Source organism: Vulpes vulpes, chromosome 13, assembly GCF_048418805.1.
Source record: "Vulpes vulpes isolate BD-2025 chromosome 13, VulVul3, whole genome shotgun sequence".
In the NCBI taxonomy this organism is placed as follows: domain Eukaryota; kingdom Metazoa; phylum Chordata; class Mammalia; order Carnivora; family Canidae; genus Vulpes; species Vulpes vulpes.
In genome coordinates, this window is record NC_132792.1 from 136,015,477 (window position 1) to 136,125,506 (window position 110,030).

Sequence of the window (110,030 nt, forward strand, 5' to 3'; positions counted from 1 at the left end):
ACAATAGTTGGCTCCTACATTGGAGATATTAAGATGGCTCAAAAATCACTGTCAACAAATAGGACTACAGGAAACCCAAAACAGCCATGTGGCTCTTCTCTGCTCCCTGTCAAACCCTGATTTTCAGTTTTTGCATTCCTTCACCCTCCATGATACATTTAAGATGACTCGAACTATGGACAGACATTAGTGTGGAGACTTCTTTCAAATTACAAAAACCGTCTACTAGTAATGTCCAATCTGTGTAGGCCACAATCCTGGAAAAATCCTGTTTGTGCTCCCAGAGGCTTCAAACCTCCTTCTGGACCCTTTGAACACTTGCAGCTGGATTTCATTTAACTGCCACTTAGCATGGGCAATCAATATGTTCCTGTAATTTTAAGTGTTTTCTGATTGGACTGAAGCTTTCCCTGGCTGCAAAGCTGATGCCCCCCACAACAGCAAAGAAATGGTTAGAAGTGTGTTTCCATGATCTCCAAGGACCAAAGTGCACCCCCTTCACTAGGTAAATCATAAAAACATTAACAAAAAACCTTGCAAACGTTTTGGAATTTTTTTTTTAAGATTTTATTCATTTATTCATGAGAGAGAGAGAGAGAGAGAGGGGCAGAGACACAGGCAGAGGGAGAAGCAGGCTCCATGGTGGGACTTGATCCTGGGACTCCATGATCATGCCCTGGGCCAAAGGCGGTGCCAAACCGCCCAGCCACCCAGGTTGCCCACATTTTGGAATTCTATCTACAATACATATGACATTCTGCTGATCTCTTGTTGTCTTATGCTAGTATGGCGAGCTACTATAAATCTTTAATACCTTAAGCTAAACTCTATAATCAATATGTACATAAAGCTTTCTCTGAACCCCAGTTCAAAGCATCCTATTGGTTAGTCTGGAAGCTGAGAATTGGGCATTTTGAAAACATCATCAGAGAAAAATAGTTCTCGAGCCCCAGTGGTAAAGACCTTACCCAAGTGCTCCTGACCATTAACACTGCTGCAAAACCAAAAGATATTAGGCCATGGATACACACAGCCAAAAAACCACTCCACCTAACACTTGGTCTATACAGATGCTTCAGACTTCTAAATCAAATTGACAAAGTAACTGACATTGCAACAGACTACTTCCACCCAAGACTTCATACAATAAACATAAAACCAGCTCTCCTTTTCCTTTCCTTTAATCTGGTACCCCCTGGAAAGATTAATGTCCTCATTAACGTCCCAGGCCCTTGTGAAGAGGGGGTAACCTCTTATTTCAGGCTAGGAGAAAATCTAACTGTGCTCTTGACTTTTCATAAACAAAATAAAACATCTTATTGATCAATTTCCCTGAATTCACATCATTGAGTTAAAAAGGACCTACCAGGAGGCTTTCATGACTCAGGATTTATTTGACAGGTCCATTATTTCTCTGATTGGGATAAACATAAATGAGGCTATGATCAAGAACTGCTCCTTAATTCTTAAAATTATTGCAAAATCTGTTACTAAAGCAGTAACAGCCCAATAAAGATCCTGAGACTCCCTAGCCAAAGTTGTCCTTGATAATAAAATAGCTCTCGATTATCTTTATCTGAACAAGGTGTCAGTCCTTATGGTCACCACCACCTGCTGTGCCTGGATTAACACTTCTGAGGAAGATGAAACTCAATTACATAAAATCGCAGAAAAAGTCATTTGGCTTAAAAGGGCAGCTCCTTCCCAGGGTCTTTCTTTGACTTATTTAATTTTGATTCATTTGGCTCTTGGGGACCATAGCTCTTTAACATATTCCATATATCAGGAATTATCTTGCTTATAGTAATCATAACAGCTTCCCTCGTGCGTTGTATTCTCTCAAAAGTTATTAATGCATGTTCACGGCTGCTAACCACCAAGCAAATGATCTCCCTAAGACCTGAAACATCTGGGGGTGCCTGGCTGGCTCAGTCGGTAGAACATGCAACTCGATCTTAGGGTTGTAAGTTTGAGTCCCACGTCAGGCATAGAGATAACTTTAAAAATTTTTTAAATTAGGAAAAAAAATTGAAACATCTAAGGAACAAAGAAAATGACCAACTTAAAAAACTGAACCTAAAGCCATGATCTGTGAATATCCCAGAGGTTAAGCCAAACATCACGACCTATAGAAATCACACACAGAGGAATAACAAAAACTGCTAGAACTTGAAGTTGGTTACTGGGTGATGCTAATGCCTTCTTTTTTTTTTTTTTTTTTTTTAAGATTTTATTTGTTATTCATAAGAGACACACAGAGAGAGGCAGAGATATAAGCAGTGGGAGAAGCAGGCTCCCTACAGGAAAGCCTGATGCAGGTTGAGATCCCAGGACCCCGGGACCATGCCCTGAGCCAAAGGCAGATGCTCAACCACTGAGCCACCCAGGTGCCCCTAGTGCCTTCGATTCTGATCACATTTCTGTCAAGCTGAAAGTTTGACCAGAAGATGGTAATTATAAGAGAAAAACCACAGGCCCAAAATGGCATCATTTAGGCCAAGCCCTCAGGCCAAAGCTTAATACCTAATCTACCCCTGGTTTCAACCTCCCCCAGAAAAAGCAGTCTTCAGTCTTCACTGGTCAGTCAGGAATTTTCTGATGGGCACCAATAAGTGCCCCACAGGTCTTCCATCCCCCAAAGGAAGATGTAGTCTGCATGAGACATCACTGTTCATTCCCTCTAAGGGGAAGTGATATTGCCTGGAACAATCCTTTTCTTTTGCTAATAACTTTCTTGCCCCACCTTCTTTCCTATAAAAACCTCCATTTTGTACAGTTCCTGAGAGCTCCCCTCTACTTGCTAGATGGGAGGGTTCCTGATTCCAACATCAATTAATAAAACCAATTAGATCTTCAAATTTATTCAGTCCGATTTTTTCTTAATTTAGTGCAGGCATAGATTATATAGGCCACCAAAATTCAAGTCTCTTCCAAATCAGAGCAAACATTACATGTTAATTAAATTTCAGCTATGAAGGGACACCTGGGTGACACAGCTGGTTAAGCATCCGACCCTTGGTTTGGACTCAGGTTGTAATCTCAGGGTGGTGAGATCGAGCCTGGAATCGGGCTCCTCACTCAGTGTAGAATCTGCTTGGGATTCTCTCCCTTTGCCCCTCCCCTTCGAACTCACACTCTCTCCTTTCTACAAGAAAGAAATCAATCTTTAAAAAAAATTTTAACTATGGAAATGATGATTTCCAATAAAAGCTCTTTATAGAATATACGTACAGCATTATACAGAATATAAATCGAAAATGAGATTACTAGAACGCCAACATTTTTTCAATCTACTAATAAAAGATAAACTGAATGCATTCAATGCTAACGGGTAAGACAACAATTCTACAATCACCCTTGGAAATTAAACAAGCACAGTGGAATTCCAATATTGATTTGACACATGACTAAGTTAAATGAATACCATGGTTACTGGGGCTGGAAACAACTATCATGGAAAAAGGGGCTTTAGCAAAGCTTTGAAAGGACTGACAGGATTTTTGATATAGCTGCCGGGGCAGGCGGGCCGGTTGGGGTACGGGACAGTGGGAGAGAAGCTGAAGTTTGTTCAACCCAAAAAGGAAAATAAACAAGATAGACTCCTAAGACCAGGGGAGATCACTCTGGCTGAAAGAAACAATTTGTGTTGAAGGGCAACTCACGGTTCAAATCAAACTGAAAGTTAAGGAAACTTAGAAAACAAAATTAAACATTTTCTTTCTTTTCCAAACTATTCCTAATCAACCTCTCTACCATCTCTGAACAGGTTTCTATCTATTTTTAAACGTCTTTCTTTCTTTCTTTCTTTCTTTCTTTTATAACTTTTTTTTTTCTGGCTAGAAAAGAAATACACTCTTAAAACATTTATTGGTCTATTATATTATTTCTTCTGAGAATGTTTTACATCCTTTGCCTACATTTATAGTATCAATATTTTATCGGTTTCAAACACTGCTATATACATTAAGATTGTATTCTATTCTGTACACATCCTCTTCTGCCCCCCAATCTGTCTTTACCTCCCAAAATGCTTTCACTGGGCCCTCAACTCCTGCTCCACAGTCATCAAAATCACCTAAATCCTCAACTTCCCTTAACATCTTCAGAGTTTTGCTCTAGCTGAATCCTGAATCCCTCCTGCTGGCTTTCCCTGTAGTTTTTTTCTCCCGTGAATGGCCATGGAGGTGGGAGAAATGTATTTCTTGCTCTTCAGGGAAGCTCCCAAACTTTTCTTCCTGAAAGCAAGCTTTGACTCTTGCTTTTGGTTTGTACCTTTCACCACCCCTCAACTCCTGCACTCATCTACCACAGCCCTTCCCTTTCATTTTCACTGAATCTAGATCCTGGCTCTCTGTCACTCTCCAATATTCTTGTCCTCATTCCTGGTGATCTCAGTATACACAAAATTATCTCCTGATAATTTCCTCGAACTCCTCTCCTCCAGTGATTTTTGATACTCCCTTCCATGCCCTGGGTTTTTTACTACCAGTAAGTGGAAACTTTCCATTACCTCAGTTTTGTGTGTCTCATTCTCTATCACTTCTGTCTGGCTTGCTCCTTCAAACACTCCAATATCAAGCCCTATGAGGTTTTTAATTCATTGATTGTACCACCTTTTCGCTCTCAGCTTTGATTTCCTGTTTCCCCCTTACCCAGCCTAAATTCCAGTGTAAATACAATGTTGTATCTCATACAATCTCAACTCCCTCCACTCTGATATAGCAGCCGCTAACCACATACTGCTTCCGAACACCTGAAATGTAACCAGTGCAAATGGGGAATGTAATTCATAATTTTATTTAACTTTAACTCATTAAAAATTTAAACTGAAGCAGTTGTAAACGTCAAGCAACTTTACTGCCTTGGTAGGACTACATTTTCCATCTTCATGGTGGAAAATGTGGCATTCAAACGGAGATGTGCTGTAAGGAAAACTCCAACTGGATTCTGAAAATCTCGTGTGACTAAACAATGTAAATATCTCATAAGTCATTTTCATAGGTTACATACTGAAGTAGTATTTTGGATATACTGGCTTCAAAATATTTTATTCAAATTAATTTCATGTTTCTTTTTACTTTAACATAGCTACTAGAGTATTTTAAGTTCCATATAGAGCTGGCATTATATTCCTGTTGGACAACACTACCACAGATGATGACCTGACCATGTTCCTAAGACCAAACAATGGAACTTGAGACTCACCACCTGTTACCTGCACAAGGGTACAGGTCCAGCAATTTTGCCCCCCGCTTACAGGATCTTTCCCGTTAACACAAAGACAGGCAGTTACTTCCGACACGTGGAAAAACATGCACACAAAACACTCACTCTCCTTCCCGTAGCTACTAACCCATTTTTCTGCTCCCCTGGCAGCAAAACATCTGCAAAGATTCGTCTATACTCGTAGCCTCTCCCATTTCTTTCCTCTCGTCCTCTCTCTCGAACACTTTGGCCCGCACCACGCCACCGAAACTGCTGTGATGAGGGCTCCAACGACTCTGACGCTGCTAAATCCGACAGCCAGGTCTCAGCCCCTTTAACCCGTCGGTCAACTTTGCGCACAGACCCTGCTCCCTGCCACGCTGTCCTCGCCTGTTTCTGGGCCACCGGTCTCCGGGCTTTCCCTCTCCCTCGCTCAACTCTCGTCAGGTCTCCTTTGCTCTCCCCGGAACGCTGGAGTCCCTGGGGGTCACAGTCCACCGACACCCCCCAACCCCCACCTTCTCTTCTCCGCCTTCTCTCACTTATAAATCGGCGGCAATCCGCGGCTTTCAACGCCGGTCCGTTACGGGCTTACGAACACCAAATTTGCATCTGCGCGGCTCGGAGACCTCCCCTGGGACGACTCCGCACTGGACCCTACGGGCGGCAGAGTAGTAGTAGGGGACCCGCGGGTTTGGGGATTCAGTAGGGAGGGCGGGGCACGGGGCTAAGGGCGCGCGTCTGACCTGCCGGACCGTCCGCAGCAGAGAGCCCAGCATGGAGGCCGCCATGTTGTCTGCCGCAAACGCCGAGGCGCCGTAATATTTATTGACTGCTCTTTACGACGAGGACGCGAGGGGCGGGGCCCGGGGCGCAGGGGGCGGGGCGCAGGGCGGGGCGTTAGCCTATGGCAGGAAGGCTCACTTATTGGCTTTGCGTTCTCGCGGTATTTCACGAAACGTGAGCAAATTACAAACCCGGGAGCGGGGCTTTGATGCTGATGGTGCTGTCGGCTGTCCTCGCGTGTTGCTGTTTTTTCTTCAGCTTTTCGATACTTTCCAAGTATCTTTGCCCCTACCTACCTCCTTTCCTCGGCTCCCCAGACCTACCTTCGTCACCAAGGTCTCTTCTCCTGGTTCTCGGTCTCGCTGAGCCTGCTCCTCCTCCTATGTCCTCCCTCCAGTTTAGGATGCTATTTCCCAAGAACCTAGAATTCTTGCCAACTCCTCCTCCTCTGCAATTCCTCCTGTAGACTTTGCAGATCCTTTCTGTCCACTATAATGGCGATAATGATTGTATAGATAATGGCAATGATAAAGACAGTTCCAGTTTATATGTCTAGGATTTTTATATACATTAAAACACTTTTTTCCTTTTTGCGGGGGGGTGGGGGATTGTTGTCATTTATCTTATTTTTTTAAAGATTTTATTTATTTATGAGAGACACAGAAAGAGGCAGAGACACAGGCAGAGGGAGAAGCAGGCTCCCTGCGGAGAACCCGATGTGGGACTCGATCCCGGGACCCTGGCAGAAGGCAGATGCTCAACCACCGAGCCACCCAGGCACCCAGATTGTTGTCATTTAAAAACTGCTTTTGCAGGGGCGCCTGGCTGACTAAGGAGACCACGCAATTTTTTATCTCAGGGTCATGAGTTTCAGCCCCATGTTTTACTTGAATAAATTTTTTTTTTAAAGGCTGTTTTCAGACTGTAATACGGGGAACTTTTATGTCCTCTTCACAGCAGATGTCCTTGGTCTGGAATGAACACTTTGAAGGGGTCTTTACCTTTGGGTGTAAGGCTGGTACCCCCTACCCACAGTTCTGGCAGGAGAGTACCAAGGCGTGTTGTAGTACCTTGGCAAACACCTGTATCTTAGATGTGCTGATGGAGGAAGGAGATCCCCATGTGCCATTTACGTCTTCTGGGAAGGAAGCGGAATGTAGACTCCCTGCTTTAAAGGTTCAGGTTTTTTGGAACATAGTTAATGGACAGGGGAGGAACTGACTGAGGCCAACTGGCAGCAAAAAACATGAGTCCCTGTCATGGTAGAATCAGAAAATCCCTGACCATGTCATCAGAAAAATCCCTGACCATGTCAGGTAAGTGTGGATTCCTCCTGTTAGCCCATGGGATGCCTTTCTCTCCCCACAACTGAGAGCCATCTGTAGTCAGCTCACAAAACGAGTGAGCCAGTTTTGTGTACAGTGGTCTTTTGCTTCCTTTCTGTAACAAGAGTTCTGAAAGCATCCTTAAGCCACATTGGTAACTTTAAAAGAAATTGTAGTAGAATATATACAATATAAAATTCCCCATTTAATCTTTAAGCGGTATTTAAGTTTATTTTTATTTATTTATTTATTTATTTAGCCCAGTTCAGTGGTATTAAGTAGATTCACATTGTTGTGCCACCATCACCACCATTCATCTCTAGAACTTTTTCACCCTCCCAACGGGAAACCCCGTACCCATTAAACAATAACTTTCTATCTTCCCCCACCGCCATCCCCTGGCAACCACTATTCTGCTTTCGTCTCTACAAATTTGACTACTCAACCTACCTCATGTAAGTGGAAGCATACAGTTGTCCTTTCGTGACTGGCTTCTTTCACTTAAGAGAATGTCAAGTTTCATCGATGTTGTAGCATGTGCCTGTACTTCATTACCTTTTATAGCTGAGTAATATTCATTGTATGGATAGACCCCATTTTGTTTCTCCAGTCATCTGTTTGTTGATGGACATTTGCTTTGCTTCCACACATTGAATATTGTGAATAATGCTACTATGAACGTGTACGTACAAATATCTTATATAGCATTTGTATCTTATCAGACTGTTCTTTTTTCTTTTAAACTTTTTTTTAATATTTTTTTTCTAAAGATTTTATTTCTTTATCCATGAGAGACACAGAGAGAGAGGCAGAGACACAGGCAGAGGGAGAAGCAGACTCCATGCAGGGAGCCCGACGTGGGACTTGATCCCAGGACTCCAGGATCATTCCCGGGGCTGAAGGGAGGCGCTCAACCACTGAGCCACTCAGGCGTCCCCATTCTTTACTTTAAAAAGAGATTAAAGCAATTTAATGGCTCGTAAGATAGGCAGCTTTCAATAAAAGGAGACTCCAGGGTTTTCTTTAATTCATAGTCTTGGTTTTGTAAAACAGCCTAAGATTTTTCCTCCAATGCCCCTTCCTCCATTAGTGTGTCTGGCAACTTTGCAAGGCAAAAGAAAGCTCACTTAACCTTGAGTTTTCCTAAGAAGTCCATGATTCTCTGTGGCCATTTGACAGAATATGGGGGAGGCTGTTGGCCTTACTGCTCTGGAATTCTAGGATCAGAAGAACCATCATCATTCACTCATTTATTCATTCAGTAAGTATATATGAAGTGCCTATTATGTACCCTTATTGTGTATTGTGTATGTGTATGTGTATGTGAGGTGGGGAACAGAAGAAAATCCTGACCTTCTGATGGAAGGAATTTCCTTCAACTGGAAATTACAGATTTAGATATTGGTGGAAATAATCACAATTGTTAGTTATATTGCTTTTGCTTTTTCTATATAGTCTTTCTTTTAGAGGCTAGAAGGTACTTTTTATTTAATTTTTTAAAAGATTCTATTTTTTTATTCATGAGAAACACAGAGAGGCAGAGACATAGGCAGAGGGAGAAGCAGGCTCCCTTCAGGGAGCACACGCTCAACCACGGAGCCACCCAGGCATTCCCTAGGAGGTACTTTTTAGATGGATAGATAAAAATTTAATTGTTAAGTATTTTGAGATTTGACTGTGAGAAAGTATTCTAGTCATGATGTTGATTCTAGGCCTAATAACAAGAACCGTTGTATGGATGATGAAATTGAGGCACAGAGAGGTTAGGTGACATGCTAAGCTCACAGAGCTAGGCGCCAGACCCAGGGGTCTTAATCCTCACGCCACACTGTCCTCTGGAGGAGCACCAGCTTAAGGACAAAGGCCTGACTGCTGTTATGGAATCCTTACTTGTAAAACATATCAGTTGGTTAATGTACAGATTTCATGCTATTTCAATCAAAACTTCCAATGAGGTGGGGGTGAGGGACTTCCAATGCATTTTTTTTCTTAACAAAATAATTCTTAAATATGTGTAAAAGAATAACTCAGATGGGAATGAGGTAGAAGGCTATGCAATTTTTGAAAAGGAAAATAACAAAGAGCCTTCCTTGCTCTACTAGATATTACAATGCTATATACTATAAAGCCATAGTGATTAAACTAGTGTGGGACTAGGGCCAAAGTCAACAGACAAGTAAAGGAACTAAAACCAGGTAGGCCAAAAAGAAATCCCAGTGTAATTACAATTTGGTTATATATTAAAGGAAGTGTAACAGTCATTGAGCAAATGGTAGTAGAACAACTAGTTAAAGATTCAGGAAAAATTTGTTTCTTTTCTTTTCTTTTTTTTTTTTTTAAATTTGTTTCTTTAAAGATTTTACTTTTGTTTAAGTCATCTCTACACCCAGCATGGGGCTCAAACTCATGAACCCAAGATCAAAAGTCACATGCTCTATCGACTGAGCCAGCCAGGTACCCCAGGAAAGCAAGCTTTAATTATATCTTTGCTTGCTTTATGTAGATTAAGGAGTTAAATGCTAACAAAGCTTTAAAAAAGAAGAAGAAAACATAGATGAATATCTTTTTAGACTTAAAACCCAGTAGACAATCCTCAATGTCTAATAAGATGACAAATATTCAGCCTCACTAGTTTCCAAGAGAATGCAAATTAAAACAGTGACAATTTCATCTAGCAAATTAACAAAGGTTAAAAGAAAGTTCAGTGTTATTTTGAGTGTGGGGAAACAGGTGATTTCCTATCCTAGCAGTAGCAATATAAATTGGCATCACTTGTCCTCGAAATACTTTGACAAGACTCTAAGATTTTTATCTATTGACCCTGTTACACCACTTTTAGGAATCTATTCCAAGGGAATACTGAGAAACTAAAATTTATTTATAAGGACATGTGCCAAGGGATTATTTAGAATAAGAATGAATAAATAACAGTCTAACAGTAGACAGAGAGTTAAGTGAATTAAGAAACAACATGTTGGGCAGCCCAGGTTGCTCAGCGGTTTAGTGCTGCCTTCAGCTCAGGGCGTGATCCTGGGAACCCGGGATCGAGTCCCACGTCAGGCTCCTGCATGGAGCTGCTTCTCCCTCTGCCTGTGTCTCCATCTCGCTCTGTCTCTAATGAATAAATAATTTTTTTTTAAAAGAAACAAAATGTTGTAATTCTAGTTTACATATGATGGGTTCCAAATTTCAAAAAACATATGTTTAAAGATACAGATATAGTTATGGGAAGGTAGATAGGTAGGTAGAAAAAGATTAGAAAGGGGGCACCTGGGTGGCTCAGGTCATGATCAAGGGGTCCTGAGGTCAAGCCCCTTGGGGGGGGCCTGCTTCTCCCTCTCCCTTAGACCCTCCTCCATGCTTGCGTTCTCTCTCTCTCTCTCTCTCAAATAAAGAAATAAGTAAAATCTTTTTTTTTTTTTAAAGATTAGGAAGGAAGTAACTCAAATACGGAGTAATAGGTGAGTGACCAGATTACTGATTATATTTTTAGAATTTTTTCAATTTCCCTATAATTTATATTTTACTTTTAGAATCACAAAAATGTTGACCTTGACTTAAATATATTAATCTGTCCTTTTTTTAAAAAAAGATTTTATTTATTTACTTGACAGAGCACACACAAGCAGGGGGAGTGGCAGGTAGAGGGAGAGGAAGAAGCAGACTCCCTGAGGAGCAAGGAGTTCCATGATGCAGGGCTCTATCCCAGGACCCTGAGATCATGACCTGGCTGAGGCAGGTGCTTAACCCACTGAGCCACCCAGGTGCCCCTGCCCTTTTCTCTTTATGTCTTTATTATTTTACCCAAAATATCCAAAACGTGTGTTTCTCCAAAGACACGAAGGCAGGGGTCATGCTCTGGTTCCAGTCAATATCCTCTGCTAATTTGTGCAGTCAGGACCCTGGACAAAGCTGGAGGAAATGAAATCAGGGATGCTCGCTTCATTCATAAATAGTGTTAAATCATTCACTCTCCCTTTGGGCTTCATTTCTCTGGCTCCTCTGTGTCTACCATCAAAGAAGTAGTTCCTTCAGTGTCTATTCTATAGCTAATACAGGATTGATCATTTCCTTAACCTTTCTATTTTGGGGGGAGGATTAATTATTCTTTTTCATCATTTTGTAAATGGTAAATACCAAGACTCCTTGGCTGCAGCCCTTGGAATCACAGAGCAAGAATATTTCCTTGGTGTGTGCCCTAGGGACTCTGTCTGGCCCAGAAGTCTAGGCTGACTCACGAATCTGACTGAGCAGCTTCCCAGAACCGAAACACCCTCCCTGCCTCACCCCTGCAGTGCTTCAAGACCCAGGTATTCTCCAGGAAGGACTTGAGGGCCAAGCTGTCCACATATGGGAAGTTGGACTTGGTTTAACTCAAAAGAAACAGACTTCTTGGGCTTTTGGTGATCTTTGTGTGGGGACAGGTATGAGAGGGGAGAAAAGAAGAGGGAAGCAGGAGTGAAGGAAAAGATGATGTAGAAAGAGAAAGGCACAGACAGGGATGCACACACATGTGCACACCCAAGCATCTTCAGCCCTGGCTCTGAAATGGTGTGTATAGGTCATCTACCTTCATTAAGCACCATCAGTAGTAACCCTCTTGATTACTGAATAGTAACCCTATCAGTGTACCAGCTTGGCTGTAGACAGTGGGCTGCCTTAGCACTTAGCTGTGAGAGCAGTGGCAATGGCTCCTACCTGGGAGTCTCCTCCTGGAGCCACATGCTGTGCATTGATTGAACACAAGGTGGCAGTAATACCACATCTGAGCTCACATGCCCTCCAGGCCATCCTCTCCCTGTTCCTACACCCAGGGTCTGATGCAAACTGGAAAGGAGTAACCCCCCTGCCCCCGTGCGCACCCACCTCTATCCTTCAAATAAAATGATGACAGCATATGTTCAGATAGGATTGTGTTTTCTTTTCTAAAAAATTTTATTTAAAATAAATTAATATATAGTGTGTTATTAATTCCAGGGATAGAATTCAGTGACTCATTAGTTGCATATAACACCCAGTGCTCATTACATCAAGTGCCCTCCTTAATGCCTGTCACCCAGTTACCCCATCTTCCCACTCACCTCCCAGGACCCGTGTGTTCAATGATGTTTGTCTGTTTTGTAGGCATCACAGGCAAGACAGACTACATGATTGGTAGGGCCCAGTGCAAAATGAAAACTTGAGGCTCCTTGTTCAAAAAGCAGGAAAAGGGTGCTGTTAAAGGTAGTAAAATATAAGGCTGAGCTCAGGATCAATGGGACAACACCTCAAGCGTACCTCAGGCACCTCCTACTGATTGTCCTGCGGCTTCTCTGGGGTCAACACACAACACCTAAGGAACCAGGGGCCTGCTTTGCACTCTCATAGACAGGGCTACCAAGTGCAGGGCTGTGGACACCCGTAGAGACATCTGAACCAATGCGGAATGGAAGCCTATGGAGGAAACCTATCCTGTGACTCCTTGTCCTGTGACTTCACAGGCTCAGAGAGGTGGAACTCCAGTCATGAACATAAGGACACATCCTGGGATTCACTTTCCCTCCTGCTCATTTCCCTGCTCTGATTCCTCTCTCCTGCTCTCCAGGCTGGCTATCCACATCTACTACTTGCAGGGAAACCTCTGTTTTGGATTCTGCTTTGGGGGTGTTGGGGGAGTAGCAGGTGAGTTCAGGCTAAGACAACAATATCCCATCTAAACAGGTCATCCAACTCTTGTTGCTTCTATATCTGTATTTTTAATCTTTTCCATCCCTATTCTGGCTCCTTTAGGTCAGACCTTCTTCATCTCTTGCCCGAATTAGTATCAAATGGTTTCCTAATTGCTCTTTTTCCCTACTCTCCTTTTATCTATCTATCTATCTATCTAGTAAGTAAGTAGGCAAATAATCTCTTTTATTTATTTATTTATTTATTTATTTATTTATTTATTTATGATAGTCACAGAGAGAGAGAGAGAGAGAGGCAGAGACAGAGGGAGAAGCAGGCTCCATGCACCGGGAGCCCAACATGGGATTTGATCCCGGGTCTCCAGGATCGCGCCCTGGGCCAAAGGCAGGCACCAAACCGCTGCGCCACCCAGGGATCCAATAATCTCTCTTTTTTAAAAAAGATTTTATTTATTCATGAGAGGCAGAGACACAGGCAGAGGAAGAAGCAGGCTCCCCTCAGGGAGCCTGATGCAGGACTTGATCCTAGGACCCCAAGATCACGACCTGAGCCAAAGGCAGACGCTCAACTACTGAGCCACCCAGGTGTCCCAGGCAAGTAATCTCTATACCCAACATGGGGCTCAAATTCACAAACCTAAGATCAAGAATCACACACTCTTCCAACTGAGCCAGCCAGGCACTCCTTCCTACTCCCCTCCTTTTTACTTAACCTATCACTTTCCTCACATAAACATCCCCTCTTTTCTGCTGCCAGAGTGAACTTTCTAAACCACTGCAACTACTCATTTTTGGTAGCTCCCCATTGCCTGCAGAATAAAGCCCAAACACCTTATCTTGATACCCATGAGTGTACCAGACTTCTGTAGCACCATTTCCCATCCCTGCCAAGCACTTCTAGCCACGTTGGATTCCCATCTTACAAGGGGACCTCCCCCGTGGTAGTTTTTCCTTGTGAAGCCTTTATTTCAGACCACCTCTCCATTCAGTTCAGTTTAGTTTATCAAATGCATAACTGAACACCAGGCACATAGTCATTTCTGCCATCCAGGGGGGCAAGGAGCCAGTGATGAGGTGGGTGGACCCACTCTTTCTGCCAGGCCCGCTCCCTGGCTCACAGCTGAATTACTATTCTATGATTCAGAGACGTCAAGTAAATTGGTGCTTAAGATAGAAATGGTTTTAGGATCATCTATTTATCAATGAGGCACAGCTCTGTAGATAATTCTCAACCCTTCTATCCAGCTCCCAAGGTTCATAGTCTCAGACATGGTCTTGGTATTGTCATCTGCCAGACCCCCTAAACCTAGGATACTTCTAGAAGCTCTGCCTACCTATCAATGTTATCTTTTAGAAACTAGCTAATGAATTGCTGGGGCAGAAAAAGAAACATTTTGAGTATGACCCCTAGGATGATGCCTGCCTAGATGAATTGTAACATGCCTGATAGTTCCCTCAACTTCATGAAAATGTTAAAATCTCTGCTCTGGGCGGGGCATAAGCTTCATCCACATAACATACAACATATGAATAGGTGTGCTTCTGAGGGTGCAGGTGGAACTTCATTCCTGCACTTCACATGCCATGATCAAGGGTTCGTCTTCTGAATATCCATCTGAAATGCTAACAAAAGGAGCCTACTCACCTGTTTGTGGGGAATGGGTCCCGGCTTTCAAGGCTGCTCCCCTACTCCCCATGTTCTCATTTGCTGCAAATAAGGATAACTTTGTGAGGCAGGCTCCACCTGGGGTAGTCTGTAACTCACCAAGGAAAGGGACCCACAATCGTTTGTAACAATATCTGTGCTCAGAGGCCAGTGCCACCAACTCCTCTTTCCACCTTGGCTACCCTACACCCTTCCTCCAAGGCTGATTCCAAGTTCAAGGGCCTTGTTTGCTCTTCCTCATTATCTTCATTACCTGTGAGTGATAGAAAACAACAGAAATGTGTTGTCTCACAGCTCTGGAGGCCAGCAGTCCAGAATGGAGGTGTTGGCAGTGTCAGTTTCCCCCCAGAGGCTCTAGGGACAGATCCTTCCTTGCCTCTTCCAGCTTCTGGTGGCTCTTGGCATTCTTGGCTTGTAGTGGCAGCACATTCCAATCTCTGCCTTGGTCTTTCCCTGCCTTTTCGTTCCTGTGTCTTTGTGTTTGGACTCTTAGAAGAGCACTCTCATTTGCATTTAGGCCATCCTAAACCAGTGTGACTTCATTTCAGTCCTTAACAATGACATCTACAAATACTACCCTTTCAAGTGCAGTCACAGTCTGAGGCTGTGGAAGGACATGAATTGGCGGGAAACTTTCTGCAACCCACCACCCTCATCTGCTTTCATGTTATTGAGACTCCCATGCCAGCATCCCTACTTCTTCACCTCCTTTTCCTCTTCTTGCCTCCAACTTCTTCATTTCCTACTTGACTCCATCAGGAGTGACTCATAATTTGTGTCTCAGGACGTGGCCATCTCCTTTCTAAAGAGATATATAAAGGCAAGTACATATTTATCAGAATTCTCATAGGGAAAGTAAGTCAAAGTTGGGGGGTGGTGCTGATGTATTCACCTCTACCTTCTTAATGTTGTGCTTGTCTGATATGTTCCCCATGCTGCTAAAAAATATATAGAGTTATATGCATATTTTATTATTCTATATTGTATATATTATATTTATTATAAGTATGTAATCATATATAGATTATTTGTATTAATTTCCTCAACTCATTTGCAAATTCCTTAAGGCAATGTGTTGTTTTCAACTTAGTACCCAAGTTCTCAGCAGTTTCAGGTATATGTAGTAGCATAAATATTTATTGGATTTCAATCATTCAGACTTTTACCTTTGACCACGTCCTAACCAGACACTGCCAGTCTGAACAGTAAAGGACTTAGGCACAAAATTCTCTCTTCATTGCTCATGGGCTTTTCAAAGACCAGCCTCTATGGATGCAACCTACTGGTCAAGTATTTTAGGGAAAAAAAAAAAGTGCCCTTCTGTCACTCTATTCCCCGGCATGGCAAAGACCATACTCACAGCGCTGGTGGGAATAGTCTAAGCAATTTTGTCTTTTCCAGAGGAGAGGTCCCAGAGTGGCCCCAAGAAGATGCTGAGGGAGTGCAGGGGCTTCATGGGCCTCTTTGGAAACACAGTCATAAGGCATGGAAAGAAAGTAAAGTCCATGAGGACAGAGATGAGGCTCGGCCTCTGTATTCCTAGGATCAAGTATGCTGCCCTGCACACAGCCAGACCCAACAAACCCTGGATGATGATGACCATACTTCTTTATCTGGTTGAAACCCAAGCAGATGTGGTCACTCTGCTCTCCCTGGGAATGCCCAAGAGAGCCTTGCCTGTTCCCCAGAGAGACACAGACCCCCAGGGCTACCTGGCCTTCCTGGTTTCCAGATCTCCGCCCCAGCAGTTCCAGGGAGCCACAGCACTGTGTGCCCATGGGCTCTGTGCCCAAGGCCATGGTCCTCTTGGTTGTCAAGCTGATTCTGTTGCTTACTCCTGCCCCTGCAGCTGTGTGGGTGCCCCCCTCCCCTCATACCAGAGGGAAGCCTACACTTATTCTGAGGGTTTGGATCCAACTCAGTGCTGTCCCAGGCCCTCTTCTCCAGCTGCTTGTGGCCCAGCCAGAAACAAAATGTTTCGTGTGGTTTCAGGGATGAGATCACACCCGTTTTCTGTTGCAATATCCTTCATAGATTTTCATTTGGGGGAATAAACAGTTGATAGGAAAGCAGCTTCTTCTTTCCTTGACATCTTTTCTCCTTTTTATTTTTTCTTCCTCCTCTCCCCAGTTTTTGTCAATTCCCAACCCTGGTGAAAAGGAAAAATGTTAGCATTTAACGGGAGTACATGGCTTTTAGTAGCTATGGGGACGAAAATATCAAAGAGCCAGAAGTTAATGGGATTCAAAGGTAGAAAATGTCTGCAGAGCCACAGGGTGAGTCCTCACGGTGCCAACACAAGGCAGCAGTGGGCTTTTCTGGAGAAGACACACAGTCAGGTGACCCTGCAGGCCACCCAGCAGCCTGGGCACAGCAGGAATATATATCCTGTCTTTTTGTCCATAGTCCCTTCTGAAGGAGCAAGAGGAAAGCACACTCATTCCATGTCTATCCAAGACTCTTCTCAATGGCTTTCTCCCAGAGTCACAAGGATCCCTGAGTTCTACCTTATTGGCTCCCTCCCACCCCAAGCCCTATCCCTACCAGTTCCCAGCTGCCAGCCACCAGGCTTAACTTATATCAAAGAAAAATGCTCCTGGATATGCCTTGTCTCCTGCCGAGTTTATTAGTTGTCAGTCAAACCAGGTGGATTCAAATTTTGTCCCAATTTATTGTAGAAAAGGAAATTAAATTTGTGCTCTTAGATTTTTTTTTCATCCTCTACTCTTTGTTATCATACATAGATAATACGCTCTTTTGTGTTATTCACTAATTGCTTTGTGTCCTGTATCTGAGCGTAGGACTCAGGTCACAGCACTTCCCTGGACTTCTCACAACATACAACACACAGCGGACATTCAGTCCTCAGTAAACATCATTTAATCAGGTAATTAAGTTACTGGATTGAGCTTGGTTTGCTGGACATCTGCTTTCAGGGATCCATTTGGGATTTTGTTTTCTTTCCTTCCTTGGATCTAATTCACGTGTACAAGCACCCTCAACTTCTCTGCTCAAGGAAGAGAAAAGGAGAAAAAGTGCAATGGTAGCTACCTAAGTCACTACATCCCCACAGAATGCAAGCCGTAGGGTTCTTAGTATCCTGTACAGCACGGGGAGATCTCATGTGTAGCCCTTGAAAGATACATGAAGAATACAAACTACCATTAATTCATTTACTTCTTTCATAGAACTACAGAGCAATACTTCATTAATATTAGTTCCCTTCTACTACAGGGAATGCTAGTCTGTCTTTCCCTCTAGACATGTAAACTCCAGGAGGCACTAGTGATGATGCCAATGATAATTAGCCTGTTTTGTCCAACTCTATCCCTATCTCACAGAGCAGTGTCTGGCACATAGTATACATTCAATAAGTATTCGAATGAATGGAATTCAGGTTATATTCTGTATAACCTTGCAGATTGTGGTAATCAGCAAAGTAGAGATTAGACTTGCCCTCACATTTCAAGTCTGTCCTTGCAATTTGATGTCAGGTCAAATGTTTCTCACTCTGATTTGATCTGGGATTCTGTAAAAAACTTTAACCTAGAGCTTTTGACAAGCATCAATGGTCTGCTTCTGGGAGATGTGAAGTATTTGCAGTTATGAGGGGGAATGGCAACCCAGTTGAAAAAGCTGATGTAACAATGACAAGAGAAGAGGCCCACATGTGTGAGTACTTCACTGCAGAATACATTCATCTGTGTGGGATGTCCATTGTGACCACAGAGATCTTTGACAGGGTTCTTTCGCCCTTTTGCTTCATTTAGTTATCCTTCACCCTTCTATGGTAATAGGTTGGTTTCTGACTAGTGTTGATTTTAATACTGTGGAAAGATTGGAGGGTTGGCAAAAAAAAAAGGTCATTTATGATGCTTTTATTTGGAATAATAAATCTTGGTGATCATTGTTTCTTCCAAGAACACCCAGACTTCTCAAATACAGACAAGGGTTTGTTAATTTTGCAGGGCTCTTGCAAGGCTAAAAGATCATTTGCTCCACTTTTCAGATTGTGAGACCAAAGCATGGACATTGACCTGATGCCAAGCAAGCCAGTCCTGCCATGACCATCTTTTACCCTGGCTTCATATTGTCAGAAAGCAGTAGGATCTTGACCGGTTACTACCATCCGATGGAGAAAATGATGTGCTCCGTGATAACAATATTAGCATGTTTTTTATGGCTTATGTTTCTTACCATTGGAATAAAAGCCCAGACAAAAGTGATCATCTATAGTCCTTTGAATTTAGGTCCTGCCAATCCCTACAGGGAAACAGAGGGCATTAGGGGAAAATGAACTAGTGGGTATTATGTAACTAAAAAATTTTGAAACAATTAGTGGTTTCTGGCCTGTACACTGGGGTGTAAACCCAAGAAGCTTTTGCCCTCAGTGTTCCATCCCAAGGGTGGGATGCAGTGGGAGTTGCAGGCTATGGAGCCAGACAGTGTTGGCTCCATCATGTCTTAGTTCTGGGAAGTTGAGCAAGTTATATGATGTCTCTGTGCATTGTGAACTTCTCACCTGTAATAATACCCACCTCATTGGGGTATTGTGAGGATAAAATGATTTAGCATGCTCCATACTTTAAAGCTCTTTAAACAGCAACTGACACACAGTATGTGTTCAATAAATCCTCTCTGATGGATTAAGATGATGATGATTTTCCTTCTCACTCTAGGCCATAGGTATTCTTTCCTCCAATATTACTCATGTCATGAAATGGCAATTTCTATATCTGATTGGCATCCAGTGTGCTGGACCTTACCCCAAAATGAAAATCATCTGGGCATTTTCCACAAAGGAAAAGAAAAGGAGTAATATTTAGGAAGAAAGCAGAGGAATGGTTAGAGAGCTACAAATAGAAAAAGTGATTAATTCTTGTATTTACTCAACAATCTTTAATATGTATCTGCCATATTCAAAATACCATACAGGACTGTGGGCGGGTCATATAGTACATGCACACATGTGCACACACACAATATTGTTTCTGCCCTCAGAGCACCTATACCCCTCTTCTTCAGGGAGCTTTCCCTGGGACCCCAGGTAGAGGTAGGGCTACTCCTCTGCACCCCATACCCCCAGCATTCATCATGTTAACAGACTTTTAATGGCTTGGTTGCCTAGAAAACTGTGCGCTTCATGAATGCAGGAACCTTGTCTTTTTTGGCATTTGTAGCACTGAGCAGGTATGCTTGTTGGGCAGGACAGGACTGGATGGAATGAGCAGAGGTTGCCTCTTTGGTGTGTATCTTCCTCTCCACTCCCTTGCTTTGACGTCATACTTTAGCCTCAGACCTCCCTTTTAAGTCCAATTGTAATCTTTGACCTCTACTTGGTCCCTCTTCACCTGTGACTGTATCTCTGGCTTTTAAAAATTGTTTTGCCTCCTTGATTCCACTGGATGCATTGGAATCTCTTACCACTGAGCCAAGAAAAAGAAGGGGTCTGTATTCTCTAACAAAGTGCATCTTGAGGAAAGTTAGAGGGATCAACCATAGGATTCTTGTGCTTCAGGTCATTAGCTACTTAAATTCTGGCTTTTGCATCCTCCAGAGGTGGCCTCTCTCTGCCTATTCACTCACCTTTCACCAAAAGAGAAGCTTGATATGGAGTGAAACTGGGGGCTGAGGGTAGGATTGACCAAAGCTTAGATCAAAGAACGTCATGTGCAATTGGGTTTACCTTGTTCTTTCTTTCCCTATTCTCCCCAGCCAGACTCCTGAGCAGAGTTCTCAGGGCCAGCCCATTTCCCCTGAGGGCAGCAAACTTGTCCAACTCATCTCCCAGTTGAGTCTCTGCAGCTTCTGGCTTCTATCATTGGCTGGAAGCTTAGGGCTTTCTGAAAGTAACTACACAATGTGTATCTGCAGAGTGTTTATGCCAAGTGCAATCTCATGCAGACATCCATAAACACACTGCCAGTTATCAACCATACCTAGTACGGTCTTTTTTAAAGATTTTTAAAGATTTTTAAAAGAATTTTTAAAGATTAAAAAAAATTTTTTTTAAATTTTTTAAAAGATTTTTTTTAAAGATTTTTCAAAATAATCTCTACACCCAACATGGGGCTTGAACCCACAACTCCAGGATCAAGAGTTGCATGCTCCACTGACTAAGCCAATCAGATGCCCCATCCCTGGCATCCTTTTCAACAGTCTAAATGGCTTTTCATCTTTCCAGTCCACCCAGAAAGGCTCCTCCTTCTGTGACATGTGTGCTTCCTAATACATGCCAGCCACCAAGGCATCCGATGAGGTGCCTTACTGGGCATTCAGGTTTACAAACTCACTGTGCACCCTGATGCCTTCTTCAAAGACCCAGCTCATCTCCATCTCTCTCTCTGTGCTCATGTTTAGCCAGATTCTTCATTTTTAATTGTTTTTGAAGCTTAGCTTTAAACCTCTCTTCAAACCACAGTGGTATGGTGGTAGGTAAGTCTGCCAGAGTTTAAGAGTCATAAAGTCTGTCTTCCCCTTGCCTCAGGCCATTTTCTTCTTCTGGAACTCTGTAATGGAAGGAAGGACAGACATTTTTCTGCACTTGTCTGATGGCTCCTTTTGGAGTATAAACTAACACATGGCCCATGTGGCGCCGAAGCTCTGTAGCTGAGACTCATCAGAGAGGTTGTTGGATGAGCTGTAGTTGGTTTTAGAGTTGGCTAAACCAGAAGGAATCCCAGGGGATGTTTTCTGGTCCTTTGTTGTTGCTGAGGGGCTGGCTATGAGAACCAAGCAAAAATAATGATGGCTTTTGAAATTCTGGGTTTTACTCTCCAGCTTCCTTAAGTCAGTAGTGACTTGGGTTAGACAACGTGTTTTTTTATGAGAAATATATTTTTACTAGGCCACTCTATACTTTCTATTTCCAATTCTTGACCATAGAAATCATCATTTGGGCTCTTGACCCATAGTGTTTTTCAGTTCACCTACAGGGGTGGGAGGCTCAGCCAGGTACAGTCAGTACATACATATTTGTCATCACCACTAATCACGAAGGCCAAGGATCAAGTGTCAGTTTCTTTGCCTTGCATTCAAGGACCCCCAAAATATGGCTCTTAGTACCTCAATGTACTATGCCCTTCTTTGAGCTCTTGCTTTGATCACAATGGCACTCCTTATTTCATATAATTTGATATTCTTACTCCTTTGACAATTCTCTCCCAGTCTCCTTTTAGGGCACCTCTTCCACCATAAATATCAACTTTCCAAGGGTTTGGATGTTGGTGTCTTTCTGCCCTTCTTACTGATACATGTTCTTATTCACCTGAGGTTTCAACTACCACCACTAAGTTCATATCTCTGTCTCTGTTTAGGAATTTCTCTCTAGACCCATATAATCTCATTGGATAACTTGGATATGTCAGTGGACACCTCAAACTTAACATGTCTAAAACTGAATTCGTAGTTCTTCTCAAGTTTGGTTCACCTTCTGTATTTTCTGCCTAAGAGAATGACCCCAAAGCCAAAATCTGAGATTCACCCTGCATTTCACCCTCATCCTTACTTCTCACCCCAAGTTAGAACTCTTTTTTCCCCCAAATTAGAACTCTTGATCCCACCCGCAACAAATGCCTCCTCCATCTCAGGAAATTGTGTCATCATATGTCTACCTGCCCAAGAGAAAAACTCTCAAGGCCTTCTTGGCAGCTCCCTTTCCATCATTCCCACATTTCGTCCATCAGCAAGTCCCACTAGCTTTACCTCCAAAATATCCCCCCAACCCTTACTTCTTGTTAAATGTATCCAAGAAGTCATTAGGTTCTACAGATTTGATACCATAACATCTCCCCTTTATCACTTTACCCTTTTCCTAGGTACTCTCCCTCCTTTGTCCAGACTATCCTAATTCCCTCCTTATTAGTCTGCCTGTCTTCAGTCTTAACATCCTTTAAAGCCTTGGTTGATTCATTTCACCAGGATTGATGAAGTGGCAAAAGTGCTTGGGAGACAGGAGTGAACAAGGCAGACATGATACCTATGGGATTTGCATTCTGGTGAGGAAGACAGACATCAAATCCATACTTGTAGCTATGACCAGTGGTGGGAGAACCCCAAGGGGCTGAGATTGTCAAGCATGGAGACATAACCTAACCCTGGGGCTCAGGCAAGTTTTTTCAGTGAAGGAAAATCTCAACTGAAAACATGAATGGGGGCACCTGGATGGCTTAGTGGTTGAGCACCTGCCTTTGGCTCAGGGCGTGATCACAGGTCCTGGGATGGAGTCCTGCATCAGGGCTCCCCATAGGGAGCCTGCTTCTCCCTCTATCTGTGTCTCTATCTCTCTCTGTATTTATCATGAATAAATAAATAAAATCTTAAAAAAAAAAAAAGAAAACTGATGAATGAACAGGAGGCAACTAAGTGAAGGGGAAGAAGGTGAGGGGAAAGGAAGGGTATCCTACTCAGAAAAAGATCACCTGACAAATGTGTCATGAATTTCCTCCACAGTTAGCTGTTTAATCTCTTATTTCTGAAAATCTCTTTTTTATCTGATAAAAAGTAACAAACATTCATTGCGGGATATTTGGAAAACACTGAAAGATTTAGAAAGGAAAATAACCTTTATTCACAGCCTCACCAGCCAGAGACAAGCACTGTTTACACTGAGGCACATGTCCTTTCAGTTTGTCTATGCACACCTGCATTTCCAAAGTGATCTCCCCTTGCTAAAAATCTCATTGTATTATTTCCCTTATGAAAAGCAATGGTAGCTTCTCACAGTCTAGGAGCCCAAGTGCCTGTCTTACTGCTTAGCAATAAATGTTTGCTGAATAAATGACTAAACGCATGAGTGAGTGAATAAATGTATGTGCACTCACCTCCAGGTGCTCTTCCTCTTTTCCATGATCTGTTTGGCAAAGTCTTGTCTTAGGGTATGACTCTATCCAAAGCCTTCTTCAAAGGCTCCAACTCTCATGGCAATGCTTGTCTTCAAGCACAGATTGTGTTGCTTCTCAGATCCGTAGCAGAGGTTAACTGCCTTTGAATGTTGTTTTTCTAAATTTACACTTAGAAGCTTTTCATGCTGAACTGTCTGTTGATAACTGAACATCATTCTATCCCTTCTATATTCCACCCGTATTTAGGGGTTGAAACCTGAGAACAACACTTCCCAGCATTCTTTGCTGGCAGCATTCCCAGTTAGAGTCCACCAAAGAAAGGCATTTGCCTGAAATATGGAATGAGAAAGAGAGGCAGAAGTGTTTTTATTGCTTCTCTGGCTGTGGAGGCACATGTGTGGCTGGAAATTTCTTACCTTGGTGCTTGAGGCAGCTGGGATCATCAGTAGTGGTTTATGTCAGCTCTGGAAGCACCTGCTTTTCTGAAAGGTAGAGGCAAACCTGAGAGCCAGCCTTTGCTCTTCTGTCCCACCTATCCTGTCACCTTCTATGTCAGTGCTTCTATTTTCCTGGCCAAAGCCTGGCCTGTGAGTCTTTTTGCCTTCTCATCTGCACAGTGCCTAGCCTGGCTTGATTCCTTGGCACATGTTTGCTGTTGCTGAGAACAGTGGTATCCCCCAATACTTCATCACTGTAGGCAAAACATCTTATTTAATAGACAGAGCTGTAGTTTGTTGAGTGATTTCTCCTCTGCAGCATTTATTGAGGATGTGTGCACTTACACAAATATAACAGAAGAGTATCACAAGGCAGGTAAAAGAGGGACTCACTTCCCTGAGGCCAACGCTGATTTTGCAGCATGATGACCACAACGACCATAGTGAATATTGATGGGCACCCATCTATATTCATTAACAGCTATCTATTGTGTGTCCAGAGCCCACATTAGGCCTTACTAGGGTTGGGTACCAGGGAAAGTTATGATAAACTTATGTCTGTTTGTTGACTGCCTAGTATGACGACCCCGCATAGTGCTGGGTATTGGGATTACATGTTGAACAGGAGCAACAGCTCTCTGTCCTTCCATAAATCACAGCCTAGAAATCTCATCGCTTGATGGACATTACTGAGAAGAAATGAGGCCAGTCATTCACTCTTCCCACCCTACTTCCTATGACCCTGGCATGAATGTCTTCAAGCTCACCAGGCCTGCTGAGCCTCCAGAATAGCACTGGATTTTTTAGGAGATGGGACTGTGAACCAGGGATTCCCTCCAGCATTCCGGCATACCTATGGCCAGGCTCAGCTGATCCTTTCAGGATCACTTGCTTCTTGCTCAGCATTCCATTCATTGTGGAACGCTGGCTGGCCTGGAAGCCAGTGGCATCCAACCCTCAATAGGAGAAAAAAAGCAAGATGAGTAGTAATGTGATTGTCAACAGGCAGGGTTGGATAAACTTGCACGAATGAACTAGAGCAGTATTCTGTGCCAGGCCACCGGGTAGAACATATGGAGGATAGAGTAACATTTAAATAGCGTATTCTGAGATTTTAAAGAAAAATAAATGTAAAAACCCACTAAGTAACTGAAGGACAGTGCAAAGGTGGCCATTCCATTGGCTTAACTAATGTTTATCAGGTGTTTATTGTGTGCCAGGCACTGTTCCCAATGAGTTATATGAATGATTCACTTAATCCTACTCATGAGTAGGTGCTACTATAGTCCTTATTTGACAGGTCCTTATTTGAAACAGGAGAGTAGAAGCACCTTGCCCAAGGCCATATAAGTATGTGGTGCAAACCTAGGTGGTTTGATGAAAATAAGGAGACATATCAAGTCCCCATCCTTTGGAATTTCTCCTGGTTCCTTCTGAGCTAGTCTGATCTGAACACTCAGATATCAAATGCCAGCAGTGCTATTTTTAAGAGGGAGCTGTAAAAAGCCTTGCGGATGTTTTCCATTACTGTTGGGATCTGAGGAAATGATCACGCTTGAGCCACAACAGTCACATTTATTCCTTTGGGCTAGACTTTTGTCCTAACATGTGAATGTGCCATCTGATCACCAATCAGCCCTCATGGGTAAATCACCACATTAATTCACTTTATTTTCAAGACACAGGGTTCAGAGCAGACAGCGAGGTGGCAAAACCTTTAAGAAACATGTACATCCTTGAAACAGTAGAAGCATCCTCTTGGTTATTCTGAGGTACTGGGTATAAGGATTTCAACACCTAAGTTTGGAGGATATACTATTCAGCTCATAACATTCCCTAAATTAATCTATAAATTAAGGACTACCCCCATCAAATCCTAGGAAGGTTGTTCATAGAATTTAATAAACTGAATCTGAGTTTATGTGAAAGAGCAAAGGTCAAATATAAACTAAACACTTTTGAGAAAAGAATGAGATGGTAGGGTATGCCTGTTTGCATATTGAATCTTACTGTAAAGTTGTAATAATTAAGGCAGAGTGTTATTGGTATAGGAATAAGCAAATAGATCAAGAGAACACAGTAGAGACCCTGGAAGCAAAACCACACATATATAAAAACTTGATAAATGACAGATGACATGGCATATTAGAGGGATAAATATGGCTCATTCAATAAACAGTGCTAATAAACTTGATACCCATATAGAAATATAAAATAAAATTGGATGCTTTCTTTATACTGTGGACAAAAATAAATGCCAGGTATATTATAAACCTAAATGTGTTAAAGCAACACTTTAAAACCTCTACAGGAAAATATAAGTGACCATCTTTTGGGCCTCAGGATAGAAAAATATTTCTTAAGTCATGAAATAAATCATAAGAGAAAGACTGATAAATTTGACCAAATTAAAATTTAAAATTTCTGCATATAAAAATGTCAGAAAAAAAGGTTAATAGATAAACACAAGAAGAAAATATCTGTAATGCAATAATACAAAGAATTAGGAACCAGGACACATAAAGAACTATAAATAGATAAGAAAAATACAGACAAACAAACAGAGAGCTACAAACAGTCCAGGACAATTCCCAGAAAGAGAAACAAGAGTAACATATGAAAAGATACTCATTACCTTTTACCAACCTCATTGGTAACTCCAGAAATAAAAATAAGAACCAGGAGATACCATTTCATAGTTCTCCAATCGCCCATAATATAAAAATATTAAAATAATTCTGTCAATTTCAAGAGTAGGAAACTATGGGGATCCCTGGGTGGCGCAGCGGTTTGGCGCCTGCCTTTGGCCCAGGGCACGATCCTGGAGACCCGGGATCGAATCCCACATCAGGCTCCCGGTGCATGGAGCCTGCTTCTCCCTCCGCCTGTGTCTCTGCCTCTCTCTCTCTCTCTCTCTCTGTGACTATCATAAATAAATAAAAATTAAAAAAAAAAAAAAAGAGTAGGAAACTATGTGGAATCGTAAGGAAGTCACACACTTGCTAGTGGAATGAGAATAAGCCATAACTGCTCTGGAGAGTAATTTAACCACATCTAGGAGAGCTGATGACTTTTGGTGTGCTGAAGGCCTAGAAGTTTCCTTGCAGGTAACAGAAAAGATTTGTAAAGATCATTAAGCATGAGATTGTTTATAATAGGAGATATCGGAATCAAACTAATACAATCATTAACAGCAAAATGGGTAGACTTTGTGGTATATTGCACAATATAATAATACATAACAACAAAAATAAATGGACTAAAGTAACACGTATCAACATTGTGGCAGATAGATCCCAGGCAGACCGACGGATCCCAATAATTCCCATCTACTGGTATCATTACCTTTGTGAAATTGTCTCCCTTGAGTGCAGGGACACTCAAAATCGATGAGATAAATCTTATATATCATATAACCTCATTTTAGTGGACTAGAATGAGAGATTCTGCTGGCCTTACAGAAGCAAGCTGCTGTGATGTGAACCACTTAGGGAGAGGGCTACAGGGCAGGGGAATGGGTGTCCTCTAGGAGCTTGGGCTCTCAGGCTTACAGATTCAAGGAAATGAATTATCCCAATAGCCTGAATAAGCTTGGAAGCAGATTCTTCCCTGGACAGGCCTCCAGATGAGAATGGGGTCTGATCAGCGCTTTGATTGCAGCCTGTGAGACCATGAACAAAGGACCCAATTAAGTCACACCTGGATTCCTGATCCACAGAAATTTTGGGATAATAAATGTGTGTCATTTTATTTTTTTTTATTTTTTTTTATTTTTATTTATTTATGATAGTCATAGAGAGAGAGAGAGAGGGGTAGAGACACAGGCAGAGGGAGAAGCAGGCTCCATGCACCGGGAGCCCGATGTGGGATTCGATCCCGGGTCTCCAGGATCGCGCCCCGGGCCAAAGGCAGGCGCCAAACCGCTGCGCCACCCAGGGATCCCCAATGTGTGTCATTTTAAACCACTGCATCGGTGGTTGTTACGAGGTGTTAGAAAACTAATACAAACATTAATGAAAACATATTGATAGAAATAAAGCAAGATGGAATAAGAGACATACAATATATATATATCATTTACATAAAACTTAAAAGCCTTCAAAAACAACTCTATATACTGCTTAGGCTTATATATAGACATACATAGTAAAGGTGTAAAGACATGCACTGGAATAATAGCCCTAATTTCAGGAAAGTGTTTCTCCCTTGAAGAAAAGGGAACAGGATCAGAGAGGCATCTGCAGGGACATTAATAGTGTTAATTACATTTTACCTCCTAACCTGGGTAGAGATTCAAGAGTGTTTATAATAGTCTTCGCTATGCCTTTTTATATATCTGAAATATTCCATAATTTTTCCCAGGCCTGCAATTGGCAAGAGGGAGTGGTAGAAAGAACTGATAAAGCCAGGCTGGCTATGGGATATGGGATAATAAAGGTGGAAGGAGATGAGAGGACAGATGGCCAGAGGGACATCAGTCTGCAGAGGTACGTGATGGAAGCCCTGCCCCTCAGCCACTCAGGGAGCCACCCATAGACTCATCTCCCAGATACCATAGATGGTCTCAAATGGGTAACCTCAGCAGTTCCACAGTAAGACCTTGTCATTACCGTGGCTTTGCCCTTGCATGCAATGGAAGAGTTACCACACAGCAGCCTTGCCGTAACCCTACACTCTGAGAAAACAACAATTAAAAAAAAAAAACCACCAAAACCCCAAATGTTGGCAGTTAAAGTATTAGGGAGAATCAAAGTTGTCTTTCTTTCTTACTTTTTTTTTTTTTTTAACAAGAAATAAAAGTCTGGACAGCCTGGCTTTAGGAGGAACATTTGAGATGGGAGGCTGTGACTCAGTTTGCAAAGAAAAGTATTGTATTTTCCTATCAGTTTTTAGCAGTTAGTCATCTTCAGGGAAGGACAATGGGGTCTTTCTTCTCTTTGATTTATAGCCATGAAATTTGGAGGATGTCATGATACCTTGATTGTATAAGAATAACCAAAAGAGGAATCTCCGGTAACATTTAATAGCTGGCTCTTCAGAGAGAAAAAGCACTTTCTTGATTTCCTGACTTCTACTCTCACAATGACTGATTTTTAAGCTACCCATGTAGAAAAAAAAAAGCTACCCATGTGACATCACTGAGTGTGGGGCTGGGAAGAGGGAGAGATGCAGATAATTGCCCCCCTGAAATCCATACATATTGGCTTAAACATACAACTGAAACTTCCTTCCTACCAGAGTGATGGGCATCTCTGGCTGGAGGTCTCAACCATAGGGAAGGTGACTAGTATCATGGAGGAGACTCCTACATCTGTGGCCTCTTCCAGCCCCCTCTTAATCCAAAGATGTTGAGATTATATCATTCCACTTTAAATGTGAAAGCAGTTTCTTCATAGCCAAATATTTCTAGAGGATAAGAATATATGAAACACATTAGTACCAAAATTCAATTCCTTTTTTAAGAAAAGTAATACAGATGAGTTGTCCTCTCTGAAGAAGCCAGGGAATTAGTGTTGGTGATGGAAGTCAATTTATGTACCATACCTTTTCCATCATTATCAGCCTTGAGAGCAGGTCTCCTTAGAGATCTCAGGGAAGCTTCCTCTCAGGATAAATTTGGAAAATCTCCGTGTAGGATTTCAAATCTCTGGGTTACTGTGCTCAGTCTTAGAGTCACCTCAATGTTTCTCAGTCTGAAGGGCATTGTCAGGAGGCCTGTATTGTTTAGGATAATATGAGTATAAGTAACAAAGCACTCTAACCCAATTGGCTTAAATAATGAAGAAATATGTTATCTCAGATAATGAGAAGTCCTAAGGTAGGAAGGCAACAAGGTTAGTTAATTCAGGGGTTCAAGAATCTCATTAAGGACCCAGAATCCTCCTGTATTTCTGCTCTATCATTATTTGTCCTGTTTAGCTCCTGTCATGGTTTGTAATATGGCTGTCATATTCCAGGCAGGCATAGAAACAGCCAGTGGATAGAGAAGGACCAACTCTTCTAAAATAAGAAAATTTTTCCAGGAGACACATTTGACAATAGTGTGTCAAATATTCTTTCCTAAATCAAACCACGTTGAAGAGACTGGAATTACTATGATTAGTTTAGAATAAATCAGGATTTAACTATAAGTCAAATAGGAGAGAGGTAAACACCCAGACAGAATTGTGGTCTTGGTTAGCAGAGAACTGTCACTCCAGGATTCTTCTACAATTCTGACCACATACAGGTCAGTTTGGTCCTTTTGGCTGGTCAGCGAGATCTACTTGAATCAGACCAATCAATTTTATCAGAAATCATTTACGCAATGTTAAGTTGATTGACCTTGAGATTAACTTACCAAAAAGTATTTGTTAAGGACCCAGTATTAGGAACTGACACTTAACAGTGATAACTATTAGACACTGGACCTACTGATGTGTAGATATGGCAAATTGGACTTAAGCTCCTAATCAGCTGAGTAAAAATTTCTTCCAACTGAGCTGGACTATCATAGGTATTTAAAGAATACCTATGATATTCAACAACGGTGCCAGGACTACTCAACGAGGAAAAGAAGAGTCTTTCTAATAGATGGTGCTAGGACAACGGGATATCCACATGCAAAAGAAAGGAGTTGAACCCTTACCTCACACCATTTACCAAGATAAACTCAAAATAAATCATTGATCTAAATGTAACTCCTAAAACCATTAAAAACTTAGAAAGAAACTTTTAAGTCTTGTGACCTTGGGGTAGTAAACAGTTTCTTATATAGGACACCTCAAACACAAGCAGCAAAAGAAAAAAAATAAATTTGATTTCATCGTAATTAAAAAATTTTATGGGATGCCTGGTTGGCTCAGTAGTTGAGCATCTGCCTTCAGCATGATCCTGGAGTGCCAGGGTCGAGTCCCACATCAGGCTTCCTGCATGGCCTGCTTCTCCCCCTGCCTGTTTCTCTGCCTCTCTCTGTGTGTCTCTCATGAATAAATAAATAAAATCTTAAAAAAAAAGAAATTAAAAATTTTTATGCTTCAAAGGATGCTTTCAAGAAAGTGAAAATAAAATCCAAAGAATGAGAAAAATATTTGCAAATCATGCTAATTAAAGAGTTTAATTTACAGAATGTGTAAAGAACACTTACAGCTCAACAGTAAGAATATAAATAACCCAATTATAAAGAACAAAGGATTTGAATAGACATTTCTCCAAAGAAGATATACCAATGGCCAATAAGCACATGAAAAGATGTTCAACATCATTAATCATTAATGAAGTACAAATCAAAATCTCAAGATTACTATTTCACACCCACTAGGATGACTGTGATAAAAAAGTCAGACAACAACTAGTGTTGGAGAAGACATGGAGAAATTGGATCACTTATACATTGCTGATGGGAATATAGCTAAACATAAAGTTACCACACAGCCCAGCAACGAATTCCACTCTTAGGTGAATACCAAGAGAAATGAAAATGTATATCCACGGAAAAACTTGTACACCAATGCTCATAGCAGCAACACTTATAATAGACAAAAGGTAGAAACAACCAAGTTTCCAACTATGGATGAATGGATAAGAAAAATCCATTTGATAAAATATTATTTGGTCATAGAAAGGAATGAAGTACATGTTACAACACAGAGGAACCTTAAAAACACTGTGTTGGGATCCCTGGGTGGCGCAGTGGTTTGGCGCCTGCCTTTGGCCCAGGGCGCGATCCTGGAGACCCTGGATCGAGTCCCACGTTGGGCTCCCAGTACATGGAGCCTGCTTCTCCCTCTGCCTGTGTCTCTGCCTCTCTCTCTCTCTCTCTCTCTCTCTCTGACTATCATAAATAAATAAAGAAAAAAATATTTTTTAAAAGCACTGTGTTATGTGAAAGAAGCCAGTTATAAAAAGTCACATGTTGTATGATTCCATACAACAAATCCGATTATATTAAATGTCCAGAAAAAGCAAATTCATACAGACAGCAAGTAGATCAGTGGTTTTCACAGACTGGGGGAGGTGGAAATCAGAAGGTACTATTAATGGGTGTGGGGTTTGTCCTTAGATTGAAAAACATGTTCTCAAAGTAAGTAATAGTGATGGCTGTTCAAGCTTGTGAATACATGAAGAACCACTAAATTGTAGAGTCCCATTAAAAGGATGAATTCTATGTTATGTGAATTATGTTGCAATAAAAATATTTATATGGCTATCTCATACAAATATCTCAAGGGGGAAACAGGACAAAAAAATCAGTGGACTAATAAATGTTTAGTTTGCAAAATTTATAAAACTCTTTTATGATTCTGAAATGTACACATCCCATTTTATCACTTCCTATCTCCTTGGTCCAAATGACTTACAGCACAAATCAGTGGTTCTCAACCCTGGCTGCACATTTTAGAATCACCGTGGGAGCTTTTAGAAAATATGACGTCTTGGCCCGACCCCATGGCCAATTAAATCAGAGTCTCTGTGTCCCCTCCCCCTCAACCCTGGCATCTTATTTTATTAAACATGCCCAGGTGATTTCCATGTGCTGTCAAGCTTGAGAAATTAAATAGTGGATCAAGATCTGGGCAGCACTGGGTTGTATTATGAAGTGATTCTTTAGCTAAGTGTTTTCCCCCCTTGAGTCGGGTTTATTGAGATATAATTTGTATACATTAAAATTTACCCCCTTGAAGTACACAGTTCAATGAATTTTGACTAATGTATAAGGTTCTGTGACAAACATCACAATCCAGAAAAAGAACATTTCCATTACTCTCGCAACGCCTTCGTGTCCCCTTGTAATGAATCTCTTCTCCCATGTATTAGATGCACATACTAGGATATTATACAACATTAAGGACCATGTCCTTGAAAGAATTTATAAGAAAATGGAGAAAACAATTTCTATGTAAAGTTAAGAGCAAAGAGCAGAAGAAAAATCCCTAGGTAATTTGATCCTAATTGTTTAATTTTTTTAATACATATGCACAGATACACACATCTCTCTCTCTATATATATATGTGTGTGTGTGTGTGTGTATGTATATGTATATATATATGTACATATATATACATTTATAGAAAAATCAGAGGTTATCTCTGGTTGTGGGAATTATAGGAAATGTTTATTTTCTTCTTTATATTTTTTTGCATGTTGCAGTTAGTCTATAATAATAAGCAGCTTTTAAAATGGAAATATTAACGATTATCTATAAAACAGTGATCTATGGGCAAGTGATGCATGAAGAGCCTCCTTAAAACTAAACTGCTGCCTTCTACAAGGTTCCAGGTCCCTAGCAGCAAATCCAGCCTTCTGATCCAACACACACTTCAGGTCACTGGGTCCTAGCAACTGTTATCGCCCAAAGAGATTAATAAGAAGATATTGACTTTTACTGAGATGGATATCAAAAAATATTGACCCAAGAGAAGAAAATATTGATAGAAGAAGAATCAAGGTCTTTAAATGCCTCGAAGGAAGTAATAATTTTTGCTTTGCTGAAAGCCTTTTGCTGAATGTCATATTCTGTGGTCTATTTTTGTAGGCACTTGCACATTTAAAGTCTAATATGGTACATCCTTGTAAACACTAACAGAGAACCTACCACAGAATCTACCATAGGGGGAAGATGACCCTATGGGTACAGAATATACAAAATTTGTAACAGAGTGAGTAAACTGAAACAAGATGGTGGCAGTGGCAATCTGCTCAGGTTTGGTTTCAGTTCCTTCAGATTCAGCAGAACTGTAATTAAAAATACTAACGCATATCTTCCAACCAGCTCAAACAGACCCAAACCAGCCAAGGTCAGCTCCAGATCTCCTGACTAGACATAACTGATTGAGGCTCCCTCAGGGTTAATGCACTGGGTTTGGGGTGATTTCTTAGGACAGATAAAATTGGAGATGACGGGAGTTGGAATGCTTTTTCCTACATTTTTCTCAAATAAAAGAAGATGATATAATAACATGTTGGTTGAACCATCATTTGAAACAGCAACTTTGTTTTTTTCCAGGTTGTTCTGGAATGGGTTATAGTATTTGGACAAAATAATGAGTTAAACTTTGTTTCAAGTTAAATTATGCCCCTAGTTTGGGAATAGGTTCTGCATCATTTTTCCATTGTTGCATAGCAAACCTCTCCAAAATACAGTGACTTAAAACAATTAGTTATTTGCTCCTAATTTTGTGGGTTGGTAGTTTGGACTAGACTGTGCTCGGATGTCTCACATAGTACTGGCTTCACTCATTCATATGTCTGGGGCCTCAGCTAGGATGGCCAGTTTCCTTTCTCCTTCTGCTTTTTTATCCTCCAGAAGCCACTTATATTCCAAGAAGGTGATAGCAGAAACTCTAAGGCCACTTGAGGCCCAATAATAATAGAATAATAATGTCACTTCGCCACATTGTATGGGGCGAAGGAAGTCACAAAGGAAGGCCAGTTTCAAGTAGTGGGGAAGTAGACTCAGCCTGTCATGGGGAAGAGCTGCAAAGAATTTATGGCTATTTTAAGCTTACCACAGACTCCTAACCTAAGGGCAACATGGTGGAGCTAATAGAACTGAAAACTTTGGAAACTGATTTCCCAGTCTCCAAGTCATGGCCTGTGCTAGCTGTGACTATTTCCCCATAGGTGTTCCTTACATATCTCATTCTATGATCTCAATAGAAGTCAATAAATTACTTTGCTATTAAGACATTAACTGAGCAATATTGAATTCCTTAGATGTTTTTAGCTCTAAGAAATAAAATGCAGACTCAAGAAAGTTCTGAAGTAGTAAAACTCTACTTGGCTAGTATCCCTTATGTTTGAGAGACATTTTCATATGTTTTCCAGGTGTCTGACACAGTCCTTATATAAAGATGTGACAATGTCTGTCTCTTATTTGGGTCATTTATTTATCTTTTGAGTGAAAGAAACCTTCGAAGCCCTGCCAGCAGCCTCTTCCTACATCTTACTGACCTCAAATGTATTGCAAGATAATGTCTGGATTAGTCAGTGGCAGTGGAATTAGATCTGTCAGAACCCACCTCATGGGGCAGGGAAAGGGTCCAGACTCCCCTGAAGCCCATGATCAGGAAGAAGTGATTGGATATCTAAATAAAATTGGAGTTGTTATGGGAAAGAGGAAGGATAAGACTGTTGGGAGGCAGACAGAACAGTACCTGCCAGAATGGTTTAGCCCTGCTATATTTGGGGAATTTGCTTTGCTCTTGGGCATTTTGAGGAATAAATCTGTCGTGATGGAATTTCAGGTAATGTATTATGTACTTTGCAATACCATAGGTGATGTGAGGGGAAAAAAAGAAAAGAAATTCCTTGTTCTCCAGGAGTTCCTACTGAACTTAAGGAGGCTCTGTGTGGGGATGCCTAGATGGTGCAGTGGGTTGAGCGACTGACTTGGTTTTAGCTTGGGTCATGATCTCAGGGTTATGAGATCGAGCCCAGCTTTAGGCTTTGCACTCAGTGGGGAGTCTGCTTGAGATTCTCTCTCCTTTCCCTCTGCCCCTCTCGCTTGCACTCTGTCTCATAAACAAACAAACAAACAAACAAACAAACAAATCTTTTTTAATAAAAAAAAAGGAGACTCTCTGCATGGACACATGGCAAAGCCAACCAGCACTATTGGTCTTGAAATGAGGGATACAGGGAAGATATTCTGTAACTGAGGTGCCAAGTGAGGTTACCTTTCTTAGAGAGTTAAATTTAGTCAGGTCTAACCTCCAACTTCCAACTTGTAGAAAATCTGAAGCACCCCCTGTTTCCATCACCAATTTCTGTGAATTCTATCCTGGACAAGGTGTAGGGGTTTATGGCCTACAGACATGTCTGGCTCTGGATTTTTGCTTCCTGTGAACTCTGTTGCATGGTGTCTTAATCCTCTGGCTGTTTTCTTTTGTGCAACACTGACCCAGATGTGTGATCCAGTCCTTTCCTTTGGTTTTTCTTCTCCCTTTTAAACTAGTAAAAAAAAAAAAAAAAAAGCCTCTGTGTGTGTGTAAGACTCAACCTTAGGTTGAGTCTTACGGGATCATGAAGGAGGGTTTATATAAGGCAAAGCAAATACTTTAATATTGAATAGACATTCTTGTTCTTAAAATTAATTTATCTGTTAAGGATTGTCTCACTGGCTTAGGAGTCCTCTGTCTTCATGCCTCACCACCTCCATAATCTTTCATGTTTCCCCTTGCGAGTTCCTGTTCATCCCATGCAGAGCAGTGGCCTTTATTGGTTTGTTTCTTAGTTTCATTGCAAGCCTGCCCTTAGGATCCCAAGTATTTTCCTCCATGAATAGTGTTACCTCCCTAAGAGAAACTTTGGAGCCAGCTGTTAGAAAAGCAAAGATTTCACTTTGGTTTAGGCCATGATAGTAGGGAAATCAGAGATGATTCATGGAGTGGAGATGCGCTTGGCCTCAAGAAGAGGGGGCACAGGTAAGATGAGCATTGTGTGTACCAGGACCCTGGAAAGCTAGCTGAGTGGTTGAAGCCTGACCACTTGCATTTGCAAACAGTGGGAGATGAGTTTGGACATGAGGATGTGATGTGGCCATTACAGAGAGCTTCAGAAACTTGAGTCTGTAGGTAATGAGAGCTTCTGAAAGATTTGGACAGATGAGTGACATGAGAGCTTACAGTTTAGAGAGAGCATTTTGCTAATGGTACTTGGGTGGGCTCTGTGGCAGAAGTCAAGCTGTCCATCAATGTTCATTCTCCTTTTTTGAACTAATACTGCTTCTGTGCTTTCATTGGACACATGGCCACTTAGCTGATGATATGCCAGGGTCTCTGGCAACTGTGTGTGATCATATGCTTAAATTATGCCCAAAGAGATGCTACAGAAATGTGTGCCCCTTCTAGGCTGTGCCCTTATCCAAAAATATCTATCATTCTCTAGTTAGAAGGAAACAAGGCTCCTTGGAAAAACAACGGATTTTAGGATTAGGGCAGGAGAAGTGCAAGATGAGCCTGACTATTTTGCTTTCCAGAAAGGAACTGCTCAAAAAGTGGCAGGGGCATATTATAAGGACACAGGAGCCAGCTGAAAGGGCTCTCCCTGGTCAAATCTGGGATTATTTGAGCAATGAAATAAATAATGAGAGTAAAGGAAATATGACATATAGAATAAAAAGTAAGGATACATGAGTCAGTTTTTGAATATAGATAAATAAAATAATAAAGTGGGGGGAGAGGAAGGAAAATCCCTACTGCATAATAGAATTTCATCTATGAACATGGGAGGAGTGATGGAATTAGAAAAATTACCATTTGATGGCCACCAGCATAGTAAATATTTCAGGCAAGATTCAACAATGGGTGCTCAACTAGCAGGTAAAAGTAGAAAACCAAGCCAGACATTTACATGGTCTCAAAACTTCTTCCCACAAGACACCTACCAATTACCAAGGGAACACCTATTTCAGTGGAGAAACCTAGCAGACCCCATCTAAATCAAATGATCCAAGGTCACCTCACCGACACTGGGACAATTGGATATTAAATGCCTCCTGGTAAGATGCACCAAGGATACACCACTTCTGTTGTATTCCTGCCCAAAATGCATAACCTAAATCTAGTTGTGTAGAAGTATCAGACCAACCCAAACTGAGTCTGTTCTACAAAATGATTGACCTTCACTCTTCAAAAATTCCACAGTCATGAAAGACAAAGGCTGAAGAAGTGTCGTAGGTTTAAAGAAACTCAAAAGATAGGAGAATTAGATACAATGAGTTATACTGGATTGCATCCTGGATCAAGAAAACAATTTTTATTTTGCTATAAATTACATTAGAGAGACAAATGATGAACTTTGAATACAATCCGATAATTAGACAATAGTATTATGTCAATGTTAATTCCCTTATTTTGATCATTGTATTGAGGTTATGTAAGAATATGTCCCAGTTTGGGGGAAATATTATACATGGAAGTTAGGTGAGGCAAAGGAGTAAAGGAATAAAGAGATATATCATGTCTTTGACTCTCAAATGTTTTAGGAAAAAAATATATAGGAAGAATGAATGATAAAGCCAATTTGGAAAATGTGGGTGGAACTTTATTGCAAATGCTTTGCAATATTTTTGGAATTTTTCAGCAAGTCTGAAACAATTGTAGAATAAAAAGGTTTTGTTTTTGTTTTTAAGGAATGCACATGTACTTTCTCTGCCCTCATTTCTTTAGTCTTACCTCTGGCTGGGAGATAGTCCTGGAGAGAGGTGGCTGTGCACTCTGGACAGTGGTGCTGCCCTACCAGCCCCAGGTGGTCTTTGTTATGTGAGAGGGAAATAATCTTCCATCTTGTTGGGCTATTTGCATTGGGTGGGAGAGCTCTTTGTTACAGCTACATGTCCTGCATCTAACTCAAACAGGCTAAAGGAGGGAAAGACTGGAGGAAAGTAGCCTCTTAGGAGCTTGTTGCATTGCTTTAGTTATTCCTATTTAAGGCATGGAAGATGGGGTAACGGAGAGAGTTGGTGAAGATCACTCATTGGAGGACAATTAACAAAAGTAAATTAAGACTAGGAGAGCAATGTGAGGAGACAGCAGGGTCCTAGGAGCCTCCAGGAGACATTTTGCTATTTAAGAAGCAGAGAAAAAATATCCAGGGGAGAAAAGAAATGTTTTAACTCACACCACAATGAAAATACCACCACTGTGTATCGCTGGTCTCGATTCAAGGGCAGAGAGTAGGGCTACTTGTGGTTTTGAATAAAGAGGGGCAGGTAACTCTGAATCCTTCTAGGCTGAGGCAGGAATTATCGAAGAGTACTTAGTGAGTTATGCAAGAAGAATCTTTATTTTTTTTTAAAGATTTTATTTATTTATTCATGAGAAACACAGAGAGAGGCAGAGACATAGGCAGAGGGAGAAGCAGGCTCTATGCAGGGAGCCCGATGTGGGACTTGGTTCCCAAACTGGGATCAGGGCTTGAGCCAAAGGCAGACGCTCAACTGCTGAGGCGCCCAAGCATTCCAAGAAGAATTTTTAAAATGATAATAATGACAACAATGACAGCTAACATTTATTGAATCCTCGTGTGTCCCTGGGACTCGGTCAAAATTCTTTAGATGTATATGCTCCTTTAATCCTCACCATGACTGTATTATTCTTCTTTGAGAGATGAGTTAACCAAGATAGGAAGAAGTTAAGTCACAGGTCACTTGCAAGTAGCAGATGCAAACTTCAGATATAGGGAACCTGACTCTGGATGCACCCTCACACTTCTGGGGCAACTGCTCCACCCCCCCCCCCCCCCCCCATCTCTCCTGTCCTTCTTTCCTTCCAACAACATTCAGTGCCTACACAGGTAGGCTGAAACATATTGGCTCCTTCCACTGTGTCATAGATCTGCATTCTAGAACCTACTTCAGGCAGGGTAGAGGTGGGGTGGAGGGTAGAAAGGACAGTGAGTGTCAGCCATGGCTCATTGGAATAGATCTGGTTCATAGAAAGAATTAAGTTCTGTCCATCTGATGGCAGAAGAGGAAGGGGCAACACTTTGTTTTCCTGGTGATGGAGCTCTTCTGTGGCTGGTGTGCGGGAGGCCTCCGGGAAGGGGTAGGCCAGGGTGGGCAGTGGAATCGAATGCCTAGGACCTACTGTTCTTGCTCCTAGAGTCCTCAGAGCCCCATTCACTCAGAGCTGTGAATTGATGGAAGGAGGAGATGGGAAGTTGCAGGAAGCTCTGTCCCTGAGGGTCTCTGCTCATTTCTTTCTGTGCCAAAAGTCATTTCATATTTAAAAAATCGTAGGCAATTAAGTCCCATGGTGCCTAAGACAGAAAAAAAAAAAGAAAGAGACTGTATAAAATCTCTTTCAAACTCAAAGACCCAGCTCCTGGCCAGGAGACATGCAAACTCTTTTAATAACCTTATTCTGGATCCACTTAAATGGAAACAGTCTCCAGTATTTTTAGCTGCTGCGTAATGGATGTAAAAAAGAAGGGGGAAATGTGTACGGTTTTTCTTCCCTAGTTAGAATACGAAGGAATTGCTCATTATCTCTTAACTGAGTCTCTTATGAGAAGAGGGAAACACCCCAGAGTCCTCATTGGCTCCTCCTCTGGCCCCAACGGGATTTAAACCCAAGGAGGGAAGCTCAGAGGGGAGAGAAGGCGGGAAGGAGCAGCACCGAGTTCTGCAGCACAAGGGGCCCAGGTCCTGAATGACAGAAGCGTTGGAGGTGGTGCCCAGCAGCCTTTGAGGTAAGAGCACCAGTGTCTGAAGGCTTTACCTATAATAAGGAGGAAGGTGGCTAGGTGGGAATGAGCTCCTGAGCTTGAAAATCCAGACAGCGTAACCAGTGTCCTATTACTTCTGGTGGGAAGGAAAACCCAATTAGGAAATATTTTCCAGGACCCAAGCTACATGTCCTTAACCAGCAATATACTCGATACCCCAACAAGATTGAGTGCAGTCATCATCTTACCTGATCATGCTAGTCTGTGTGTTGTAGGAAATTTCTGCCTGGGATAATAATAGATTTTTACATACAATGTTTTCTTTAAGTTTGGTGTGTCCTTCTCAGCACTATTTCTTTGTTGGCTTTTTAAAACTATTGCTACAATGTCAAAGTAATTTTTTGGTAATTTTTCTTACACCTCACTATTTAAGAGAATTCTAAAATGAAACTTTGATTTTAGATGTGATCAGAAAACTATTCTAACTTTCCCCTTTTCTGGATTTTGCATATGCCAAGTAAGATGATATTTGCAAATGCACTTGAAGAGCTTTGAAGTTTTTTCGAACAGTTAATTTTTTTAGATTTTCTTTCTTATTTGTAAGAGGACAATTTCCTCCTCCAAAATTCCCATGCCATGACCCTTGCAATGCCTCAAGAACACCCACTGGAAACATTTCAAGAAACTATGTGGTGAACCAGTTCTTGGGGGTTTTTTACTCACTTATCTATTTATTTTTTGTGGTTGGGAGAGAGTTGAGGGACTGGAGAGAGAGAGAATGAATGAGAATAGTCACCTAAAAGCACAAAACTGGAGTTGCTGATATAAGCATTAAAGAAAGAACAAATCCTAATGTGAAAATAACAAACTAGGTTAGCTGCAGTGCCTAATGTCCATGGGCTCTTTGAGGAGCCAGCCAGGAGCCAGGTGACACCTGCTTAGCCTGGATTATAGACTGGTGGCCGGCTAAGCACAGAATCTGCATGAGAAGAATTTGGTGTTTGTTGGATACTCAAAGTCCAGGTGATGAGGCTGGGAGACAGACTCTTAACAGCAGTTATCATTTTTTCCAAGGGGAGGAGGGAATTCTCCCCACAACCCCTAACCAGACATTCTTTCATGCAGCTTTGAGTCTTGCTATGTCCCCAAGTTTATGGCTATAGCTGAGTCCTGAAGAAGGGAAAATGGGGCAGGATGACTTCAGATCATCTTGTGGCTTCTGGTTTCTATTCCAGCATCGTTCTGTGGTTTGAAATGTAGGGTAGGCTGAGGTCTGCTCTGGAGAAGACGCCTTTAGGAATCATGTCAGTGGAAACTCTTATCCATCCACTGCTCATTCCAGAGCCTTGGCTCCTATAGGGTCTGGGTACAGATGTGAGATCATGGTTTAGGTTCTGGAGCAGTATCTGGAGCCACCAGTCTGTGAACTGATGATGCTAAGATCTCAAGCCTGGTCCCTGAATGGCCAGGAGCTTTGCAGGGTCTCACCACAGTAGACTCACTGCTAATGTCAACCAGCCACTGTCTGAATATGTGCTGTTGATCTCAAGGGGAGACCAGAGAGTATGGATGGAACCTAGCGTCTTTGGGAGAAGGCTGGCACTTTAAAAGTATTACAATAAGTGAAAAAGCACACGTTAAACTAAGGAAAGGAAATGCAACATTGTCATAATATGCCTCTCTTCATTATCACTCAGCTGAAACAGAGTTTGTCATCAGAAGCCCCCTACACCTGTGTGTCTAGCAAAGTGATGCTTTAAAGCCATTCTGGAGATTGGCTGTGTGGCTGGATGTAGGGGAGGCAGGTCTTGAATTTATACTCCTGTGCCCATTTCATCTTCTCACTGTGCATGAGCCTGTGTATGCCAATGAAAGTGAATGGAAGGGCTTTCTGCGAGAAGGGGATTCATTCCCATGGTGCAAATGGACATTTTTGCTTGATGCTCAGGAAAAGCATTAAGAAAGCTTAGCACAGAGCCTGGCACATCAAAAGAGCTGAGAAAATGGAAACTACTATTGTCACCCATTTGTGCCCCCGTAAGGTAGATTAATATTTGGTTGATGGAACAAAACAACCAAACCAGCTCGTGACCACCCCTGAAAAGGTGACTGAGTGCTGAGGCTGGAGCAGAGACACCATGTGTTAGCTTTTCTAGCTTACGGTATGTGGGCAGATTGGTGGAAAGAGCTCTTCAGGAAAAGGGGTCTTGCATGGCAGTGTGAGTCATCTACAAGGACTTCTTGGACACTCATGGGTGTGGTCTACTAGATCCAGAAGAGCGGGGGACCAAATAAGCCTTATTCCATGAAGCCAATTGTTCGTTCTCACCCACACTTGGTGTTTCATATCCTATATGGTATACCTGTGCGGAGAGTTCAGTGTCACAGGGACCAGAAATAAAAGTGATTGTAAGTATTTGGTTTGTCTGGAGTGTGACCTAGCTGAAAGAGCACTGTCTTGTGAACCTCACATGCTTGCATTGCTACAAGAGAAAGAGATCAGAGGTGAAATCAGCAGGCTGAGGTGTCTGGCCCAGGACTAGTGAGCCAGGCACCCAAGAATTTACTCTTCTGGACCAAGTACTTGGGCCAGAAGACCTGGGGGTTACCTAGGGCCCAGGTTGTAGATTAGGGCAGAAAATGTCCGAGAGAGTTTGGGGAAGGAGTGACAAGTTTGCCAGGTGGCATTTGTGACATCAGTGCATCCCTACCACCATGTCCCCCACTTTCCTTCATGGCTCGATGATATCCACCCTGTGATTTGGGGGCAGAATATTAAAAAGTATCTTTTTAACTCTACTGGAAATGGATGATACAATTTTTCTAAAACCCAAAGCAGTGCTCTCATTTGCTTGTGGTTAATTGTAAAGGCAGGATGAGGTAATAAGGGAACCAAAGAAAGCCCTGAATTTAAGTAGAAAGGTCTGTAATGGTGGCTAGAAATTGGCTGCCACTCTTTTTGTTGCAAGTAGTGTATTTTATTTCTGACCAGGATGTGTGTCCTTCTTGGGGAAAACGAGGTGATGTGTAGACCATCTGCCCTAGGATAGGAGAGGACCATCTAGGACACAGGCTCTATCCTCTTCTTCTGGCCAAGCCTCAGTTGACATCTGCCCCTATAGACAGAAGTCTTGGTCTGCTTTGTGTTTCTTGGGAAGGCACTTCTCCACGTCTCATGAGAAGCAAGCAGGATTTAACCTCATTGGGGGAAAAACAGTTATCTTTCTAGGAGATCATCCTCGGCACTGCTCAGAGGAAGTGCAGGCATAGGATTTAGCTACTGAGCAATTCATATTGACTTGAGCACCCAGTAAGCTGTGAGTTTCTCTTATTTTCAGAAGAATCTCTCTTAAATATGATAGACAAGAGGACGATGGTTTCTTTCTCACATGTAGTAATCTTCTCACTGGCTTTTTTTTTTCTTTTTCTTTTTTTTAATTTGGGAGCAGTACAGATAGCTGAGAGATGAAAAACACAGATAAGGAGAGTGGACAGACCTGGTGTTTGATCTCAGCTCTGTTGCTTATTAGCTGTGTGCCCTTGGGCAAGATACTAAACCTCTCTGAACACCTGTAACAAAGAATGAGATCAATGGACTCTCAGGATTCTGAGGACTAAGTGAGAATAACATTTATAAATTGCCCAGCCCAGTCCCCCTCATCTAATAAACACATACACGATAAACCTACGTGCTATTGTTACTTAATACACAAACCATTACCTTGGCCAAGATTGTGCTATGAGACTAGAGATACAGAAGGGATCAACATATTCATAGCCACTGCCATGAGTGAGATTATAGGGATGTCTAGGAGAAGAACACACATAGATTTTGGAGCTATCAGTGTTTGGCTGGAGATTGAAGCCACAGGGGTAGGTGTAGCCATCAAGAGAGAATGAACAGAACACAAAGGTAAAGCCCTGTGATATCAGTGTGGTTCTCAGGGCAGAACCAGGGGAACCATCCATCCAGCTGATGATCAGCATCACACACCTCAAAGGGCCTTTCTCGAAAAAGCAATACCAGGCAGTATTTGTCTTGAGTCTTAATATGCCTCTGCCCACCCCCCATCTCCACCTCCCCAGATCCCCTACCATCCTCCTGCAGTCAGAATTAAAGACAAGAGGAGAGTCAATGAGACTGATTCTCAGAGACACCTGGTTTCCTGTAGGCACATTCCATACACGTAAACCCCCTCTGTCTCATACATTCCTACAGCATTTACGAAATGATTTCTCAGCAGAAAAATCATCCCATTCGGAAACTTATCCTGCATTTTCCTGGGTGACATTTGCTGCCCTGTCCGCCCCCTCCCCACCCTGCCGGAGCTCTCAGTCTGTGGTCTGCTGGCGGTGCATACTAAAGGCATCGGTGAGGTCATCCCTTCCCTGTGCCGTCTCTCCTGCCACGTGTTGGAAGGAAAGCCAGCAGGCTTCTCCTCTCGCTCATTACACTTGACAGAAGTGCTAGATTGAGGATCCCTCCCTCCCATCTTCTTTCGAACAATCACCCTGCCCGGGGAAATCTGAGCTCAACTCCGGGAATCCAAGAGGCTGCAATTAGCGAGGACATCTTGTTACAAGCGACAGGCGGCAGAAGGACAGGCGACACCGAGGGCTCCTATGAGGGCTTCTGGGGTTTCTCATATTCCAGGCTTCCAAAAACAAACAGTGAGACTGGGCTTCGCGCAGCCTTGCTGCGGTTTATGGCAAGAGTCTGTGGCTGTTTTGCATTCGTGCAGAACTTCTTCAAAAACCCATCTGTACTCCATTTGCGTCTCCGAAAAGAGTGAGCCACGGGGTGGGAGCGGGGTTTGGATGGCAGGAGCGGGCAGGGAAGTCTGAGTCCGCTTCCCTGTCTCCACCGTTGCCTGGGAAGGGGATTCATGACACTGAAAACTCCATACAAAGAAGTTGCTTTAGAGATCAGTGTGTGTGGTTATTGGGGGGTGACAGAAATACGGGGGTGGGGGGTAGAGGACGTCAAGGGCTCAGTTAGTGGACACTGTGTAGATGGCTTTAAGTTTGCAGCCCTGCACTTTTGCTGCATAGTCAAAGGCACATTGCCTCATGCCCCCAAGTCTGATTTTCCCACCTTGGGGAGGGAACAGATCGATGTGGGTGGTGGTGTTTTCATGGGGTTGAACTTTTGAGGACAGCAATCGTGAAATATCATTATTTTTACCCAAAACCTGCCTTCCAACGTGCTCTACTGGCCCTCCTCACCCCCACCCTCCTCCTCTGACAGAAATCCCAAGCAGATTCCAGAGATTTGCTGGTCACTTTTGGGACTGGAAGAAAACTCTTTTGTGAAGGGGAGGTAGATACCAGTAGGAGAGCCTCAGTCTCCCATCCAGGCCACATGTTTTCTTTCCACCCAGCTCAGGCCTGATGCTGGAATCTGCAGATGGGCAGGAGGGGAGGGATCCTGCTGGGTCTGGTACCTTCCTTCCTCCACCGCCTCCCCCACCTGGCCTGGCTGCTTCTGGCTTCCCCAGCTTGCTGACTGAGGCAGGGAGGCAAGTCAGAAGGGAAAAGGTATTTTTATCTAGTTAGAGCTATGATGGTTTCCTTCTAGTTATCGATGCCTTTGTTGTGGCAGCTGCTCCCAGTGCTGGCTCCACCTGTCCCCACTTGTGGGAATCTGTTGTGAGTTTTCCGGACCCTCTGCATTCTACCCTCTGGGTACGTCCTCTCATGGTTTGCCCACTGGAGAGACACACTCCTGCTGAGCAATAGCCCCTCAGCTCTGGCCCCCAGCTGCCTTTTATTTGTGGCATAGACTTGACCTATGGCAGGATTTCCATATTCTTGTCTCCCCAAACTCTTGGGGGCACAGTCTCTCCTACCATTGCCTCCTCTGATCTCTGCTGTGCAGGCTGTGCCAGGCAAACACTCACCTCTGAATTCCTCTGGGCAAGAGGCAGGTACTGGTCTCTCTGCCCTCCACCTTCTATGTAAACCAACCTACCCCAGAAAATCTCCAGTAAAGCATTTCCCTTTAGAATGTGTGGGCGCTTATTACCCACTGTGCAAATCCCATGACAAGGAATGTCTCACTGACCATTGTATTACCTAAGCAAGGTGTTGAGTCCAGTTCCTGGGACATAGTAAGTGCTCAGAAAAGGTGCATTATTATAATTTTTAAAAAGGTTTATTTGTTTATTTCTTGTGCATGAGCAGGGGGGAGGGGCAGAGGGCGAGGGAGGAGAGAATCTCAAGCAGACTCCACACTGAGCACGGGGGCTCTGAGACTGGGCTCAGTCTCATGACCCTGAAATCATGACCTGAGCTGAAATTAAGAGTCAAGTGGTTAACAGACTGAGCCACCCAGGGGCCCCAGTTATTATTATCCATAATGCATGCTTTGGATTATAGGAAGAGCTAAGTAGGAGTGAGTGGGGCAAAGGGATCATATGAAGAAGAACTCTCCTTTGATGCTGCTCTGTTTAGATCAGAGTGGTAGTACAGCCCTTGGGTAAAACCTTAGCACAGGGCATCTGCCCAAAGGAGGGAATCACATAGGGAGGGTATACGCTGAACTCTTGTGTTATTTGTGTCAGACTTTCATATCGATGCAGAGCAAACACAGGCTTACAATCTGATGGACCTAGTTTTGAATCCTGACTGTGCCATTTACTAGTTGGATCACTCCTGGTTTCACACCTCATTGCTCACCCAGGATAAGCAGAGTAGCACTAATCTTATTTAGCAGCTCTGAAGATTAACTATGAGGATTAATGTACCTGGCCAACACATGGCACAAAGCAGCAGCTTGACAAATAACATGTAGTATTATTGTAATATTATTATTGTTATCTCTAATAATAATTCAGCCAGGGATCTTCACCCCCCCCCCCCCACTTCTTCATACTAAATAAACGATGACTCTTAGAAATCAAAGATTTTATATAGTATTAGAATTGGGTTCAATGATGCTTTCTTCCCTTTCTGACCAATGGAGTTATCTGCCCAGGTCAACTCTCTTGATGGTGTTTTGCTGACTGTGACTACTGAGTAGGAAAAGGGGCAGCATCTGATGATGGCCTGAGGAGGGCTTCTAGGATGTTGGCAACATTAGAGTTCTTAGCTGGGTGGTGGTTCCATGGCGTTGCCTTTATAACAATTCATTAAAAATGATGCCGTTTTTGTTGCATGCTCTTTTCAGGATAGATATCACCCTTCATAATAAAAAGGATGAGAAAGAGAAGGAAATCACATTCAGTCCTTGATTAAAACCAAAACCTCAAATATTTATTGAGCACTTACTGTGTTCTTGGTATGGTGCAAAGTGCTCTCCACATATAATGCGGTGAAGCAGGTGTTAACATTCCCACTCTATCAGATGAGGCTAATGCTGGGACAAGGCAGTCTTCACAAGGCTAGACACCTAGCACCTGACTTGTCTTTCCAGAACATTGTCGCTGCTTCTCACAGTGGGGACAGAGAGCTTGGGCTTGAGTGGGACTTCGCCACAGGAAAGGACTAGGCTACCTGACTTCAGTCTCTGTACAAATGCTTGAGCATCTTGAGTTGGTCAAGAAGCAGCCCTATAGCTCAGTTTCTAGCTAAGGGGTTCCATGACAGCCCAGCTGAGAGGTGTTCTGGTGAACACATGCCCCTAAACAAATGTGAGGCACCATCTGGGTCTCCTGTGGTCTGCCCAGCCTTGGTCTGAGAGTGGTCAAGAATGTGCCATCTTGGGGAAACCTGGGTGGCCCAGTGGTTGATGCCTGCCTTTGGCTCAGGTCATGATCCTGGGGTTCTGGGATTGAGTGTCACATTGGGTTCCCCACAGGGAGCCTGCTTCTCCCTCTGCCTGTGTCTCTGCTTCTCTCTGTATGTCTCTCATGAACAAATACATAAATCTTAAAAGAAAAAAAAGTGCCATCTTGGGATAGGAGCTGGGGAGAAGCATCCTGTTGCACATTGATGGAGCCGGGGGCCAGGCTGGAGGTGAAACCTAACAGCCTGCTCCTGCCCCAGTGGCCTGACTGACAAACCAGGCCTGCTGAGCACTGACTGATTTGAGGGTGACTGACCCCTCAGATTGTGTGACTTTGTGCTCCTGCCTTGGGAGGGCTCCATGAGGAATCGGCCTTTGGTCCTGTGCTTAAGAGGCCGACAGCTTCATGGGGAGAAAAACTGTGTATAAGAGAAGCTGTAACACAAGATAAACCATCAAGAGGCCCACAGAGGAACCAATCCATTTCTCTGAATTCTCAGCAGAAGGAGAGCCAGTAGTGTGTACAGCTGGAGTGACACAGGGGACACGAGAGAGGGCTTCATGGAAAAGGTATTTGTGTTAGAAATTCTGTTCCTTTGTTGGCCTACAGGAGCCAACAGGCAGAGGTGGTGAGCAGAACCCTGGCCCAGGATCTGAGTACAGGCTCTGCCCTTCCTGCTTGTGGCACCCGGGACAATGTGTTCAATCCCGTGAGCCTTGGTTTCCTCATGTGTGCAAAGCAGCATAACATAGTGGACATGGATTAGCATGGACTCTGGAGCTGGACTGCCTGGATTCACATTCTGTGACTCTTGGCCACTTGCTGGTGGGCAAGTTATTTTAGGTGGCCAAGCCTCAGTTTCTGCATCTGTAAAATGGGGTAATAAGAGGAGATTTCACTAAAGATTGTTGTAAGGATTGCATAAGATAAAACATGTAGAACACTTAGAACAGGGCCTGCCTGGTACATAGCCTGCTCTCTCTGTAGGTGGTGTTAATGGGCCAGGTAATATTAGGAGTGTGGTATAGATTAGGGATGGGGGAATCGAAGCCTGGTCACAGTAGGACAGGAGGCAGGAATGGGTAGTGTGTGAGAAGAAACAAAAAATTTAGTTTAGATCCTCAGGAGCCACAGGGTGAAATATTTCTGCTGGTTTCTCAGCCTCCTGTGGGCTCCCAGAATCTACTCAAAAGGCCAATTTCCATCAGCAAATATCCATGGTTTGTCTTTTGCATCTTTTCTGGATACAGGTCTCCTAGAGGGTCTGCTCCCGAGGATGGGTCTCCAGGGGACATTCTGCTTCCCCCTGGGGCTCCTACTTGGCTCTGTGCTTTTGGTGGCGTCAGCCCCAGCCACTCTCGAGCCTCAGGGCTGCAGTGACAAGGAGCAACAGGTCACGGTCAGTCACACCTACAAGATCGATGTGCCCAAGTCTGCTCTGGTCCAGGTGGAAACTGACCCTCAGCCCCTTAGTGATGATGGGGCCTCGCTCCTGGTCCCCGGGGAGGCTGAGGAACAGAACATCATCTTTAGGCACAACATCCGCCTGCAGACACCACAGAAGGACTGTGAGCTGGCAGGCAGCGTCCAAGACCTCCTGGCCCGGGTGAAGAAGCTGGAGGAAGAGATGGCGGAGGTGAAGGAGCAGTGTAACGTCCAGCGCTGCTGCCAAGGAGCTGCTGGTGAGCTTGCCACCTGGTATTCATTCAACAATTATTAATATCTTTTAAGATTTTACTTATTTAGTCATGAGAGACACAGAGAGAGAGGCAGAGACATAGGCAGAGGGAGAAGAGGCCTCCTGTGGGGAGCCTGATGAGGGACTCCATCCCGGGACCCTGGGATCACCACCTGAGCCAAAGGCAGAAGCTCAACCGCTGAGCCACCCAGGTGCCCTCAACAGACAAGTGATGGACCCCTTCTATGGGCCAGATGTTTCCCAAGAGCCTGGGGTGCTCCCACCTCACTCTGGGTTTTCTCGGGGTGGGGGGGGGGGGTCTTGTCCTTGGCAGTAGCTGCAGGAAGTACCCGCAGGCCTCAGGAGGCAGGGGCCGGGGACTCCCAAAGTGAGTCTGGACTCCTGGGTTTCCGCTTGTGGGTGCTGAGGGACCAGGGGATCCAGTCTCTCCTGGGAGGGAAGCAGCAGTGGGGAAGGGGGGGCGGGAGCTAGGTCCGAGTCTGGCTCAGGTGGGAAGGGGCAGCGCCCTGTCTTCGTCCCGGGCCCTGCCCTCCTTCAGAGAACGCGTCCTGCCAGGACCCAGCGGGGGCTCCGGGGGGCGCGGGGGGGCGCCGGGGGGCGGGGAGGCCCGCGCGGCGCCCGCACCCCAGCCCGCTCTCCGCTCTCCCCTGGCGGCAGGTGCCAGCCCCCCCTGCAGCGGCCACGGGAGCCTCTCGCCCGACACCTGCGGCTGCCGCTGCGACGAGGGCTGGGAGGGCGCGGCGTGCGAGCGGCCCGCCTGCCCCGGGGCCTGCAGCGGCCACGGCGTGTGCGTGCGCGGCGTGTGCAGGTGCCACGAGGACTTCACGTCCGAGGACTGCAGCGAGCGGCGCTGCCCCGGCGACTGCAGCGGCCACGGCTTCTGCGACACGGGCGAGTGCTACTGCGAGGAGGGCTTCGGCGGCCTGGACTGCGCGCAGGGTGCGAGCCCCCCCCCCCCCCCGCCAGCTCCTTTCCCGGCCCCCGCGCCCGCACCTTTAGCGGTGGACACGCGGGCTCCTGCGCGAGGACCCGGCCTCCACCCCCCACCCCCCCCAACCCCCGGCGTCGTGGGAAGCCCTGCAGGGCTCGGGAAGCACAGATGCCTGGGTCCGTGTGGGAGGCAGGGCGTCGGGGTGGGGCCCGAGGAGTTGCAGTAGCAACGGGTCCTAGATGATACTGACGCTGCAGGCTTGAGGACCAGTGGCCGTCTGCGATCTGATCCAGCTGTGCGTGCATCTGTGCGTGTGTCTGGGGATGTCTGAGTCGGTGCTAACACCCAGCCCTGTAACTGCCCGTGGAGGGTTGGGGGGGGGGGTGGCTGTCCAGAGCTGGGCCCTACACAGGCGCTGTGTGCCCTACACCTGCCACCGCAGGTGGGTGGATGAATGAAGGGGCAGGATTTGGCTGGCACAATACTATATAGTCGGTGACTCCACGTTGGTGATGCATCTTTGTCCCTGTTTCCCCACCCTCTTCACACCTCTTCCTGTTCCGCATCCAGTGGTGGCTCCCCAGGGCTTGCAGCTGCTCAAGAGCACCGAGAATTCCCTGCTGGTGAGCTGGGAGCCCTCCAGCGAGGTGGACCACTACCTCCTCAGCTACTACCCTCTGGGGCAGGAGCTCTCTGGGAAGCAGATCCAGGTGCCCAAGGAGCAGCACAGCTATGAGATCCTTGGTTTGCAGCCTGGAACCAAGTACATAGTTACCCTGCGCAACGTTAAGAAAGAAGTTTCCAGCAGCCCACAGCATCTGCTTGCCACCACAGGTGAGGGAGTGAGGAAGTGGCAGGATGCCTGGGGTTTCCCAGGAAAGGCCCCATTTTAAATGTTTTCTTACATTGTCCCCACAAATACCCTTCTGCTCCTCCGGAGCATTGTCCTAATTTGGGGTTGAAAAACACAGCCACTGCAATCCTAGTTTCTGGAGAAAAAACTCAGTCCTTGCTCCCTTCTGTCAGCTCCTCCAAGTCAGTGATAGAGCCTACTGGATTGGGGCTCAAGGGATATTTTCTACCCCCGAGATCAATAAGGCCTGATTGCCCTGCAGCCACACACACACACACAGGCCCTCTGAGCCTTTGAGGCCACTCAGCAGGTTTGAGTTGGGGTGGGTGAAGATTTGCCACCTGTATCTGACACATCTCTGCAGGAAAGAGAGTGAACAGCATAATTGAAGATGGTTTAGTGAAGAGGCATGAATGGGTAGGATTTGGCCGGTACAATGCTCTAGGACTAGCATCAGTGGGGACCCGCCCCATTCTGAAGGGGCAGGGATGGAAATTGGGTCTCAGACCCAAAAACAGCTTTAGGAGAGGGCTGCCTGAGGAGGTACTTTTGGTACAGATGTAGGCATTCCACCATGACCTCACTGGGAGGGAGGGAAGGAGGTCAGTTGCCTGACTTTCTATCCTGCCCTCTGAGCTTCTGGTAACTCACTGGCTGTAACAAGAAGCCAGAGGGCAAGGGGATCTGACTAACACAATTCATAGAGGTCGTAATCTGGGACACACAGCAGGACAGGGGATGGATCTGGAGGGACAGAGTCCCTGGTGTAACACCAAATGTTACCAAAAGGTTTTGGAAAGACAAGCCTCACTGCTTACTGTTTAGAAATTCTTATTTTCTCATGAAAGTTCTTTTTTTTTTTTTTTTTTTTTAAGATTTTATTTATTTATTCACGAAAGACACAAAGAGAGAGGCAGAGACACAGGCAGAGGGAGAAGCAGGCTCCATGCAGGGACCCTGACATGAACTCGATTCAGGGACTCCAGGATCATGCCCTGAGCCAAGGGCAGGTGCCCAGCTGCTGAGCCACCCAGGCATCCCTCTCATGAGAAAGTTCTTAAAGCAGCTTAGATCTTCAAGAGCTTGGAGAAACCTAGTTATTTGATTGCTTTGGATCCATGCATTCACTCATTTTACTGCACATCTACTGTGTACCAGGCACTGTTCTAGATGCTAATAAAAATCAGTTGCCTCCACCCTTCACTAAACTGTTGGGGAGAGATCCAGGGAGACCCAGATGGATGGGCTTTTGGGCACATAGCTGTCTCTGCAGAAACATCAGGCTGCCTATCCTGTGTGGTGGTGGGGATGGGGATTACTCCATGTTGGAAAGGACCATGAGGGCCCCCTCATCCTGGCAGTACAATTTCTGATTGCCTCTCCCAATCCCCTCCAGCCATAGACTGCCCAGGATACCCCTCGAGTTAGGTGGGTTAGGTTTATTGACTGTTGGAGTGTAGGACAACACATCATGGGTGTCTCAGGAAGAGCGTTAGAAAGGACTGGGGTAGAACTGGGGCTTGGGTTAGGTGATTTAGGGGAAGGTAGGCCGTAGGCTTTGCTTTGGCATGCACGTTATCAGGAAGGAGAGTCAACTCTATGACTGTAACTTAGTGAACATTATCTAGAAAGAGCAGACTAGAGGGAGGCTAAAACCAGCATCAGTAAAGAAGGAGTAGTTACTTCTATTGGTCAAGAGAGAGAATATTTAGTTGTTTTTGTGGTTTGGACAGTGTTCATGTTTTTACCTGTATTCAGACACGATTACAGAATGGCCCTGTTTTGTCTTGAGCTATCGTGGCTACACAGGGGCTTGTCAGTTGTTGATGTTCTGTGAAATCGTTTATGTTCAATGGGAGCACACCCAAAGTGACCCAGGCCAGCTCTCCACCATCGGGGTGCTTTTCTCTTTCTCCCCTCTTTGTCTGTGACTGCCTCTCTCTGCAGACAGGCCAGTGCCCAACGCCTCCCAATGAAGAGCAGAGACATCTGTTCTGAAAGTCTTAGTAACCCCTCTGGGCTTCTGCTCTAGGGACTTGTAAAAGCTTGCAACTGAGAGCTTGTCTTTCTGTCTCATCTGATTCATGTTAAACCCATTCTACTTGTTCCTCGGGGGATCCTCAGTCCGAGAGATCCTTATCCCCATAATAATCTTGAATATTTTCATTAAGTCTCTGCTTTTTCATTTGTGAGCTGTCTAGGACAGGTCACCTCTTGACCTGTTCCCTCAAGGAATTCCCATCTTTGAAGGGAGGACCTGGAGGCTTGCAGATGGAAGCCAGTAGGTGTGGGGGCAGGGGGGGCGGATTCTTCAGAGAAAAGGCTCTGTTCTTTGTTCATAACAGAGTGAGTCAGAAACATTCTGAACTGAGGGGCCTTGGAACACAGAGTTTACCCCCTGCCTGAGGCATGGATTCTCTGTCCCATGTCCTTGACAAGTGGTCAGTCAGCCTAGGGAATACCTAGGGAACATCATCAAGGTGGTGAAGGTGGGCAGGTGACCAAGGAAGGGGCAAGGCTGGGAACCTAGGGTCTCATCTTCTCTGTTCCAAAATTCAGGTCAGATGACATCCACACGGGGATATGGCCATTGAATGCAGCGTGCTCTCAAAGATTCAGTCCCTCTTCTCCAGCTGCCACCCAAAACTGCTTCCCTTGGAGCCACATCATTTAGCCATTAATTGTGGGGGGCAAACATTTAGCCATTAATAATACTTGACTATGAATAAATGAGTAAAGTAACTCTCCTCTGCAGGCTGGACAGGCTGGGCAGCTGAGATCACCAGGTCTAAACTGTGGTCGGAGGTGCAGGAAAGATACTCAGAAGGACCAAGTTAAAATTCACCTATTTTATAGTTTCGCCTATGGTCAGTCCTCACAGGAGAGTTTGAGCATCGAGGAAGGAGCTGTAATTTGGGAGACGAAGGGAGAGACTGGTTGTATTATTGGTATTATCTATTTATTCATGAGAGACACACAGAGAGAGACAGAGACCTGTAGAGGGAGAAGCAGGCTCCCTGCTGTGAACTCGATGCCGGACTCGATCCTGGAACCCTGGGATCACACCCTAAACCAAAGGCAGACGCTCAACCACTGAGCCACCCAGGCGTCCCTGTTACCAGTATCATACTCCAGAAAATTTCAGATGTGTTTCCCATACTTTACGTGGGAGAAGCTGCGCTTCTCATACTGGGGTTGAGTCTTTGAGGGCAACATTCTGCAGCTAAAGGGTGTGTTTCATTCGGAGCAGCCTGACCCCTAAGCCTGGCAGTTTGGATGATTGGCTGGAGAGGTATGGTCCAGGGCGTGGCCCATGGCAGCTTGGACAGGGAGGGCAGTGTGGCATCCGATGGGATGGGATGGGATGGGAGAGAGGAGGCTTTCGCAGAAGATAGTCTGTCCTCTGTGGGTAATATGAGAGCCAACAGGTTTTTTTTTTGCTACTATGGTAGTTTTAAGACACCTGTCAAGGATGGTGTCCTGGGCTGAAGCATGTTCTCAGTGTGTCATGAGAGGGCGCTGACTGGTAGCCAGTGGCCTGTTACAGACCTGCTGGACCTCTGCCCTTCACTGCTTTCTTTTGTTCTCCCTGGCCCCTGCCCTAGATCTTGCTGTGCTTGGCACCGCATGGGTGACAGATGAGACTGAGAACTCTCTGGATGTGGAATGGGAGAACCCCCCGACTGAGGTAGACTACTACAAGCTGCAGTATGGCCCCCTGACAGGACAGGAGGTGGCCGAGGTCACCGTGCCCAAGAGCAGTGACCCCAAGAGCCGATATGACATCACTGGTAAGAGCCAACACTGGGGATGTGAGATGTTTGCTGTGAATGCTGAGCTGGGGACAGTGTACACAGGAAGTCCTGGGACCCTAAGGAATCACTTGAACTCTGACCCTGAAAGTCCTGGATAAGAGTCCATTCTGTAGGCCTTCACACTGTGCTCTAGCATCCCAGAGCTGACTCTGGAATCTCAGAGCACCCGGGCAATCGATTATAAGCCCAGTGTGCTCTTGGAAAACCCTGTCTGTGTCTCAGGGTGGATATGCTGGCACAGACATTCCTTTTGGAAGAAGTGTGTGTGTGTGTGTGTCTGTGTGTGTGTGTGAATGAGAGAGAGAGAGGCCGATTTATTTAGCATGCTGCATGGAAGGAGTCATGCTGGGAGGCCTGGGTGGGGAGGTTCTAGTTATCTGCTGAGAGCCAGAAATTGAATGGCTGTTTAGGAAGCAGGGCCGTTCAGGTTGGGATCACATTTTGTGACTCCTGAAGCTATAGAATTTAGCTTCCTTTAAGGGAAATGATACACAATCTTGAATACCCAAGTGAATACCCTTGGAAGTGGCCCATGCAGGGGAGGGGACCCTGAGGCTTATTGGTTCCATGGTGATGTCCTTCTCTGGGGCCTCATTCTGCGGTCCACTCTGTGAGTTCCATCTTGAAAGGGCATCTTGGATTCCCAGTGTTTGCAGAGTGGGGAGCAGTGTGTGTGCCTGCCACATGCTGCTCTTGGCTTGTCCTTTGCCGCAGGCTGGATATCTGCATCACAAAGGACAGTCCTTCAAACCACTGCCACAGAGAAATAACAAACAAAAACAAAAAAGGCAAAGCAAAGAAGAAAATAATGGAATACAGTTAGGCTAATTATTACAATGAGACAGAAGGAAACTTGTGGTGGGGGGAAAGGAAGGATCCTTGGCATAAAACCATTTGGGCTGTAAGTAAAATTGGGAAATCAGTGTTTGGTGGCCCAAGAAAGGAGCTCCATTAACTTGACCTCATCCACTCTGGTCCCCCACTCCCGCCCCCATAAGCCCCTCCACGATGCCTGGTGTCCCACTGGTCCTGCCACTCTTTCTCCGCCTTAGATTAATCTTCAGGTGAGAGGCATAGCCCCTCCCCTCCCCTCACAAGGGAAATCCTGGGGGAGAGCAGGGTTGGGGGAGAGGGTCTGGAGCCCGCACTCACTGACCTTGGCTGTTTGTTTGCAGGTCTGCAGCCTGGGACAGAGTATAGGATCACCGTGGTGCCCATGAAAGGAGAACTGGAGGGCAAGCCGATTCTCCTGAATGGCAGGACAGGTAGGAGCTATTTTAGAGGCACCATGAACATTTCTCAAGTTTGCTTTCAGTTATTTTTCTTGGCTGACTCCTCTCTGGATAAAATCTCTGGGATTTGTGTGCAGAGAGATTCTCTCTGTGTGTCCTGACATCTATTTTGTGGGGCAGAGGAGGGGAAGTAAACTTTTCCTATTGAAAGTGTTTCTCACCATTGAAAATCTCCCCCAGGATCTTAGAGTCAAGAGGAAAGGCCATTTCTGATACTTTTCTGCTTATCTTATTAGCCTTTATCACTGGTTTATTTTTTTAAATAATAATTTAATAATCACTGGATTATTTTGATTCATTATCTTGGACCTAGGCACATAACTCCGTATTACCTGCGATGGGTGATTTATAATTTTTTTCTCACCATTCTTGTGTTTTTTCCTGATGATTGCACTCAGGCACTCTGCTGGAAAATGTCAAAAGATTTTTAAAGGCTCTCACATGGGAGCAGTGGTATATTTAACATCTGTGGATTGCAAAAACACATAATGACAAATGTTGTAAATCAGTAACATTTGACGATAGATTTGCAAGTTATGAATCAGAAAAGAATCCAAAATCCCTATAGTCATATATACAAGAGAGTCCATGTATAACTTTGAATTTTGAGCCAGTGTTCAAGTCCGTATGGAATGGTGTGTCTCCTGCAGTGGCTGGGCTCCTGCCAGCCCCAGTTGGGAACTGGTGAGCTAGATGATAATGCCACTGGGGGAAGGCTAATCCTTGATGCTAGCCAAGAAGGGATCTTTGGATTTGGAGACTTCCTTAAAAAGCATTTTAGTTCTTTTCAATTTGGTCCTGGCAGGAGCTGGCCAGGGTGGTGAGATGGGTGCAAGAATTGAATTTGCTATTTCGGTTGCCTGACAGATCGCATATCTGTAGTGTGAAAGTTAGAGTCAGACAGTTGGGAAGGATAAGATACAACTTCATTTAGGAACGAGACGATACAGACTGTGCAGCCTGCCCAAGTGGTGGACTGGTGAAAACTTTCAGCGGGGTGGAAGATGGCGAGGCTTTCGGTGGCTTTCTTGTTAGCTGTGAATTAATTGAGAGCCTCCTAGGCGTCAGGCATTATACTAAGTACTTCACGTAAATTATCTCATTTAGCTCTCACTGTAACTATGTGGTAGGTCCTACTATTATTTCTAAGTCACATTAAAAAAAAAAGAAACAACAACCAACAAACAAACCAGTGAGAAGTTAAACTCTGTATTGCCCAGGCAAGAAATGACAGAGCTGGGATATGCACCTAGGATATCCGCTTCAGTGGACCCAAAACTAAAGTGTCTCCCACTTTTACCTTTTTACCCATTGTTTCTGGTTAATTCTCATACTGTTTACCTCCTAAATAAAAATTTTCTGGGACTCCTCATTGCTTTAGGATAATGCAGAACTCCTGTTACCTTGGCCTCAGTGGAGCAGGCCATCCTGGGCTGTTGTTCACTTCACTACTACTTCCCAAAGGGAAGCCTTCCTGCTGCTGTCCTGTTCTTGGGGTTTCTTCTTTTTCCTTTCCTTTTTTTTTTTTTTTTTTTTAAGTAGGCTCCATCCCCAAAATGGAGCCAAACATGGTACTTGAACTCATGACCCTGAGATCAAGACCTGAGCTGGGATCAAGAGTTGGATGCTCAACTGACTGGGCCACCCAGGCACCCCTGTTCTTCGGGTTTCTCAACACTGAAGATTTATCTCTCCATTATGGGTTTGTTCATGTTGTGACTCCAGCCTAGGAAAGCCTCCATGGTTATCTCTAGCTATCCATTAATTCAATCAGGAATTCAATTAATTCGAGCTATCAATTAATTCAACAAAAAGTAATTGCAGAGTACTGTCTGAGCACTAGAGACATGGTCCCTTTAGATTCTTCCAAAGATGAAAAGTCCTGGTCCTTGCCCTTTGGGGGCTCATAGCAGTAAGATCACTCATCCTTCCAGGCTCAGCTCCAACCTTAGCCTCTCTGCCGAGGCCTTGTGGGACCACATTAAATAGCAACCATTTTTGTCTTGGAATTTTTAGAGCATTTAATCACACATGGCCTTGAATTGCTAGTTAACCTTTCAAGTATGTTATCCCGACTAGAATGTGAGCACTCAAGAAGCGTTTTTATTGTCAATTATCATCTAAAAGCAGGATGGGATATTTTATTGGAAAGCAAATAAATTTGTGTCATGTGTCCTACAAACATAAAAAAAAAAGACACAATCACTTCTGAGGTCAGGAAACACTCTTAAACCTGGCTAGACTGTTCATTAATTTAAGGGGAGGGGGGGGGCTGGGGGAAAGAATCTCGCTTTTCTCCAAATATTTTGCATTGCCTGAGATGGAAAAAGACACTGAAACGTATTAGAATAGCATAACCACGTGCAGGGAGGAAATGACACAGTTCAGGTATTTTCCATTTAACAAGTCACTCAGTGGAACTAATCCATGAAAGGGAAGGGGTCAATTGAAAATCCTCACCCTGTTAAGACACTCAAAGTGCATTGAAGCATCTTCCAGAAAGGCAAAGCTTTAGAAGCAGGTCAACTTCAGAGGGGCCAGCACCAGCCAGACCAGTGTCTTCAGGGGGAATGTCCCTGGACTTGGCCGCTGAGCCCTCACAGCCACCTCACCTCCAATGACAAGAAGGGCAGACCACTAAATAAGAGGTGATGCTACCGCTTTGTCCTCAGTTTCTCCATCCGTCAAAGGAAAGGTTGGACTAAATGAGTTAAAAGTCCCCCCCCCCTTTTTTTTACATTATTATAAGTCTTTTAATAACTCCTGTGATTCATGTTTTCTGTGGTGAGTCCAGAACAAAGGACTGCTTGTTTTGTTGTAATTTCACAAGCTCCTCTGAACAGCAGAACACACAGCCTAGTATATTCACGTATTAACAATTTTCTTAGAATTTTTCCTTTTGACAATGCTGTGAAATAGCAATTCGGCCTCTCTTAGGATCTTTTTCACCTTTTACTGCTTTCCACACACACTGCTGCATTTGTAATGGCCCAGCCCCTAAAACTTTCCTTCTTACACTCCTTCATGTTTCAAGATGAACTCCTGCCAACATTCAGTGCTCCTGCCTCACACACAGCCACCCACATACACCCAGTGGCTGAAAAATAATTATGATCTTCATCATTTGAATATCCCCTATATTCTAGGTACTGTGGGACTTCATAAATATTATCTTTGGTCCTTATAACAGCATTATAAGCATTATTATTCCCATCTTACAGGTGAGAAAATGGAAGCCCACAAAGTTTAGGAGAGTCAGGGTGAACTAGTGGATGGCTTTTGAATGTGGGTTTGCTTGAGGTCAAATCACAACCTTTCCAGAAGCAAAGCTGGAGGAGAACAGGTAGAGAGAGGTTGATCTCTAAGTGCATTATCTATAAATAATGCCTTTGGAATAGTTTTATTACCACACTGAAAGCAGTAGGGGAGGCCTAAAGCAGTGAGATGATGGGACACATGGCTACCGGAGTCCGAAGAAGGCCTTATCTACCAGGAACTCACTTTCAAACTAGGGGCATAAGGCCCTATCCCCCCATCTTTGCCCCCAAGCCCATATCCTGGTTGATTTTAGATCCTGGCTGTGCCATTTTCCACTAAACCAACTGGGTGGTTCAGAAGTAGCCACTATGAATGGAGAAAGCTATTCCCAATGCCTGTTGCCATGGGCTGTAGCAGGGACATGTGAGGCTGGTGTTCTAGCTCAGACTTTGGACCTCGGACAGCCATGCCCTACCCAGCCTAGTGGTGAATCTCATCATAAAGAATACTTTCCTGATGTGCCCAGAGCTCTTAATTAGCTTCTTCCGCACACTCATTTTGGCAAATCAGATCTTTGGAGGTAGGGGTGCCCTTTGGTCTAACACATGCAACTCAAAAGTCTACCTCCCAAGTCTTGTCTTAAATCTCTCTTACCTTGAATGGCCCAAAGAAAGGTCCTACCAGGGCTTTTGGTGTCTGGCAGGTGGGAAAGAAGTTGGGGCCTCGGAAGGAGAGCCTGTCTCCTCTCTGTGGCTCCCATTGTGACTCATCTATGATTCAGTCAGCGTCTGCAGCTCCTGGAAGGCTTTGTTCCATGGAAAAACTGTTTATGATCTCCACATCCCTTCTTGGCAGACAGGGAGGCTTTGGTCTTGCTAAGCTGGCTTCTTCCAGCCATGTGGCCCATCATTGGAGTCCCATCACTGAGGCTGTCCTCCTGCTTCTGTGACTTGGCATCTGGTTCCCATCCTTAGATTTATCACAGAAAGGAGCAGCTCCCTGAAGACCCTCCTTCTGGCTCAGGGTGTTGCTGTTAGGGATTGAGAGAAAGGGCAGAGTCCTGAGTATCAAGCTGGCCAGGCCTCTGACTGGCTTTATGACCTTGGAAAAGTCACATCTCCTCTCTGGGCTAGGTCTCCAGAACCCTGGCATGGGAGGATCCTATTTTTCCTTCCTACCTTCTTATTCTTCATAGCCGAGATGCCTTCCCTAGCTTTTCTCCATTCCTCGAGTGCTCTGAGGCTGTTGAGGGAACAAGATGCATCAAGGCTGGTTACACTCATATGGGCATGGTGGATCTTGAGAGGGCTCCACACACAGACGTTCCTGACCCCACAAGGCATAGGCCTGTACTGTGGGTCCTGCAGCTATGGTGCCAAGCACTGATCTGGGCCAGGCAGGGGTGGTGGGGGGCACTGCTGGGACCATGGGTTGTATAGATATGGGTCACTTTGGAGATGATGAGGACCAAGGACTTTGGGAGGCAGGACTGTAGGGTGTTCCTGACCTCTTTTCCCCCCATTGTCACTTCCCATTCTAAATGTCCCCATTCCCAAGACCACCCTGGTTTCCCAGATTGACATGTTACCTTTGGACCTTCGGAGGCTCTCTTCATTCCCTCCTGTCATGTGCAAAACCATGCTTTGCGCAGAAAGGGGAATTGGGTGGGGAGTGAGTTCTCTCTCTTGTGTACACTGTCCCCTGAGCCTGCTGGAGCCTCCAGAGGCCCGGGACATGGTCACTGCCTGCTCTACTATGAGGTATGCCTGCCCCATCTCCCAAAAGCAATGATGTAAGACTGTTTCCTTGTTCCAGTTGTCACTTCGAGCTCCAATCCCCTGCTGCTGCTAGACTCAGATTGCAGGTACCTTTCAGGTCACTCTTGATTTTTATTTATTTATTGTTCTTATTTCCATAAGAAAAGGCTGGTGATAGTGCTGCTCAGGACAAACAAAGTGGAGATGCAGTCTTTGACGGATAGGAATGGTTCACATCTTGGCTCTAGCACTTAGAGTGCCCATGTGCAAATTCTTGGCCCTACCTCACCCCCCCTTCTACTGCAAACTCTGCCCTCCCTCAGATCTCTCCATCTCTGTAAATGGTCACCCCATTCTGCAGATTGCTCAGGACCTCAACCAACATGGATAGATGGAAGGATGGATTTGTATCCCACATCAATTCTATCAGCAGATTCTGATAAGTTTACATTTGGAATTTCCCCAATTTCAGTCTTTCTCATGACTTCCATCTCTGCCACACTGGTTCACATCCCTGTCTTCTCATGCCATTGAGGTGGCTTCCCAGGGGACTTCTTCTCTCGACTTACTACCTTGCCTGTATTCTCTCTGGCAGCCAGAGGGATCCTTTGATAAAGCAGATCAGATCATGCCATTCTTCTGTGCCAACTGCCCAGAAACTTCTTACTTCATTCAGTGTAAAAGCCACAGTTGGAGGCTGTCCACAGTCCACTGTTCTGTTACCTCCCTGGCCTCGCCTCTAGCCGCTCAAGCCCCCTCGCTGACTGTCCAGACACTTTGGCCTCTTGCTGCTCCCTGAATATGTGGAGCAGAGCCTTTGCACTTGCTGCTCCTTCTGCCTAGAATGAGATTTCTGGACTGTATATGGCCCACTACCTCATTTCATTTCAGTCTCTGTCTGAATGTTGCCTTCTCAGAAAGACAGCTCTTAGATATCACCTCCCTGTCTAAGCTCATAGATATCTTTTGTTCAGCATTTTCTAACCCTCTGTCTTGCCTTATTGGGCTTGCTAGTGCCATCACCACTTGTTTATCATCTTCTCCTTCAGGAAAATATAAGTACCATAGTAGTGTCTTTATTCTGTTCATTGCTTCTGCAGTTGACCCTTAAGCAACATGGATTAGAACTGCACTGGTCCACTCATATGCAGATTGTTTTCTTTCCTTTATTTAAAAAATTTATTTATTTATTTATTCATGAGAGACACAGAGATGGAGAGACATAGCAGAGAAAGAAGCAGGCTCCCTGCAGGGAGCCTGATGTAGAACTCAATCCCAGGACTCCGGGATCATGACCTGAGCCAAATGTAGACATTCAGCCACTGAGCCATCCAGGTGCCCTGTAGATTGTTTCCAATAAATATATTGGAAAAATATTTTGAGATTCGTGATGATTGGGAAAAACTCACAAACCACATAGCCTATAAATCCTGGACAAAAACTAAGAAAAAAGAGGCATTATTGTGAGAATACAGTATATGATGCATATAACATACATGATATCTGTCACTCAAATGTGTGAGACTACTGGTGAGGCTTCTGGTCAACAGTAGTTTATGAGTCCAAGTTTTTAGCAAGCCAGAAGTTACACGTGGCTTTTCAACTGAGCAGAAGAGTCAAGGAGCCTAATTTCTGCAGTGTTCAGGGGTCAACTATATTAGTATCCTAGGGCTGCTGTAGCAAAGAACCAAAAACTGGGTGGTTTAAAAGAGTAAAATGTATTGTCTCCCAGTCGTGGAGGCTGGAAGTCTGAAATCAAGGTGTCTGCAGGGCTGTGCTCTCTTTGACAATTTTAGGGAGAAATCATTCTTCACCTCCTCTAGCTTCTATTGTTTGTTGGCCATCCTTGATGATCTTTGTTCTATAGATGTAGCATTCCAGCCACATGGCTCGCTACTCCTTATGTGTCTTCCTATCATCGTCTGTGCGTGTGTGTGTGTGTCTGGCTCTGTGTCCAGATTCCCCCTTCCATCAGGACACCAAGCATATTGAATTAGGCTCACTCTAATCACCTCATTTTAACCTGATCATCTCTAGAAAGACCTTATTTCCAAATAAGGTCACGATCTGAGATACTGAGGGTTAGCATTTTGACGTATCTTTTTTGGGGGGTGGGTAAGCACACTTTAATTGATAACTGAGTTAAACTGAGTTCCTATCTCCAACTAGGCACTCAGGGAATGTTTGTAGGATGTGTAAATGACTATCATTTACTAGCTGAGTGACTTTGGCTGAGTTATCTAACCTCTCTGAACCAGATATATAATTAGTGCTCTAAAAATGATAACTATTATTAATTTTCTAAAATTGTTCACAGGGAATCTGATAAATGCCTTGAATTATTACTATGAGGTTTGATAAAATAATGTATAAAAAGCACCTTCCAGTTAGTATACGCTCAGCCAACGACAGTTGATTTATTAAATAAAATATGCACCATCTCTGGTGATGGAACATATTTCATTTCCTTGCATACAAGTAAGACACTGCCATTGTGCTCAAGAAAGGTAATTCTAGTTGATGTGAAAAAATGCAGCTATGTAAAGTTCTAACTTCTCTGCTGGAGAATTGATGGCCAGGAGAACTAGAGCAGGATGGGAAGGAAGCAAAACTGCTTGAATTTCTGAGAGTAAGAAGCTGTTTTGTATGTCTTTACACCAAAAGATATAGATCTGCATGTAGGGAGGGTTCTCGGGGCATGTGTCAGCTTTGTTCTGTGAGGCACCTTTGTAAGTGTCCTTGATGGCTGCTGCACTCAGATGGCTTACTTATTAGGTTTGTAAATGATAAACTAGAAAGGAAAATCAGCATGTTAAGTGAATGACTAAATTATGAATGAAGTCCATAAGATAAAATATAACAAGAGTAAACACTGGATTCAGGAAATATATTTTATATGCAGAAGTGGGAAAGATGTGGTTTAGTGTGGGGTTTCTCAACCTTTTGATGTACAGGAGAATCATCTATGGAGTTTTACGTATTTGTTTTTTCAGCAGAGGTACTAGCACATATCTGAGACCTTCTGAATTGGACTCTCTGGGGGTGGTACTTAGTAGGTGCCCAGTGTTGACAAATGTTGAGAACCCCTGGGTTAGTAGGGACATGTGTGAAAAAGCATAGGGATTTTCTGAGGCTGTGGGCTGAGGATATGTTACTGAGGAGCATTGTGTCTAGGACATGGAGGGCATGTTGTTCTGGGTTGGTCCTTCTAGAACATCAGCCTTGCATAGGCAGAGATTTCTGAATGTTTTGTTCATTGGTGACTCTTGAGTGCCATTATATTCCCTGGCATGCAATGGATGCTCAGTAAGTTGTTGAATGAATGGACTGAGATTTTTCTCTGATCAGGGAAAAAAGGAGCAAGTTTAGATGTGCCATGTCTAGAAACTATAATTTGGAAGTATAATATGATATGATGTGGTGTGGCATAGTACGGTATAACAATATAAAAGCTCCTAACTTAAAAAAAAAAAAGCTCATAACTTACAAGTGTACACACTGGGAGGTGAAGGTGTTTTGATTGGAGGAGAATTGGGAAGGAGAGTGGTAACTATTCTTGAGCACCTGATGGAGGGTCTCCCAGAAGAGCATTAGGTGTATTCCATCTGCCTCTCGAAAGAGTTCCACTTCAAGTGGTTACATTTGAGGGGGTCTTGTCTATTGTGCCCAGTGGTCTCAAAGTGAAAGGGACTGTTTTATCCCTCAGAGAGCCCTTTCTCAGCCAAGGGTTCAACCAGAGGCCAATTGTCTACCTGTCACTGAGGACAGAGAGACCCTATTGCATTGTGTGGATCTTGGAGCTAGGTCACTCAAGTGAATTAGATCTTGAAGCAGCTGTGATCTTGACCAAACAACTGTCCTTCTCTAATTTTTCTTTCTCACATTTTTATGAAGAAATTGATAGTCCAACCAATGTGGTCACTGATCGTGTGACAGAAGACACAGCGGTGGTCTCCTGGGCCCCAGTCCAGGCCACCATAGATAAGTACGTGGTGCGCTATACCTCCGCTGATGGGGATACCAGGGACATGGCGGTACCCAAGGAGCAGAGCAGCACTGTCCTGACGGGCTTGAAGCCGGGAGAGGCATACAGGGTCTACGTGTGGGCTGAGAGGGGCAACCAGGAGAGCAAGAAGGCCAACACTGACGCCCTCACAGGTAAGAGGAATGGGAGCCTCAATGGGTTTTCTCATGGCAGGGAGACAGTTGGTTTGTGAGTCAGAGCCTGATGCCCACCTAGCATCAGCTCTTTTGCTTGCAGGCATGGGGAAGGGGGTTGCAAAAGCAATTTAAAATTTCACAGTTACGATTTTTCCCTTTTTAACTTCAAACAAAAGAAACCAGCCTTTTTATTTTACACAGAAGGTCATACTTATTTGGGTTAGAATTCCATTCCATTCCATTCTCCTCTTCTCTTAGAGAAGAGTAACACTTCCTAATTTTCATTTTTTGGACGTTAAAACTCAAAGCATTTGGCTGACAGTGAATTTAAATGCTTATCTCCCTTTGCAGAGGCTGTACAGGCTCTTTGCTTACAATCTGGAGCTCTCTTTCAGACCATGGAAATGGTTTGCATCCTGAGTCAACAGTCACCAAATGTCCCGATTCTGCCTTGAAGCTTTCAGAAACCATAAGGGTCTGTCCCCATACTTCACCAGCTGTTCCACTCAGCATGTGTTTGCCACCGTCCTGAGATGGCAGGGGGCATGTCCCAAGCATCCTTTCTGCTTACACTCTCCTTTGCTCCTGTCCCTGAATTCAGAGCCATCTAATCTCAGAGCCCACTTGAGGTTCCAGACACTCAACAGGAAATCATAGAAAAGGATTCACTTATTGACTGGGGTCTGTCTGGACAGTCAGTTAGCATGTAGACACTCAGAGAAGCCAAAAATTAGTTAGGAATGTGGTTTCAGAAGCTTGAACATCCATGTTTTAAGCCCAGTTCTACCGTTTACTAGCTGAGTGGCTTTGGGCATGTCACTTCGCCTCTGTTCCTCAGATTTTTTTTTTTAAGATTTTATCTATTTATTCATGAGAGACAGAGAGAGAGAGAGAGAGAGAGAAAGAGAGAGAGAGGCAGAGACACAGGCAGAGGGAGAAGCAGGCTCCATGCAGGGAGCCTGATGTGGGACTTGATCCTGGGGTTCCAGGATCATGCTCTGGGCTGAAGGCAGGCGCTAAACCGCTGAGCCACCTGGGCTGCCCATGTTCTTCAGATTTTTATCTGTAACTTAGGGCATGTGAGTATTTACCTCATTGGGTTATTGTAAGGGTTGCCTGAGTTAATTCATGGAAGTGCCCAACATGTAGCAAAGTGCTATGTGAGTGATAGTAGTGATTATTTCTTATGGTGTGTCTCAGTCTGCTCAGGCTTCTTTTTTTTTTTTAAATTTTTATTTATTTATGATAGTCACAGAGAGAGAGAGAGAGAGGCAGAGACACAGGCAGAGGGAGAAGCAGGCTCCATGCACTGGGAGCCTGATGTGGGATTCGATCCCGGGTCTCCAGGATCGCGCCCTGGGCCAAAGGCAGGCGCCAAACCGCTGCGCCACCCAGGGATCCCTGCTCAGGCTTCTATAATAGAATACCATAGACTGAGGGACTTAAACAAAAGAAACTTATTTCTCACAATTCTAGAGGCTGGAAAGCCCTATGACCTGGGTGCTGGCTGTTTGGGTTCCTGGTGAGAGCCTGCTTCTGGCTTATAGGTGGCCACCTTCTTCCTACACCCTTACATGGTAGAGAGAGGACACTTGGGTCTCTTCTTACTAGGCACTGATGCCATCATGGTGGACCTACCCTCATGCCCTCTTCTAAGTCAACTTATCTCCCAAAGGTATCACCTCCAGAGACCATCAAATTGGGAGTTAGGGCTTCAACATAGGAGTTTGAGGAAGATACAAACACTCAGTCCATAGTGAATGTTAATCAGCATTCAGCCCTTGACATATTTCACGGCATGGAACCTCCTGGGTCCAAGTGGGGCTTATCTCCTGCAGAGGAATGGGAAGCTGCCATTAAGGATGGCGAGATCTAGATTTGTTTAAAGGCGGGGTCAGCACTTTCTGTGAGGGGCCAGATAGTGCATATTTTCAACTTTAGGGACCCTACAGTCTCTGTTCCAGCTATTTAGCTCTGCCATTGAAATGTGAAAACAGCCACAGAAAGTGTGTAGATTAACTGGTATGACTGTATTCACTAAAACTTTATATAAGAAGGCAGTGGGTCAGATTTGGCCCAGGGACTGTAGATTGCCGCCTCCTGGTTTATATTAAACAAGGCTTTCCCTTTACTAGGATTTGGAGTATTGGGAAAAGAAAGCATGTAAGTCAGTCTTTTTAAGATGGTAGAAATTGGAACAGAGAAGAATCTTCCCCACTCTCGGATGGGGGTGGTATGAATTAGCACCCCAGATTATTGGGAGCCACTGGGATGTGTGCCTGATACCGCGTTGCTGACAGTATCAGGTGCAGAGCTAGGCTCTTTGGGGTTACAAAGATGAAAGACATAGTTCATGCTCATGGCATTCACAACCACCTGGGTAGAGAAGACAAGTAAAAAAGATAAAGTGCAGTGAATTATGTTGTGTCTAGAGCTAACAAATGTCTGTGGAACTATAGGAATCAGAAGAAAAGAGTACATACCAGAGACTGGAATGAGAGAGTGGGATCATGGCAGGCAGTAGGAAGAGGTGACGGACACCTGAGCAGGGTCTAGACACATGGGTGGGTGCTCACTAGCAGTGGGAGAAGCGTGTGCAAAATGTTAAGGTATAAGAATGGGACAGGTTGGTTTTCTGTCTTATCTCAATATGCAGTTGTCTTATAACCTTGAGTGGTGTTGATGGTGGACAGGTTTATGAGAATGGAGTAGTGAAGGATGAGAATGCTAGAGTGCAAGTCCTCCATATATGTCCTCTGTCTCTAGTGATTTCTGAACTCTGCGCTCTCCAAGGCAAGTTGTCTCCCTTGGCTGTGCGCTCCACCCACCTGGCCTGGCCGTGCATGTCCAGCTATGGAGCACAGGTTGGAAATGCAGTTGCTGTCACAGAAAGCTCAGCCATTTGAGGAGGTGGTTTTCGAAACATTAATATGAAGGCATGCTAATTGTGCACCCCCACTACTTGGATTTCCAACTCGAGGGGTTCACATTTTAAGGAAAAAATGGTATTTCATGCCTCAAATGACACTCATAATAACAAAGAGCTTATATTTAAGCATTTACCAAGTAAAAATCTCATTTGCGATTTGCCATAACCTGTGAGATGGGTACTGCTCTTTCCTTCTTTGTGGAGGTGAAGGGACAGAGACTTAAGTTATATAGTCTGCCCAAGTTAGCAACTAGGAAATGGTGGAGCCCAGATTCCAACCCAATTTCAACTGCATAGAAACCCAGACAGATTCTGCAAGCAGGATTATTTTTATCCGCCCAGACCTCACATACCATCAATTTAAGTCTTCCGGTTCTCTGGCCACAGACATAATGTTTTATATGGAAAGAACTGACAGCTCCTACTTCCAGGATATTTTTCTTCCCAAAGAAAATATTAGAGCCTATGCAGAGATTTGTTGATGTATAATTGCTTTCAGGTATGAGGAGTCAGGAACTGAAAGAGTGTATTATATAAATCCAGGGCAAAGGAGAAATTTGTATATGAAGACCATTTTTAAAAAAAACCCAAAGCCTACTTGTGGGTAAAGTTTATAGAGCTGAGACTATTTTGGCTTTGTCTAAAAACTCTACATATCATTAAGTGATATAAGCTCATTCTTGGAATTTCAGACCACTTGCTTAATTAAACCCTTATGTTATCCCAATCACTGGCATAAAAGACTCTGAAATTTGTTGAGATCATCATTTTGTCTGTGTATATGCTGGCCTTTTAGGAACTAGAGAGTTGGTAAATGCTACATTCTTTCATCTCTCTTAAAGAAATTGATAGCCCAACAAACCTGGCCACTGACCGGGTGACAGAGGACACGGCCACCGTCTCCTGGGACCCAGTGCAGGCCATCATCGACAAGTACATGGTGCGCTATACGTCTGCTGATGGGGACACCAGGGAGGTTCCAGTGGGGAAGGAGCAGAGCAGCACTGTCCTGACGGGCCTGAGGCCGGGTGTAGAGTACACGGTCCAGGTGTGGGCCCAGAAGGGGGCCCGGGAGAGCAAGAAGGCTGACACCAAGGCCCCAACAGGTAACAAGAAAAAGATGGTCAATCAGAGTTGAATTTTGAGTGTGTGGATTCTGAGTGTGCCTAGAGCCAAAGATGTGGCCTGACATGAGAGACCTTGCAAAGAAGGTCCTAAAGAGCAGAAAAGACAGTGAGTTCCAGTAGTGATCTCCGTGAGCTGATAGCTGGTAGCTGTCACTGCCTGATGCTGGTGAGCGGCTCACCATGCCACTCAGTCCACTGGAAGGGAGAAGTAAAGTTGTGCAGTGGCCGTGTGTTCAGTGGACTCAGCACAGATGTTTATAGGCTCTGACCATTCCAGTGCTTGTGATAATCCTCTTAGAATGATTGCTCATGAAGTAGCCCTTGATAAAAGGATAAATTGGGTACCCTGGACGTTGTGGCAGATGTTCAGTGATTGATTTGATGTGCCTAATGTTGCTAAACAAAGATGTCATTCCTCCCACATTTTAGGGAGCTGAAAGCCAAGAAAGTATGTTAAGTTTACAATGAGTGGTCTTTTGAAATTGGGAACCAGGGGTTACCCTGTCCCTTGGCCACCAGCAGATTCTGGATGGGAATACCATTGCCTTGTGCTAAGAGAGTTCTAGAAGATAAAAATGACAGTGATGGGGTGGTGGGCATCCCTCCCATGGCTTCAAAGCTTAGGCTTTTCCAAATATTTTTTAAAAGAAATTGACAGCCCCAAAAACCTGGTGACTGACCGGGTGACAGAGGACACAGCCACCATCTCTTGGGACCCGGTGCGAGCGGTCATCGACAAGTACATGGTGCGCTACACGTCTGCTGATGGGGACACCAGGGAGGTTCCAGTGGGGAAGGAGCAGAGCAGCACTGTCCTGACGGGCCTGAGGCCAGGTGTGGAGTACACGGTCCAGGTGTGGGCTCAGAAGGGGGCCCGGGAGAGTAAGAAGGCTGACACCAAGGCCCCAACAGGTAAGAGGACATGCGTCACCACTGTGTTGCTGCTGAACTCATGGTCCATTTCAGTTGGTTTTCCTTCTGTGACCTTGGCAGAATGAGAGGATTCAGGGAAATGCAGGTTGGTGTCCTTGCAGAGTCCACTGTGTCCCCCTTACTTCTATTTCATGGCTTCTCTTAGAATGCATAGCTCGTCTTGTCTCCAGGGTAGGTCTTTAAAAACTGATATTATTCCTCACATTCCTTTGTTCTCTGCATGTGCATCTTCTGTGTTGTTAACATGCTGAATGCTTTACCTGGTGAGGAGTAAATGTGATTGAAAGCAGGAGGGCTTGCCCTGGGGGAGGGAGCCTAACTGTAAATCCAAACCTACTTTGCTTTCCCTCCTCCCCTGTTTAAACCCTTTCTGTGGAGCTTGTTTTTTGTTTCTGCCCTTTTGGATGAATGGTTTAGGCAGAAATAATGAGAGTGTTTTGTTAGCTAAAAATAAGCAATATCTGATCACTTTAGTCCCCAATATGTATCATTTTAGTAATTAAAATATCTCTATCAATACTTCATTTAAAGTTCAAGCTTCTCCACTCCACTAGCTCAGGCCCTTGGCAGGCTAAGTGCCCGCCATTTGAAAGGGGTGTGTTCGGCTCCTCTTTGTTTTCCCTTCTGGTGCTTAGACCCCTTCCTTCCAACATACTAACTGAGATTTTTTGACCCATTTATGTTTGGCACAACTTGGAGAGAGGAGAGGAGGAGAGCTAAGGGGTCTTACTTGACCATAACTGTCACAGCTGCCCTGGGCCTGCTGTGGGGCCTGATGTGTGTTAAAGCTAATGTGTCCCCTCATGGAGCACTTCTGCATGTTCTTCAGAGACCTTCTTACACTCCAGTCCTTCATTGTAATGATCCTGTTGCAGATGCATCTCTCCTGCTAGTCACTTGCTCACTTTCGTCCTGTCTGCATATGTGGGGTGCACTCCAGTGCCTTTCTGGTTGGGCCCACCTCATCCCTCTGGGTGAGCCTCTTGGACAGCTTCTAAAACAATCCGAAGTGGGCTCTTCTTTCCCTGGCCCACATCGGGCCCACAGGGAGCATGCATGCACCCTTTGTTCTTTCAACCAGATGTTCAGTTCTTTTGCAGTGCTGCAGCGTCTCACTGATCTGCATCAGAGCAAATGGCCATTTTCTCACCTCTTAGGTGAGAGGCACATTTTAGGCACATGTCAGACACCAGCCCACAGTGGTCCCCAAGCTGTGGGCAGTGTTTCTCAATCTTGGCACTATTGGAATTTTTAGCTGGACAATTCTCTGTTGCCAGGGTCCGTCTTGTGCACTGTAGGCTGTTTAACAGCATTCCTGGCCTCTACCCATTAAGCACCAGGAGCCTCCCTATCCCACACTGAATTGTGACAACAAAGTTGGTCTTGAGACATTGCCAATCATTCCTGGTCAAGAACATTTGCTCCAGAGTATGCATAACCAGGTCTGTGAGGGATGCCATTGCAATTGCTTACTCGAGGTTTGGGTTTCCACCATGAAGTTCACAGTATAACTCTGCCTAAAGAAATCCATTCTTGAAGTCCCGTCTCTTTGGCCTCTCCAACCTATTAAAGGGATGGTTGGTCAGCTAAGGGCCACAAGACTGTTGACCCTGCCTTGGCTGTGGGCTCTCAGGTTGGAATGTAGATACCAGTTTTCTTGGGGGTCATAACTCAAACCAAGATAAAAGAATCCTGCTTGAACATACTGTTGCACATCTGTGCCAGGACTTAGAAGCAAGGATTTTAGGGAAATGACTTTTGCAATGAACTATTTGGAACAAAGACATGCTATTATTTTCTTGGTGACTACATTTTTGAACACCTTCTCTGTGCATAGTATGGAGGAGCATAATCCTCATTCATAAAATATCAACAAAGTTATATCATTAATAATAACTTATGGTCATTGGGCATCTACTCTGTGCCAAAAATTGTCATAAAGGGCATATTATTAACTCATTTGATGTATAACAAGTCTCTGGGGTATACACTAACATCTTCCTCTGCCTCTTCTTTCTACAGACACTAATATTCAATATTTTCAACGTCTCTTTTTACATTTTTTTGTCTGGGTTTTCAGACGACAGTGAGATATGTACAATAACCATTGGTCCTGTTTTATAAATGCAGAGAAGTGAGGTGACTTACCCAAGGTCATGAGACCAATTAGTAATTTATGAAATTAGATGTATGTATGGAACATTAGCACTCAAAGGAACTTTAAAGGCTGTCCAACCAAAAAAAAAAAAAAAAAGGAGGATTGCACTCAAACTCTTTCCAAAACCAATAGATAAATAAATAAATAAATAAATAAATAAATAAATAAATAAAGGCTGTCCAACTTAAACCCCAGATTCATAGATGATGAGACTGAGGCCCAACCAGAAGCAGCTGAGATGTGCAGGGCCATAGATTTTCTGACTCTGGACTTAGTTCTCTACCTTCCTGTGCTGGCTCCTTGAGGATCGAAGAGTCCAACCATGGAGGGAGGGTGTATGTCCATGAAACAACTGAAAACTGACATAGGAGATGGGAAAAACAGAAGAACAGGAAATTGCCTCCCTCTAAGCAACATAGTCTAATCTTTGGTGCTTGTTTGGTGCCCTTTAACTTTGCTTTCAGACATTGACAGCCCAACAAACCTGGTGACTGACCGGGTGACAGAGAACACGGCCACCATCTCCTGGGACCCAGTGCAAGCAATCATTGACAAGTACATGGTGCGCTATACATCTGCTGATGGGGATATGAAGGAGGTTCCAGTGGGGAAGGAGGAGAGCAGTACTGTCCTGATGGGCCTAAGGCCAGGTGTGGAGTACACAGTCCAGGTGTGGGCCAAGAAGGGGGCCCAGGAGAGTAAGAAGGCCGACACCAAGGCCCCAACAGGTAATGGAGCATTGTTTTTTGAGAATGTAAAACCTAAACCTATGGCTGGTCAAGTTTTATTTTCTTGATTTGATACTGGCAGATTAGATGATTTATGGAAGGACAAGATGGTGTCCCTTCTTAAGAGACTGCACAGACCACCCTTCACCTCCCTTTTACATGTTATCTGAAACTAAGGAGCCCACCTTCACCTCATGAGAGAGAGTAAGGGGAAGGGCAGAGGGAGAGGAAGAGAATTTCAAGCAGACCAAGCGTTCAGCATGGAGCCTGACGTGGGGCTCCATCTCACCACCCTGAGTTCAGGACCTGAGCTGAAATCAAGAGTCAGACACTTAACCAACTGAGCCACCTAGGGGCCCCTTCTCATTTTTTAAAGAACAGATTTATTGAAATAAAATTTACTTTCTATAAAATGTATTCTCTTAGAGCATATACTTCAATGGTTTTTAGTAAATTTAACAACTATTACTAGTATCTAGTATCTATTACTAGTTCAGAAGATTTTCATTACTGAAGATTTCTGAAAAGAAACCCCTGGCCCATTAGCAGTCCCTCCCCATCCCTACTTCCCCCAGCCCTAGGAAACTACTACTTTTTATCTCTATAAGAGTTCCTGGTTCTGACATTTCATATAAAAAGATCTATACAACATGTGGCCTTTTGAGACTGGCTTTATTAACTACATGGAATATTTTCAAGGTTTATCCATGTTGTAGCATGTGTCAGCACTTTATTTTCTTGCCAAATAATATTCCATTGTATGGATGTAATACATTGTGTTTATCTATTTGTAACTTGAGCATTTGGGTTGTTTCTGTTTTTTGACTATAGTGACTAGGGATACTATGAGCATTTGTGCTCAGATTTTTGTGTGGACATTCTTTGGGATTTATGCCTATGAGTGGAATTGCTAGGTCATATGGTAACTCTATGTTTAACTTTTTGAGGAATGACCAAATTGTTTCCAGAGTTGTGGCACCATTTATCATACCCACCAGCAATGAATAAGGGTTGTATTCCTCATTTACTTGGTCCTCAGAGGCATTTGGTGAGATGGGTTGAGCAGGGATAAATATCCCCATTTTATAGTTGAGAAACCTCAAATGCAGAAAGGTGAATAAATTTTTATATGATATGAAATTAGTTGATGATTCATGAAGTCAGATTTGTAGAATATTCATGGAATATTATGGTACCTTAGTATCTACATAGTAAGGCCCACATTTTATAAAGAAGGAACCCAGGCTCAGCTAGAGGCAGTAGAGCCACCTGTCCAGGGCCACAGCTGGCTGAAGACAGAGCTGGGCCTAGACCCCTGGACTGTTGGCTCTGCTCAGGGCTTTTCCTGCACCTCTGTTCTACATATCTGGGCTGGAACTTGAACTTTGCTCTTCTGACTCTGGATACTAGTGCTCATTCTACTGTCTTGGGCTGCCTCCTTGAGGATCCAAGAGTCTAGCCATGGAGAGAGGGTATACATCCATGAAATAACTGAAAACGGACATAGGAGATAGGAAAAACAGAAGAACAGGAAACTGCCTCCCTCCAAGCAACATGATCTAATTCTTTGGTGCTTGTTAATGGTGCACTTTAACCTTGCTTTCAGACATTGACAGCCCAACAAACCTGGTGACCGACCGGGTAACAGAGGACACGGCCACCATCTCCTGGACTCCCGTGCAGGCCATCATCGACAAGTACATGGTGCGCTATACGTCTGCTGATGGGGACACCAGGGAGGTTCCAGTGGGGAAGGAGCAGAGCAGCACTGTCCTGACGGGCCTGAGGCCAGGTGTGGAGTACACGGTCCAGGTGTGGGCCCAGAAGGGGGCCCGGGAGAGCAAGAAGGCTGACACCAAGGCCCCAACAGGTAACAAGAAAAAGATGGTCAATCAGAGTTGAATTTTGAGTGTGTGGATTCTGAGTGTGCCTAGAGCCAAAGATGTGGCCTGACATGAGAGACCTTGCAAAGAAGGTCCTAAAGAGCAAAAAAGACAGTGAGTTCCAGTAGTGATCTCCGTGAGCTGATAGCTGGTAGCTGTCACTGCCTGATGCTGGTGAGCGGCTCACCATGCCACTCAGTCCACTGGAAGGGAGAAGTAAAGTTGTGCAGTGGCCGTGTGTTCAGCGGACTCAGCACAGATATTTATAGGCTCTGACCATTCCAGTGCTTGTGATAATCCTCTTAGAATGATTGCTCATGAAGTAGCCCTTGATAAAAGGATAAATTGGGTACCCTGGATGTTGTGGCAGATGTTCAGTGATTGATTTGATGTGCCTAATGTTGCTAAACAAAGATGTCATTCCTCTCACATTTTAGGGAGCTGAAAGCCAAGAAAGTATGTTAAGTTTACAATGAGTGGTCTTTTGAAATTGGGAACCAGGGGTTACCCTGTCCCTTGGCCACCAGCAGATTCTGGATGGGAATACCATTGCCTTGTGCTAAGAGAGTTCTAGAAGATAAAAATGACAGTGATGGGGTGGTGGGCATCCCTCCCATGGCTTCAAAGCTTAGGCTTTTCCAAATATTTTTTAAAAGAAATTGACAGCCCCAAAAACCTGGTGACTGACCGGGTGACAGAGGACACAGCCACCATCTCCTGGGACCCGGTGCGAGCGGTCATCGACAAGTACATGGTGCGCTACACGTCTGCTGATGGGGACACCAGGGAGGTTCCAGTGGGGAAGGAGCAGAGCAGCACTGTCCTGACGGGCCTGAGGCCAGGTGTGGAGTACACGGTCCAGGTGTGGGCCCAGAAGGGGGCCCGGGAGAGCAAGAAGGCTGACACCAAGGCCCCAACAGGTAACAAGAAAAAGATGGTCAATCAGAGTTGAATTTTGAGTGTGTGGATTCTGAGTGTGCCTAGAGCCAAAGATGTGGCCTGACATGAGAGACCTTGCAAAGAAGGTCCTAAAGAGCAAAAAAGACAGTGAGTTCCAGTAGTGATCTCCGTGAGCTGATAGCTGGTAGCTGTCACTGCCTGATGCTGGTGAGCGGCTCACCATACCACTCAGTCCACTGGAAGGGAGAAGTAAAGTTGTGCAGTGGCCGTGTGTTCAGCGGACTCAGCAAAGATGTTTATAGGCTCTGACCATTCCAGTGCTTGTGATAATCCTTTTAGAATGATTGCTCATGAAGTAGCCCTTGATAAAAGGATAAATTGGGTACCCTGGACGTTGTGGCAGATGTTCAGTGATTGATTTGATGTGCCTAATGTTGCTAAACAAAGATGTCATTCCTCTCACGTTTTAGGGAGCTGAAAGCCAAGAAAGTATGTTAAGTTTACAATGAGTGGTCTTTTGAAATTGGGAACCAGGGGTTACCCTGTCCCTTGGCCACCAGCAGATTCTGGATGGGAATACCATTGCCTTGTGCTAAGAGAGTTCTAGAAGATAAAAATGACAGTGATGGGGTGGTGGGCATCCCTCCCATGGCTTCAAAGCTTAGGCTTTTCCAAATATTTTTTAAAAGAAATTGACAGCCCCAAAAACCTGGTGACTGACCGGGTGACAGAGGACACAGCCACCATCTCCTGGGACCCGGTGCGAGCGGTCATCGACAAGTACATGGTGCGCTACACGTCTGCTGATGGGGACACCAGGGAGGTTCCAGTGGGGAAGGAGCAGAGCAGTACTGTCCTGACGGGCCTGAGGCCAGGTGTGGAGTACACGGTCCAGGTGTGGGCTCAGAAGGGGGCCCGGGAGAGTAAGAAGGCTGACACCAAGGCCCCAACAGGTAATGGAACATTGTTCTTTGAGAATGTAAAACCTAAACCTATGGCTGATCAAATTTGATTTCTTGCTTTGACACTAGCAGACTAGATGATTTATGGAGGAGCAGGATAGTGTCCCCTCATAAGTGACTGCACACACTGTCCCCTACCTCCCTTTAACTGGTTTTCTCACAAGTCAGGTCTTGTGGCAGTTTCAAGCTACAATTTTGCCATAATTGGATGGTAATGCCCGGGGACTCCTTATCTGAGTGCATGAATATTTCATTGTGGACAGTGTTAAGGGTCTCTCTCACCATGTTTTCAGTAGGAACAGAAAATGAAAGTTAAATGTTAGTATTAATAATAATATGTTGAAAATTCAACTTTGAAAAATAGACTTTATGTCTACCAGAGCAAGTAGACATATGTGTGTGCTTTAGCATGAATGAATTTAGCATGAATGAATCATGATAATTCTGGTTTTAAGGGTAAGGATAACTTCTATGTTTTATTCTAATTTTATTGTGAAAGAGCTGTAAGGCTATATTTCTGTAGTGATTTAACCAGCAAACCAGCACTACAAGCGAATCTACTATATGTAAAGCATATTAAAGCTGATTTTTAATTTGGCTGATTCATTTAACAAGGTTTGCTGAGCATTTACCATGTGCTCTGTTCTCTATGAGGCTGTGGGAACTCCAGAGGAATGGGAGATGGCCCTCTTCCTCTGTGAGCTGACATTTGCATCTGGCTATTAGAATCATCTTCTATGAAATCAGAAGTCTTCATTGACATGATGCTAGAAACAAAATTATTGCTGCTTGTGAGCATGGATGTGTCTTCTTTAACCCTACACACTACCTAACACCATGCCTTGTACATGGAAGGAGTTTGACATATGCTTACTAAATAAATGATGGAATTTGTTTTATTAAACCCTTGGTGGAGGTAATAGTTAGATTTGCAGATTTGGGTTTACTGTGCTTTCTTCCTGAGGAGCCAAAGTCTGTCTGGGGAGAGAAGATGTACCTCATGAAGTAGTTAGAGTATAGGTGATGGAGAAACCATAAAACATGAAAGGGTCCCACCCCAAGCAAAATGATCATAAGGTCCTGTACTCTGGGGCCTATTAATAGTGCATGTTGATCAGTACTTTTCTTTTTAGACATTGACAGCCCCAAAAACCTGGTGACCAACCAGGTGACAGAGAACACGGCCACCATCTCCTGGGACCCGGTGCAGGCCATCATCGACAAGTACATGGTGCGCTACACGTCTGCTGATGGGGACACCAGGGAGGTTCCAGTGGGGAAGGAGCAGAGAAGCACCGTCTTGACGGGCCTGAGGCCAGGTGTGGAGTACACGGTCCAGGTGTGGGCTCAGAAGGGGGCCCGAGAGAGTAAGAAGGCTGACACCAAGGCACCAACAGGTAACAGGACGGAGGAGAAAAGAAACTAGGGTCATCACTTTGGGCTGATCTGTCTCTGCTAGTTATGCCCCTGCTGCTTTTGGGGTTGGTGACTAAGGGACTACTTTAGGAAAGTTGCTGTAAAAAAAGTTTATTCCTAAAGAAAAATCCAAGTGTGGTTACGGACTCCATACTGAGCCATCCTGTGAAGGTCTTAAAACTCTCTTCCCAAGCCTGTTTTAATTGCTGTGCCTTTCAGTGATAACAGATTATAGGGAAGAGGGTAAAGCCAATATAAAATTCCTAAAAACACTGGATTAGGACCCGTTTTGTGACAAGCTGTTTTATGTAGGTTGGTCTTAATAGATGCTATGTAGTTTTGAGGAGCAAGTGTTGCCTTGACAGGTTGGAGCTCTGTGTCTATTTCAGTAGACAGCTAAGTTTTGATGAGCATCTTCCAAAAGCCAGACCTGGGAAGCAGTGACAAACAAGACAAATATGATTCCTACTCTCTTAAAGTCCAGTGGGAAAGCTAGACAATCAACAAGCAAACAAACTTATAACTGTAAACTGTAGTAAGTTTTGTGACAGACATGAACATGGTGCAGGTAGAAAGAATAACAGGGTAGGGATGTTTCTTGGAAGCAAAGCGATATACATTGCTAAGAACGTCCAAATAACATTTGCTTAAATAAGAAAGAAATTTATTCTCGTCTGTGGACTGGCCAGAGGGTAAGTAGGCCAAGGCTGACTGGGGAGCTCCATGGCACAGGAAAGCCAGGCTCCTTCCTTCTTGCTGTTCAGTTATCCCTAGGGAGTGGCCTCCATCTACATGGTCATCTTCCACCCACATTCTGGTAGAGGAAAGGGAAAGGTGTGACTGGAACATTTCACACGTTCTTCACTTCTTCTCACATTCCACTGGCCAGATCCAAGATGCAATGCCAGACTTTACTACAAGAAAGGCTGGTGAATGAGGTCTTCAGCTGGGTGATCATGTGCCTAGCCTACACTTCTGTTATACTGCCCTGTTCAACACAGTAGCCAATAGCCTCATGTGGCTATTTAGACATTAATTAATTAAAAGTAATTAAATGACTTTCAGAGCTGTACTAGACACATTTCAAGCGGTCAGTAGCCACACTGGTTAATGGCCATTGTGTTGGACAGTGCAGGGTATTTCCATCATTACAGAGAGATCCATTGGATAGTATGCTTATGGAATAAGGGGAGAATGAGTATTAGGGAAGACTCACCATTTCTGGCAGAGGGAAGGGGGTGCTTGATAGCTCTAAGCAGAAACAGCTGAGATGCCTGGAGAGCTGTGAGGGGGCTGGTGTTGCTGGGGCAGAGAGGGTGAGAGAGGAAGTGGCTTGGAGTGAGGTGGGAAGGAAGCCAGTCACTCACACAGGACTGCATGGTATCTGCAATGGAGAGTGTGTTGTATTTATTAGAAGAAGAGCAACATGATGTGGTATGTTTAAAAAAGATTATTCAGGCCACAGTGAGGAGAATTAGTGGAGGACATAACAGGAGTAGCACTAGGAAGGTTAGTGAAGGAAGAGTCCAGTGTAAAATTCCAGCAAGAGGTGGTGACGGCCATTGGGAAAGAGGGGGGGAGGGATACCTGGGTACAGGTTTTGGATATATGAATGCCAGTATTTGCTGATGGATGAGATGTGAGGCAGGAAGAAAGGGAATCAGGTATGACCTGTGTTTCTGGCTCGAGCAACATGGAAAGTTGGGGCAACATTTTCTGAGAGGGGAGACTAAGATAAATAGGCTCAGGGAGGAATGTTAAGGCTTTTAGACATTTGAACTGGAGAAACTTGTGAAATTCCTTGGTCTTTTGAGTGATTTATTTATTGATTCTATAAATATTGGTCAAGTGTCCAGTACCTATGAGATGCTGTGGTGGATATTCAGTTGCAGATGCAAGCCAGGGGCTCAGGTCTCAGGGAGAAGAGAGCATCGGTTGGTATTCAAAGCCATGGACATGGATGAGGTCACTTAGGGAGAAGTGTAGAGAGAGGAAGAGGGGGCACCGGAGGCTCATTTCCAGGTTGCTGACCAAGGAGACAGAGGAAGAGTCAGGCAGTTAGGAGAAAACCAGGGGAGGGTGTAGTCATGGAAGCCAAGAGTGTTTTAAGACAAAGGGAGTGGATCAACTCTACCAAATGCTGCTAAAAGTCCAGTGAGGTGAGGATGACGAGCGTGCATTGGATTTGGCGATGTGAAGTTGGGGGTGACATATATGGGAGGCTATAGTGGTGTGCTTTTAGTGAAAAGTGCCAAACTTCATTGAATGGAAGAGTTAAATGGGAGGGGAGGAGTGAAGGGAAGGTATGAGAAGTCTGTCAGTTAAGGGGTGCAGAGGGGCAGGAGGTCCTATAGCTTGCAGTCTGGGAACGACAGTAGAGGAGGAGCCCAGTGGTGCCAGAGAGCACACAGATGAAAAGGAGCAAAGTCCCTCAGAAGATGCAATTCAGAGCAAAGTAGGGCCTGTCTGGGTTTTAACACAAGGGAACAGCAGGATCTCGGGTAAGTCTTTTTCGCTTCTCTGGGCCTCCCCTCTCTTCCCCTTTTATAAAAGGCAAGAGAGTCAGAAGATCTGACTTCTCACCTCTGAGATTCTTTTTTTTTTTTTTTCTTTTCACCTCTGAGATTCTGTGAAGCAAAATAACCAGATACCACAGAGATAATAAGAGGAGATTCTTCAACAGCAATTTGGGCAGCTTATCTTGTTGCTCAGGAGACTTTTATTGTTACTTCTGTGGAAACTAGAGAGTCAGAAAATTTCCATCTTGATGAACTTGACAAAGACCTAATTCCTCCCAGTTGTGATACCCAGTGGTTTATTTCCCTGGAAAATGGAAACCAGGAGCCTTCCACTCTTGTTTGCAATGGAATTATACTGTTATTAAAGATAATTTGGATGGAGAGCTCCTGGTGATGGGGTGGTGGGATGGCCTCTCTCAGTTCTAAAATTTGGCCTTTCCTTTTTAAAAAGAAATTGACAGCCCCCAAAACCTGGTGACCAACCGGGTGACAGAGGACACGGCCACGATCTCCTGGGACCCGGTGCGAGCGGTCATCGACAAGTACATGGTGCGCTACACGTCTGCTGATGGGGACACCAGGGAGGTTCCAGTAGGGAAGGAGCAGAGCAGCACTGTCCTGACGGGCCTGAGGCCAGGTGTGGAGTACACGGTCCAGGTGTGGGCCCAGAAGGGGGCCCGGGAGAGCAAGAAGGCTGACACCAAGGCCCTGACAGGTACTGGGACTAGAAACCCTGTGCATCCATCAGAACAGTCTTCCTCCATCCCTGGGATGCCGAGGGGTCCAGGGAGGGCAGCTGTTTCACCCAAGGCCATTCCCCAGAGTGGTTTCCTCTTTACCTTTCTGAGGTAATAGGCAGGTGTGACAGTTTTGATGAAGAACTGTGTAGAGGAGACCATGTGAAAGTAAAGCCATGTGGCTCTTCCAGGTGGTTATGTACAAGTAGCCTCTCTCACCATCCCCTCCACCCTGCCCAGCTCGCAGGCTCTCCACCTAGATGTCAGAACCTGGTTGGCCCCAGCTCCAGTTTGGAGAAGAGAGAGGCAAGGAAGCTCTTCTGCCTCCATCTCCCTCACTGGGACCCGGGAAGCTCACTGTGCCCACCCTGACATCCTCATCCTGTCTCTTGGAACAGTCTGGGCAAGGCCTGGCCATCTTCTTTGTGGCCGGCTACACCACGTGTGGCCACCAGAGTTAGATGGCCCTTGGATTTCTTTATCAGTTACAATCAGCAGGGGTTTTTTAATTTAAAAAAGTAAAGTATACCTGTAGTAAGAATTTTCAAACTAAACAAAGGTATGTAGAAAGAAAAACTCTTCTATGCTCCAGACTCCCTAATAGCCAGTGCAGTTCTCTAGAGGCAACCAGTCCCTCCCTCCCTCTCTCCTACTCCCCTGTTCTTTCTTTGTCTGCTCCCTCATTATCTTCTCTTTGCTTCACTCTTGCCATTTTTAAAGACAACAGTGTTAGCATCTTTCTGCTGCACAGAAATTGGAAGTAACCAAGACAGAGCTCTCAAGCCCATAACCAGGGACTTGGTCGGCAAAGAGCTAGTGGAGGCCAGCTTAAGATATTTAAATAGTTAAGGGTTTGCTTAATTTTTGAAATCAGGAAATTCAGTTTTGTGGTGTGATGGAAAGAAGATCCATACCAGATGTTACGCTTTAGAAAGTCAGACCAAGCTGATATTACCGAAACTCAGAATTTGTCAAAACATCTTAATTCAAAACAACAGCTGCCTGATTTCTATTAAAATATTGCAATTCTGTTCTCAGCTGAAATGCTACTGGGTAGAAAATAGCTTGGAGACATCTTTTTTGGGAACTTCTAAATTAAAATCATCTTCTGTGATGATTTTTCAAAATGGAAATTTTCATTCAATATCTTATTTGGTTAAAAAAATGAGACATCTGACCAATTAATATGGTGTTGACTAGAATTTTTGCTGAGCTTTAGTTTCCTTGGTCTACAGTATGCACGCACACACCCGTGTATTCAGGGTCAGAGGAAAAAGATCTGCTTTTCCTCCTCTCCTCTCCTCTCCTCTCCTCCCCTCTTTTCTTTTCTTTCTTTTCTTTTCTCTTTTCTTTTCTTTTCTTTTCTTTCCTTTTCTTTTCTTTCTCCTTCCTTCCTTCCTTCCTTCCTTCCTTCCTTCCTTCCTTCCTTCCTTCCTTCCTCTCTTTCTCTCTCTTTCTCTCCTTTTCACAAGCACCCCACTGCTTCCCTAGGCTTTCTGTACAGCATATACATCTAAGGCCATATATTTAGTTATGTAACAGATAGAACTTTATATTCCCATGCCAACTTAATGTTTATCACATTCTTCGTGTTGGTCAGAATCTCAGCAAATTGAGGGTCATGCTCCCTCACCAGGGCTGTGTGTACAGTCCTGGGAAGTTTCCCAGTGCTAAGCATGGAGAGGCAGGCTGAATGCCTGGAGTTGGATCATCTTTCCAGATAGGTGTTTGCTGAGATCCCTGGTTTCTGGGCTCAGGGCCTTTTCAGACCTGCATTCTCTCAGTATCCCATGCCCCTTTGGGAACCCTGCCATCTCTGAGAACCCCTCTGCTACTCTAGATTGCTCATACCCATCATTCTTGGAGAATCTGCACCCACTCAACCCCTTCCTCTTTAATCCCCTTGTTCTCAGTCAGTGTGTGCTTTTGGAAACAAGGGTCATAAGGGGCTGGTGGCAAGGAAGAGCAGACAGGAGGAAACTGTTACTTGCTGGACAGGAGGAAAAGAAATGGGAGGAGAAGTAGGGAGAAAATATGTTGGGGCATCTGGGTGGCTCAGTGGTTGAGCATTTTCCTTTGGCTCAGGTCATGATTCTGGGGTCCTGGGCTTGATCAGTCCTGCATCAGGCTCCCCAAAGGGAGCCTATGTCTCTGCCTCTGCCCCTCTCTGTGTCTCTCATGAATAGATAAGTAAAATCCTAAAAAAAAAAAAAAAAAAAGTTAACACATCAAAAATGATCGTGCCCTCGTTGGAATAATACTTAGTAATCATAATTATCTGGCCTTTTATATACAGACATCGACCCTCCCAAAAACCTTCGTCCATCTGCTATAACACAGTCCGGAGGGGTGTTGACCTGGACATCCCCCTCTGCTCAGATTGATGGCTACATTCTCACCTACCAATTCCCAGATGGCACCATTAAGGTACTGGAAACTTCTTGGTTTTTCCTCTTGGTACCCATGTCCCACCTCTGTATGAAGCAGGTGACTTGGGCCCCCCAGTTTGAATGCCAGTATGATGGTGACCTCCTGAGAAATGAGCTGATCCTTAGTGATCATCTGCTGTGGTAAGGGAAGGTGCTACGCAGTTACTTGTTGACATCATACATGTGGCCTCATTTCATAAGACTAACCTTTGTGCCCGCTCCTAGCTGACCATTGCATATTTGCTGGGCACACATCTGTCCTGTGTTATTTTTTTTATTGTTTGTCTTTCCCAATTAATATTAGCTCCACGAGGACAAGGACTTTTTGTCTTTTTTATCTATCACTGTATATTGAAAGTGCTTAGAACCTGGCACAGAAGAGGTGCTCAGTAAATATTTATTGAATGAATTGATTAACCCTCATTTCAAGAGTTATACCTCCCACCTGGAATCCAAGGGCCAGCATATTTTTGTAACTTGTTCTGATAGAAAATTCTTCTTTCTTCTCAGCAAGAAAGAAGGGAGGAAAGGGAAAAGGAAGGGCACTTTGATTTATTCATGATCTCAGTGATTGCTTATGCCAGCTCACCAAGGAAAGTTAGCCCTGTGTTTGTAGAGGAAATAAGATAGGTTCTGAAGGAAGTATTGAGAGGCCACTTCTGGCCTGCTTTGCATATCAGTGGTCACTTTTATTTCCCTTGTTGGCTTGTCAGCCCAGCATTGCCAGCCTTGATGGCTTTAGCTGGTGTCCCAGCATGCATCTGGAGGCTGAGGTTCCCAGGAGACCTGGTGGGGGCTCCCCCAGGGGCAGGACCTGTTGCTGGCTCTCGCTGGTGCTTCCAGCAGGTTGAATCTCCGTGTCACCAGCCTCCAGGGAAGCTCCTGGGACCCACTTGGGTGCTACCAAGCCCTCAAAGAAACAAAACATCATCATCTCAGAGAACGTCTGTCCTTAGTACCAGGGAATGTTGTTGACTCACCCCTAGGGCACTAGGGTGACACACTGACTGTCTACTATCTCCTTTGTTTGGTAGGAGATACAGCTTGGAAGAGGGGATGAGAGGCTCGAGCTGCAAGGCCTTGAGCAGGGCATCACCTACCCTGTCTCCTTGATCGCCTTTAAGGGTGATCGCCGGAGCAGGAGTGTCTCCACCACCCTTTCCACAGGTAAGGTGTCTATTAGAACATGGTAGAGGACAAGCATTAGAGGGCCCGGCGAAGTGTCCACGGAGAAGTAGGTGGAGAGAGTGATGGATTCCTTTAGAAATGGGGCCCCAGGGATAGAGTTAGGGGTTCAAATGTAGTCCATCTCATGGTAGAAAAAGGGGAGCAGAACAGGATGTTCTTCTGTGGGAGTTGCAGCAGGAAGTGATGTGAGCTTGAGCTTATTTCTAGTATATCGGAAGGGTTTGGTGACAGCAGGGTGAATGAGAAACATAAGATCTCACTGAGGAGTTGGAGGAAGCAATGTAGTAGGAGGTTATGAAATAATTTCTAAACAAAATAAAGGATCTCAAAAATAGAAGACAAGTCCCCCTCCTTCTTCCTTGCCCTTCTCCTAACGACACCACCTCTCTGCTGGATTCCTAGTTGGTGCCCGCTTTCCACATCCTTCAGACTGCAGTCAAGTTCAACAGAACAGCAATGTTGTCAGTGGTCTATACACCATCTACCTGCATGGTGACGCCAGCCGGCCCCTGCAGGTGTACTGCGACATGGACACGGATGGAGGCGGCTGGATTGTGAGTCTTTATCCAGGGGAGAAAGGAGCTGTGGTGGCTCACCCTTGCTTTCAGAGAGATCCCGGCCTGCCCCCAGCCCACCCTGCTGTAAGAACAGAGCCTGAAGGTGCTTCACACCTGCAAAGGTTAATGGTTGTGGAGCCCACAGGCTTATCAGCATCTAATAATGCCCACTGTGTATGCATCACCTATATTTTCTGCTCTTCCACGCTCTGTCATAAACACGACTCTCACACAGAATTTTTCGAGTAAGTGACAGAGGTCATTATTTCTATTTTATAAATAGGTAAATTGAGGCTCACAGGGAGAAGTACCTTGGCAGTTTGAAAGAATTAATGACAAAAGTTGGAAGCAGCTTTCAGGACTCCAGTCTTCCAGGTCATTGGTTTTCTCTGAGGGTCCTCTCGACCCATCCAAGATGGAAACACATGACCTCTTTGGGCCTCAGGCCTCCAAACTGAAGCCCTTTGTCTCAGTTCTGCATCCTGCTCCGCAGTTCAGAAACAAAACTTTAGTTTGAAAGACTAAAGCCTGAAAGAGGGAACCTTGGCAGTGCGCTGGTGGTCTCTCTGCTGTGTGGACACCGCTTTATTCCCTTGGGCCATTGTCTGCTTACACCACATGGCACCTACTTTGATTGCATCACCCTGATCCAATTATAGGATGAGCTGCCTTTGAGGGTTGCAATCTGATCCCCTCTGCCCCCACTGCCTTCTCCTGTGCCTGAATGGATAGAGGCTTTCACCATCTCCGAACCAGCATGAGGCCTTACCTGCTGCGCATCCACAGCTCATTGTGGGGAGGAGAAAGCATGAGCTCCCCGTACTCAAACTACATTCATTTACACGTTCACTCAGGGGCCTGAGAAACCAAAGACACTGGAGCAGCCGCAGATAATATGGTCCCATCTGAGAAGCAGCGGTGAAGAAAACTTATTATTCGCACAGCTGCATCTGGTGGCTGAAAGGCAGGAACTGGATTGGGTGGGGGAAATTCCTGATTGATTTATAAAAATAACTAAACAGAATATAACATGGGAGGGGCTCCCACCTGAGCAGACCCATAGGGCTGTACCCACTGCTTTTCATCAGAACTCTCCTAAGCATTCAATCTCTTCAGGCTTGAAGCCACTTTCCTGCCTTGTGCCCATACTTGACCATTGGCAGAAGGTTAGTCTCATCCGGTGTGGCCTTTTTTGAAAGCCAGCCTCCCCTAGGGAAGGAGACGCTTGACTAGGGCAACCTCTAGAAAGATACCTGCCAGTCTGCCTGCCTGGGAATATCCCAGCTTTTTTCACAAATATTTAATGAGTGCCTACAGTGTCAAGTGTCAAGAGTGTCAAGCAGTGTTTTATATACTCAAGAGCCAGCAGTGAACCAAACAGAACCAAATCCCTGCTCTCAAGGAACTTGCCTTCTCCAACCTGCTCACAGACACCAAGGTCAGTTCCAAAAATATTCAAATCACTCTGAGTTCTAACCAACACCAGTCCCTCACCCCCATCCCAAGTCTTGTTTTCTGACCTAGACTCCTTAAGGTGGTACATGAACTGAGATTCTGTAGGGTTCTCCTTAATGCCGTCACAGTCCAGAAAACAAGTGGAATCCTGAAAACTTCTACACCAAATCTTTTACTGATGGTTTCAATGTTTTGGGGCTCCAGAGTCTTTTGCCACTGAGAAATGACCTTAGTACATTGCTCTTTTTTTTTTTAAGATTTTATTTATTTATTTATTTATTTATTTATTTATTTATTTATTTATTTATAGAGAGAGCATGAGTGGAAGGAGGGGCAAAGGTAGAGAGAGAATCTTAGGCAGATTCCCTGCTGAGCATTGGGCCCCATGCAGAGCTCGATCTCATGACTTTGAGATCATGACCTGAGCTGAAACCAAGAGTCAGACACTTAACCGGCTGAGCCACCCAGACACCCCAGTACATTGCTCTTTTAAATGGTGCTTCTAAAATCCTTTTAAGGAAATTTTTCTCTATGGAGTGGCACGAAGCCAATGTGATGAAGAGGCCAGAAGAACCCAGCTCTGAGGTAATTGGTGCCGCAGGGGGCAGACCAGACTGAGGACCATATGGGAATGTTTAAGGGCCTCAAGCCTTTCCATCTTTGTTTTCCATCTTGCAAATCTTAAGGACTACATTAGAAGTTCTTTCCACAGGCATTTAAATGACATTTTCATTTTTTCCTCCCCATGGAATCAGGACATTGAGTAAGTTCTAGAGTGCAGTGACAGCTCTAGAGTGTAGAACTCTGCTGTCTTGAGGCGTACCTGCTAAGGGGCTTCTGTTACTCCACACAATTCATATAAGGTGTTTTCACTGCATTGAATGGGAATGGGCTAGATTCTGAGGGAGTCAAATCAGTCTGCTCGATCAAGATGTACAAATGATCATGGTAGGTCACTTCATTTGGAATCTGAAATAATAACATACAAAGTAACATTTATTGAGATATAATAATAACTTATTATATCTGCATGTGCCAGTCTCTGGCCTTCCCACTTTTATGATTTATCAGGATTAGTGATCTTGCTAAAGCCTTGATTTAAGAGCCTGACAAATGGGCTATTAACATCTTGATCTAATAGTCCAGAAAAACAAAACAAGGCTTGTCAAGGTTAACTAACTTGCCCAAGGACATTCCTAGTAAGTGCAGAGCTGGGTCTCAATAGTGATGCAGAGAGCAACAAACCATTGTTCACAGTTTTCCTAGCTGAGTTGAAAATTATAAAAAAAAAAAAAATCAGGGAGGGATGCCTGGTTGGCTCAGTCAGTTAATCGCCCAACCCTGTTTCGGCTCAGGTCATGATCTTGGGATCCTGGGACCGAACCCTGCATCATGTGCTGTGCTCAGCTTCTCTGCCTCTCTCTCTTTCTCTCTCCTTCTGCCCCTCCCACTGCCCATGCTCCCTCTCTAAAATAAACCCATCTTTAAAAAAAAATCAGGGGGACAAACCCCTATCATTGATTGGAGATTGCCTTTGTAAAGTGCTTGTCCCAGGAGGGCAGGATCAGATCTGAGGCTGACCTTGCACCATAACTAATTATGTTAGTGGGAATGTAATAGGACTCGATGTACAAAGAACCAAACATCCGTACGGTGGCATGTACCCTGGGATTCCACCGTCGACGGCAAAGGAAGAGTCCTGGGGAAGGGACTGGAGTGGGCAGATGCTAGGAAATGAACAGTTAGCCCCAGAATCTTAAATGATTTTTGGAATATAGACTCAGTAAAGCTGGCATTTTCAAACTTTCTGATGAAAAGATGAGGAGATCCGTGTTTTAGCCTTGCATCAGCCACTAAAGAATCAGCTGATTATTATTTAATCTGGCTAATCGCTTTTCTGCACTTTCACATCTGTAAAATGGCATCATAGGGACTTGGCCTGGAGCCAGCACACCGTTCAGTACACGGTGGTTACATGAGCAGATAAGCAAATGAAGAGAAGCCAAAGAGGCGTGTGAGTCTCTGACATAAGGACAAAAGGGGAAAGAAACCATGATGTTCAGGCAGTAGGTAATTACTTGGCCAATCATCCCCTCAATTCTGCTCAGCACCTCGGTAGCCTTGTAGAACATTTTTACACTTACCCTCTCCCTGATTCTCCAGCACCTCTGAGATGGACTTTTCCTTCCCGCTTCTAACCCTGTTTGTCACACGGCTGGCCGAGGCTTGGTGATAGAGGGGACTGGCTCCCCGCCGCTGGCCAGCCGGTGGCCGTGGCCACCCTCTAAGCCCCGGGTTTGCCCTGGATGCCCCCAGTTCCATGCTTCCTGGGCCAGTGAAGGTGGCTTGTGCCTCGGAAGGGGGCCAAATGTGAGCTCCCCTGTGGAGCTGTCAGCACTGTTGCACGCAGCCTGTCCTCTCCACCCTCCCCGTCTCTTCCCAGAAAAAAATAGAAATGCACAAATATTGGGAGGTTTACCTTATCAAATTTGAGATACTGTGTTTTACTTCAAGGCACCTGCTGTGAAGCAGGATGGAAAGCAGGGAGGTGGAGTTGTGTGTCGGGGCTCCTGCATTTGAAGGAGTACAGGGAAAGTAGGTGGAGACAGAGATGCCGGTCCAGGCTTCCAGAGTTCCAGAGTCATTTCTGCCTGGAGCTAGGATGGTGTCATGTGTGGCTTTCAAGGTCACAAGGAATGACATCGGTTACTATCAGTTCCAGTCGTATACACAGGAGTGTTTAGCTTGTAGGTACTTTTCAGGTCTACCTCATGTGAAAGCATCCGATTTGCTCTGACTGGCACTGCCTCCCCCGCACCCCCCAGCAGAGGAGCTTCGGGAAAGGAAGCAGCGTGCGGTTTCATGAAATAGCGGGACCCCAGGCTGCGTCTGCTCCCCCTTCTCACTCACGCTGCAGGCTGTTCCCGCCGGCTGCTGCCCTCATCTCTCTCCAACACAGCCTCTGCGGGAGTCCCTCGTGATTCCTGTGTCACTACATTCTATGGACACGTGTTCCTAGGCCTCGTGTTACCTGCCTTTGACACCAGCGGCCACACCTTTCTCTGTGTTATCTGTGCGGTCCCATGTTTTCCTGGGTGTCCTTCTACACACCTGGGTCCTCCTCCTCCTCCTCCATGAGTGCATCCTCTGCACCTGGCTGTGCTGTAGTGGAGGTCCGGAGACTTGATGTTAGCCCGTGTTCTTTTTTGAGTTCTCACTTTCTTCTCGGGGTCTCAGCCTCTCCAGCGGGTTTGCTTTACTATGTCCCCGTGGGTTTCTGGATTCATTAAGATAGAGTGGGGCTATGCTGTGGCAGTGTGCTGACGCCGAAGTCCGATGATCTAAGACACAAAGAGTTTCTTCTCATGCGTGCGAAGTCTTGGTGGTGTGGCAGTCACTTCTAAGTGGTGACTCCGGGATTTAGGGTGATTCCAAGTCATGGCTCTGCCCTGTTGACACTCGGCCTACTCGGCAGTGGGGGGTGGTGGTGGTGGTGCAAGGCATAGGGCAGTGCAAGAGAAAGCATGGAGGGCCCCCCTGCCTCCCTGTGCTCCCGCTGACAGCCCTTTGGCTAGGATGAGTCACATGGCTCCGGCTTCATTGCAAGAGAGCCTAAAAAAGAAGAGTTCCTCCTATCAGTGTTCCTGGGGACAGGAAAGTGAAATGGGACTTGGTGTGAATGGTTAGCATCATCTCTGACACACGCTTACCTGTGCGAGTCTGGCCCAGCTCTCTTTTCAGAGCCCTGGCCCTCACGCCCAGCTACTACTATGGCATCTTCATTCACCAGGTTATGTCAGGAGTGGCTCGTCCTTACCTAGTCCCAGGTGAGCTCACACCCACAGCACCTGTCTCCACTTGGAGCCCCCGTCTCAGTGAGAGCTGAATGGACAGCCGTCCAGTGCCACAGCCCAAACCCCAAGGATCACTCCCGGCTTTGCCCTCTCTTTCAATTCTGCTTTAAATCTGTAACCACGTCCGTCAGTTTGACCTTCTCTCTGCCCCTGTCCTGCCTCAGGGCAGCTCCCCACCCAAGCTCCTGTCTACTTAGGCTCAGCCATGTCTGTTCAGGTGTGCCAGAATGAAAGGTCTCTCTCCCTCTGCAGGTCTTCCAGAGGCGCAACACTGGGCAGCTGGATTTCTTCAAACGCTGGCGCACCTACGTGGAAGGTTTCGGGGACCCCATGAAGGAGTTCTGGCTTGGTATGATCTCTGAGATTTTAGGAGGGCTATATTGTGGAGGGGGTATTGCAACCCCCAGAGCTGCTTGGGCCACTTGAGAAGGCTCACCACGTTCAGGAGGATGTCCCCACTGACAGGGACCAGACCCCTGGAGGCACCTGCCCAACAAGGTGTCAGGGGCCAGGTCTCTGGGAAGGTTTTCATGTGCTGGGCCTGTGACAGGGTGGGGCCATTACAGGTGGTCTTTATGAAATCAGGACTGTATGTCATACACCTTTCCCTCAGGTGGTCTTTATGCTTCATGTAAGCCCCACAGGATCGACCTGGAGCGTGCATGTCTTAGAAAAATAGTTGACCAATGGGGATTCTGGGCTATTATTAGGAGGGCATGCCTGTAATCCCTGCAGTTCCACTAGTAATGCCAGTCATTATGGGGACCGTTTTTCCTTTTCCTTCTGCTCCACTCTGGAGCAGATATTCACAGAGAGTGAAATAACCAAGAACTTCAGTAGGGAAATAAAGTATTAAAAAATCATAACCTGGAGACCCAGTGTCTGATAGAGTATTTGATTTTTTTAAAAAGGAAAAGATTTTATTTATTTATTCATGAAAGACACAGAGAGAGAGGCAGAGAGATAGGTAGAGGGAGAAGCAGACTCCCTGCCGGGAGCCTGATGCGGAACTCAATTCTGGGACTCTGGGATCACGACCTGAACCCAAGGCAGTCACTCAATCACTGATCCACCAAGGCACCCCTAGAGTACATGTTGTTTGTGGTTTGCTTGGCACAGAATTCCTTCAGTGACCCCACAGTGGTAGTCGATGTCCTCTTCTACTTGGCAGGATGCAGGGATGATCTGGGAAGTGCTTCTGCTTTAGAGAGGACTCAAGGGGCAGGTTCATCACATGATTGCCCTCCACTGCTCCTCCCCAGAGGACGTGGTCTCCACATTCATTAACATGGCTGTGCCAAATAAATAATAGGATGAGAAAATGGGCCTCCCAAAAGAGCTAGTGTGAGGACAGCCCACATTAGCAGAGGAGGCAAAGGCTAAGGTGACTTGGGTGCTGAAAATCTCAGATGCTAGTAGGTGAGTGCTTGCATGTGTAGGTCGATTGGTTATCGGAATTCCCTTCCTTATTTTTAGGACTTGACAAGCTACACAATCTCACCACTGGCACCCCGACCCGGTATGAAGTAAGAGTGGACCTACAGACTGCCAACGAATCTGCCTATGCCATATATGATTTATTCCAAGTGGCTTCCAGCAAGGAGAGGTACAGGCTCACAGTCGGGAAATACAGAGGCACAGCAGGTAGGAAAACACATTTCCCCCCTGCTAAGGTCTCTTGCTTTCTGGGTATATCAGGATTGGACCACCGCATGTCATGGATCTGGGGCATGAAATATTGCTCTGTGGAGGTGAATTGTCCTCATTGATGGTTGAGGCCCTGCTCCCTGCAGGGAGTTGGGGGGAAACAGAGACGTGAAAGCAATCCTTGACCATCTTAAAGTTGGAACTTTTGTACATTATACATTGATCCCCTCACCAGAGAAAGCCCTCCTCTTACACTTCCCATCATCAGCCAATGAGCCCATATCCTGAGTGATTTTTGGTGCCTTTCCCTGGGCTCCAGCCATGTGGCTGCTGTCCTTCCACAGAAGTGTGTGTGTGTGTGTGTGTGTGTGTGTGTGTGTGTGTGTGATTATTTAAATATTTTGCAGCATTTTGCTGTAAGTAAAGGGATAAATGAAAGTGCTGATTCAAACAAGAAGTGTAGGTCGCATTAATTTCGTACTACTGTAACAACACAAGTTAGCAGTTCAGCTGAAAGCAGGGAACGTCTAACCTTGATGAGCGTCTCATTGGACATAAGCCGGTTGACAGTGTGTTCAGTTGTGAAAGAAGAAAACAAAGTCAAGCCACGCGACTGAAATACTGAGATTATATCACAGAATATCCTGTTTAAGAGGGACGGGATAGTTACCGTTTTAATGTCATATTTTAAGCCTGTATATATAGTTTTGAACCTCCAACAAGTGAGTCTGTTGTTTGATTCTATGTGCTTCTGACTTTGGGGTGACCAGCTATGTAGGAATGTGTAACGCACTGACTATGTGGGCCATGATCTGTCCCCTCAGACTGCCATGTAAACACATAAGTAATCACCAAAAGTAACTTTTGCAAAGAGCCACAAAAGTGGTGAAGCAAATGAAGAGTTCTAGCATGTGAGAAAGTGGGTACATTGAGGCCCCAGGCAGTTGAAGGAAGCTTCCTGGAGGGCAGTAGGCTGAAGCTGGGTCTGCAAAGGTAGGACTCAGATGGGGAAAAAAGGAAGGGGCCCCCAGGCCTGGGAGAGTCCATGGTGAGCAGAGATTGAGCAGAGAGTGTGCTCGTGAAGCCTGAGGCCACTCTAGAACCCCCCTAATGGCAGAGGACCATGAACAGACACCTCTTAGTGTCTGGGGCCATGATCCAAAGTGGCCAACAGCTAAGGCAAAGTTTCTTGTAGGTCTTATAATTTAATTGTTTAAAAAAAATCACATGAACTTTGATTTGCTCTTATTTCCCAGTGCTTAGCCTGGAGCCTGGTGCAGAGTAGGTGAGTTTCAAACATGATTTGGCTAACAAGAACTTTCTGTGCAATCATCTTATAGATGTTTTATACTGTAAAGGGGACTCCCTGAGACCCAGATAGCTTGCCCCAGGGTCAGTGAAGGTGTGAGCTGGGTGACAAGGGAACCGGGGAGGTGACAAAGTGGGCAGGGTGGGCACCTGCTGGAGAATTGTTCAGGGGCTCAGAGGGGCAGGGGAGTGTGCAAAGGGAAGTGTAAAGTATGTCAGGGAACAATCCTTGGGAGGAAAAATGCACCGCTGTAGAAGAACTGTCACTTCTCTCCTCAGGGGTCCTGGGTCTCCATGCCCTGGAAACGGGCCGGGCAGCCCTTTTCTACTTTATATACAGTTTCTAAAAGTTCGCTATGTAGCACTACATCCACTCACAGTACAACGTAACACATGAAAGTTGGGCACAGGAATAAGGCAGTTAAAATACAGTTGGGAAAACAGGTGGACATTCATGGGATTACAAGGATAAAACTGAATGAGGGGGGACTGGGAAATGCTATTTTGTACCACTGTGCACTCTGCCTACCTTTCCCCCAGCTCTGGGTAAAATCAGACGATGTTTCTGAAGGCTGATTCCGGGAGCTCCAACCATTAGGAGTAGGGGGTGCACACATCGCAGTCTCCCTGAGACCCCACGGGCCCCCTCCTGCTCTGTTCAGTCCAAGTGGAGGATATCTGGTCATCCCTTTCATTCCCCTTTACTACTGACCCCAGTGATCAGTTGGTCTGCCTTTCTCAGGCTAAAGAGTCCCGGCCTTGGGAGGCTCCTTGTGGGACCTTCCTCAGTGAGATACAGCATCCTCTGTCTCTCCCTGAAGCACAGTGACGTCCCTCCCACCTGCTGGCTGGGGACCCACCCCCTCGGGCCTGCCTACGCTGCCCATTCTCTCTCTGCCAAGCACACTTAGCTTTTCCAAGGCCTGTTTTAAAATAACCAGGAAATGAACACTGATGCTAATGGGAAAGTGAGTGAGAAGGAGTCAATAGAGTCACAAATTAATGTGATTCTCCTCCCAGGTCTCTATTTGCATTTTAACTGTGATTAGGGGGTAATTCCCATTCTGAGGTTGTGGAGGATGTGTTTTTTTTACTAGGAAGCCTTGGGAGACCTTTTAGATCACAGCCCATTCAGCCCACGATCTGGTCTCCCCATAGGAGCAGTCATTCCTGCTTGGAAACGCTGAAGTTGCATGGTGGGCTTAGTGGGGTTTTAGCCTTCCTTGTGTATGCTGATTGGTCCCCAGGAGGGTTTTGAAATTTAGGAAGCTTCTGGCTTCTCATGTCCTAAATGATGAGGTACTGTTTAGAGGATGTGGCATTCAAAGAGAAGGTGAACAGTCTGATACCTCTGGGCATGTGCCAGCTACCCCCACTAGGGCTCTGATTAGAATCGGAGATGTGTGGCCTGGGGGGAAATGTGCCAGTAAGGATCTCTGCTACTCGCCCTGTCCAGGGGGGTCCTCACCTTCTGCCTCCACTGAATGCCTAGCAGAGAGCCCATCATTCCTCCGTGAAGGAAACCCCAGCAGGGCAATGCTGGATAAATTTAGTTTCTGATTCTGAATCTGGGAGTGGGGCAGGGAGGACGGCTAATGGGCTCTACTTTCAAGGTGCTGTTCGTCTCTTGGAGAAGTTATCATGATAGACATCATAAATAGACATTTAGGGTGGAGCAGAGTGACTTCTATGAGCTTGCCAATCGTTTCCAGCTGGTTTTAAGTCCCACCTACGGGAGACTCAGTGATGCCCGAGCTGGGTGACAGGAGAAGCAGGGAGTGACAAAGTGGGCAGGGTGGGCACCTGCTGGGTGGGGGGGGGGCCCGGGGATGCCAAATTTCCACAGTAAGGAACTGCTCTATGCAAAATTGCCTTCCTCGCTTTGACATGGATTTTTCAATACTGGTACTTAAGGAGGAAAAATGTTGCGTCCAGGAATAAGAGGGAAAGCCAAAAATGGCACACATCACTCTTTCTTTGGCCCGTTCCTAGTCCCATGGTCCAAGGTCCAGACGCATGGTCCTGTGTGACTTATGAGGGGTATGTATGACGTGGATAGCTTCCTCAGGTCTATGGGGGCTCAGTTGTCTGGGCCTTCCTGCCTGCCTCAGGAGGTGATGTTGGAGTCAAGTGAGATGAGATGGGAGATGACCAGCTCAGTGGCCCCACCCTGGGCTTTTCTGGGCCTGCCACTGACCCCTCCAACTCACTCCCTGAGGAGAGCCAGCTGCCCACCTAAAGCCATTATACTAGAAGTTAAGGGTGCTTATTTCTCATCCAATGTTTTCTCCTAAAACCCTAATAGAAGAGAGAGGGTCTGACCACCACTGGCTTCTCTACTTTATCTGACTTAGGGAGATAAGCTTAATAAATCAGAATACTGTGTTGGCTGGGGGCCTGACAACCGGAGAAAAGTGATTTTTTGATTCATGGGTATACTCACTGTCTGTGCTCTGAACGTCAGCATGGCTTCAGTTTCTGGAAGCGAGAAAATCCATCTGTGCAATAGACTGCCACACTTAGCCCGAAACCTGCTTCACTTTTCTTGATCCCAGCTCCTAAAGTTAGAGAACCACAAACAAATCCTTAAGAAATAGCCTTTGCACAGACTCTTGGAAAACAGCTCTGGGAACTTTAGATGCAAGGTAGGTAAGCTGTGCTCATTAAATGTGTCACCAAGGGAGCCATCATGTGTTATTTTAAGCTGTACTTAACTATCTGCCAGAAAGCCGAAGGGGAGAGGAAATGCGGACGATACAGCGACACAGCAAGACGACTTGCCTTTCCTCAATTGGAGGAAACAAATGGGGACAGAGCCCTTCAGCTGTCTTAGCAGGAGTGGCTGGGGCTGCCCTGCTAGATGTGGTGCGGCAGGCCCCATTGTTTAAGCTGCCAAGTCAGAGAGGCAATCTGGGACCTTCTCATTTTGCAACCTGTTGTTAACTCTTTCCATAGATCTGCCCCCTAGCACCCCCTAGTACCTACCCCTTAGCACCCCAGCACCCCCAGAGCAGGGACGCCCTCTGTCTGTATTTGCAGGGACTCCCTCTGTCTGTATTCTCAGAGCCTAGAGTGATGCGGGGGCCCAGCTAGGGTTCTGAGGTTTCCCGAATAAATGAAGTTGCAGACTAAAGTTCTCCGACTTTCGCTTGCACCCCAAGGGCTTGTCATCGGAAGGGCTTGTTAAAACTCGGATTGCTTTGCAGGTGGGTACTACCTCGGGAGTTTCTGCTTCTGCAGACTGGGAGACTGGGCCTGCGAAGGTGCATTTCTAACAAGTTCTCAGGTGGCTGATGCTGCTGGTCCCTGGACTGGACTGCACTTGCAGAACCAGAGCAGTGGGCTTGCTCTTTGTTAGTATAACTAAAGGCAGAAATGAGGAAGCCTCAGGCAAGTTGGTGTTTGGGGAAGAACTCTGGACTTGGAATCTGAGGACCCAAGTTTGAGTCCCAGCCTTGCTGTCTGTGGACAGTGGGGCCTTGACAAGTCCACGGAGTCTAACCTCTGTAAGTCCATTTCCTCCTGGGACCACCTCATAGGCTAGAGTGGGGGTCAGAGGTGGGTATGTATGGGAAAGGGTCCGTAACTCTGTTACAGGGCTCTGTAACTCAGAGCTCTGACGAAAACATAAGTGTTCTTATTGTAGGAACATGATTTGCTTTAGTTTAGGATTGATACAAGCCCTTATCACCTCTTAGGAGCTGAATTAAGAAATAAAACTGATAAAAAGATGACAGATATGATGGGGAAATAGTAGAGATACAAGCAAAATGATGCAAGCAGATTTCCAGACAGGATGTCACAAAGCCCTAAACTATACAGATGTGCCAGGAGGGCTTGGGAAACAGGCATGCGTGCTAGGAGAGTGTGTGGATGGATTATTAAAGAGACTGGCTCCTCCTCAGGAGTGGGGGCTGGCTGGGCTTTGAGGAATGCTCAGGATTTGGACTGAGGAGGGCAGAGAGAAATGGAGGACAGACCCCTCCACTGCATAACTGCTGTGTGCCTGTGGGGACAGTGGGCTCAGAGATTGTGCGAAGGCTATGGCCCAGGGACAGGCCTGCAAAGCCAAGCAAGGAGGAGCAGCTTCTCTTCCTGTGGCAGGAAGGAAGACATTAAGTCTGAGATCATGCATGTGGATGCGTGTGCTTCAACCCCAGGAGAGCCATTGTGCAGAGATAGACCTGAAGAGAGGAGGACAGGCCGGGGTGGCAGCTGTGGGAGCGAGAGCATCCGTGAGTGATCTGCAGGAGAAAGGGCTCCGTAAAGGATACAAGTTTGTCAGTGTGGTTTGGAGTTTGAAGTTGGGTGGCTGGGAGGATGGTTGAGCAGACAAGGAGGACGGGAGAGGGGTTACTGCGGGTGGGGGGTGGTCAGGTACTGTGGGGAGAGCTGATGGATTTGGTTTGGGATATTTGAATACGTCACATGATGGCAGGGCATCAGAGTGAGAATGCTGTTAAGGCTTTCAAAGCTATTGGAGTGACAGGCCAAAGTTTGGGTGACAGGCCAGGAAGGGGAATCTGATCGTCTGTATCATGTTCTCATCTTGGCTCTTTTGAGAGACGAGTGATTACCTGTGACATCACTGGCTGGATCCTCGGTGTTTTCATGCCCTAAGATTGTCCTGCTGAGTCCAGAGCACGCTCACCAGCTCAGTGGCAAAACTTAGACGTTCACTTCTCTCATCTCTCCTCTCCTGCAGGGGATGCTCTTACTTACCACAATGGATGGAAGTTTACAACTTTTGACAGAGACAATGATATTGCCCTCAGCAACTGTGCCCTGACACATCATGGTGGCTGGTGGTACAAGAACTGCCACTTGGCCAACCCCAATGGCAGATATGGGGAGACCAAACACAGTGAGGTAAGTGACAGGTGGATTTTTTTTTTTTTTTTTTTGGTCCCAAGCTCTGCTCAAAACTTTCAATTCCCAAAGCGACCATCTCCAGGCTGGTTTGGCTCCACATCTCCTTCTGACACTTCCAGTTAGGGCAGTAGGGCTCTCCTCTAGGCTCCGCGGCCTTGAGGGCAAGGCCTCCCCTGCCTGTCTGCTGCAGCCCTTCCCCCTCTGCATTCCCACAGTGCTATACACTTACTTAGCATAGGTGGGTGGGAGCCCAGGCTGTCCACTGCTGGATAGACAAATAATATGGATTATGCACCATTTGTTTACTGGTTCACACATGGACACTGTCTTAGTAACAAACACCATAGGTTGGGTGACTTGAACAACACACATTGATTTCTCATAGTTCTGGAGGCTAGGAAGTCCAAGATCAAGTTACCAGCAGATGCAGTTCCTGGTGAAAACTCTCTTTCCATCTTGTATATGGTGGCCTTTCCACTGTGTCCTCATATAGGAGAGAGAGAGAGCGAGCTCTGGTCTCTCCTTTTCTTACAAGGGCACTAATCCTGGGGTGCGGGTGCCTGGGTGACTCAGTGGGTTATGTGTCTGACTCTTGGTTTCAGCTCAGGTCATGATCTCAGGGTTGTGAGATCAAACCCTGTGTAGGGCCCTGTGCTCTCAGTGTAGAGTCTGTTTGAGATTCTCTCTCCCTCCCTCTCCCTCTGCCCCTTCCTCCTGCTTGTTCTCTCTTTCTCTCTCAATAAGTAAAATCTTTGAAAAAAAATAAGGGCACTAATCCCACTCTCATGATCTCCCCTAACTCTAATTACCTCCCCAAGGTCTTCCCCCACCCCCCTATACTATCACACTAAGGGTTAGGGCTTTAACATATGCATTGAGGGGCTGGGCACAAACATTCCATTCATAATTCTTTCTAGATTTTCTCCCAGTGAAACCAGGGCTATTTTTCTCAAATCCTCTGATCACCAGGAAAACAAAGTCTTTTCTGCCTTTGATCAGACCTACCTTTGGATCCACTTTATCCAAAGCCACTCAGGGTCTACCCAGAGTAGACCATTAGTCTCTCCACTTCAGGAGGTGCACACAGGACTGAGCATTCTTGATGGCTCCTCTACCCTTCCTTGCTCTGAAACTTGGCTACTGATGATTTCTCAAACCTCTATGACCTGTGCACATCATCTTGACTCCTTGGCCAGATGTGGAGCCTTTCCTGGCTGCTCCCATACAGCCACTTGAAAATGGCATCTTTGTTCCTGCTCATCATTAATCCATCCCCTCCAAGAGCTCCTCCCCATCTTGGGTTTCTATTTCCGGGGTCTATTCTAGCCTTCAGGAAGCCACCTCTCCCCAGAACTCACCTAGTTACCAATATTACTGTAAATATTAGCACATCTCAAGTCCAGGTACAGTTTGATTACTATCAGGCAGCAGGGACTCCCAATCCTTCAGTGATTTTTCAAAGGGAAGAAGAAACATTCCCCCCCGGGGAGGCCAAGGAGGGTGGGTCCATGAATCATGGTGGCAGCAAGTGGGCTGACTCAGGGAAGCTTGCGATCAGAGATCAAATATTTGAAATGAACAGCCAGCATGCCCTAAAGCATCCCCACATTTGCTAATAAAAGACATTTATCTGGTTAATGTGCTTTTCACAGTCTGCAAGGCATTTAGCTTCTTGTTTATTATTTACCTCACAAATTAAAATACATAAAATTGGTCACTTGGGCTCTTTATTGGCCAGGTTGCAAGGTTATTAAGTGAATTAAATATTATTGCGCTCACCAGTCAAAAGACATAAAATGAAATTTAGTTTTCAGCAGGCTATTCGTTACCCCAGAGCTGGTATCTAAACAGCCTAAATTGAAAATGATTTTACACGATTGACCAATTAATATGTTTATTTTTTGCCTTTAATTTTTTGGAAAGGAAAAGAGCGAGGCAAAGATAATGTGCGCATTGCTGGCCAGGTTGACACCCTGTTAGCTTTGAGGCTGCTGTGGTCTCCTTCATCCCCTGGGCTCACACCACATCCTCCCAACCACTGGGGTGGGGGTTGGGGTTGGGGTGAGGGTGGGGGTGGGGATGGGGTGGGGTTGGGGTCTTCCAAGTCATCAGCCTGCCAAACCTCGGCTGCCCAGCAGAGGCTGTATGTATCTAGCTTGGGCTCTCTACTTCCCTTATGATAGATGAGTACCCCAGTCAAGGCTCCTCTAATTTTTCTCTCCCCTAAGCAGAGAGGGAGTGGTTTCCTTGACAAAGAAGCATTCCTTTGTATCCTAAGCCACCCCTCCTTCCTCCCAAGTACCTCTTCTTGATGCTGGCTTTCTTATGTAGGGGGTGAACTGGGAGCCATGGAAAGGACATGAATTCTCCATTCCTTACGTGGAGCTGAAAATCCGCCCTCATGGCTACAGCGGGGAGCATGTCCTGGACAGAAAGAAGCGGACACTGGGAGAAAATTCGAGAACGTTCTGATGGCCTATTGGAGCAGTTGTCACATGAGACAAGACCAGCCCAGGGTTGGGGCTGTGAGGGCTTGGGGCAGGGTGGGTAGTGGTGACTGGTTAATGGAAGTTTGAGGGATGCTCCTGGCCCCTGGTTTCTGAGATGGCTGGATAACCTGCAGGGCAAAGCATGTTATCAAGCTTCAGACAAATCAGGTTACTTCCCTATCACCTGCGTTTTTGCCCATCTGTATTGGGGGTCTGAAAATCAGCCAGTAGTAGCATATGAGGAAGACAGCACTGGACTACAAGGTTTTTCAGTCTATCTTTAGTAACAAATATATGAGATTGGAGGGGGGGAAGAGGAAAAAAAGAATCATCTAGCACTTCACCAATTGGAAATCTCTGGAAATTGGTATATATATTATATATATAAGTATATATAAAGCTCCTCTACTAGAAATCTTTTCCTTAGAAAAAAAGCACCAAGGAGGGGTTCTCTTTGATGGCCAAGGGGCTAAAGTAGTCTGATGCTGGTCACCTGCCATTACCACTGGGCTTTGAGGGAAAAGCTGTAAATCTCCCCCTGTTTAAAAAATGCTAGCATTAGGAGGAAGACTACAGGGAACCACGAGGGACCAAGATGGATTCCCATCTAGCTAAGCTCTGACCAGCATGCTGGAGACCAAGCTTCTGTGTTACTCTTCTTTTCAAGAGCCACCTTCCCACCTATTTGCATAATCACTTTCATAGATCTACATATGTCGTGAATAAATTCTCACTCATTTCAACTTTAAATAATTTGACTCTTGATGATTGATTCCTCCTGAAGAGTCTTCTATGACTCCCTTTCACTCCCTCAATCCTCAGCCCTGCTCCTGTCCCTTGCCCCCCACACCTTAGGTTTTCTGAAGGTGCTCCACAACAGAGGCATATTGTTTGAATGGGCACTTGGTCAGTCAGATCCTTTGGGCTTATTTTCCTGTCACTTTGGAAGGTTTTTCTATAGCGAAGTCAGTGATCATTATTGAAGTAACTTAAATTCCCACTAAAAAAAATAAAATGATAAACCACCTGATTTAAAAAAAATGCATTGTGTTATTTAACTCACATGAGTGCACTTGAATTCTAAATTTAACCTAAGTGCATGAGAAGGTACAATATGTGCATTATAATGGGATTTGGTTGGCCTGTGGTCTCACACTTGCAAGCTGGCGAACAATGGTATTTGGAATCAGGAGAGGTGAGGGAGTGGGAAGGCATGTACCCTACAAGCTGCAGTGCTGCTCCAGGACCAGGGAGTCCTTTAGTGCCTGTGGTTCTCCAGGCTCTAACCTCTGGCTGAAGGCGAAGCCATACCCTCAAAAGGATTCATGTCACCCGTGTAAGTTTTCAGCACCGCCCCCCAGCCCCACAAACACACACAATGCCACAGTGACTGCTAGATCTGGTGAGGGTGGTCCAAACAAGAATTCAGTGAGGACTTGCATCTGCCTGCTTCTTCCCAGCAGTGTGCTCTATGCCCTGGGTGGGGACAGAGGTGCGATTGCAGAGGTGAGCAAGCCAGACATTCATTCCTCCACTCATTCATTCCAACAAATGCAGATGAAGCCCTGTTATGTGTCAGGTCCCGCCCTGAGTACTGGTGCTAAAGAAGTGAAGAAAACACAACAATCCTGTCCTCATGCTTAAATTCTCTTGGTGGAGAGACAGACAATAAACAATAAATGTACGAAACCAGAAGTGTTAAGCCCTGGAAGAAAAATAAAGTCAGATTAGGAGGCAGAGGTAGAGGCAGGAGACAGCGCAGGTTTTCTCTGAGGAGGAGACGCTTGCAGAGACCTTTGCCCTGTTTCTGTGGTCCTGATCCAGCTTATCAGGGCTGCAGCCTGAGCTGATTTCCTCGTCCTCTTGAACGTCCCTCTGCACAGCTTCCCAGTCCCGAGTCTTCTTGTCTTCTGCTGACACCAGGGGATGGGGGGTGGGGGTGGGTGGAATTCTCTCCTTGGTGATTCAGGAGGCTGGTGCTAAATCCAGCAAATGCAGGCTTTTTAGAAAAGAAGCACCTCCCTTGCACAGTGGATCAAACCCCAGAATGATTCAGGGCCAGGGGTGGTGCATGGTGGGCGATGCTTTTCCACTTTTGCCATGCTTGATAAACATGCTGGGAAAGCACAGATTGCTGGGCCCCATCTTTAGGCCCTGTGACTCAGTAGGTCTGGGCCAGGGCTGCTGCCCTGCTGGTGATCACTCCTGGGGAGCTGGTCTCTCTGCTCTGGAGCTGTCTGTGATGCCAGCAGCACACCCCTGTCTTCACCCACCAGAAATGGTGTCATTTCTCCACCACCCGCCAAGATCAGGAGTTGCAGGAAACTGGAGTAGTTTCTAGCATTCTTTCCTCCTGTAGGGGTCATGCTGCATGAAGGGATAGGCAGAGAAAACCTCAGCTGATCATTTAGGTTCTCCGTGGGGCAGAGAAGGAAGTGGGGGAGAAACTCATCTTTAAAGGATATTTATCTGACCAAGGAGAACATCCCAGCCCCAATGTCTGTGCCTAACCTCATTGTAACGGGACCAACTCTGGCAGCCTCCACTCCAGTACCTGAGTGTAGGCCCTGGGGATGGGTTTCTGGACAAATCTGCTTTTCAGAGGGCTACTTTTCTCAGAGTCAGGTTATGAGCCATCAGGGCTTTGAAGCTTATGGGGCAGTCTCTCCCCTTTGGGACAGACCAAAGGAGACAAAAGCTGTCAGGGAAGGGATGGGCCACAAGCCAGGCAGGAGGGACAAAGTGTCACAAGCAACTGCTAAAGTTTCTGAGCCATTTTCTGTTCCATGCAAGATGCTGGCAGAGTCATCATGGACAGAGCACTGGCTCTGCCCTCGAGCAGCCTGCGGTGTGGTGTGGGTGGACAGCTGTGTGGACAAACCATGACAGTGGGTAGCATGTCGGGGAGCGTGAACGACAGGGGTATGGACTGACACCGCAGCCAAGCGTCACAGACGTGATGGTCAGCATTAGGTCTGGAAGGAAGAGTCTGACTTTGTCAGGGAGGCAGGGTACCTCAGGAAGAAGGAACCTGATGACAAAGATGGGAAAGGGTTAGGTGGCATGAAGCATGGGCGAGGGAGGAATGTGGTTTCTTGGTGGCATGCGGGGTGCTTGGTGGGGACCCACGCTAGGGAGATGGGCAGGGACTTGGCCATGTGCGTGCTGTGGTTCTCAGCTTGCACCATGCATCCGAATCAGCTCAGCTGTGGGTATATGGAACCTGCTTCCCCTCCAGGGACTCTGCCTCAATGGGTCTCAGCTGAGTCCTGTGCCTTGGAGCTTTTCAAAGCCAAGATGCAACCAGCCCTGAGGATCTCTGCTGGGATGAATGAGTTGGGCAGTGGAGGACACTCACAGGTGCTTGAATCTTGCAGTCGCACTGGCAGGCAGGCTTGCATTGTAGAAACCTCCATCTGGTGGCAGGGTAGAGAATGGTGGGGAGCTGTTGGGAGTTTTGGGGAGGTGGTGGAGATTCACAGACAGGTTAAGGGCTATTGTAGTAGACAGCAGCACCTAGGTCTGTGGCAGAGATGGTGGGAAAGGGGAGAGGACACAGATTAAAGAGATATTTAGGAAGAAGGATCAGCAGGAACCGAGGGGGCTGAGTGGTAAAGAGAAGGATCCTTTCATGGCACAGCTTAGAGCTGGTTGTTCCTGACAGCAGCTTCCTCTGGGAATAGGGCCCCAGAGTTTATGTTTGTCACATGACATCACGAGCTCTGCTTTTTAACTTTGAATTCTCAGGGATTCAAGGATCATTAAAGCCAGAAAATGCTGAATGAGCCAGGGAGAAAGACTAAGAATGACTCGAGGGATTGTGAGCAAGGGGATGTCGGGAAAGACAAGGACCAGGTGTGATGTGGGCAGAGAATACTTGGTGGGTGGGGGAGAGAAATGCAAACGGACTTGCAGCAGGGCAGGAGGAAAAATGAGTATAAGTAATGGCAAGCTGTGGGCAAAACGTAGTCGTTTGCTGGAGGAAGTCCTCTGCTAACAAAATTTCCAAATCCTTCCCTTAAGCCATCCACCAGGGCGGTGAAGAGGATCAGGAAGGAGTTTCTGTCAATAAAGAGCACGGATCAATATGGCCAGGGCCCCGGACCCGCGCCTCAGACATGCTGTACCCAGACCGGCCAGGAGATGGCAGTGCTGTCCCACTGGGAGCACCTCCCTTCAAGGCCACTTCCCAATCCTCTATAAAGGGGGTCCTCACTTTTCTACCTTCCTAACAGGACCTGGAGAATAGGTTTGGGGGTACCACTCAGCACCCAGCCTATGCTTGGTGGTGGTGTGGGTAGTGCACACAGCAGGAAACTGGGAAATGCCCTGAAGAGATTGTCCAGTGAAACCTGGACTCTCATCCCCCCAACCTGGTCTACTTACTAGGCTGGTGCTGCTGATACAGGAGATGGGTCCCCTAGCGTGATGAAAGGTGAAGAGGGTACCCCCTCTTAGGCCGTTCCTAATGTGTAAATGAATCCACTTCCTGAAGTCCTTCTGTTCATTTGTTGTTTCTATGGGGGAAATGGGGGAATGGATTGAATTTCACCTCCTGTGTTACAAAGAAGTTAGGTTCCCAAGGTTAGCCCATAAAACTTGTTTATTCTCTAAGGCCGATAAATTGCAGTGCACATATAATGACAGAAATAGAAAACAATGGTATTGTAGTGTTGTCATTTAACTAAAGGAAGGAAATAAAATGGAGTGGAAATGGTTCTTTATTTGGGTGAGTGGAGAAAATTATGTTTAATTGGGCAGGGATAAGGAGGCAGGTGAGGCTTGCTATGGAACCTGAAGGAGACATCTGAGTACTCTGAAGCCTTTTGGGCAGAGCTCTTCATATATTCAGAAGGTTTCTGACTCAAAGGAAGTCCTGCAAGCCAACAATTTTTGAGGAGGCCAAATCACTAGCTTGGGTCATGATGGCTGGTGTGTGGAAGGGGCACTAGGATAGGATCCTGAAGACTTAGGTTTCCATTCCAGGTCTGGGGGAATTGCTTACCTTCTCTGGACCTCATACTCCTTATTTATAAAATGGGAATGACCTCAGTCCCTGATGTACTCTCTGCAAGAAGCCAATGAGATCCTAAAAGCACTCTTAGGTAATATGTAGCACTCTGGAATGGTAAGAGGGCTTGGATCTTTAGACTTTATAACTTCAATCAAAACATTTGGATTTTCTTTCTTCTTTTTCTTCTTTTTTGCCTTGATAGAGGTGTATCTCTAGCCAACCTTAAGGTGTATGTGCTATGGATAGCCACCAATGGGATTATTACAACTCACAAATGGAAGAGAAAAAGCAGAGTGAGAAAGAATCAGAAAGTGTTTCCTTGGGGATGATATGAACTGAGCTATACATGAACCCTCTATGGCAGCATTTCCCAAATGGTGTTCCTCAGGACCCTTGCCCCTCCAGAGCTGCTAAAGAAAAAAAAAAGAGGTTTCATGGCCAAATAACCTTGGGAAAACTGAGTAAAAGGGAATTATATGAGTTTCTTTACCCATTAGAACCTTTAATATGATTCACAATTGCAGATCTCAAGGGGGTAGAGAGGGGAAGTCATGGTATTTGGCAAACTTATTTGACCATAGAATTTTTTTGTTTTGTTTTCTGAGTAGATAATATTTGTCAAGGTGTGGTTCAGGGACTGCTGGTAATTACCTAGAGTGATTGTTAGAAGGCAGGTTGTTCAGACACACCCTATGCTTAGGAAATCTATGAGAAGGGCAGGGAAGGACTGGGAATCCGCACTTGTAAGAAACACCCCAGTGGTCCCTTTTCCTTTCTTTGTTTCCCTAATCAATGCATTATTTAGCATATAGTATGCACTAGGCTCCATGCAAGTTATTGGAGATAGGGTGTGAGTGAGATAGTTATTCTCCAGGCCTCACAAAGGCTAATTCTAAAGAGGATGGGCGGGGAGGGGAGTGTGGGAAGACAGGAACACACACAAGTGCAGCATAGTCGGATCTTGCGGTGATGGGGAAGACTTGTGTGGTCAGGGAAGCTTTCTTGGAGGCAGTGATGTAAAATGTGAAATATTTCACCAACAATTTGTAATGACGATTACGATTTTGGGTTATGAAAATCCCTCATTTGTCAGATGAGCATGGCAATATTGACCCTGACAGATTCGTGAACATCACATAAAACCCAGTGAGTCTTTAGCACATTTAGTTTAAAGCCCAGCTATCTAGCTGGATTAATGTTCTAAGGGAAACACCATAGTTAAGTGGAAAGATGTTGACTCAAAGTCTTTCTTGATCTGGCCACCAGGGGGCACTGTCACACAGGGTGGCTTGGTTGGGTGCCCACTGGGCTGAGGCAAGGGTGAGTTCTTACCCTAGTACCCTACCCATTACATATTGCAAATTGGGAGTATGGGTAGTATTGTGTGGTGAAATTATGCAACACATCACACCAAGAGGAATAGAAAATGCACATTCTTTTCAATCCCTATCTCATCTGATCTGTCTGCATCATTTGACTCCATGAACTCTTGCTTTCTTCCTGAAAGTTTCTTCTCTTTTGGCTGCAAGGACACAACTCTCTCATTATCTTCCTTCTACCCTTAGTTACAATAACTAATGTTTACTGAGCATGTACTATAAGCCAGTCTCTATACTGAATGCTTTATCTTATTTACTGCTCTATCCCTAGGAGATAGGGACTATCATTAACTCTCTTATACAGGTAAGTCTTCACAGAGATTAAGTCTTGGCCTAAGTTCCATAACCAGTGGTACTGGAGTTAGCATCAGAATCGGGGCACCCTTAGGACTCAGGACACTCATGGTGGCTCTTGTCTGGCTGTCCCCTGCATCGCTACTGCATTTTCAGGTGTAGACAATCCAAATGGTGCCCTCTTTTCCCAATTTCCTCCTTTGCAATTCTAGACAGCTCCTGAGTGGTCCCCAAGGGCTGTCCTGATGCCAGCTTTGCAGCTTCCTTCTATAGAAGCAGTGACCACAGTGGACTATAATAATCTATGAGCTGTCCGTCCTACCAGCCAGGCTGTGAGCCCCTCCAGGACCACTCTGTGTTGCTGGCACCTAGTGTGCTTGGCACATAGTAAAGAGTAAAAAATGTTAATTAAATAAGTAATCTCAATCAGGGAGTTAGATACATTCATGCTTGGCCATTCCCGCATGAAAGATCACAGGTATTTGAAAACATCCCTTTGAACGCATGACAGGGACAGACAGCTCTGTTGAAGGGACTCTTTTTTTTTCTTTCTAGTCCTATAATCCTGTGATTTTGAATTTGGGAAAATACTAAATTCAAAGGGCAAGGGGCTAGCGCGGACTGTTCTGGTGAGTTGAGAATGCTCAAAGCATTGTCCAGATCTCCATGCACACTGCCACAGGCAGGGCTGAGCCTGGGCAGGTGGAGCTGGTGATATTTAGCTCTGGCATCCCCTCAGGTGTGCAGCAGCTGCTCCCTGCCTCTGGTTTCTGGACAACAGTCCCTGCTCTCTACTGGAAAGTTTTGGAAGTCCTGGAGGAATGAACGGAGAGCCGAAGACTCTCCTTGTGCTGTCATGGAGTGAGTGGCAATGGCGAAGGGAGCCCAGGAATCAACTAGAACTAAAGAAATGTCAGCCTGCATTGGGGGAAAAAAGGCAAAGGAGGAGCCGGTGCTGTAGGCCTGTTTTCCTAAGCCCTAGTCGATATGTAGTAAGCACAGTATTTTACCAGCCTGTTCAACCACTCCCCCCACAAGTCGCTAGTTCCATGCTCTCCAGGACAGTAGCTGCTAGCCACATGCAGCTGTGGAGCACTTGAACTATGGCTGGTGTAACTTAGCTACTGAACCTTTTATTTTATTTAATTTTAATTAATTTAAATAGCTACTGTGGCTAATGGTACCATATTGGACAGTGTAGAGACAGAGAACAATTCCATCTTATCTCCTTCTATTGGACGGCACTGCTCTACAGGGCTTCTGCTTAATGGCCAGCTTAGCGTCATCCAGGGAGGGCTCTGGAGCATCTAAATCATTCCATTTCACAACCACTGCGAAGCTGTGGTCCACCTGAAAAAATATGCGTTTATGCGTACATACCTGTGTCTTCCTGTCTGGCTGCCTATCAATCTAAGTATGTGTGCATCTAAGTACCTATGTATCTAACTGTGAATGTATCTATCTATCTATCTATCTATCTATGTATCTATGTATCTAACTATGTATGTATCTATCTCCCCAGCAGCCTCTATAGAGACTTGATTTCTCCCCTTCCCAACATTGGATTTAACTTAGAGGTCTATTTTTCGCTTATTTTTTTGCTATTTTCCCCTTTCTCCTTTAAGAAGACATTGATTGACCTCATTAAAGGGAATGCTGAGAGTTGCCAGAGAGCATCAGT

At 45.2% G+C, this 110,030-nt stretch overlaps 2 protein-coding genes across 5 annotated transcripts in view; one reads left to right on the forward strand and one right to left on the reverse strand.

Annotated features, from left to right (window-relative positions):
- MRPS14 (mitochondrial ribosomal protein S14) overlaps positions 1-6,066 on the reverse strand; it is a 28,909-nt gene extending 22,843 nt beyond the window's left edge. Inside the window, exon 1 of one of the 4 annotated variants that reach the window (XM_026001253.2) lies at positions 5,952-6,066. In XM_026001253.2, coding sequence (XP_025857038.1) covers positions 5,952-5,996 — 45 coding nt within the window. In that variant the 5' untranslated portion in view covers positions 5,997-6,066. Of the gene's footprint in view, positions 1-5,353 lie in introns of all 4 variants that reach the window. The other 3 variants (XM_072733084.1, XM_026001255.2, XM_026001254.2) reach the window with 3 other exon arrangements.
- A 33,932-nt stretch (positions 6,067-39,998) lies between these two features.
- TNN (tenascin N) lies at positions 39,999-102,412 on the forward strand. The gene is made up of 22 exons (XM_072733085.1): positions 39,999-40,102; positions 49,056-49,487; positions 50,162-50,443; positions 51,006-51,269; positions 54,894-55,079; positions 56,279-56,368; positions 65,305-65,568; positions 69,343-69,606; positions 70,276-70,539; positions 73,183-73,446; positions 75,053-75,316; positions 75,986-76,249; positions 76,919-77,182; positions 78,325-78,588; positions 81,578-81,841; positions 84,160-84,290; positions 85,327-85,459; positions 85,883-86,034; positions 91,599-91,695; positions 92,823-92,990; positions 99,007-99,170; positions 101,505-102,412. The coding sequence occupies exons 2-22, from the start codon at positions 49,082-49,084 to the stop codon at positions 101,643-101,645; spliced, it is 4,590 nt and encodes a 1,529-aa protein (XP_072589186.1). The 5' UTR covers positions 39,999-40,102; positions 49,056-49,081; the 3' UTR covers positions 101,646-102,412.
- Positions 102,413-110,030: the final 7,618 nt, after the last annotated feature.

Coding starts and splice junctions, on each gene's coding strand:
- TNN (XM_072733085.1), top strand. CDS start 49,082: ATGGGTCTCCAGGGGACATTCTGCTTCCCCCTGGGGCTCCTACTTGGC. Junction 50,444..51,005: donor CGGCCTGGACTGCGCGCAGG/GTGCGAGCCCCC, acceptor TTCCGCATCCAG/TGGTGGCTCCCCAGGGCTTG. Junction 81,842..84,159: donor TGACACCAAGGCCCTGACAG/GTACTGGGACTA, acceptor TTTTATATACAG/ACATCGACCCTCCCAAAAAC.